The sequence below is a fragment of the Triticum urartu genome, chromosome 4, assembly GCF_003073215.2.
Source record: "Triticum urartu cultivar G1812 chromosome 4, Tu2.1, whole genome shotgun sequence".
Taxonomy (NCBI): domain Eukaryota; kingdom Viridiplantae; phylum Streptophyta; class Magnoliopsida; order Poales; family Poaceae; genus Triticum; species Triticum urartu.
Window position 1 is genome coordinate 283702110 of NC_053025.1, and position 144179 is coordinate 283846288.

General features: G+C 45.0%; 1 protein-coding gene and 1 pseudogene across 1 annotated transcript; one reads left to right on the forward strand and one right to left on the reverse strand.

Annotated features, from left to right (window-relative positions):
* Window positions 1–29393: 29393 nt before the first annotated feature.
* Window positions 29394–39265, reverse strand: LOC125551493 (putative ubiquitin-like-specific protease 1B). Its single transcript, XM_048714750.1, has 9 exons — window positions 38504–39265; window positions 38021–38100; window positions 37838–37931; window positions 37630–37728; window positions 32497–32589; window positions 32298–32417; window positions 30558–30661; window positions 30163–30235; window positions 29394–29983 (listed from the first exon to the last, which is right to left on the reverse strand). Exons 1-9 carry the CDS (start codon window positions 39125–39127, stop codon window positions 29921–29923), a joined length of 1350 nt encoding a protein of 449 aa, XP_048570707.1. The 5' UTR covers window positions 39128–39265; the 3' UTR covers window positions 29394–29920.
* Window positions 39266–39601: 336 nt separating this feature from the next.
* Window positions 39602–79401, forward strand: LOC125554722 (annotated as a pseudogene).
* The last annotated feature ends 64778 nt before the right edge of the window (window positions 79402–144179 follow it).

Sequence of the window (144179 nt, forward strand, 5' to 3'; positions counted from 1 at the left end):
CAATCATAAGGAATCAAACTTCTCATAGTATTCAATGCTCTTTATATGAAAGTTTTTATTATATCCCTCTTGGATGCCCATTATATTAGGACTAAATTCAAAACCTAAGCAAATTACCATGTTGTTTATAGAATCTCAAAACAATATAAGTGAAGCATGAGAGTTCAACAATTTCTATAAAATAAAGCCATCATCGTGCTCTAAAAAGATATAAGTGAAGCACTAGAGCAAAATTGCCTAGCTCAAAAGATATAAGCGAAGCACATAGAGTATTCTAATAAATTCACGATTCATGCGTGTCCCTATCAAAAGGTGTGTACAACAAGGATGATTGTGGCAAACTAAAAATCAAAGACTCATATCATACAAGTCGCTCCAAGCAAAACACATATCATGTGGTGAATAAAAATATAGCCTCAAGTAAATTTACCGATGTAACGAAGACGAAAGAGGGGATGCCATCCGGGGCATCCCCAAGCTTAGATGCTTGGTTGTCCTTGAATATTACCTTGGGGTGCCTTGGGCATACCCAAGCTTAGGCTCTTGCCACTCCTTATTCATATTCCATCAAATCTTTACCCAAAACTAGAAAACTTCACAACACAAAACTCAACAGAAAACTCATGAGATCCGTTAGTATAATAAAATAAATCACCACTTTTGGTACTGTTGTGAACTCATTCTTTATTTATATTGGTGTAATATATAATGTATTCCAACTTCTCCATGGTTCATACCCCCCGATACTACCCATAGATTCATCAAAATAAGCAAACAACACATAGAAAACAGCATCTGTCAAAAACAGAATAGTTTGTATCAATCTGAAAACTTCGTATACTTCTGTAACTCCAAACATTCTGAAAAATTAGGAAAATCTAGGAAATTTGTATATCAATCTTTCGTAAAAAATCAGATCAAAAACACGCTTCTGTGATTTTTTTTTAAATTGTTTTACTGGGCGCAAAAGTTTCTGCTTTTCAGCAAGATCAAATGAACTATCACCATAAACCATCCCAAAGGTCTTGCTTGGCTCAAAAACGAATTAAAATACCAAAACACAATTAATATATAGTTAATAATGTGTAATTACTGAAAAACAGAACCAAAAACGAAAAACACAAAAATAAAATTGGGTTGCCTCCCAACAAGCGCTATTGTATAACGCATCTAGCTAGGCATAAAACATAGATCTAGGTATTGTCATAATAGTAAGAGATGTCATCCATGCTCATCTCATACTCCCTTCTTTCAGTGGCAAGTTTCCTTTGTGGTAAGCAAAAACAATCAAAATGGCTAAATTTAATAGGATAAGAATCCCTAAGATCAAGTGCGGAAGGAATAGGTTCCTCCTTCGGCCCCCTATAGTTTATAATCAACTCGTCATTATAAGCTTTCCTTTGGTGGACTATCATAATCCTATCTCTCAACACGAACCCTAATCCATTGTTTTGTATAGCAAAATTATCATTAAGTTCAGAAATCTTATCAACCAAAACCTCGGTAGGGACCCTTTTGCTAAAATTTTCATTATAGGCCAAAAAATTGGGAGATTGCAATCTCATTATTTCCTCTTGATTAAAAAGGATCTCCTCTATGGGGGGCAGCCACCATTTTATTGTAATGAGCAAAAATTTTGCTAGCTTCTTTCATGATGAAGCTAAACTCATGAGCTAAAAATATAGTAGCGGCGCGCTTAACGGAATGTAACATCCCAAATTTTCAATTTGGAATGTTATACATTAGGTCATAAATGCATATCATATTTTATTTTGCATTTTGGTTGATCCTAGAAATTTCTACGCAACTCAAGGACCCACGGAGAGAGTTGGGGAATTCTTTATTTTCATATTTGAGTTTTCTCAAATTTTGAGAATAGGATCATTTGAATTTTATTATTTTATCATCAATTATTTCTATTACAAAAATATGAGAGAGGGAATAAAATGACTTTCCCAAAATAAATAAATATTGAGGATTTAATAATAAAATCAAATAAGATTTTATTTCGGAGTTTTTCGTTATTTTATTTGAATTTAGGAAAAATGTGCGTTTTTTCAAAATTGCATTTAGGCCCCAAATAAATATTCACCTTCTGAGGCTTGATTTTAGAATCCCGGGAAAATTTATTTCGGGATTTTTGGAGCCCGTTTAGTATTTCTTTTTATTTTTCTTCCGCGCGTAATTATTTAAAAAACGAACCGGCCTACGGGCTGTGTCCGACCAGGACTCCAGCCCGCTAGCCTTTATAAGCCGGGGGGAGCCCAGCCAAACCCTAGCCGCCCCAGCCCCCAGCCCCGCCGCACGCCGCCCGAGGTTCGCCGCGCCTCGTAATCCGCGCCGTTTTTTTATTTTTTAAAAAAACCGTTCGATTTTTCCGTCGGTTTTTCATCTGTTTTTTTTTTAGTTTCGGTTTTTTCTAAATAGATCGGTTTTTTCGGTTTATTTAATTTAGCGAGCGTTCGTCGTTTTTCTTTTTTTCGGATTAAATCCGCGATTTTTCTGATCGCGATTCCTGATCCGATTTTCGTTTTAGTATAACTTTTCGCTCGTTTATCGGAATCAGGCGATTCAAGCGCCTGGAGTTTCGTCTCGAAACCCTCTATCCGTTTAACCAACTTAAACAAGTTTTTGCCACTGTAAAAAATTACCCTAGATCCAGATTACTAGAAGGAAGTTGTTTACTTTCGCCGTTTGATTTTCGTTGCTTCGTTCGATTTGATTCTTTTTGCAAACGGAGTTCTTAAGTTGAACCTTCTGGTTAGATATCTTATTTGACTTTTACCTGTGCATTAGATGAGTACTTATTGTATGCTTGTTTGTTTGTCTACGATAGAATACTCGGAGTGCGCCGCCTGTTACTTCGAATCTCTAGGTTTCACGGATCATCAGCAAGGCAAGTAACACTTTGATCATACCTTTTCTACTACCCAGTTTTATTGCATTAGATCAATCCTCCAACATTGCATGATTAGGATCTAATTAAATTGTGGGATGGGAAGTAGTTGAGGTAGTACCTATCACCTATTATATATCAAACCTTTGGGGAGTTACTTCTACGTTTGCTTACTATTATTGCTATGCTATGCTAGTAGACGTGGATTGGGTGAGTGTATCCATGACAGATGTGAGATTGTTAAATTAATGGTTTATCTAAGGTGGCAACTTAAACACACATCTGGGTGGATTGAGGTACCTGGGTATTCCAGGATTGCCTGTTTTCTTTTGGACCGCCACCCAGGCCTAGAGGGATCATGAGATTTTTCATACTAGAAACTTCTGTGTGCAGCCACAAGCCATTATGGGCTCTGGCATAGTTGATTAAGTCGTGCGAACTCTTGCAGGGTAGACTAGCAGATGTAGGGGAAAGTAGGTGTAACGGTCTATCCATCGTAAGGTGCTAGCGCTTCTGAAAGACTATGTCTCGGTCATCCGTCTTCTCAAACACCCTGTAGTGCGAGAAACCAAACGGAGGCGGTCGAGTCTTGTGGGGAAAAGTGCGCAAACCTCTACAGAGTGTAATAAACTAATCATGATTAGCCGTGTCCCCGGTTATGGATGTTTTGAATATCTAGTACCTGGATTATCATGTGAATCTCAACATGTTACTCTAAATTAATTTTGTTGGGTTTTGATTAATGATGATGTTTAATTGGGATTGAGAATGCTATCAACCATTCTCAATGTTTAACAACTACCATGATAGTTAAATAAATTTATTCCTTTGCAGTAGGGAAAAATTGGCTTTACGCAAAACTGTAACCATAGAGCTTTCCACCAGCCAAATATGCATATAGTATAGCTGTTTCATTCCATTACTCTCTATGTGTTACATTGCCAGCATATTCCATGTGCTGACCCGTTTCGGGTTGCAACGTTAATGTTGCAGACTTTTCAGACGATGATTAAGGAGTTTTAGGTCGTGGTTCTATACTCAGTGATGTCGTTGGAGTTGATGGACTCACTTATCTTCCAAGCCTTCCGTTGTTATCGTTATTAGATGGCCTTAAGCCATATTATATTGTAATAAGTTCTCTATGGAGACACTCGATGTAATAAGTGTGTGATTGCTACTCTGTTATAAATCCTCCGAGTATTGTGTGGTGTCAGCATTACTGATCCAGGGATGACACCGGAGCACAGAGATCAGACTGTTTGAGGTCTGGTCGCTACAGAGATGGTATCAGAGCACACGCTGACTGTAGGACACGACCACTAAGCTAAAGACCTAGATCACTATTCATTCTCTTCTTTTCTGACCTCTCATCTTTTCTACTCTTTAGGATGGCGGATGCAAAGAACAAGTTCACGCAACCAGATGACGATACACCTTTTGGACGTCACTTGAAGGAAGTTACTAGATACCTGAACATAGGAGTACCAAGCTTCACCGGAACCTACAACGCCACTTTACCTGAAGAAGAGCGCTGGATGATTCAAGTTCAAGTTCCGGGAAGGACGTTCATGCCAGTCACTGAGCCCATAGAGTTTTCTTTTGATGCACCAACTTGGAGTCTAGGAAAGAGCATGGCAGCACACATCGACATGGGACGCATTGGAGAAGTCTATCAAAATGATCTCAAAGATACTATCTACCAGATTTGTGGGCGCCGAGATGAACACTGGGAGATGATCAGCACCAGGAAGGATAGATCAATCGCAGCTTTTATCCAGGAGTTAAATCAGCACATTCGACGACAGGAGAACCAGATGTGCGCCGACATGATAGACCTGAAGAAGGCTAAGACAAGAATCAAGGAACTGAAGGAAGAACTCAAGGCTACACATGAAGATTATGAAGAGGAAATTGAAGTATTGGTGGATAAGAATGCCGACCTAACCATGAAGCTAGCAATATTTATGGGAGGCCCTACACCAGTAGATGAAGACGAAGAACCCAAGGAGATTAGCCCGGAAGACTACATCATCATCGACGACACCGACTCAGATCCAGATGAGAGCGATGATGACTATGTTGATGAAGCCGGAGTAGATATCATGGAGTCTGCAACCGAAGAATATTTCTAGTAGACCACCTCATCAGTAGTAGTAGTCCACCATGTAAATACAGTAGTCCAAGCACTTTTGCGATAGTTAGATCGATTCTATGCCCTTGTTTGATTGAATGAAGTGAATTGCTTGCTTTTGCCTCATGTGCATATGGGTAGTGTTTCTCTTTAGACCCCTCTATTCTTAACTCTCATCTTTTCTAAACCCTCAGATGCCTCCGAGACATGACCCCAGATTTACCTTTCCACCGGAGCTCACCCAGTTGATCCAGCAGCAGAACACGTTGATGCAGTTACTAGTCCAGAATCAGAATCAGGGGAACAACAACAACAACCCACCACCACCACCTGTTGATCACTTAGCCCGTTTTCTTAGGCTGAATCCGCCGGTGTTTTCCAGTAGCACCAAGCCGATAGTAGCAGATGATTGGCTCCGCAAGACAGCTAGAGAGTTGACCACAGCAGGATGCATAGATGCGGAGAAGGTGAAGTTTGCCGCACATCAGCTTGAAGGACCCGCAGCATCATGGTGGGAGAATTTCACAGCCACTTTCCCTGTCGACACTGTCACATGGTACCAGTTTCAGCAGGCCTTTCATACTGCCCATGTTTCAGCAGGAGCTATGGCCATGAAGAAGCGTGAGTTTCGCAACTTGCGCCAAGGAGGACGGACAGTTGGCCAGTATGTGGAGGACTTTAGTAAATTAGCATGTTATGCCCCAGATGACGTTGCTACGGATGCAGCTAAGCAGGAGAAGTTTCTGGAAGGACTGAATGATGAGTTGAGCATGCAGTTGCTGGTAGCAACCTTCAACAACTACCAGGAGTTGGTAGACCGTGCTCTTATGATTGAAGGCAAGCAGCAGCAAATTGAGAACCGCAAGAGGAAGTATGGACAAGGGAAGTACAATTCTGGAGCTCAGCAGAAGCCATGTTTTACCCCTAGATCAGGAGGACATTTTCAGCATACCCATGGAGGAGGTAGCTCGCACAATCACAACGGCACCAAGAATGGTAATGGCAATGGAGGAAGCAACGGCCAGAATCACACCAACCCATCAACCCCAGCCAAGAAGGACCTGAGCCAAGTCACTTGCTTTAAGTGTCAGAAGACCGGACATTATGCCAATGAATGTCCTGAAGGCCAGAATGGCAACTTAAGCTCTGGGAAGAAGCCGAACCCTTTCAACAGGGGACAAGTGAACCACGTTAACGTGGAGGAGGTTGAAGAGCAGCCGGATGCCGTAATCGGTAAGTTTTTGGTTAAGTCCTTTACTGCACTCGTTCTTTTTGATACTGGTGCATCACATTCATACATATCAAGGGGATTTGTGGATAAGTATAACCTGCCCACTAAGGTTCTTAGAACACCTATGCTAGTAAGCTCACCAGGAGCGGAGTATATGTCCAGTCAAGGATGTTTTCAAGTGCCATTGAGTATAGGTAGGCATGTGTTTCCCTCGGATTTAATCATTTTGGAATCACAATGATTGGATGTAATTCTGGGTATGGATTGGCCGTCGATGTATGGGGGAAACATCGATTGCGCCAGTAAGACAATTTTGCTTACTACCCCAGAAGGGAGAAGGATCAAGTATGTATCCCGGCATGTGCCAAAAGGGACTCAAGTAAATTGCTTAACAGGAGTTGTGCAGGAGGAAGTACCAGTAGTGAAGGATTTCCCTGAAGTATTTCCAGAAGAGTTGCCAGGCATGCCACCGGATAGAGATATTGAGTTTTAGATTGAGCTACTGCCAGGCACAGGGCCAATATCGAAGAGACCATACAGGATGCCTGCAAAGGATTTGGTGGAAATTAAGAAGCAGATTAAGGAGTTACTGGATAAGGGATATATTCGCCCAAGTTCTTCGCCTTGGGGATCGCCAGTACTTCTAGTGGAGAAGAAGGATGGATGGTTAAGGATGGTTGTGGATTATCGAGGATTGAATGAAGTAACCATCAAGAACAAGTACCCACTACCAATGATCAATGATCTGTTTGATCGATTGCAAGGAGCTAAGGTATTTTCCAAGATCGATCTGCGATCAGGATACCACCAGTTGAAGATTCGAGAACAGGATATTCCTAAGACAGCTTTTACCACCAGGTATGGGTTGTACGAGTATACCGTTATGTCATTTGGTCTGACTAACGCACCTGCTTATTTTATGAACATGATGAACAAAGTGTTTATGGAATTTTTGGATAAGTTCGTCTTAGTGTTCATTGATGATATCTTGGTTTACTCAAAGAATGAAGAGGAGCATAAGGAGCATTTGCGTTTGGTTCTTGGAAAGCTCAGAGAACATCAATTGTATGCCAAGTTCAGCAAATGTGAGTTTTGGTTGAAGGAAGTAGGATTCCTTGGACACGTTATATCTGGAGAAGGTATAGCAGTTGATCCCACTAAAGTTGATACCGTGACCAAGTGAGAAGCACCAACCACCGTGGGAGAGATCCAGAGTTTTCTTGGACTCGCAGGATACTACCAGAGATTTATTGAAAACTTCTCAAAGATTGCGAAGCCTATGACTGAGTTGTTGAAGAAAGATACCAAGTTCAAATGGACTGAGGAGTGTGAGGCTAGTTTCCAGGAGTTGAAGAAACGTTTGGTTACTTCACCAGTGTTGATTTTGCCAAACCAGACCAAGGATTATGAGGTGTATTGTGACGCTTCACGACGCGGACTTGGAGCAGTGCTTATGCAGGAAGGGAGAGTTGTTTCCTATGCCTCACGACAGCTTAAGCCTCATGAGTTGAATTATGCTACACATGATTTGGAATTAGCAGCCGTAGTGCATGCACTGAAAACTTGGAGACATTTTCTGATTGGAAACCATTGCGAGGTGTATACGGATCATAAGAGTTTGAAGTATATTTTCACACAGAAGGAGTTAAACCTCAGACAAAGGAGATGGTTGGAGCTCATCAAGGATTATGACATGAAATTGCATTATCATCCCGGAAAGGCTAATGTAGTAGCTAACGCATTAAGCCGTAAGAGCCATGTCAATACGCTAATGATGGGAGAAATACCAAGGGAGTTAGCAGAAAATCTTCGTGAACTATGTTTGGAAATAGTTCCGAGAGGCTATGTAGCAGCATTGGAGATTCCGTCAACTTTGATGGATAGAATCAGAAAAACTCAGAAGACTGACAAGGAGATTGCTTCTATTAAGGAGAAACTTAGCAAAGGAAAGGCTAAAGGATTTCGTGAGGATGAGCACGACACCCTATGGTTTGAAGACCGTGTTTATGTGCCCAATGACCCGGAGATCAGGAAGTTGATTCTGCAGGAGGCACACGATTCACCATATTCGATTCACCCAGGAAATACCAAGATGTATTTGGATTTGAAGGATATTTTCTGGTGGACCGAAATGAAGAAGGATATTGCGGAGTATGTAGCAGTTTGTGATGTATGTCAGAGAGTAAAGGCAGAGCATCAGAAGCCAGCGGGATTGTTACAACCATTGCCGATACCCGTATGGAAGTGGGATAAGTTAGGCATGGATTTTATCACGGGATTACCCAGGACTCGTTCAGGCTATGACTCGATTTGGGTTGTAGTTGATCGGTTGACCAAAGTAGCTCATTTCATCCCGGTAAAGACCACTTACACCAGTGCTAAGTTGGCAAAGATATACATGACAAGGATCGTATGTTTGCATGGAGTTCCGAGGAGTATCGTATCAGATAGAGGAACCCAATTTACCTCAAAGTTCTGGAAGCATTTGCATGAAACTTTGGGTACCAGGCTAGAATTCAGTACAGATTTTCACCCACAGACAGATGGACAGACCGAGAGAGTCAATCAGATTTTGGAGGATATGCTGAGAGCTTGTGCGCTAGATTATGGATCTAGTTGGGACGACAATTTTCCATATGCAGAATTTTCTTACAACAACAGCTATCAATCCAGTTTAAAGATGGCCCCTTTCGAAGCCTTGTACGAAAGGAGGTGCAGGACACCGTTGTCGTGGGACGAAGTTGGAGACCGCCAGTTGTTTGGACTTGATTTGATTAAAGAGTCTGAACAGAAGGTGAAATTGATTCGCGATAGACTCAAGGTAGCTCAGTCCAGACAGAAGAGTTATGCAGATTCTAAATGCAAGGAGACTGTTTACGAAGTTGGAGATAGAGCTTATCTTCGAGTATCTCCACTTCGGGGAACAAAGCATTTTGGTGTTAAGGGAAAGTTAGTGCCCCGATTTGTAGGACCATACCGAGTATTGGAACGTATGGGAGAAGTGGCCTACAAGTTGGAATTGCCCGAAGAATTGTCAGGAGTTCATGATGTGTTCCACGTTTCTCAGTTGAAGAAGTGCCACGCGGAGATGGCTGGCATACCCTTGAGAGACACAGTGCCATTGGAAGCAATTCAGTTGGATAACGATTTGACCTATGAGGAGAAACCAATTAAGATTCTAGAGTATGCCAGTTGAGTCACCCGCAGCAAGGTTATCAAGTTTTGCAAAAGTTTAGTGGAGCCACCACACGGAGGATGAAGCCACCTGGGAACGAGAGGAAGATTTGCTCAAAGACCATCCTCACCTATTTTCTAGCCAACCCGAATCTCGAGGGCGAGATTCATCTTAAGGGGGTAGGTTTGTAACATCCCAAATTTTCAATTTGGAATGTTATACATTAGGTCATAAATGCATATCATATTTTATTTTGCATTTTGGTTGATCCTAGAAATTTCTACGCAACTCAAGGACCCACAGAGAGAGTTGGGGAATTCTTTATTTTCATATTTGAGTTTTCTCAAATTTTGAGAATAGGATCATTTAAATTTTATTATTTTATCATCAACTATTTCTATTACAAAAATATGAGAGAGGGAATAAAATGACTTTCCCAAAATAAAGAAATATTGAGGATTTAATAATAAAATCAAATAAGATTTTATTTCGGAGTTTTTCGTTATTTTATTTGAATTTAGGAAAAATGTGCGTTTTTCAAAATTGCATTTAGGCCCCAAATAAATGTTCACCTTGTGCGGCTTGATTTTAGAAGCCCGGGAAAATTTATTTCAGGATTTTTGGAACCCGTTTAGTATTTCTTTTTATTTTTCTTCCGCGTGTAATTATTTTAAAAAAACGAACCGACCTACGGGCCGTGTCCGACCGGGACTCCGGCCCGCTAGCCTTTATAAGCCGGGGGGGAGCCCAGCCAAACCCTAGCCGCCCCAGCCCCCAGCCCCGCCGCCGCCGCCGCCGGACGCCGTCGCCGCCGCAAGCCGCCCGAGGTTCGCCGCGCCTAGTAATCCGCACTGTTTTTTTTTAAAAACCGTTCGGTTTTTCCGTCGGTTTTTCGTCGGTTTTTTTTAGTTTCGGTATTTTTTAAATAGATCGGTTTTTCCGGTTTATTTAATTTAGCGAGCGTTCGTCGTTTTTCTTTTTCTTGGATTAAATCCACAATTTTTCTGGTCGCGATTGCTGATCCGATTTTCGTTTTAGTATAACTTTTCGCTCGTTTATCGGAATCAGGCGATTCAAGCGCCTGGAGTTTCGTCTCGAAACCCTCTATTCGTTTAACCAACTTAAACAAGTTTTTGCCACTGTAAAAAATTGCCCTAAATCCAGATTACTAGAAGGAAGTTGTTTACTTTCGCCGTTTGATTTTCGTTGCTTCGTTCGATTTGATTCTTTTTGCAAACCGGAGTTCTTAAGTTGAACCTTCTGGTTAGATCTCTTATTTGACTTTTACCTGTGCATTAGATGAGTACTTATTGTATGCTTGTTTGTTTGTCTGCAATAGAATACCCGGAGTGCGCCGCCTGTTACTTCGAATCTCTAGGTTTCGCGGATCATCAGCAAGGCAAGTAACACTTTGATCATACCTTTTCTACTACCCAGTTTTATTGCATTAGATCAATCCTCAAACATTGCATGATTAGGATCTAATTAAATTGTGGGATGGGAAGTAGTTGAGGTAGTACCTATCACCTGTTATATATCAAACCTTTGGGGAGTTACTTCTACCTTTGCTTACTATTATTGTTATGCTATGCTAGTAGACGTGGATTGGGTGAGTGTATCCATGATAGATGTGAGATTGTTAAATTAATGGTTTATCTAAGGTGGCAACTTAAACACACATCTGGGTGGATTGAGGTACCTAGGTATTCCAGGATTGCCTGTTTTCTTTTGGACCGCCACCCAGGCCTAGAGGGATCATGAGATTTTTCATACTAGAAACTTCTGTGTGCAGCCACAAGCCATTATGGGCTCTGTCGTAGTTGATTAAGTCGTGCGAACTCTTGCAGGGTAGACTAGCAGATGTAGGGGAAAGTAGGTGTAACGGTCTATCCATCATAAGGTGCTAGCGCTTCTGAAAGACTATGTCTCGGTCATCCATCTTCTCAAACACCCTGTAGTGCGAGAAACCAAACGGAGGCGATCGAGTCTTGTGGGGAAAAGTGCGCAAACCTCTGCAGAGTGTAATAAACTAATCATGATTAGTCGTGTCCCCGGCTATGGACGTTTTGAGTATCTAGTACCTGGATTATCATGTGAATCTCAACATGTTACTCTAAATTAATTTTGTTGGGTTTTGAGTAATGATGATGTTTAATTGGGATTGAGAATGCTGTCAACCATTCTCAATGTTTAACAACTACCATGATAGTTAAATAAATTTATTCCTTTGCAGTAGGGAAAAATTGGCTTTACGCAAAATTGTAACCATAGAGCTTTCCACCAACCAAATATGCATATAGTATAGCTGTTTCATTCCATTACTCTCTATGTGTTACATTGCCAGCATATTCCATGTGCTGACCCATTTCGGGCTGCAACATTAATGTTGCAGACTTTTCAGACGGCGATTAAGGAGTTTCAGGTCGTGGTTCTATACTCAGTGATGCCGTTGGAGTTGATGGACTCACTTATCTTCCAAGCCTTCCGCTGTTATCGCTATTAGATGGCCTTAAGCCATATTATATTGTAATAAGTTCTCTATGGAGACACTCGATGTAATAAGTGTGTGATTGCTACTCTGTTATAAATCCTCCGAGTACTGTGTGGTGTCAGCATTACTGATCCAAGGATGACACCGGAGCACAGAGATCAGACTGTTTGAGGTCTGGTTGCTACACGGAAGGATGCTGAATATTAGAGAACTCTAGAAAAATCATTTGTATGCAAGGATGCATATGAACAAATTGCCATTCAAGTTCAATTATGATCAAAGTTATTGCATCTGCAAGACTATTAGTTTTATTAAGAATAGATCCTCCTAGCGTAGGTAGCGTACCAGCACAAGTAAAGAAATCTTGAATAACACCTTTTCAAATAATATTGCTGCTACCTATGTGGAGTTTTTTTGTATGCAAGATAGTAGGCTCTTCATGAGGATCATTATTAGCAAATTCATCAAAAATTTCCTCAAGATTATTACTCTCTTTCTCAATGATAACCTCCCCAGATTCTGACATGATAGCAAGAAACCAATCTAGCAAACGGGCAAACAGAAAGTAAACGAAAAAATGAACTAAAGAAGGGCGAATAAAAAGGAAAATCTTTTCGTATTTTTATGAAAATGTTTTAGAAGTGGGGGAGAGGAAAACGAGGTGCAAATGGCAAATAATGTAATGCAAGAGATGAGAGTTTATGATGGGTACTTGGTAGGCTTGATGTAGAACTTCCCCGACAACGGCGCCAGAAATTCTTCCTGCTACTTCTTGAGCTTGCGTTGGTTTTTTTGTTGAAGAGGAAAGGGTGATGCAGCAAAGTAGAGATAAGTATTTCCCTCATTTTGAGAACCAAGTTATCAATCCAGTAGGAGTTACACGCAAGCCTCCAATCTATGCACCTGCACAAACAATCAAACACTCATCCAACGCGATAAAGAGGTTGTCAATCCCTTCGCGGTCACTTGCAAGGATGAGATCTGATAGAGATAGATAAAGATTACTAAAACGTAAAACAAAGTAAAAACAAATAAATTGCACCAAAGTAATTTTGGGTTTTTTGGTTTATAGATCTGAAAATATATGATGGAAAATAGACCCGCGGGCGTAGGTTTCACTAGAGGCTTCTCTCTTGAAAGAAAATAATACAGTGGGTGAACAAATTACTGTCGAGCAATTGATAGAAAAGCGCAAAGTTATGACGATATCCAAGGCAATGATCATGAATATAGGCATCACGTCCGTGTCAAGTAGACCGACTCTTGCGTGCATCTACTACTATTACTCCACACATCAGCCGCTATCCAGCATGCATCTGGAGTATTAAGTTCATAAGAATAGAGTAACGCCTTAAGCAAGATGACATGATGTAGAGGGATAAATTCAAGCAATATGATGAAACCCCCATCTTTTTACCCTTGATGGTAACAATACAATATGTGCATCGCTACCCCTACTATGTCACTGGGTGAGGACACCGCAAGATTGAACCCAAAACAAAGCGCCTCTCCCATTGCAAGAAGAACCAATCTAGTTGGCCAAACCAAACCGATAATTCGAAGAGATATACAAAGATATTTGATCATGCATATAAGAATTCAGATAAGACTCAAATAATATCCATATATAATCTGGTCATAAATCCACAATTCATGGGATCTCACAAACACACTGCAAAAGAATATTACATCGGATAGAACTCCAAGAACATCGAGGAGAACATCGTATTGAAGATCATAGAGAGAGAAGAAGCCATCTAGCTACTAGTTATGGACCCATAGGTCTGTGGTGAAGTACTCACACTTCATCAGAAGGGAAATAGAGTTGATGTAGATGCCCTCCATGATCAAATCCCCCTTCGGCAGGGTGCCGAAAAAGGCCCTAGGATGGGATCTCACAGGAACAGAGGCTTGCGACGGCGGAAAAGTATTTTTGTGGATGCTTCTGGTGTTGGGGGAATATTTGGGTATTTATGGGGCGAATATTAGGGTTAGGAGGCCTACGGGAGTTCCACAAGCCTAGCCCCCCCCCCGGGAGCGTGCACCTAGGGCTTGTGGCCTCCCTGTAGGTCTTCTGGCCTCCTCTCCAAGTCTCCTGGGTGTCTTCTGGTCAAAGAAAAATCATCGTAAAGTTTTATTCCGTTTGGACTCTATTTGATATTCCTTTTCTATAAAACTCAAAAACAAGGAAAAAACAAAAACTAACACTGGGCTCTAGGTTAATAAGTTAGTCCAAAAATAATATAAAATAGCATATTGATGCATATAAAACATCCAAAAGAGATAATATAATAGTATGAAACAATCAAAAATTGTAGATACGTTGGAGGCGTATCAACGGCTAGACGGAGCGGGTAAATCAATGCTTAGAAACCTTCCTCCGTTGTTTTACTCAAGCTTGTCCTCGCCGCTAGAGCCTTTGGATCGCCCTGGCGCAATTCTGGTACAATTCATATCCATACTCGGCGATCGGCATGTTGCCTTTCAAGGCGTTGTATGGCCACGAACCTCGTCATTAGGGCATCACCACACCCCCCCAGTACCCCAGTGCCCTCCCTACAAGCATGGCTGGAAGAACGCCGAGTGGTGCAAGATCTGGTACAGCAGCATCCCAACAGGGCGCGGCAATGCATGAAGTCCCAAGTAGACAAGAAGAGATCTTTCAAAGAATTCCAAGTGGGCGATCAAGTCTTCCTCAAGCTGCAACCATACATTCAAACATCCATCGCACCCCGGGAAAATCACAAGCTCTCTTTCAAGTTCTTTGAGCCTTTTCCTATCATCAAGAAGATCAACGAGGTGGCGTATGAACTCAAGTTACCAGCTACAGCCACGGTGCACCCGGTGTTTCACGTCTCGCAACTCCGGCGAGCTCTGCATTCATGTACACCAGTCGTGTAACGCCCCGAGACCGATGTGCCAGGTGTCTTCTAGTTATTCGTTGTTGTTACCTTGTCACTGCTTGCGTGTCATGCATCTCATATCATGTCATCATGTGCATCGCATTTGCATACATGTTCGTCTCATGCATCCGAGCATTTTCCCCGTTGTCCGTTTTGCAATCCGGCGCTCCTATGTCACCCGGTGTCCCTTTCTACCTCTTTTCATGTGCGGGTGTTAAACGTTATCGGATTGGACCGAGACTTGCCAAGCGGCCTTGGTTTACTACCGGTAGACCGCCTGTCAAGTTTCGTGCCATTTGGACTTCGTTTGATACTCCAACGGTTAACCAAGGGACCGAAAAGGCCTCGTGTGTGTTGCAACCCAACACCCTTCCAAAGTGGCTCAAAACCCACCTAAACCTCCTCCATCATCTAGAGCGTTCGATCACGATCGCGTGGCCGAAAACCGCACCTCGTTTGGAGCTTCCTAGCTCCCTCTACCTCTATAAATAGACCCCTTCATTTTCGTTTTCGGATCTTTTCCCCGAAACCCTAGCCATCTCCGTCCTCGCGCCGCCGAACACGTCCATCCCGCACCGGACATGTCCGTCGGACGCGTCACTCTGGTGAATCAGCGCATGCCACGTCACTCCACCGCCGCTCCCCTCCACTCGCGCGCCGCCACCTCAGCCTTCCTCTACAGCGCGCCCGCCGTGGCCCGCGGAGCCCAGTCGGGGCCCGCCCGGCCCGGACCGCTAGAGCCGCCACCACGACACGCGCGCGAGGAGCCTCGCGCGGCTTCGTACGCCGCCGCCGCCACCGCGAGCTCCGGTCGCTGCCTCCGCCCTACTCCGCCACCGTGCCACCTTCTCCACCCTCGCCGGCCGCCGTTGTGCCTCGCCGCGCCGCCGACCTCGTCTTCCGCGCGCGCGCTGCCGCGGAGCACCTCGCCGGCGCCCCGCTCTTCCGGTCCGGCCCGACCCTCCTCCGGCTTCCTCCCCGTCCTCATCTCTGGCGAGCCCAGCCGGTGAACCTCGAACCGCAAGCCGCCCCGATCTGGATCTAAGATCTGGAATCTCAGAGGTTGACTTTTCTTCCCTAAACCCTAATTATTTTGCCTCCTTCATCAGTGCATAACTCTGTCATCGTAGCTCCGATTCACGCGTGTAGCATATCAAAATGTTCGCCTCGACGAGTACATCATTTCATCTCATTGCATCATTTTCATTTGAGCTCATCTTGATGCCCGAAATGTCGTTGGAAGAGGGCTATGTGAGGAATATTTCAGATCTGTTTCAGCAAATGGCCTTTTGTCATTTTTGCCATGATTTATGTGTGCATGCTATGATCCTGAGCTCTACATGTGTTTTGTTATATGCCATGCCATCTTTACAGGGGTGCTTGCCATGTATTTTTGTGATCTTTGTGGTGACTAGGACAAGCATGCAAATTAGCTTACTCGGTGATGCTGATTTCAGGGACTTAGTTTTTCACTAAGTCATTGTCCTGATATTGTTTTTATGCCATATGTTCATGTTGTTTCCTAGTGATCCCTGCCTCTTTTGAGGATGATCAGTAAGGATGATTTGTTAATATTGTGGTGCTTTATCCATCCGTGTCTTTGTTTGCATTTATGGAGCACCCTAGCTTGAGTCAATCGAGCTCTACTTTTGCTATAAAATGTTCTTGGCAGATTGTTAACATGTTTAGCGATTTTGCCAAGCTTGTTGTTGTTGCTCCGTGCATGCTATGTTGTTGTTCTTGCCATGTATAGCTTCTATGCCATGTCTATTTGATGGGTGTATGTTTAGTTTGTCATGCAATGCCTCATAGTGAGTGCATCGAGCTCGTAAACATGCCTACTTGTTAATCTGTTTTGCATGCTCCAGTTTTTCACTAAGTCTGAATCTGATTATGTTTTTGCTATGTTCACAGGCTTGCAATTGTATTCTCTGATCCCTTTTGGCTCATGGTCACTAAGGTACTTTTGTTATATGCTTTGAGTAGCTTCATGACATGCCTTGCTTTGCCATGATATGTTCCTGTAGCATGTAGTTTCCATGGCCTTAAGATTGCTTCCTGAGGATAATTCCTGATATGCTGTTAATTTCACTAAGTCTGAAACCTGTTATCATTTGCATTTTTTCCATGCTTGTTTGAACTTGCTATTGAGTGAATTATCCGTAGCTCAGTGTTCATCTTTTGTCAAACATCTTGAGTGGATCCCTGACATGTATTTTGTTGCCATGTATGAGTGTTGTAGCATATTTATCTTGATGCATTTAGTTGGTCACTTGTTGTTTATCGCAGACCGGTGCCATATTTGTTTTGCTTGCCATTTCCAAACCGTGCATCCGATTCCGGTGATCCTTATATAGATTTAGACCGAAATCAACTCCTCTTTCCAGTGGCACTCTTGGATTTCCAAGTGAGGCCAGGTTCAATCATTCCTTTCCAAATCATGCATATGCACCGCATACCGCATCCCGCATATCATGCCATGTTCATGTGTTGGTTGTTTACTATATTGTGTGCTTCTTTCCGGTGTTGCTTCTTCGGGTTGGTTCCGGTAACGTCGCGTTTGTGAGGACCCGTTCGACTATGTCCGTTTATCTTCTTCATGGGCTCGTTCTTCTTTCCTTGCGGGATTTCAGGCAAGATGACCATACCCTCGAAATCACTTCTATCTTTGATTGCTAGATGCTCGCTCTTTTGCTATGCCTATGTTGCGATACCTACCACTTGCTTATCATGCCTCCCATATTGTTGATCCAAGCCTCTAACCCACCTTGTCCTAGCAAACTGTTGTTTGGCTATGTTACCGCTTTGCTCAGCCCCTCTTATAGCGTTGTTAGTTGCAGGTGAAGATTGGAGCTTGTTCCATGTTTGGAACATGGATATTTTGTTGGGATATCACAATATCTCTTATTTAATTAATGCATCTATATACTTGGTAAAGGGTGGAAGGCTCGGCCTTATGCCTAGTGTTCTGTTCCACTCTTGCCGCCCTAGTTTCCGTCATATCGGTGTTATGTTCCCAGATTTTGCGTCCCTTACACGGTTGGGTTATAATGGGAACCCCTTGACAGTTTGCTTTGAATAAAACTCCTCCAGCAAGGCCCAACCTTGGTTTTACCATTCACCACCTAGCCTCTTTTTCCCTTGGGTTAGGCCAGCCCAAGGGTCATCTTTATTTTAACCCCCCCCCTAGGCCAGTGCTTGTCTAAGTGTTGGTCCAAACTGAGCGATGTCCGGAGCTACCAGGGGCAACTCTGGGCTGGCCCACCCGACGTCTGGCTATCCGGTGTGCCCTGAGAACGAGATATGTGCAGCTCCTATCGGGATTTGTCGGCACATCTGGGTGGCTTTGCTAGTATTGTTTTACCATTGTCGAAATGTCTTGTAACCGGGATGCCGAGTCTGATCAGATTGTCTTGGGAGAAGGAATATCCTTCGTTGACCGTGAGAGCTTGTGATGGGCTAAGTTGGGACACCCCTGAGGGATTTGAACTTTCGAAAGCCGTGCCCGCGGTTATGGGCAGATGGGAATTTGTTAATGTCCGGTTGTAGAAAACCTGAAACTTAACTTAATTAAAATGCATCAACCGCGTGTGTTACCGTGACGATCTCTTTCCGGCGGAGTCCGGGAAGTGAACACGGTGTTGGAGTAATGCTTGACGTAGGTCGTTCTAGGATCACTTCTTGATCATAGTTGTTCGACCGTGCTTTTGCCTTCTCTTCCCGCTCTCATTTGCATATGTTAGCCACCATATATGCTAGTCGCTTGCTGCAGCTCCACCTCATACCTTTACCTTACCTATAAGCTTAAATAGTCTTGATCGCGAGGGTGTGAGATTGCTGAGTCCCCATGACTCACAGATACTTCCAAAACCAGCTTGCAGGTGCCGTTGAACCGTGCAGATGACGCAACCATGCTCAAGGAGGAGCTCTATGAAGACCGTGTTCTTTATGTTGTTCCGTTTTCCAGTTGATCAGTAGTGGAGCCCAGTTGGGACGATCGGGGATCTGTGTAGCATTTGGGGTAGTCTTCTTTTATTTTGGTTCCGTAGTCGGACCTTGATTGTATCTGGATGATGTAATGCTTTATTCATGTATTGTGTGAAGTGGCGATTGTAAGCCAACTATGTATATTTTTCCCTTATGTATTACATGGGTTGTGTGAAGATTACCTCACTTGCGACATTGCTTTCAATGCGGTTATGCCTCTAAGTCGTGCTTCGACACGTGGGAGATATAGCCGCATCGAGGGCGTTACAAGTTGGTATCAGAGCTTTCCCCGACTTTAGGAGCCCCCTGCTTGATCGAATCGTTGGCGTTGTTGAGTCTAGAAAAATGTCTTGAGTCTTTTAGGAATTATATATCGGAGAGTAGGATTCTTTTTACTCCTCAGTCCCTTCGTCACTCTGGTGAGGCATCCTGACGTAGAGTTTTGACACTTCTCTTCTCAAATTTCACTAAAAAAATTTAGGATCACGCGGGTATCTTGGAATTGTTCTGATGGTTTTGTGACGAGAACATTGTTCTTGGTGCCTCCTGACATTTAGGGGTTGTGGCAGTGTCCCGGGGAGTTGAGCTCCGAGGTGTTGTCGTCACAATTTTATCGTTGCAGTTCTGGAATACCTGAGTTCGCCGACATCGAAAATCTTTTTTATGCAGTTGTTGGTGAGATAGCCTCGACGCCACCCAATACTGGGGCGGGAGTTCGGGAGTATTACCATAACTCGTATAACGGATGCTTTTAGAAGGTTTAGGTAAACGATTTCCGAAGGTTTCTTGGTTATGTATTGAAGGATGGATACAGCTGGATGTAGGATTTGTTAGTTTTGGGTGAGATATTATGCTTCCCCTGTATCCCCAACACCTGATTGCATAACCGGAAAGTTTCGGGAGTTTATAAGTGGGAATTCAAGTAGCTCTTAGGATATCTTTCCGACAAATGTATTATATGAAATTAGCGTTCGACGTCTAGTGGTCCGCCTATCCACGGTTGGTTTTACAGTGGCCTCGTTGTGTCTTAAAGAGTCCTTGGCTATGCTGACTCGGGGACGCTTCGTATGTCATGTGCACTGCCTTGTACATGATGGTGTTGTACGATCGAGCCCATGTAGGCCCCACCACGAAAACTTAGGACAAAATCTCTATCATATGTGTGTTCTGGCTTATTCCGCAAGCCAATCCTTTGTTTTGTTTTTGAGTTGTGGTATTCGAGTTGCTTCGAAGTCAAATGTTGATTCCATACCTTTCCCAAGCGGTGTTCTCATATTTCTATGTGAATACTAATCCTTCTCGATCATCGAGTTTGTCATTTCAATTTCTTCTCAACTGGTGAGCTTCCCTTCAAGTGGATCCGATCACTTCAACACTTGCAAGATCCAATCTCAGTTCTTCTCAACAGTGTTCATTTCATTCGTACCAAGTTGCCTTTGTTTTTCCCGCGCACCCACCCCTTTTATTCAAGGAATCCGATGTCTTAATCAAGTATCCTTTTATTCTTGTGAAGTCTCTCCATCATTTTCCGTCAATATTCCTATCCGGTGATTCTCATGAAGATCCTAACGGAACCTCAAGTTCATCATACCAACTTGTAACGCCCTCGATGCGGCTATATCTCCCACGTGTCGAAGCACGACTTAGAGGCATAACCGCATTGAAAGCAATGTCGCAAGTGAGGTAATCTTCACACAACCCATGTAATACATAAGGGAAAAATATACATAGTTGGCTTACAATCGCCACTTCACACAATACATGAATAAAGCATTACATCATCCAGATACAATCAAGGTCCGACTACGGAACCAAAATAAAAGAAGACTACCCCAAATGCTACACAGATCCCCGATCGTCCCAACTGGGCTCCACTACTGATCAACTGGAAAACGGAACAACATAAAGAACACGGTCTTCATAGAGCTCCTCCTTGAGCATGGTTGCGTCATCTGCACGGTTCAACGGCACCTGCAAGCTGGTTTTGGAAGTATCTGTGAGTCATGGGGACTCAGCAATCTCACACCCTCGCGATCAAGACTATTTAAGCTTATAGGTAAGGTAAAGGTATGAGGTGGAGCTACAGCAAGCGACTAGCATATATGGTGGCTAACATATGCAAATGAGAGCGGGAAGAGAAGGCAAAAGCACGGTCAAACAACTATGATCAAGAAGTGATCCTAGAACGACCTACGTCAAGCATTACTCCAACACCGTGTTCACTTCCCGGACTCCGCCGGAAAGAGATCGTCACGGTAACACACGCGGTTGATGCATTTTAGTTAAGTTAAGTTTCAGGTTTTCTACAACCGGACATTAACAAATTCCCATCTGCCCATAACCGCGGGCACGGCTTTCGAAAGTTCAAATCCCTTAGGGGTGTCCCAACTTAGCCCATCACAAGCTCTCACGGTTAACGAAGGATTCCTTCTCCCAAGACATTCTGATCAGGCTCGGCATCCCGGTTACAAGACATCCTCGACAATGGTAAAACAAGACCAGCAAAGCCACCCAGATGTGCCGACAAATCCCGATAGGAGCTGCACATATCTCGTTCTCGGGGCACACCGAATGAGCCAGACGTCGGGTGGGCCAGCCCAGAGTTGCCCCTGGTAGCTCCGGACATCGCTCAGTTTGGACCAACGCTTAGAGAAGCACTGGCCCGGGGGGGTTAAAATAAAGATGACCCTTGGGCTGGCCTAACCCAAGGGAAAAAGAGGCTAGGTGGCGAATGGTAAAACCAAGGTTGGGCCTTGCTGGAGGAGTTTTATTCAAAGCGAACTGTCAAGGGGTTCCCATTATAACCCAACCGTGTAAGGAACGCAAAATCCGGGAACATAACACCGATATGACGGAAACTAGGGCGGCAAGAGTGGAACAAAACACCAGGCATAAGGCCGAGCCTTCCACCCTTTACCAAGTATATAGATGCATTAATTAAATAAGTAATCCCCTCCGAAATTTGCGGTCTAACCCGAGCCTTCCTCTACCTCGCGCCACCGGACATGTCCACTCCGCCGCCGGACGCGTCCACCCCGCTGCCACATCACTCCAGCCAATCAGTGACCGCCACCTCAGCATCGCCGCTGCCCCGAGCCACTCACGGCGCGCCACCTGTCCGCGCCGCCTCCCACTAACGCGCTGGCCACCCGGGGCCCAGATCCGGCCCGCCCGGGGCCGAACCGGGCCGCACCGGGCTCTCTCTCCGCCGCCACTCGCCCCGGCTGCCCGAAGCCGTGCCGCCGCCACGAACTTCGCCGGCGCCCCGAGCCGCTCGCCAGCGGCGAGCCTCGCCCCACCAACCGCCGACGCCCCCCTCTCCTGCTTCGCCTGCCCCGCCGCGGCTCGCGCCGCCACCGAAGCTCGGCGCGCCTCCAGCCGCATCCCCGCCGCCTGTGCCACCCGACGCCGCCATGCCTTCGCCGCGCCGCCTCCCGCGCCATGGCCGCCGCACCGCGCCGCCTTCCTCCGGTAGCTCCTGCGCTGTCTCGCCATTCGTGTCCTTCGGACCTCACCGGAGTTCGGACCTCGCCGGGATCCTCTGCCACGCCGCCGGATCAAGCTCCTCCGGCCACCAGCAGCTCCCTCCTCCGGCCTCCTCCTCGTCTCTGACCTCCTTCTCCGTCTCCGGCGCAACTCCGGCCAACTCCGGCGAGATTTCGTCGGGATGGACGAGATCCACCCATCCCTCCAACCAAACGGCCGGATCTGTCCCGTACCGCGCCGTCCCGCTCCGCTCGATCCCGCGTTGACTTTTTGCGGAGGTAAAATTTCACTAAGTCCCCGAAGTTTCCAGATTCATGTGCCCTTGTTCATCATGCCATAACTCCGCACCCGTTACTCCGATTTGTGCGTGTAGCATATCAAAATGTTCGTCTCGAAGAGTACATCATTTCTTCTCATTGCATCATTTTCATTTGAGCTCATCTTGATGCCCGAAATGCTGTTGGAAGAGGGCTATGTGATGAATTTGTCAGATCTGTTTCAGCAAATAGCCTTTTGTCATTTTTGCCATGATTAGTGTGTGCATGCTATGATCCTGAGCTCTACATGTGTTTTGTAGAATGCCATGCCATCTTTACAAGGTGTATGCCATGTATTTTTGTGATATTTGTGGTGACTAGCACAAGCATGCAAAGTAGCTTACTCGTTGATGTCTTCCGGTGGTTCGCTCAATACCTTCCCAAGTTGGCGCGATATCTATCTTAATCCTTTCTTCGAGAATAAGTTGTGTGCCAAATCCATTTGCTCGTCATCAATTAAATTGGTGAAGGATACGCATAACGTAATTCTTATTCTTGTTCATCCAAGTGATTCAATCCCTTATTCCGGAGGTTCATCAAATTCCTGATTTCAATTGTTTCATCTTCTCTTTTTCCCGGAGTTCCAACCTTTTTTTTATTTTCACCACGGAGATCCATCAAATCATTGCAAGGATTCACCTTGTGTTTTCAACTTCTCTTTCCTTCCGTTTGATCATTCTTTTGTTTGACGGAGTTCTTCATGAAGGTTCTACATGATGGTTCATCAAGGATTTAATTCCTTCTCGAAGTGTTCATCAAGATTCTTTTTAGAGGAGCTCAAGCTTTCTTCATATTGCAATCCGGAGTGCAATTCTTTCTACCGTATCATTGGAGGTGGTATTATGTCATTCTTGATAATTTGAGTTCATGTTTCATGATTCACATGTTGTTAAGAATGAGGTATTTTAAATCCCTCAATCTATTCATTGGAGCTAACTTGGGTTATTTTTCACCTAAAACCTTCCCTAAGGATTGTTGCTATTTATGGTGCTTTTAAATGACACAAGCTCTTCATTTATCCTTCAAGTGAATTAAGCTTCTCATCTCCTTGTTCATATCAATCCAGTCTATTGTTTCCGTTAGTGGCAGAATTTCACCTCATAGTTTTGAGATGTTCTCCATAAGCCCACTACAACCTTGTTCTTTTCGTTGTTGGTTTTTAACAACTCCGTTCGACCCTTCTCCTAAGGATGCCTTTTCAAGCTCTTTTGTAGTAGAAGCTGGCATTTTCTTCTCCATTCTTTTTTTCAATTATCTATCTTCTATTTCTTTCTTTCGGAGGCATTGTGATGTTGCTCTCTTCAACCCATCTTCTTGTTTTGTCAGGATCGTGCTCTTTTCATGCTTATCCTATTTAACCAGAGTGTTGTGCCCCTTTGCTCAATCTCTTTCATTTTATCAAGTCTTCCATCTCTTTTCAACCGGAGTGCTACCCAAATCGGTCCTTTCTTTTCCTCTTTCTTAACGGAGTGCTTTCAACTTTGTTCATCGCCGTTGCTTGCTTTCTTTCAATTTTTGTAACCTTTTCAAGGTTCTTTGGTTTCACTCGTTTGTCAAAGAAACAACTTAGTTTTACCTCTCCTCTTCCTCTTCCTTTTCCCTCCGGTGCAATTCTAGATCTCGGGACGAGATCCTCTCATAGTGGTGGAGTGTTGTAACGCCCCGAGACCGATGTGCCAGGTGTCTTCCAGTTATTCGCTGTTGTTACCTTGTCATTGCTTGCGTGTCATGCATCTCATATCATGTCATCATGTGCATCGCATTTGCATACATGTTCGTCTCATGCATCCGAGCATTTTCCCCGTTGTCCGTTTTGCAATCCGGCGCTCCTATGTCACCCGGTGTCCCTTTCTACCTCTTTTCGTGTGCGGGTGTTAAACGTTATCGGATTGGACCGAGACTTGCCAAGCAGCCTTGGTTTACTACCGATAGACCGCCTGTCAAGTTTCGTGCCATTTGGACTTCGTTTGATGCTCCAACGGTTAATCGAGGGACCGAAAAGGCCTCGTGTGTGTTGCAGCCCAACACCCTTCCAAAGTGGCTCAAAACCCACCTAAACCTCCTCCATCATCTAGAGCGTTCGATCATGATCGCGTGGCCAGAAACCGCACCTCGTTTGGAGCTTCCTAGCTCCCTCTACCTCTATAAATAGACCCCTTCATTTTCGTTTTCGGATCTTTTCCCCGAAACCCTAGCCATCTCCCTCCTCGCGCCGCCGGACACGTCAATCCCGCACCGGACATGTCCGTCGGACGCGTCACTCTGGCGAATCAGCGCATGCCACGTCACTCCGCCGCCGCTCCCCTCCACTCGTGCGCCGCCACCTCAGCCTTCCTCTGCAACGCGCCCGCCACGGCCCGCGGAGCCCAGGGGGGCCCGCCCGGCCCGGACCGCCAGCGCCGCCGCCCCGACGCGCGCGCGAGGAGCCTCGCGCGCCTCCGTACGCCGCCGCCTCCATTGCCGGCGCAGCCGCCCGCCGCCGCCACCGCGAGCTCCGGCCGCCGCCTCCGCCCTGCTCCGCCACCACGCCGCCTTCTCCACCCTCGCCGGCCACCGTTGCGCCTCGCCGCACCACCGACCTCGGCTTCCGCGCGCGCGCCGCCGCGGAGCACCTCGCCGGCGCCCCACTCTTCCGCTCCGGCCCGACCCTCCTCCGGCTTCCTCCCCGTACTCATCTCCGGTGAGCCTAGCCGGCGAACCTCGAACCGCGAGCCGCCCCGATCTGGATCTGAGATCTGGAATCTCAGAGGTTGACTTTTCTTCCCTAAACCCTAATTATTTTGCCTCCTTCATCAGTGCATAACTCTGCCATCGTAGCTCCGATTCGCGCGTGTAGCATATCAAAATGTTCGTCTCGACGAGTACATCATTTCATCTCATTGCATCATTTTCATTTGAGCTCATCTTGATGCCCGAAATGTCGTTGGAAGAGGGCTATGTGAGGAATATTTCAGATCTGTTTCAGCAAATGGCCTTTTGTCATTTTTGCCATGATTTATGTGTGCATGCTAAGATCCTGAGCTCTACATGTGTTTTGTTATATGCCATGCCATCTTTACAGGGGTGCTTGCCATGTATTTTTGTGATCTTTGTAGTGACTAGCACAAGCATGCAAAGTAGCTTACTCGGTAATGCTGATTTCAGGGACTTAGTTTTTCACTAAGTCATTGTCCTGATATTGTTTTTATGTCATATGTTCATGTTGCTTCCTAGTGATCCATGCCTCTTTTGAGTATGATCATTAAGGATGTTTTGTTAATATTGTGGTGCTCTATCCATCCATGTCTTTGTTTGCATTTATGGAGCACCCTAGCTTGAGTCAATCGAGCTCTACTTTTGTTATAGAATGTTCCTGGTAGATTGTTAACATGTTTAGCGATTTTGCCAAGCTTATTGTTGCTCCGTGCATGCTATGTTGTTGTTCTTGCCATGTATGCTATTTGATGGGTGTATGCTTAGTTTGTGATGCAATGCCTCGTAGTGAGTGCATCGAGCTCGTAAACATGCCTACTTGTTAATCTGTTTTGCATGCTCCAGTTTTTCACTAAGTCTGGATCTGTTTATGTTTTTGCTATGTTCGCATGCTTGCAATTGTATTCTCTGATCCCTTTTGGCTCATGGTCACTAAGGGACTTTTGTCATATGCTTTCAGTAGCTTCATGCCATGCCTTGCTTTGCCATGATATGTTCCTGTAGCATGTAGTTTGCATGCCCTTAAGATTGCTTCCTGAGGATAATTCCTGATATGCTGTTAATTTCACTAAGTCTGAAACCTGTTATTATTTGCATTTTTGCCATGCTTGTTTGAACTTGCTATTGAGTGAATTAGCCGTAGCTCAGTGTTCATCTTTTGTCAAACATCTTGAGTGGATCCCTGCCATGTATTTTGTTGCCATATTTGAGTGTTGTAGCATATTTATCTTGATGCATTTAGTTGGTCACTTGCTATTTATCGCAGACCGGTGCCATATTTGTTTTGCTTGCCATTTCCAAACCGTGCATCCGATTCCGGTGATCCTTATATCGATTTCGACCGAAATCAACTCCTCTTTCCAGTGGCACTCTTGGATTTCCAAGTTGAGGCCAGGTTCAATCATTCCTTTCCAAATCATGCATATGCACCGCATACCGCATACCGCATATCATGTCATGTTCATGTGTTGGTTGTTTACTATGTTGTGTGCTTCTTTCCGGTGTTGCTTCTTCGGGTTGGTTCCGGTAACATCGCGTTTGTGAGGACCCGTTCGACTACGTCCGTTTATCTTCTTCATGGGCTCGTTCTTCTTTCCTTGCGGGATTTCAGGCAAGATGACCATACCCTCGAAATCACTTCTATCTTTGCTTGCTATATGCTCACTCTTTTGCTATGCCTATGCTGCGATACCTACCACTTGCTTATCATGCCTCCCATATTGTTGAGCCAAGCCTCTAACCCACCTTGTCCTAGCAAACCGTTGTTTGGCTATGTTACCGCTTTGCTCAGCCCCTCTTATAGCGTTGTTAGTTGCAGCTGAAGATTGGAGCTTGTTCCATGTTTGGAACATGGATATTTTGTTGGGATATCACAATATCTCTTATTTAATTAATGCATCTATATACTTGGTAAAGGGTGGAAGGCTCGGCCTTATGCCTAGTGTTCTGTTCCACTCTTGCCGCCCTAGTTTCCGTCATATCGGTGTTATGTTCCCAGATTTTGCGTCCCTTACACGGTTGGGTTATAATGGGAACCCCTTGACAGTTTGCTTTGAATAAAACTCCTCCAGCAAGGCCCAACCTTGGTTTTACCATTCACCACCTAGCCTCTTTTTCCCTTGGGTTAGGCCAGCCCAAGGGTCATCTTTATTTTAACCCCCCCCCTAGGCCAGTGCTTGTCTAAGTGTTGGTCCAAACTGAGCGATGTCCGGAGCTACCAGGGGCAACTCTGGGCTGGCCCACCCGACGTCTGGCTCATCCGGTGTGCCCTGAGAACAAGATATGTGCAGCTCCTATCGGGATTTGTCGGCACATCTGGGTGGCTTTGCTGGTCTTGTTTTACCATTGTCGAAATGTCTTGTAACTGGGATGCCGAGTCTGATCGGATTGTCTTGGGAGAAGGAATATCCTTCATTGACCGTGAGAACTTGTGATGGGCTAAGTTGGGACACCCCTGCAGGGATTTAAACTTTCGAAAGCCGTGCCCGCGGTTATGGGCAGATGGGAATTTGTTAATGTCCGGTTGTAGAAAACCTGAAACTTAACTTAATTAAAATGCATCAACCGCGTGTGTAACCGTGATGGTCTCTTCTCGGCGGAGTCCGGGAAGTGAACACGGTGTTGGAGTAATGCTTGACGTAGGTTGTTCTAGGATCACTTCTTGATCATAGTTTCTCGATCGTGCTTTGCCTTCTCTTCTCGCTCTCTTTTGCATATATGTTAGCCACCATATATGCTAGTCGCTTGCTGTAGCTCCACCTCATACCTTTTACCCTTCCTATAAGCTTAAATAGTCTTGATCGCGAGGGTGTGAGATTGCTAAGTCCCCGTGACTCACAGATACTTCCAAAACCAGTTTGCAGGTGCCGATGTTACCGAGCAGGTGACGCAACCAAGCTCAAGGAGGAGCTCGATGAAGATCTTGTCCTTTGTGTTGTTCCGTTTCCAGTTGATCAGTAGTGGAGCCCAGTTGGGACGATCGGGGATCTGTGTAGCTTTTGGGGTAGTTTTCTTTTATTTTGGTTCCGTAGTTGGACCTTGATTGTATCTGGTTGATGTAATGCTTATTCATGTATTGTGTGAAGTGGCGATTGTAAGCCAACTATGTACCTTTTCCCTTATGTATTACATGGGTTGTGTGAAGATTACCTCACTTGCGACATTGCTTTCAATGCGGTTATGCCTCTAAGTCGTGCTTCGACACGTGGGAGATATAGCCGCATCGAGGGCGTTACAAGTCGAACCAGCTCTGCCCCTATGTACTGACGACCTTGATGTTCCTGTGGAAGTGCTTCAGTCCCGTTGGCGCGCGCATCGGGGCTCCGTCATCGAGCAAGTTCAACTACGCTGGTCCGGAACGGCAGCTACCGGCATAACCTGGGAAGACAAGGAAGCGCTTCGCGCTCGTTTTCCCCACGCGGCGGCTTGGGGCAAGCCGCACGTCAAGAAGAGGGGGATGTCAGCGCCCCTGACAAGATGGGACCATCCACAGGAGCTCAAGGGGCCAACGATGCACGGGCCAAGCGTCCACGAGTTGCCAACCCACGAGTCAGCGGGCCGGACTGGGTAACCGCGGTCCAACTCCTTCCTCCTACTACTTAACTTGCATCGCTGGGAGAGAACCATCCAGAGGATCAGGCACCCAGCGGCTTGGCTACCTACTACCGTTCCCCATTTCACATGAACCCTAGCCACAACACATGCAATCGAGTTGTAACCGCCACCTAAATCATATTCCTGTGAGAATTGTTGCCAAGTAATCGAGAGTCTAGTTCGTGCCTATCAAAGTCGGAGTCATCGAGTCTCGAGAGGATGACGATGACACCTACTCCCTCCGTTCTAAATTACTCGTTGCCGAAATAAAAGTATCTAGAACTAAAATACATCTAGATATACCCATATCTATGACAAGTAATTCGGAACGGAGGGAGTAGATGACTACGACACATAATTCTTCTCAGAGGCGGGTGTCAAGTTTTTGTGTCAGTGCCCATGTAACTTGGCACTGCCGTGGACAATATTGCGCATGTGTTTGTTATGTGGTTTTAGTCCGGTTTTCCAGAGCAAACAGCACAAAAAGATACGACTGATATTTTGGCCACGATGCCTTATTTGGGATTATTTGTCTGAAAACTAAGCTGCCACTACAATTACCAAAACTCTACATGAGCGATCAAATGTCACTGCGGTGAATAGATACAGAAATCGGACCAAAACTTCAGATTTTTTTGCCATCAAAGCTAACAAAACAGGAAAAAGAATTTTTCCAACTCTGAAACAAAAGCGAGTTAACAGAAGACGCCACTGGTTTAATACTAGGCTTCTCTAAGTTACAAAAAAAAATCTCAAAACCCTACTCAAGATTTCTTTCCTTTTTCCTGCTCCTGCCAATCAAATCCATATATAGAAGAGCTTTACAGAAATTTGTTAGCATCGGCATCCTTCAACGCCAGCAGTTATAGGTCACGATCGACAATTCTTCAGTTTCTCAGGGGAATGGACATTTTCTATCTTTGCCATCAACATCCAAGAGTGAAGGCACAGTTTTGGAGAATGGCCCAATAATTAATATTTGCAGAACTTAATTGTCTTTATTTTCCAAAGAGAAGACTTAGTCAGCCCTTAGTCTTAAGATTTCCTTAGCTGTTCTCCTCCGAAAGTATTCCATGTGTTCCTGCAGTTCACAAACTAATGTGCATAAGCATTCATACCATATAATCACCTTAAGATAGACCAGCTTCCGCCATTTTATACTTTAGCCCCAATGTGTATGCATCAATCTAGAATAAGCATCTCCATACAGTCCCAGAAACAAATCCAGTGCTAAATTTTTGGCAGATCAAATTTACTCACCTGACCAAAAGATAAGCCGACTCCTCTGCTGTGGAAATCAATGTACTTGAGCATAAACATACCACAATCCCACCTGAAATAATTGAAGACTCATCAAAATTGATCTTTAAGTTTAAAACATACTTTGTGCACGACCAGCCAACTAAACATGGATTTCAAAGAAAGGACATATACAGATGGTGCATATGTACTACTACCTCCGATCCATAAAAAGTGACGCAGTTTTGAACTAACTCCAGTTCAAAACTAGTTCAAAACCGTGACACTTATTTTGGATCAGAGGGAGTAAATGATACTAATACTCAACAAATTATGGTTACAGGAACTGAAAGCGGATATTACCCATAAATAGTGAGTTTACACATTAAATGATCATTAGTGTAAACAAGACGTACCCATTCTCTTGTAAAGGAATACGATCAATAGATTCTTTGGTCCAAGAACTTATGTCAATCTCTTTATTACTCTTGTCCTTCACTTCATCCACAATATATCTAGCCTGTATATGGAGTAAAGAAGAAACACCATTACATTACTCAATTTATAAGCAAGAATTAGACGGAAATGCCTAATGGAGATAGTATTATTTAGTACTTCTAGCAGATAGAAAGAACCAAGATCAGGTGAATTCTCCCAGAGCATAGCACATGTGCAGAGGCCCATAAACATATGGTTTCCCCCTAATTTAACATTTGACATTTGGAAGAGGTGCACCAATAGTTTTACTTAAGTTAAACTAAAAAAATGTTATTTATATATTTAACTAACTTTCATGAAAAATAAGCACTCCCAAATTGGAATGGAACCAGGGTGCATTTGATTCATCTACTGCCAGCTGTTCGCCCTTTTCATCTAAAAAATAACTCCCTGCTTTCTTTTTACATCATGTATGACTTTTCAAAGTCTTTAGCATGCTACTTTTGAACTTCCCATTACGATGTATTAGTGGAATTAACATATACTTTTTAATGATAAATCTAATGATTCAATTTTATAGCTAGTCTAAAAATTAATAAATCTAAACAGTCAAATTTAGAAAGTTCTCTTTGCAAGGAAATCTTTAAAAAGTTCGACAACAAGGATTCTAGTAAGTAAAAAAAGAATAGAGGCAGTACATAAAAATTCAGTTCTAACGCAGAACTCCCTCCTCCCAACCCTATCCGTCATCCAAAGCCTTCTTCACACCGCTGCCACGGTCCCCATCTTATCGCCCATCCAGCAGTCTCGTCGGCGGCAAGAGGAGTGAGGACCTGTCCACTTCATTTTCCTTAGTTCTAGTAGGGTTTTTTTTACTAGGTTGGTTTCCTGGTGACATTGGCCGAGTGGTGGCGAGTGGTGATGATGGCGCATTGGAATAAGGTCTTTCCAGCCTCTCCCTACCTCGACGTCATCCAATTTGACGCCGACGAAGGGCCTGTGAGGGTAGGTGTTGCCATATCCATTGGCTCTTCAGATCTTGGCAGTTGGTGCGTCAATCAAGGGAAGCTGTTGGTCGCATCTTGGTGTGGCGACTTCGGCATCTTCTTTTGATTTGTTCGACAAAGGGCCTATGAGGGTAGGTGTTGCCGTATCTCGCTCTCTACGGATCTTGGCAGTTGGTGTGTCAATCATGAGAAGCTGTTGGTTGGATCTTGGTGTGGCAATTTCGGCATCTTCTTTTGATTTGTCGCCCGGTTTCTCCAACCCTATGGACTCGTGGTGAAGAATTGTAAGCCTGTGCTGCGTGGGGTGACGACCCAACCGATGTTCCTTCAGCGGTTTCTTCGTTTCAAGCGGTGAGTGGCTATTGTGGTCTTCAAAGCCTAGTATGGAGAGGGCGTTTGCAGGTGTCTGTTTCCTTTGTTGTCGGTTCAGTGCAATTTTCAATATCCGGAGGGTGGAGTACTATCGAAGGAAGATGACTAGTATTATTTTCAATGTAGTTTTATTTTACTGGTCATTTTGCGTCCAATTGCCTATCCCAACTTCTTTGGGACTGAAGGTTTTCTTGTTGTTGTTGTTGTTGCCCTTGTACTAGCTACTGTTACCAATTGTCTTTCCATTGTACTAGCTACTGTTTTCCTTGATAATTATCAGATCTAACATGCCCTTTGGGTGTCTTTTCTGGAAGAAAAAATATGAAAAAAGGAAGTTACCAGCATTTCGTATACACGAAGATCATCGCCGCCAAGAGAATCAAGATATTGTACTGTCTTCGCCTTCATGTTTATAATTGCCAAACACCAATGCACATTTTGATGTACGGGGACAAAGATCTGCAAAGTAAATTCTGAACATAAGAAATAAGCACGTGCAGTAACAATAGAAAATTAAAGAACACAGCATCCACTTTACTTTATCACATTCAATGAGCTCATAACCCAACTTCCTGGAGGTAGTCCATCTTTTTACAGATTTGTAGTCATATCCAGTTTTTCCACAAGCAAGCTGAGCAAGAATTCAGAAAATAAACAGGGCTGAATTAGATGGTAATCAATTTTATCCAAATGAAAATCAAGGCTGAAATGCATGATATCTAGTCTAATTTCCAATGAAAGGTCTCAAAATCAAGTAACAACACAACAAAAGGAACCAAATAAGGCAGACAGAGAACTACTCTCCATTCAAAAATGTGTGTGTCCATGGCATGCATGAAGTGAAACTTTCCTGATTGTGACTACTCAGGAGGGCAATCTAATGTATTCCAAACAGATGCCCCAAGTAAAAAATTCAAATTAGGAAACCCAGGAGGTCAATCATGGTATATTCAAACATCCTAATATCAATGACCAAAGATGTATCTATAATGGTCACACAAAAGTGACATAAGTATAATTTAGCTTAAAAAAATAGATGTTTCCACAGTATATTACGAGGCCGTGAGTCCTTGATAATATTACAAGAATTTGTGGCCAAACAGATACTTTTGAACCACATCTATACTCACATAAAAATCTCAGTTAGTGATGATGGTGTGAGGTGCACCTGCCATCTATGATTTCAGACCATCAGATTTCCATCTAACGCGTGCAAATGCAAGGCATGGCACATTTGCAGAAACATGCCCGCCACTCTGCCCAAATTTTCACGGAACTGCTTGATCTTTCCCGTCCAACCCCAATCCCCATCCCTTCCCAGCTCAAGCCGCCCACCTCCTGACCTCTAGGCCTACGACTCCGTATCCATCAACACCTAAAAGGCTAGAACCGCCGCCGCCGCCGCCGCCGGCCCCTCCACCGGCCACCTGTGTGCCAATGCCCCCTCCATCTAGCCACCATCCACATCTGCGCCGCCTACAACGCCCCATTCTTCTGCGCCTCCGCCCCTAGCTCGCCCATCCAAAGCTTATCTCCGTCGTCCCGAGCAAGCCACCAAACCTACAAACGAGATGCTCGATTTTTCTGCCCTCCGTATACGAGGGTGCCAAGCTGCCGGATCTGGTGGAAATCACCCCAATCCCAGGGTGAGCTCATATGGCAGCTGGCTCGAGTTAGTCTACAGACCTCCACGGCCACTACACATGAGTTGACCGACACCTAGCCAGGCCGCCACGTATGCGGATGCACAGCTCGTGGATCCAATGGAGCTGGCCCCAATACCAGCATCAGCTCGTCCCGCCGCTGCCCCTAAATCGCCTACAGGCTGCCGCAGGAGTCACTCACGTGGTCGGATTAACAACCTGGTCGTCAACTTCCCTCCAGGTATTCTCTACGTCCAGTTACATCAGTGCGTTCTTGCTGAGTTGAGATAGAGCAGTTAATTATTTCTCTCTGAATATGTGCATATTGAGAAGAAACTACAGAGAGCAGTTTTGTTCTCTGCATTATGTGTATACGGGAGCAGCAACTACCAAAACAGTGGATGATGTGCAGTTAGCAGTTTATTCTTCCTTAAATGCAAGTTAGTGCAAATGTTAAATAATTAGACAGTTCATAATTTGGATTTGCACATTCTTTCCTAGCTAGCTGGTAAGAAATATGATTTATTCGACTAATTGCATCCAGAACTCTTTCTACATAGATGTTATTTCAATGGTCATGGGCTGTGGACGGTGGTTACTACTCATGTCATGGATCGTGGAATCTGACAAATTATGATTTTTGTTTCTAAGTGTTTATTCAAACAATAGATTGTTAAAGTTCAGAAACAGGCAAGTATCCTGTAGCGTGATGGTGTAACATTTGGTATGGTGGTAACTAAAAATTCAGGAGTATTAGACTTTTCATCTTCTAACTTATGTAGGCAGCTGGCTTATGCACAATACTAAGTTGTTCCAAACCCGCCATAAGCATTCTAGCATGAATACCCTCCTAGCAATATCCCCACCTTTTTGTAGGGGAAATCGTTTAAAAACAACCGGATGATTCGCTGGAGGCCACGCGTCGCGGTGGTTCCACGCACGACGCACTGCTTTTCCTCTGGAGCCACTCGTTTCTATCGTTATCTTTTCTCTCACACAGCCAGACCGCCTCGTCTCCTGCCTCGTTCCTTCTCCCACCTCTCTGCCCAACTCCTCCAACCACCGCACTGAGAAGCTGCGCCGGCGCCGCGCGCTGCTGCTGCACCCCTTCGTTTTGCAGCGGGCACCATGCTGCAGACGCCCGCGTTTTGCAGCCGTCCATGGAGGAGCTCTTCAATCCCGTCGCGCAGCTCGCCACCGGCGCTGCAATGGAGCGTGCCTGGGGCTGCAATGAAGCGCCGCCAGAGTCGTTGGAGCTCCGTGCGCGGCTTCAATGGAGCACGGCTGATTTCGTTGGAGCTCCGCGCGCGGCTGCAATGTGGCTTCGTCGGGCCGACGTAACCTCGCCGGTGCTTCAATGGAGCTTCGCCGGTCCGACGACATCTCGCCGGTGCTTCAATGGAGCTTCGCCGGGCCACCGGAACCTCGTCGGTGCTTCAATGGAGCTTCGCCGGGCCGACGGAACCTCGCCAGTGCTTCAATGGAGCTTCGCTAGGCCGACGAACCTCGCCGCTGCTTCAATGGAGCTTCGCTAGGCCGAAAGAAACCTCGCGATTGTTCCAATGGAGCATTCCGGGCCGCCGGAGCATCGTCAGCGTTGCAATGGGGCATTGCCGGGCCGTCAGAGCATCGCCGATGCTTCAAGGGATGGTCACAGCAGCATAGTTGCTGGTGCTGCAATCCCGGAGCTTGCCAGTGCGTAGCGAGCTCGCTGACGTTTTGCTCTGAGATACGGCGACGCGGCCGCTGCAACCTGAGCGCTGCGCTAGTGCAAGCAAGAGTTGATGCTGCAAGTCAGGTAGCTACGGTTCTCGCCGGAGCTATGCGTGTCGTGCCGCGCTGGAGCCTGGAGGCGAGGATTCTGCGTTGCACATGCAGTCGCGACGGAGGAGACACGAGCGTATTGTGATGGCGTGGTTCGGGAAACAAGTGGCCCTAATCAACGCAAATCGACGGCTAGGAAGGCGGCTGATCTTTTCTAAGATCAGCCGGCTGATTCCTAGCAGCCCCCTTTTGTAGGTGCAGAAACTGAAATACTGAGGAAGCACACAGACTTATAAAGCGGGAGTTTTGTTAGACATAAAGAGGAAAGAATATATGTTTTTTGTTGCCCTTCAACATCTAATCTACTTCTGATGAAGAGTAAGAACGTCTCTACATATCAACAACTCCCGCTTCATCTTTGTTAAGCAATGCCTATTTGTGCAATTGACCTCAATACCATGCCTGCCATAACTTTGTGGTCAAATAATTTGTTGGCACCCCAAAATTTAGCAATGATATAGATCGGTTTGGGAATATACTACTATTAGACAAGGATGCCACTTTTATTGCTGAGTTGACATCAAAACTGGACGATGCAAGTCACTGTGTAGTTCTATAAAATGTCTGTCGGCTTTGTTTGATAGGTACATCTCCATCAGTTAGTGTGCATTCCGTATAAAATGCATCGCAAGTGTTGTCAATTGTTTGTTCCTTTGTCTAGGTATACTATGGACCCTCTATAGGCACATTTCCCCCTTTTGCCTAAATATATTACAGAACCTATCAAATGTGCTTTGTGTGGTTAAGATGTGGAGGATGGACTAGCTGGTACGGTCTACCACAGGCGTCATCCTATCCAGCCGTGTGCATCTATCTCCCATGGTAGCAAATTATTTTCGTTGTAGTCTATCTTAGTGCACCAACGGACATTGTGTGTTATCTCTTTTGTGTTTTCTGTGCTTTTTTGTACCATAATTTTCCCAGTGCCAATTATGCATGTGCATACAATACGGTTTGAACCTGTATATACTCTCTTATGTATTCAAGTTTTATATCAAGTACTTTTAATTACGTTTTCCTTTTTTTCCATGTTCTTTCTCTTGGCCGATTGCTGATTGTGATATGTTTGTGGGACTATAATGCACTTAGCAAACTGTTTTAGCAATATTTGGTATTGACTGACACACTTGCAATATTGCAGAATTCTATGCTACAAGGATACAATTAAGTGATTTGGAACGCTAGAATATCAATTTGTTTGAGATGCCATTCACCATCATGTTTACCCATGGGCGGCATGCTACTTCATATAATGCTCACAGACATGGAGAGATGACGATGCATGACATGGAAGGGTGACCGAATAGAAAATGTGCTAGCAGGTTCAGTCAGTAGCCGCCACCCCTACATTGCACAGATTCATGGGGACAAGTATTGGTATTGGCGCATTGTCGTTCTTCTATTATTGATAGTAAAGGTTAGGTTAAAGTGACGTGCTTAATATGTCACTATTTCTAGCAGAGAATGGTGTGTGGGCTGGAGGGTGAAGCACATGTTAAGCGAAGAGGAGCTGAAGACAGAGACTTATTTGGATTATCATTGCAATTACCAAATGTGTGTGTGGAAAGATTTTCTTTGTCACATGCTCTATGCACTACAGGATAGAGCAAGGACTGATAAAGCACAGGAAGCCCTCCTGAAAGGTGAATATGGAGAAGAAACCGTTTGGCTTAGAAGAAGGGGTTTTTAGTTGGAAACCATAGGTTCGACTGTGCTCGACGTGTATTGATCAACAATATAACATCACTTTGATCAATATCTCGGTACATTTTATTATTGTTTTTTAGCAATGTACTCGCTCTTGACTACTCCCTCTGTAACGATCTTATATTTCTTTACAGAGGGAGTACAATTTAAGTAAATAATGTTCCACATCGTCTTTTGTGATTCTGTTGCGTAGCACGGGCATCTTACTAGTAATTTATAAAGTGACAGGCATAAGCAGCATGGAACATACACTAAGTGATAAGCTAATGCATGTCCATAAATTGAGCCAGAACCAAGGTACAACATAGCAACCTTCGAGCACTAACCACAGTATCTAAACCGCTCATCAAGCATATTGCAACTAATCCTAAGTCGGCATGTGATTAGAAGAAATGCAAAAACAAACGAATCCATAGAACACAGGAAAGATATGCAAATATTTAATATGACACTCTGCACATTCAATAGGAGAAAACACAAGGTGCATGTATTCTAACCTTCTTATAAAAAAATGTATTGAAGAAATGGCATTTCAAGAACCTTTTTGGTTCTCTCATTCCCCTCTCCTTTAACAATTCAAGGTACAAATTAATGACCTGAAAACAACAGGAATCACTTTCCCCATTACGCATGAAAATATCAGTGTAAAGCTTACATGTTTGCAATCAGTGAAGATGGTTTAGTACATTTAAGATGAATATTTACCTCATCATTTAACCAGCCATGTGGTCTCAAACACCGAATTTTTTCCCTGCTAACCTCAATGTTAGACGGTTCATGCAGCACCAGGACTTTGCTACTGTAAGAGAAAAGGGGCAATGTTATATTTCTGTACAGAGGAAGTATATAGGAAAGCTTCAAACAAGATGCAATTGTCATCAAACGTACCTTGAACCATTACCATACAAACAATCCTGAACTTCCATTTCATCTTCAGCAGTTATAGGTACAAAGAATTGAGACAGATCCTGAAGACAGATCAACACACATAAATCAAAGGGTTAATGGAGAATATAAGGTTGTCGCGACCAAGCAGGTCAATCAGCCACCCATTAAAGAGAAAAGAAACAGAAGAGGACCACTCAGGTTGCCTCTTTTAAAACTTCATGAAGCAAACCAGATTTGACACCTTCAGATTGCGCGCTATTTCGCTATGCCTTCTCCATTTCTTTCGCAAATTCAATGCATGTTTTTCGATTGGGGCAACACTAGTTTTCTCTAAAGCCTAATGCAAATCCAGTTGGCATATCCCTCATTTATCAATTTGTCCACTCTTGCAACGTGGGTTCCCTTACAGAGCTATCGTCCATGAACGTAATCTTCCTACTCACCCTGCATATACCAACATAAAAAGGCGCCGATAAAACATACCTCCTTAGGCGGCTCAGCCAGCGTCCTCTGCTCCTCAAGCGTCTTCTCCAGAAGAGCCACCCTCCTCTGCTCTTCAAGCGTCTTCTCCAGAAGAGCCACCCTCCTCTGCTCCTCAAGCGTCTTCTCCAGAAGAGCCACCCGGGCGTCGATCTCGCCCAAGCTCTTGTCATTATGTCTCGTCTCCTCGTGGAGATACTTCCAATACGGTTTCACCTTTTCCCGCCGAGGAGGAGGCGGCGCCGCTGCCTTCAAGGCGACCTTCACGGGGTCATCTACTTTCCAATTCCCCGCGACCACCACGCGCCCTGGCTTCACATCGCTATTCTTGGTGAGACACGTGAGATCCGACGGATCCTGCGGCACATCCTTCGACGCACGGACCCAGCCCTTGAGCAGCCTCAGGCCGTTGCCCCATCCCAGCCTGTCGGGGATGCTGCAGATGTAGTCCCACATGTCGAAATCAGCGGATTTGGCTTCCGGCGGGGGCACGAGGAAGCAGTCGGGAACGAGGACGCGCACGCCGCGGCGCTTGCGCTGCTGGCCGCGCCAGTGGTCGTCGAGGCGACCGTCAGCCGGTAGGCAGCGCTTGCGGCAATTAAAGCGGAGTAGTGCGTCCGTGTTCATGGCAGGGACAAGGATGCCAGCGCCATGGAAGGTGGTAGGTCAGCAGCGGGGCATGCTGGAAGCGGAAACCCTAGGTTGGGTTCGTCGGGGGCTAGGGGTTTGAGCCCGAGAAAAATTCACTCACAAAACTTTAGCCGGATGACACTTTGGTACCATTACTTTAAAATACCCATACTACGGTTCATGTACTTACACACAGGGTTCACTTTGATCCGTATGTACAATTTCGTCTATATTCGCTGACTTGGCCGAGTCAGCGGCCGCCAGCTCGCTTTGACCGCCACATAGTCAATCTTAGGGTGAATACTACTCGATCCGGGGTGATTTTGCAAAAACGCCATGCCCACCTTCTCTTTCTCTTCTTTGAGCGCGAGGAATCGGTTTGAGCTACTGAGTGCCCTGCTTGCTGCTGGTTCTTTGATCGTCTGGAGTTTTGAGCTGATTTGGAGGAGGCGGGGGTGAATCGGTGGAGGGATGTCGCGGCGGCTGTCGTTGCCGGCGGGCGAGCCGGTCACGCTGACCGTGTCGCCGACGAGAGGGAAGGGTGCTGGCGGCGAGAGCCCCGGGGATGGGGTCGTGAGGAGGGGGGTCCGGGCTCACCAGCCCCGTACCCAGACACTCCATTTGGCTCCTCCACCGCGACGATGCAGGTCTCGCCGGTGCGCCTGAGCGGGGGGAGCCGGTACGCGTCGAGGGACGGTGCCGACGCGAGCGTCGAGTTCGTGCACTACACCGTGCACATCCCGCCCACGCCGGACAGGACCACGGCGTCCGCGTCCACGGACGCGCCCGCAGTTGAGGAGGAGGGGGAGGTGCTGCCGGAGAGGAGCTACGTCTCCGGCACCATCTTCACCGGCGGCCTCAACTGCGCGACGCGCGCCCACGTGCTCAGCAACTCCGCCGACGGTGCTTGATACGTCTCCAACGTATCTATAATTTTTAATTGCTCCATGCTATATTGTCTACTGTTTTGGACATTATTGGGCTTTATTATCCACTTTTATATTATTTTTGGGACTAACCTATTAACCGGAGGCCCAACCCAGAATTGCTGTTTTTTGCCTATTTTAGGGTTTCGAAGAAAAGGAATATCAAACGGAGTCCAAACGGAATGAAACCTTCGGGAACGTGATTTTCTCACCGAACATGATCCAGGAGACTTGGACCCTACGTCAAGAAACAAAGGAGGAGGCCACGAGGTAGGGTGCGCGCCTACCCCCCAGGCGCACCCTCCACCCTCGTGCCCCCCTGTTGCTCCACCGACGTACTCCTTCCTCCTATATATACCTACGTACCCCCAAACGATCAGATACGGAGCCAAAACCCTAATTCCACCGCTGCAACTTTCTGAATCCACGAGATCCCATCTTGGGGCCTGTTCCGGAGCTCCGCCGGAGGGGGTATCCATCACAGAGGGCTTGTACTTCATCACCATAGCCCCTCCGATGAAGTGTGAATATTTTACCTCAGACCTAGGGGTCCATAGTTATTAGCTAGATGGCTTCTTCTCTCTTTTTGGATCTCAATACAATGTTCTCCCCCTCTCTTGTGGAGATCTATTCGATGTAATCTTTTTTTTGCGGTGTGTTTGTTGAGACCGATGAATTGTGGGTTTATGATCAAGTCTATCTATGAACAATATTTGAATATTCTCTGAATTCTTTTATGTATGATTGGTTATCTTTGCAAGTCTTTTCGAATTATCAGTTTGGTTTGGCCTACTAGATTGATCTTTCTTGCAATGGGAGAAGTGCTTAGCTTTGGGTTCAATCTTGCGGTGTACTTTCCCAGTGACAGTAGGGGCAGCAAGGCACGTATTGTATTGTTGCCATCGAGGATAACAAGATGGGGTTTTCATCATATTGCATGAGTTTATCCCTTTACATCATGTCATCTTGCTTAAGGCGTTACTCTGTTTTCATGAACTTAATACTCTAGATGCATGCTGGATAGCGGTCGATGAGTGGAGTAATAGTAGTAGATGCAGGCAAGAGTCGGTCTACTTGTCTCGGACGTGATGCCTATATACGTGATCATACCTAGATATTCTCATAACTATGCTCAATTCTGTCAATCGCTCAACAGTAATTTGTTCACCCACCGTAAATACCTATGCTCTTGAGAGAAGCCACTAGTGAAACCTATGGCCCCCAGGTCTATCTTCATCATATTAATCTTCCAATACTTAGTAATTTCCTTTGCTTTTTACTTTGATTTTATTTTACTTTGCATCTTTATCATAAAAATACCAAAAATATTATCTTATCATATCTATCAGATCTCACTCTCATAAAGTGGCCGTGTAGGGATTGACAACCCCTTATCGCGTTGGTTGCGAAGATTTATTTGTTTTGTGCAGGTGCAAGGGACTCGCGCGTAGCCTCCTACTGGATTGATACCTTGGTTCTCAAAAACTGAGGGAAATACTTACGCTACTTTACTGCATCATCCCTTCCTCTTCGGGGAAAACCAACGCAGTGCTCAAGAGGTAGCAAGAAGGATTTCGGGCGCCATTGGCGGGGAGTCTACGCAAAAGTCAATATACCAAGTACCCATCACAATCCTTATCTCCCGCATTACATTATTTGCCATTTGCCTCTCGTTTTCCTCTCCCCCACTTCACCCTTGCCGTTTTATTCGCCCTCTCTCTCTATCCTCCCTCTCTTTCTCTATTTGCCTCTTTTTGCCCTCTTACTTTTTGTTTGCTTGTGTGTTGGATTGCTTGCTTGTCTCGATGGCTTAAGATAACACTAAATTATGTGACTTTACCAATACCAACAACAATGATTTTATTAGCACTCCGATTGCTCCTCTTACCGATGCTGAATCTTGTGAAATTAATGCTGCCTTGCTGAATCTTGTCATGAAAGATCCGTTTTCCGGCCTTTCTAGTGAAGATGCCGCTACCCATCTAAATAGCTTCGTTGATTTGTGTGATATGCAAAAGAAGAAAGATGTGGATAACTATATTGTTAAATTGAAGCTATTTCCTTTTTCGCTTAGAGATCGTGCTAAAGCTTGGTTTTCATCTTTGCCTAAAAATAGTATTGATTCATGGAATAAGTCCAAAGATGCTTTTATCTCTAAGTATTTTCCTCCCTCTAAGATCATCTCCCTTAGAAACGATATTATGAATTTTAAGCAACTTGATCATGAACATGTTGCACAAGCTTGGGAGAGGATGAAATTAATGATACATAATTGCCCTACTCATGGTTTAAATTTGTGGATGATTATACAAAAAATTTATGCCGGATTGAATTTTGCTTCTAGAAACCTTTTAGATTCGGCCGCGGGAGGCACTTTTATGGAAATCACTTTAGGAGAAGCTACTAAACTCCTAGATAATATTATGGTTAATTATTCTCAATGTCATACTGAAAGATCTACTAATAAAAAGGTGCATGCGATAGAAGAAAATAATGTTTTGAGTGGAAAGATGGATGAACTTATGAAATTATTTGCTAGTAAAAGTGTTTCTTCTGATCCTAATGATATGCCCTTGTCTACTTTGATTGCGAATAATAATGAATCTATGGATGTGAATTTTGTTGGTAGGAACAATTTTGGTAACAACGCGTGTAGAGGAAATTTTAATCCTAGGCCTTATCCTAGTAATCCCTCTAATAATTATGGTAATTCCTACAACAATTCTTATGGAAATTATAATAAGATTCCCTCTGATTTTGAATCTAATATTAAAGAATTTATTACTTCGCAAAAGAATTTCAATGCTTTGATTAAAAAATTTGCTTAAGATTGATGAGTTGGCTAGGAATGTTGATAGAATTTCTCTTGATGTTGATTCTTTGAAATTTAGATCTATTCCATCTAAGCACGATATCAATGAGTCTCTCAAAGCCATGAGAATTTACATTGATGATTGCAAAGAAAGAACCGCTAGGATGCGTGCTAAGAAAGATGCCTTTATAAGAGCGTGTTCTTTTAGTTCATATGAAAATAAAGATGAAGATCTAAAAATTATTGATGTGTCCCCTATTAAATCTTTGTTTTGCAATATGAATCTTAATAATGATGGGACTGAATATGATTCACCTTTACCTAGAAGGCGTTCCAAGAATTCGGAGTTTTTAGATCTTGATGCTAAAATTGATAAAAGTGGGATCGAAGAAATTAAAACCCTAGATGTTGCTAAACCCACTATTTTGGATTTCAAGAAATTTAATTATGAAAATTTCTCTTTGATTGATTGTATTTCCTTGTTGCAATCCATGCTAAATTCTCCTCATGCTTATAGTCAAAATAAAGCGTTCACTAAACATATCGTTGATGCCTTGATGCAATCTTATGAAGAAAAACTTGAATTGGAAGTTTCTATCCCTAGAAAACTTTATGATGAGTGGGAAACAACTATTAAAATTAAGATTAAAGAACATGAGTTCTATGCTTTATGTGATTTGGGTGCTAGTGTTTCCACGATTCCAAAGACTGTGTGTGATTTGTTAGGTTTCCGTAATTTTGATGATTGCTCTCTAAACTTGAACCTTGCGGATTCCACTATTAAGAAACCTATGGAAAGAATTAATGATGTTCTTATTATTTCAAATTGGAATTATGTACCCATAGATTTTATTGTTCTTGACATAGATTGCAATCCTTCATATCCTATTATTCTTGGTAGACCTTTCCTTAGAACAATTGGTGCAATTATTGATATGAAGGAAGGGAATATTAGATTTCAATTTCTGTTAAGGAAAGGCATGGAACACTTTCCTAGAAAGAAAATTAAATTACCTTATGAATCTATTATGAGAGCCACTTATGGATTGCCTACCAAAGATGGCAATACCTAGATTTATCTTTGCTTTTTATGCCTAGCTAGGGGCATTAACCCAATTTTATTTTTATTCCTTGTTTTTCTCCTGTTTAGCAATAAATAATTTATCTAGCCTCTGTCTAGGTTGTGTTTTTTTGTGTTTAATTAGTGTATGTGCCAAGTATAACCGTTGGAAAGACTTGGGGAAAGTCTTCTTAATCTTGTTGTAAAAAACAGAAACTTTAGAGCTCACGAGAACTGCTGCCATTTTTATTTGGAAAGTGCTATTTAGTTAATTATTTTTGCATATGATTAATAGATAAATTCCTCACGTCCAGAAATTTATTTTATAATTTTTGGGGTTCCAGATCTTGCGCTAGCTACAGATTACTACAGACTGTTCTGTTTTTGACAGATTCTGTTTTTCGTGTGTTGTTTGCTTATTTTGATGAATCTATGGCTAGTAAAATAGTTTATAAACCATAGAGAAGTTGGAATATAGTAGGTTTAACACCAATATAAATAAAGAATGAGTTCATTACAGTACCTTGAAGTGGTGTTTTGTTTTTTTCGCTAACGGAGCTTGCGAGATTTTTTACTTTAAGTTTTGTGTTGTGAGGTTTTCAAGTTTTGGGTAAAGATTTGATGGATTATGGAACAAGGAGTGGCAAGAGCCTAAGCTTGGGGATGCCCATGGCACCCCCAAGATAATATAAGGACACCTAAAAGCCAAAGCTTGGGGATGCCCCGGAAGGCATCCCCTCTTTCGTCTACTTCTATCGGTAACTTTACTTGGAGCTATATTTTTATTCACCACATGATATGTGTTTTGCTTGGAGCGTCTTGTACGATTTGAGTCTTTGCTTTCTAGTTTACCACAATCATCATTGCTGTACACACCTTTTGAGAGAGCCATACATGATTTGGAATTTGTTAGAATACTCTATGTGCTTCGCTTATATCATTTGAGTTATATAGTTTTGATCTAGTACTTCACTTATATCTTTTAGAGCACGGTGGTGGATTTGTTTTATAGAAACTATTGATCTTTCATGCTTCACTTAGATTACTTTGAGAGTCTTAAATAGCATGGTAATTTGCTTAAATAATCCTAATATTCTTGGTATTCAAGAATAGTAAAAACTTTCTTATGAGTGTGTTGAATGCTATGAGAAGTTTGATGCTTGATAATTGTTTTGAGATATGAAGATGGTGGTATTAAAGTTATGCTAGTTGAGTAGTTGTGAATTTGAGAAATACTTGTGTTAAGGTTTGTGACTCCCGTAGCATGCGCGTATGGTGAACCGTTATGTGATGAAGTCGGAGCATGATTTATTTTTTGATTGTCTTCCTTATGAGTGGCGGTCAGGGACGAGTGATGGTCTTTTCCTACCAATCTATCCCCCTAGGAGCATGCGCGTAATACTTTGCTTTTATAACTTGTAGATCTTTGCAATAAGTATATGAGTTCTTTATGACTAATGTCGAGTCCATGGATTATATGCACTTTTCTTCCTTCCACCATCACTAGCCTCTCTAATACCGCGCACCTTTCGTCAGTATCATACACCCACCATATACCCTCCTCGAAACAGACACATACCTACCTATTATGGCATTTCCATAGCCATTCCGAGATATATTGCCATGCAACTTTCCACCATTCTGTTTATTATGACACACTCCATCATTGTCATATTGCTTAGCATGATCATGTAGTTGACATCGTATTTGTGGCAAAGCCATCATTCATAATTCTTTCATACATGTCACTCTTGATTCATTGCATATCCTGGTACACTGCCGGAGGCATTCATATAGAGTCATATTTTGCTCTAAGTATCGAGTTGTAATTGTTGAGTTGTAAGAAAATAAAAGTGTGATGATCATCATTATTAGAGCATTGTCCCAGTGAGGAAAAGATGATGGAGACTGTGATTCCCCCACAAGTCGGGATGAGACTCCGGATGAAAAAAAGAAAGAAAAAGAAAGAAAAGAGGCCATAAAAAAAGAGAAAAAGGCCCAAATAAAAAAATGAGAGAAAAGAGAGAACGAACAATGTTACTATCCTTTTACCACACTTGTGCTTCAAAGTAGCACCATGATATTCATGATAGAGAGTCTCCTATGTTATCACTTTCATATACTAGTGGGAATTTTTCATTATAGAACTTGGCTTGTATATTCCAATGACGGGGTTCCTCAAAATGCCCTAGGTCTTCATGAGAAAGAAAGTTGGATGCACACCCACTTAGTTTTTTTTGTTGAGCTTTCATATACTTATAGCTCTAGTGCATCAGTTGCATGGCAATCCCTACTCACTCACATTGATATCTATTGATGGGCATCTCCATAGCCCGTTGATACGCCTAGTTGATGTGAGACTATCTTCTCCCTTTTTGTCTTCTCCACAACCACCATTCTATTCCACTTATAGTGCTATATCCATGGCTCACGCTCATGTATTGCGTGAAGATTAAAAAAGTTTGAGAATGTCAAAAGTATGAAACAATTGCTTGGCTTGTCATCGGGGTTGTGCATGATTTAAATACTTTGTGTGATGAAGATAGGGCATAGCCAGACTATATGATTTTGTAGGGATAACTTTCTTTGGCCATGTTATTTTGAGAAGACATGATTGCTTTGTTAGTATGCTTGAAGTATTATTATTATTATGTCAATATTAAACTTTTATCTTGAATCTTTTGGATCTGAATATTCATACCACAATTAAGAAGAATTACATTAAAATTATGCCAAGTAGCACTCCGCATCAAAAATTCTGTTTTTATCATTTACCTACTCGAGGATGAGCAGGAATTAAGCTTGGGGATGCTTGATACGTCTCCAACGTATCTATAATTCTTGATTGCTCCATGCTATATTATCTACTGTTTTGGACATTATTGGGCTTTATTATCCACTTTTATATTATTTTTGGGACTAACCTATTAACCGGAGGCCCAACCCAGAATTGCTGTTTTTTTGCCTATTTTAGGGTTTCGAAGAAAAGGAATATCAAACGGAGTCCAAACGGAATGAAACCTTCGGGAACGTGATTTTCTCACCGAAATGATCCAGGAGACTTGGACCCTACGTCAAGAAACAAAGGAGGAGGCCACGAGGTAGGGTGCGCGCCTACCCCCCAGGCGCGCCCTCCACCCTTGTGCCCCCCTGTTGCTCCACCGACGTACTCCTTCCTCCTATATATACCTACGTACCCCCAAACGATCAAATACGGAGCCAAAACCCTAATTCCACCGCCGCAACTTTCTGTATCCACAAGATCCCATCTTGGGGCCTATTCCGGAGCTCCGCCGGAGGGGGTATCCATCACAGAGGGCTTCTACATCATCACCATAGCCCCTCCGATGAAGTGTGAGTATTTTACCTCAGACCTACGGGTCCATAGTTATTAGCTAGATGGCTTCTTCTCTCTTTTTGGATCTCAATACAATGTTCTCCCCCTCTCTTGTGAAGATCTATTTGATGTAATCTTCTTTTTGTGGTGTGTTTGTTGAGACCGATGAATTGTGGGTTTATGATCAAGTCTATCTATGAACAATATTTGAATCTTCTCTGAATTCTTTTATGTATGATTGATTATCTTTGCAAGTCTTTTTGAATTATCAGTTTGGTTTGGCCTACTAGATTGATCTTTCTTGCAATGGGAGAAGTGCTTAGCTTTGGGTTCAATCTTGCGGTGTACTTTCCCAGTGACAGTAGGGGCAGCAAGGCACGTATTGTATTGTTGCCATCGAGGATAACAAGATGGGGTTTTCATCATGGGGTTTTCACCACGCCCAGTGGCTCTTCGAGACCAAGGGCACCTACAGCTACGGCAACGCTCTATGGCCCAAGAACGAGCACGGCGGTGGCGGCAACAGCACTGGGGCCACCTCCAGATTCGTCGGCATCGAGGAGCCGCCCAACTTTGGTGCCCGCTGCTGCCGGCCCCTGATGAGGAAGACCAGTGTCTCTCAGGCCATCCTCAGCCCATACAGGTACCAATTCCTTGTACGAGCAATTTTGGTTCCCTCGCAGGCTCGCAGCTCCTTGACTCGTCGCATCTTCCTCTGCCCTGTGCAGGATGCTGATCGCCATCCGGCTGGTGGCGTTGGGGTTCTTCCTGGCGTGGCGCATCCGGCACCCGAACCCGGACGCCATGTGGCTGTGGGCGCTGTCGGTGACGTGCGAGGTGTGGTTCACGCTTCTCATGGCTGCTCGACAGCCTCCCCAAGCTTTGCCCTGTCAACCGCTCCTACGACCTCGACGTCCTCGCCAACCGCTTCAAGTTGCCCACCGCACGCAACCCCAAGGGCTGCTCCGACCTCCCCGGCATCGACGTTTTCATCTCCACCGCTGACCCGGAGAAGGAGCCACCGCTTGTCACCGCGAACACCATCCTCTCCATCCTCGCCGCCGACTACCCGGTCGAGAAGCTCGCCTACTACCTCTCCGACGACGACGGCGCGCTCCTCACCTTCGAGGCGCTCGCCGAGACCGCCAGCTTCGCGCGCACGTGGGTGTCGTTCTGCCGGAAGCACGACGTCGAGCCGCGCTGCCCGGAGTCATACTTCGGCCAGAAGCGGGATTTCCTCAAGAACAAGGTGCGGCTGGACTTCATCCGCGAGAGTTGGAAGGTGAAGCGGGAGTACGATGAGTTCAAGGTGCAGGTCAACTCACTGACGGAGGCGATCCGACGGTGCTCCGACGCGTACAATGCCGGCGAGGAGCTGCGAGCAAGAAGGCACCTTCAAGAGGAGGTCGTGGCTACCGGTGGCGCGTTGGGAGCAGCTCCGTTGGCAGAGACTGGGGCTGTGAAGGCGACATGGATGTCTGACGGCTCCCAGTGGGCCGGCACTTGGCTCGCCGGGGCGACGGATCACCCGCGCGGCAACCACGCTGGCATCATTCAGGTGATTGATCGAATCCATAGATGTTGTTGCAGCTAACATACTAAATCCTTTCGAAATCACTACAAAAAAAGACACATCCGTGACATTTTGGGCCGAACGAATTTTTTCTGTCATACATATGACACTTCTATGACGATAATTGTGACAAAACCCGGTATCATCATAGATGTGGTGGGCTCCTACTTCTATGACAAAAAATCATGACAGAAAATGGGCTCTTCATCCTGGGCGGGCCGGAGACGCAGCTGCATGACATTCTTTGGGCCATCCATGATGGAAAAAACCGTGGTAGAAGCGAGGGGGAGGAAAATTTCGGGGAGTTCCCGGTTACGGTGGGAGGTCGGGGGCCGAGCGATGCGCGTTTCTCTCGTACACGTTCACGCGTGTGTGCGAGGCGTTGGCTCTAACTGAACCCGAGCGAGGCATTGGGCTATAACTGAACCCGAGCGATTGCACTGCAGGATACGCGTTATTGAACCCGAGCGATCGATCGATGGATGCTAACTGAACCCGATCGAGCGATTCCTTCTCTACTGCTGCTAACTGAAGCCGATCGATGCTGCCTCTGGGATGAACAGTGAGCGTTGCGGGGGGTGGGGGTTGGATGAACAGTGAGCGGTGGCATTGCCTCTGGATGAACAGGACCCCGTGGTGTGGTGGAGGGCTGGATGAACAGTAGACGGTGGAGGTGTGCCCGTGGAGGGGTGGTTGAACAGGACCCCGTGGTGTGGAGGGTTGGATGAACAGTAGACGGTGGAGGGGTGCCCGTGGAGGAGTGGTTAAACAGTAGCCGGTGGAGTAGCGCGCGGTGGAGGCTGGATGAATAGGAGCCCGTGGAGGCTGGAGGAGGTCGACGGTAGCCCGTGGAGGTTGGAGGAGGTCAACAGTGGAGATGAATAGTATCCCGTGGAGTCCCGTTTTGCGGTACGCCACACCCCTCCCGATGAACAGGACCCCCGTTTCGACCGTAGCGCTCCAACACAAGTCCGTTTCGGTCGTTTTGCGGTACGCCACACCCCTCCCGATCAACAGGACCCCCGTTTCGACCGTAGGAGGTCCATTTCCTCCGTTTTGCGGTACGCCAGACCCTTCCTGATCAACAGGACCCGTTCCGAACGTAGGAGGTCAGTTTCCTCCGTTGTGTGGTATGCCAGGTCTCGTTTCCATCGCCTGTTCCGTCCAAGCCCTCCCGATGAATACGACCACGCATTCTGTTCCGACCCAGCCGGTTGGCTCCCATGTGTTCCGTTGCCTCCCGATGAACACGACGCATTCCGTTGCCTCCCCATGAACACGACGCATTTCGTTGCCTCCCCATGAACACGACGACGACGCTATTTCTTCGTTCCGACCCAGCCATGTACACGAGCCCTGGCCGTACGTATGCGCGAGTAGGCATTCGAGCCCCCGCATGTATGTACACATACGTGGCCGTATTTTCTTTCTTGCACCCTGGCCGCTGTACATACGTGTACATGCTACGTGCGCACCTCTACTACGACATGTACGCACCTCTACTACGACACGTGCGTGCCTCTACATCCACCAGTATATATGTACGTACACGTTCACGACCAGAATGACAACGCTACGTACGCTTCGACTAGGTGGGTCCTGACTGTCAGGCACTTCCTTTCCTGCGAAGATGTAGCTGGTGGGTCCCAGCAGTCAGGGGGGTGAATCGTTTTTTTTGCCCGGACGTACTTCCTTGCGTGCGAAGATGTAGCTGGTGGGTCCCAGCAGTCAGGGGGAAACATTTTTTTCATGAAATACAATGGTCCGTCTGGTGGGTCCCAGCTGTCAGGTGGAGGAATCATTATTTTCCGCTTAATAAGGAGGCACTTCCTTGCTGCGGCCGTGGACCCAGCTGTCAGCCTCTCCACGTACAGTCCACGTCCAATGGAAGTCGTTCCTTGACCACATTGACCACGCCGCGCCAAGAGCACCAGGGCGGTGGACGACGGCGAGGCCTAGGAAGGGGACGACGAGGAGCCGGGGAAGACGCGACAGTGGAAGCCCGCGCGGAGAGGAGTACGAGGGTTCACTGGTTCGACTGCGGTGTGAGGCTGTCGTCGCCACAGGGCCTGACCAGCGGTGGGAATAGTAGTGGGCGGTGAGGCCTCCGCGGTAGCACAGCCGGCCACGGGAGGCAGGAGCATGCGATACGACCAGCGCTGCTTTGGGCGGCTGGAGCAAGAAGACCAGAGGTTGAAGAAGCACTACGGCCATTGGATGGACATCGTACGGTCACTGGAGCTAGCATCGTTCATATTGACTAAAGTTGACAAAGGCCCCCGTCCTAGTCAACTTAGTAGGCCCACAAGTCAGCCTCCCACCATGGTGGGTCCCAGCTAGCAGGGGGAGTATTCATTTTTGTGCGTAATAAGGAGACACTTCCGGTGGGTCCGAGCTGACAGCGGGGGGAACGTTTTTTTTCGCGAAATACGCTGGCCCGTCCGGTGGGTCCCAGCAGTCAGGGGGGAAATGTTTTTTCGTGAAATAAGGTGGCCCGTCCAGTGGGTCCCTGCTGTCAGGTGGAGGAATAATTATTTTGTGCGTAATAAGGAGGCACTTCCTTGCGGCCGCCTGGACCCAGCTGTCAGCCTCTCCACGTACAGTACTCTTCCGATGGAAGTCGGTCATTGACCACGTTGACCACGCCGCGTCGAGAGCACCAGGGCGGTGGTCTGGACGACGGCGAGGCCTAGGAAGGGGACGACGCGGAGCCGGGGAAGACGCAGTAGTGGAAGCCCGCATGGAGAGGAGTACGAGGGTTCACTGGTTCGGCTGTGGTGTGAGGTTGCCATCGCCGCAGAATAACAAGGGATGTGGGTGAGTAGAGGGATGGCCTGGCCAGCGGTGGGAGTAGTACGGGGCGGTGAGGCCTCTGCGGCATCACAACCGGCCACGAGAGGCAGGAGCACGCGACACGACCGGCGCTACTTTGGGCGGCTGGAGCAAGAAGATCAGAGGTTGAAAAAGCACTAAGGCCGTTGGATGGACATCGTACGATCCCTGCAGTTAGAATCGTTTATATTGACTAAGTTAACAAAGCCCTTGGTACGCGTCAACTTAGTAGGCGCACAGCTCGGATTTGGCAAAGAACATATAGCCCATTTGCGATTTGTAAGAATGTACAGCCCATTTTTTAATTCTAATAGAATTTACTACAGCCCATTTACAGTTTGTTAAAAGTACAGCCCAACTTCTAGCTAGGACAACGATTAATAATTTCAAACAACTGCTCAAAACAGAATTCAAAAAAAAATCCCACATTTTGATGGGATCCGAAATATTTTTATCCGAAATTTCTAGTCAGGTCAAATATAATTTCAAAATAAAGTTGTATTATGTTAAAATCCAACGAAATATTACGCGCGCAACAAGTAATGAAATTAAAATTTTCAAATTCCAAAAATAATATATTTTTCAAACTAATTACGTGTTTGGTGCATAGTAATTGTCTAGTTATTATAATTACATCCCATTTATTATTTCTTAAAGTCCATTTTCTTGTTAAGCCTAAATGCATACCTCCTAGGAAAGTTTGCAGCCCAGCGGGGCGGAGAATAACAAGTTGACCCGGATATTGTGTACAACTGTCGGCCCAGTTGCATTGCTGATGTTGAAAAAAAAGGTGTGTGTTGTACAGTACAACCTAATATGGTTACTCAGCCCACATTCAGCGACGCCGGAAAGGCCCAAACAAGGCTTCTGTACAACTTTTTGAAGTCACTGAGCTCAATTAATAACTTAAGAAAAAAGTTAGATTACAGTAGAACCTAATTAAAAGTTGTCATGAGCAAATAAATAATTCAACGGGTCCCACTTGTGCGTCTGCGCGCGCGCGTGTGTGTGTGTGTGAGAGAGAGAGAGACCCATCGGTCGATGCTCGTAAATACATCTTTCAGCCATATGCATTGTTTATGCTCAGTAAAAACTTATATAGTTGACACAATCATATAGAACATCATAGCACACTGAACTTGCATACAAAAATTTCACGCAGGCGGCACAATCAGGATGGAAGCAGTGGATCGCTACGGGGAGGGCTATGTTGAAACCAGCGAAGTCGTACATAACGGTTCATCGTCTTTATCAATGACGGGGAAATATCTTGAATGTTGTGCAAAGCAAACAGACAGACAACACAATAAATTCTGCTAGCACATTAAGTTGACGTCCAACCCTTTCTAAAAAAAGTTCAGGTACAAAATTAGAATAGGTCACAATCAAATGTACTGGCATATCAGTGCTTCACACCAATAGCTCGGATTTAACTAGTACTCCCTCCGTTCGGGAAAAGTTGTCCACAAGGCAGTGTATTTGTTTTTTGCAAAAAACCCCACAGAGTTTTAAACACGTCACAAAGAAGTCCATCTCCTTCCTTCCTCCTCCCCCGTCGCCCGCGCCTTGCAGCCATCGTCGGCTACCCACCTGCGCCGCCGCCCGCCTGGATCTGCGCCGTGACCAACACCAGAACCGTGGCCCAGCCCGTGACCAACAACAATGCCGCCGCCCGCTTGCACCCGTGCCGCGGCTTACCACTTGCACCGCCCGCCGTGAAGGCGACCTGCGCCGGCGCCCTCCTCGAGCTACGCCGCCGGCCCCGTTTAAGGTTGTCGCCCATGTTCACCCACCTTCGCCGCCCACCTGCGCCTCCGATTTCGCCTACTTCGGCCGCTGGCGCCGTGGACAATTCCGGCCACTCCCGCCTCTCATGCTGCTACTGGTGGACGGCGCCGGCTGTGACGCCCCCGATTCGATCGTACACTAATCATACACGCAAACGTGTACGATCAAGATCAGGGACTCACGGGAAGTTATCACAACACAACTCTACAATAAATAGTCATACAAGCATCATATTACAAGCCAGGGGCCTCGAAGGCTCGAATACAAGAGCTCGATCATAGACGAGTCAGCGGAAGCAACAATATCTGAGTATAGACATAAGTTAAACAAGTTTGCCTTAAGAAGGCTAGCACAAACTGGGATGCAGGTCGAAAGAGGCGCAGGCCTCCTGCCTGGGATCCTCCTAAACTACTCCTGGTCGTCGTCAACGGGCTGCACGTAGTAGTAGGCACCTCCCGAGTAGTAGTAGTTGTCGTCGACGGTGGCGTCTGGCTCCTGGGCTCCAACGTCTGGTCGCAACAATCGGGTGTAGGAAGGGGAAAAGAGAGAGCAAAGCAATCGTGAGTACTCATCCAAAGTACTCGCAAGCAAGGAGCTACACTACATATGTATGCATTGGTATCAAATGGAATAAGGGTATCATATGTGGACTGAACTGCAGAATGCCGGAATAAAAGGGGATAGCTGGTCCTTTCGAAGACTACGCTTCTAGTAACCTCCATCTTGCAGCAGAAGAAGAGAGTAGATGGTAAGTTCACCAAGTAGCATCGTGTAGCATAATCCTAACCGATGATCCTCCCCTCGTCGCCCTGTGAGAGAGCGATCACCGGTTGTATCTGGCACTTGGAAGGGTGTGTTTTATTAAGTATCCGGTTCTAGTTGTCATAAGGTCAAGGTACAACTCCAAGTTGTCCTGTTACCGAAGATCACGGCTATTCGAATAGATTAACTTCCCTGCAGGGGTGCACCACATAACCCAACACGCTCGATCCCATTTGGCCGGACACACTTTCCTGGGTCATGCCCGGCCTCGGAAGATCAACACGTCGCAGCCCTACCTAGGCACAACAGAGAGGTCAGCACGCCGGTCTAAATCCTATGGCGCAGGGGTCTGGGCCCATCGCCCATTGCACACCTGCACGTTGCGTACGCGGCCGGTGAGCAGACCTAGCAACCTCCATTACAAAGGAAGTTGCGTTACGCGGTCCAACCCGGCACGCGCCGCTCAGTCGCTGACGTCACGAAGGCTTCGGCTGATACCACGACGTCGAGTGCCCATAACTGTCCCCGCGTAGATGGTTAGTGCGTATAGGCCAGTAGCCAGGCTCAGATCAAATACCAAGATCTCGTTAAGCGTGTTATTCTGAAATAACCATGGACGCCGACCAGGGCCAGGCCCACCTCTCTCCTAGGTGGTCTCAACCTGCCCTGTCGCTCCGCCACAAAGTAACAGTCGGGGGCCTGCGGGAACTCAGGCCCACCTCTACCGGGATGGAGCCACCTGCCCCTTCAGCCCCCAACATCGGAATCACTCGCGGGTACTCCTACGAGCTGACCCGACTTTAATCACCACAAGTGTCATATATTATGTATAAGTATATACCCGTGACCACCTCCCAAGTGATCACGGCCCGATAGTATAGCATGGCAGACAGACAAGAATGTAGGGCCACTGATGGTAAACTAGCATCCTATACTAAGCATTAGGATTGCAGGTAAAGGTAACAACAGTAGTAGCAAGGACAGGCTATGCATCAGGATAGGATTAATTGGAAGCAGTAACATGCTACACTACTCTAATGCAAGCAGTATAGAGAGTAGAGTAGGCGATATCTGGTGATCAAGGGGGGGGGGGCTTGCCTGGTTGCTCTGGCAAGAAGGGTTCGTCGTCGATGTAGTCGATCACAGGGGTACTGACAGCGGTCTCGAGGTCTACCAGGAAGAAGTAACGGAGGGGAACACAATAAATAATAGAGCAATCAAAGCATCACAGAGCATAACATGGCAATACGCGGTGCTAGAGGTGACCTAACGCGGTATGAGGTGATACCGGTGAAGGGGGGAAACATCCGGGAAAATATCCCCGGTGTTTCGCGTTTTCGGACAGATGATTCGGAGGGGGAAAGTCGCGTGTATGCTATGCTAGGGACGTGTGACGGACGAACGGATTGCGTATTCGAGATCGTCTCTTCGTTCTGAGCAACTTTCATGTATAAAGTATTTTCATCCGAGGTACGGTTTATTTTATATTAATTTGCAAAGTTTTCATTGATTTTCCGAGTTTACAGAATTCTTTTAATTTGAAAATAAAATAGGAAAATACTTTTGTCACCTAGTGCTATTCTAGCCATAGTGTATGCTAGTGGGGTCAGTGGTGTTGGGTTGACCCAGTCAAATATTGACAAGTCAACATATGAACAGTGTAGGGGCCACATGTCATTGACTTAGGCTTTTCTTAAAATTTGTTTTTCTGTAAACTATCAAGGGGTCCACATGTCATCTACTAATGGACTAATCAACTAGTACTACTAATTAGACTAACTAACTAAATTAGTCCCTAAACTAGTCTACTATTTGAGCCGGCCACACACACACAGAACACACACTCACGCACACACACATAGCACACACACACGCACATCTCACGGCCACACACACATAACACACACTCACGCACACACATATAGCACACACACGCACATCTCACGGCCACACACACAGCGCCATGGCCAGCTCCAACAACAGCAGCCGGCGGCAGTAGCAGCCATGGGCGCGAGGCAAGCAGCAACGCAGTAGGCCGCAGCAAGCAGGAGTGCACGCAGTGGCAAGCAGAGCAGCCCTGCTGCAAGTAACAGAACAAGGCAGCGACAATAGCTAAAACAAAGCAGCGGCGGCCGGAAGCAGCAGCGCGGCAGCGGACGAGCGCGGCCACGCGCGAGCACGGTCGGGCGCCGATCAGGGCGCGGGCCGAGTGGCCTGTGCTGCGGACAGAGGGCGTGTCGGCACGGCCAGGGCGCGCACTAGGCGGCCAGGATGCAGGGCGCGGGCGCGGTGAGCGTAACGTGGTCGCGGTGACCGTGGCCATCGGCCGGAACTTGGGCGGCGCAATAGAGGAACGAACAGAGGGGGGATCGAGGGGAATGGGGGTGGAGCTCACGGGGAAAGGCTGAGGACGCATCCGACAGGGCGGAGGAGCTCCGGTGAGGTAGATCGGGCGCGGGGCAGCGGCGCCTGTAGGCGAGGAAGACGCGTCAATCCCGGCGATGCAGTGCTTCCCCGCTCGAACTGGTAGAAGTAGCCGAAGGAGACGTCCATGGTGCAATTCCTGGACAACTTTTCAGGCGCCGAGGGAGTCGATGGCCGCGACGACGACGATGTCCACGACGAGTAGCTCTCGGGCGAACTTCCGAATCGAAAGAGAGAGAGAGGTAGAGAGATTTGGGTCTAGGGTTTTCGTCTACTGGGTCGGGGTGACCTTATCCTCCTCGTGGAGGTACTGGATGCTCGACACGGCGGCTAGGGAGGCGTGGATGGCCGCCCGATCCCCCTGCTCCCACTGTTGCGAGAGGTAGCAGGAGACGTGGACGTGGGTTGGGCCTCCTCCTGGAGTAGTAGGCCTAAGTGTCTAGCATTTTCTTCATTTTCTTTTCTTTTAAACTTTCTGTTTTGATTTGTTTTAGATCCAAATAAATTTGTCACATAAGAAACTTGTCTCATAAATACTATGTAATATTGTGGAACTATCCACAAGGTTTTAGATTATTTTTGAAAGGCCTTAATTTCAGTTTGAATTTAAATGGGCCACTTAAGCGTTATTGGTCCACTGTTTGATTTTCTAGGGGGGGAAAGGGAAGTCAAAAGAGGTTGGTTTCTACATGATAAATACTTAGGGATTATTTGCCAAAACATGAACTATTTTGTTTGCATTTTTTGAAAAGTATAATTTTGACTTGCAATTTAATTTTGAATTTGAATTCCTTTTCAATCGAAGGGCAATTAGCTTAGTAAGCATGCTGACTTGGCATCTTTAGCGTGGAGTTACTGTAGCTTAATTACCTGGGCGTCACACCGGCGCCGTGGACCTCTGATGCTGCTTTTGCCTTTTCCCCTGCCTCGCCTCTGCTGCCACTCCCGCCTGTGCTGGTGAGTCTGCCCCGCCCGCCTCTGCTACTGCTACTGTTCAATTTGTTGCTGTGAGTCTGAATTTGCTGTTCTCAGTACAGGCGGAGAAAATTCAGTCAGGGGATACAAAGCTAGAGAAATAATCCAGGACAAAGGTTGTACACTGCTGCTAAATGATGAACAGATTATAGTGAAAATTTAGTTTGATGCCATCAAATTCATTGAGTAATACTCTTGGCATTCTTGGAGATCTGCTAGTTTTTGGAAGTTTTCTTGCTACAGTTAACTAAAAATGTTCAGTGTTCCAATATTGTAGAGAAACTACAGTGCCTGTAATTCAGTTATGACTCCTTTACTGAAACTGTAGTGTTTGCTAAAACTGAGATGTAAACTAAAGGAGTTTGTGATTTGCAGAAGCTGTAGCATACTCCAACAAGTGATAAATGCACTCAAAAGTTCACTGAGAAAATGCAGAGACTGCTCACTTGTTACTAAAAGTTTTCTGGAGTGATAAATGCACGCAAAAGAAGTTCAGTTAACTGTTACTGTTGCTGTATGAATTCCAACCAGGTCAATTTGTTGTCAATTACTCTGTAATACTCAACTAGGTTTATGCAAAATGAAGATCAACCATGTTTATTTGGATTTATTTGCTTTATTTGGATTTGTACACCATTTGTCCAATTGCAAACATACCTAAAGTTTCCAATTGTCCAATTTCAGTCATTCATTTTACAGAGAGCTAAGCATAGCCATGACTCTTCCCTAAATATTCCTGTAGAATCAATTCAAGCAGCACAAAACTGAAAACTGAAAACTGCCACAACCCCTTAACTAAGAGTTGATAAAAACATGTCCCTAAAATTGGAATTATTTGAATTAGCTAGGTTTATTCTTCTTCATATACAGAAAAAGATGAATATTGTTTGTCTACTAGTTACTTCAAATTTAGAACTGAATAAACACTTGTCATCTTCAGTAAACACTTCTAAATCTAGAGTGGTTTTAAACTTAGAATGCACCAAGTACTAATATCCTTTGCCAGGCTACACACCATCTACTTGGAGTAGACAACAAGATTCATAGAGAAATGCACGCTTCAATAGACTTGTGAATGCTAGCAAAGTGATAAGTAAAAACTTGGATGTTCTCAGAAATATAGCACCAGAGGACATTAAGTGAACTGGCCTGTATGCTAAAGGCAAGGAAATGCAACCTTCTTTTCTTCTTCAAGCAGTTGATGAACTGGCCTGTGTGCTGCAGCTACACATAGGTTCTGCAGAAAATGCACCAAAAGAGTTACACACAGGTGAAGTAAGTGGAAAGCAACATTTAATCTCCACTTCTTTTCTTTTGGTAGTGAAATTCAATCTAAATTTTGTAAGCACATAAAATGCACCAATACTGAACATTTATTCCCACCTCCACCACCATCTTGTCAGTTTCGACAGTGTGTGTATGGAGTAGTTTTGACGACAGTATAATTGTGCATCATGTAAACATTATGAGAATGATTAAGGGTTCAGCAATCAGATTATAATTATGACCAGAACAGAGGAACAAATATCATGGTTAGTTTTATGTAAAAAAATAAGAAATGGAGTTACTCACTTGAAGTTACTATAGTTACTCACTTGAACTTACTGTACTAGTGGCCAAAATTCAGAAAAGTTACTAAACAGCAGAAGTAGTGGCCAAAATTCAAAGTACTAAAAAGATTCTACACTAAATATACAGTGTTATCCATGTTCTGTATCCAGGACATTTTTTTATCTATTTGCATGCATAGGTCCCACCTATCAAGAAGGATGGGCACGTACACGAACAGGTACGACTCATCAGTCTACCTGCATAGCCTTTTCGTTTAGTCTACCTAGCCGTCTAATCAACTGCCTACACGCCACTTCTCCCATTTACTTCTCCATCGGGAACCGATTCTCCTCGGCTTCTTCACCTCCGCTTCGTCTTCATTTGCATCCAAACCCCACTGCGTTCACATTGTTTTAACCTCTTTAAATAATCATCTAATACTTCAGTTAGACTAGCCATCTAATCCTAATTCTCCAAACCATAGCCCTTCGTTCCAACGGTTCCAAATGGTGGAAGAGATCGAGATGCAGGTTTTTAGCGTCCAACATATCCTCCATCGAAGGCTCAATGTGCATAGTTGCCACAGTCACCGTCCACCCAAGGGTTGTTCGGCCGTGGATCAACAATGTATCCAACTCCCTCGAAAAGGTAGAGACGAGGGTCATCGGTCTCGACGTAGAGTACACGGAGCGTGCCCCTGGGAAGATCCAGTGCGCCGCCGTCCTTCAGCTGTGCCACGAAGATGATGTTATGGTGTACCACATCATACACTCGCCCTCCATACCACGTGAGCTTCATGATTTCTTGTCTCGTGAGGACGTATACTTCTGTGGGGCAGCCATTGATACGTATCCAACGTATCTATAATTTTTGATTGCTCCATGCTATATTATCTACTGTATTAGGCAATATTGGGCTTCATTATCCACTTTTATATTATTTTTGGGACTAACCTATTAACTAGAGGCCCAGCCCAGATTTGCTGTTTTATGCCTATTTCAATGTTTCGAAGAAAAGGAATATCAGACGGAGTCGAAACGGAACGAAATCAACTGGAGAAGTTATTTTTGCAAGGAAACACACCTGATGGACTTGGACCCCACATCAGGGGAGACACGAGGTGCTCACGAGGGTGGGGGGGCGTGCCCCCCCTAGGGCGCCCCCTGTCTCATGGGACCCCCGTGGCTCCTCCGACGTCCTCCCTGCACCCATATATACCCACGTGACCTAAAACTTCCAGAACGCACAATAGATCGGGAGTTCCGCTGCCAGAAGCCTTCGTAGCCATCGAAAACCAATCTAGACCCATTCCGGCACCCTGCCGGAGGGGGCAATCCTTCCCCGGTGGCCATCTTCATCATCCCGGTGCTCTCCATGACGAGGAGGGAGTAGTTATCCCTCGGGGCTGAGGGTATGTACCAGTAGCTATGTGTTTGATCTCTCTCTCTCTCTCTCTCTCTCTCTCTCTTGTGTTCTTGATTTGGCACGATCTTGATGTATCGCGAGCTTTGCTATTATAGTTGGATCCTATGTTTCTCCTCCCCCTCTTCTCTCTTGTAATGAATTGAGTTTCCCCTTTGGAGTTATCTTATCGGATTGAGTCTTTAAAGATTTGAGAACACTTGATGTATGTCTTGCCGTGCGTATCTGTGGTGACAATGGGATACCACGTGATTCACTTGATGTATGTTTTGGTGATCAACTTGCGGGTTCCGCCCATGAACCTATGCATAGGGGTTGGCACACGTTTTTGTCGTGATTCTCCGGTAGAAACTTTGGGGCACTCTTTGAGGTCCTTTGTGTTGGTTGAATAGATGAATCTGAGATTGTGTGACGCATATCGTATAATCATACCCACGGATACTTGAGGTGACATTGGAGTATCTAGGTGACATTAGGGTTTTGATTGATTTGTGTCTTAAGGTGTTATTCTAGTACGAACTCTAGGGATGTTTGTGACACCTATAGGAATAGCTCAACGGATTGATTGGAAAGAATAACTTTGAGGTGGTTTCGTACCCTACCATAATCTCTTCGTTCGTTCTCCGCTATTAGTGACTTTGGAGTGACTCTTTGTTGCATGTTGAGGGATAGTTTTATGATCCAATTATGTTAGTATTGTTGAGAGGACTTACACTAGTGAAAGTATGAACCCTAGGCCTTGTTTCCTATCATTGCAATACCGTTTACGCTCACTTTTATCATTCATTACCTTGCTGTTTTTATATTTTCAGATTACAAAAACTATTATCTACCACCATCGAAGGGGACAAACAGAAGCTGATGCCGTACAACCTTGATTTGAAAAGCATCGCTGACGTACAAACCAGAATCAAAATTCCTGTAGAAGATTGTGATAAACAGACACCATCCCTATTCGATGTAGCAAATTTTGTGCTCGGTACAAATCTTCAGAAGGGTGACGAGACGGTGGCATTAAGGTCGTCTGGATGGGAGAATTCCTTGACGTACGAGCGGATAAAATATGCTGCCCTCGATGCCCGTGTGAGTTTCAGATAGCTGCAAGGTCCAAAGATCTTGTTGCGAAGCCGTCTCCCACAGAGAATGAGAACAACAACAAGAAGAAAAGGTTGCACCAGCAGGAGGGCATTATGGATGGATGAACTATTTCCTCTCTTGTAAAAAATATTCCCTCTCGGTGTATATTGATATAGATGGACTATTTCGATGGTGTGCATGTCTTTGGAATAGAGTAGTAGCGTGGGTCTGCTTGACTATAAGGAACTATTTATCCACATATATAGCTTTCTCTGCTACTCCTTCCAGTGATCGGTATGCAGTGCATGTGTCCGTAGACATGACAACTTGTGTGCATGACATGTGGGCAACCTAAAATGCGGCGAGCATCAAGTTTCTACCATAGCCACCTGCAATTCCCACGACGCCGCTCGAACCCATGAAACCACACGTCCCCCGACCTGCGGCTCACCCCTCTTGGATCCACTGCCTCTCTGCCTACGGGAGCATTACATGTGGACCAGTCACCTATCGGGTCCACATGTTATTGACTCAAAGGTAGGTGTAGTAAGGCGCTGAAGCTCAGTCCCGACGGCCCTGAGAGGGAAATGTAACTCCTGCGCCAGGGCTTGTGGTGCTCCTGCAGCACGAACTCGTGCCAAACTCGAGATTTGTTTACTATACATGCACGCAATGATTTAATGGACATTGTAATCTCAACATGTGATGGGGAGCTCTAAATTTGAATTTGAAACTTATAAAACGAAAAGATTCAAAAAAAATAATCTGGGAGAGAGGGAGTATATCGTAGGATGTGTCCCATACAAAATAAGTTCCCTGGTTTGTCACCACGAAGATGCGGTTCGAAAGGAGCACAACGTCTTCCTACTCGTACGGCAACAAGTCGGCCGCAGACAGCATGGTCCGCCTTTGACCGCCATGTGCAAGGTTTGTGCTATCTTATTCAATCTCACCGTGGTTCCATCGTACCAATTCATGCGGTGGCCCGTTGCATGGCTGATCCCAATGTTGGACAAAGGTTCTATGGGAACGGTGTCACCGTTGTAAATGTTGTGCAAATTGATGTTGGTACCCTCCTATACATATGCAAGCCAATCTCCACTCGCACCGAGCCTAACCTATGAAATAGTGGGCAGGGGGAGAATTATTAAATGGACACAGAAGTAGTCTTTAGAATGCATTTACTATGTGATCAAACTCATCTTACCTGCTCATCAGAGGAAATCCGAGTGCCCCTCAACATCGGCATCTCAAGGGGCGTCAACTTGCAACTACGGCCACGCCGCGCTGGAGAGACCCCCAAGGAAACATCCTCGTGCGTTCCATGGAACATCAAGATGCATTTGTATGCGTAGTTTATCTTATGAGAGAAAAGGATGAACGAGGGAAGGCCTCTAGAGATAGAGATGGACACTACTACTACCAATGTGCTAGCCCATGCGTTGCAATGGATCCAAAGTACTAGAATAATACTTGTTCACGTGCTTGAAATATAAACACTCTAGTTTTGATATACATGTGTCAGCAGACATGACAGCTTGTCCATGGAAGTTGAACCACGTTGACCATCACGTTTCTTGTTTCTACCACTGCCACACCCACACGCGATTCCCACGACGCCGCTCCAACCCACGGCACGACGTCCCCCGTCGTGGACATGGATCCTCTGACATGGCAATCACTGCCTTGCCCTGCCTTCCCTTCGCTGACAGGTGGGACCCACGCTTATGGGTCCCACATGTCAGTGATAGAATGGTAGGATTGTTCACGTCAGGGGATCATCATCCCCCGATGTGCCCCTCATCCTTCGGTCCCACCGCTCCTCTGCCTTTGTGTGCATGACATGCGGGCCAGCTGAACTGCGGCGACCATCAACTTTCTACCACAGACACACCCGATTGGACGCGGTTTGCCTGCTCCGTTGCTGTGCTCTGATCCGTACTCCCGCACCATCGAATTTTCATCCAGCGGCTGTGACACATTTCGTCTCGGGCATCAATCCTCAGCTGGAGTACTTATGTACTACTACAGGTAGTACCCGCCGGTGTGGCCATCTATGCCTCGTAACGCCCCTACGCCCAGCCGTGGCACCCTCGCCACGGCCATGCCACCACCGGCCGGTTCATCTCGAATGAGTGAGTCGTGAACCACGCCACCACCATGAGAATGACATGTGGGCCAGCTGCATTTAAAGTCTGCATGTCATTGACTCATAGGCCGGGCACTAAGCCACTGAAGTTCGGTCCCGTGGGCCCCGAGAGGGAAATGTAACTCCTGCGGCAGGCCTTGTGGTGCTCCCGCAGTACGATCTCGTGCCAAAACTGGAATTTGTTTCTTACTACTACCAACTAGTACTAGTAAGGTACACGTGCATTGCACGCATGAGATTCTAGTGGTTTGTACATTATGCTTCACATGTGGAGCTTTCTGGATTCTAACATGTGGCAAAATCTGGTGGAATGTAAGGTTAGGCAAGTTTGATTAACTTAGGTGAGTGTTTGGTTCAAGCCACACCTTAGGCAAGCCACACTAAGGCCCCACATGACATACACACAAAAAATGTGGCAAGATTCCCTTAGGCTTGCCAACTTGTTTCTGTCGTTTTGAAGAACTAATAACTTTGCCTAAGCTTATTTGTGGCAAAGTTAGGGTCTGTTTGATTCAAAGGATTTTCATAGGACCTTTGAAGGATTAGAATCCTTAGGAATTTTCCTACGTTGGTCGTTTGATTCGTATGATTGAATCATGTAGAATATTTTCCTAAGGATTCATTTGTACTACGTTTCACAGGAATTCTAACATGCACTCCAACCTCTTGAAAGAAATCCTTTGTTTTTCATGTGACACAATCAAACAAACTCAAATCCTATAGGGATCCAATGAACATGCCATTCCAATCCTACTTTTTTCCTATTCCTGTGTTTCTGCAATCCTATGAATCAAAGAGGCCCTTAGTCATGAATTAAGTTCAACCATGGAGTCTTCTAGATTATACATGTGGCAGAATCTGGTGGATGATATCCAACAGCCAGTAGTGCTCGGATTTGCCATATTTGTACCATCGGATTGGCTTCATCCAACGACCAACTTTCAAAGTTTTTCACACACTATATAGGGGGTATAGATATAGATGTGCCGGTCCGTTGCAATGGATCCAAAGTATATATATCTATTTAGTGGAGTGCACTCTAAACACATCATCTATTTATTTTTCTCTAACCTTCCGTAGCCATGAAACCAAGCCACATAAGCTTCATGGGTGACCCCCACATCATATTATTCATACTACGTTGATTGAAAAAAAGATAAATCACCCAAAACAAGATCTTCCCGTTTTTTGTTCCTACGATGTTGTGCCGTGCACGTACCTACTAGTTGTATAGTAGTAGTACTAGTAATATAGTATTAGGAGTACAAACTTGGTACTAGTAGGATTAGTACCAGTACGGAATGTTCCTACTCTATCAACGAGCCTCGTCTGGCACCAAATTTCTTGGCTTCCATGCTACAGCTAGATCTTCCCCTCGTTTCTGTTTTCCAACCCGGCGGCGGGCGGGGTGTCGGTTTGCTCAACGGCGGTCCCACATGAAAGTGAAAATTCTAGGCAACACGCCTTCCCTAACCTATGTGTCGTGCCGAATGGGCCGTGTTGTACTCCCGATTCCCGGGCGTGTGGGGGTGCGACGCGAACGCGGCAGGCCTTTTCCTTTTACCAGCAATGTGCCCGTGCGTTGCGACAGATCCAAAGTAGTAGAATAGTAGTATTTGTTCACAAACTTGAAAGAAATCACTATTGTTTTGATATACTCCTAATATATTACTCCCCCGTACCTAAATATTTGTCTTTTTTGAGATTTCAAATGGACTATCACATACGGATTATATAGACATATTCTAGTGTTTCTAGCAAGATGCCCGCGCGTTGCACGAAGTTGATGGAAAAGGTAAGCACAACTTATAAATTGACGGATGGAGTACTAGTTAAAGTGATGCATATAATTAAGCAAAGGGATCGCACATGTCGGTATTGACCGTAACAAGAATGCAACAACACAATAAGAATTAAGACCACGATGATGCGATCACAGTGGTGGTTACAGCAGGCAAGAAGAAAGATGGATCCACGAACGTACGACCTCCTCCTCCTCAACTTAGTGCGCCGGGCCACCGACCGGCGGCTAAGGAGCGACGGCTTTTGTGGCGAGGTCGAGGTGCTTCTCAGCAAAGGCATCCAAGGCTTCCAGCCGGTGGAGGAAGGCCAACGTCGTAGCGTCCTCACTGGCCTTTTAGATACCTATGTACACGATTTCCTCGTACATGTGGATGTGTAGGTCGAAGAATTCTTGCAGGGCGAGGCACCTCACAGCGAGCGCGACCTCCAGGTGGACATTCTTCATGGCGTCGGCAGGCAGTCGCAGGGCCACCAGTGCTTGAAAGAGGTTCCGGCCATGGAGGCCGATTAGGGTAGCAGGCAATGAGGAGCCCGGGCGCGCGGGCTGGAGGAGTACGGCGATGTCGTTCACGAGCTTCTTGAGGACGGTGAACTTGTTGCTGGTGGCAACGATCATCTGGTCCAATTGAGAGTCGTAGTTGGCGTCGAAGGCGGCCATCCACCAGCCAGTCTCCAACACCGTCTGGAGACGATCCTCGGCGCCATGCCGCAGGCCGGCGTCGTGGACCATCTTGCGCAACCGCTGGCCGCTCACAAGCATCGCCGCCATGGGTCTAGAGTGAGCTCTTTTGCGCTTAGTGTAGGTGCTTAGGCAAATGCTTAGGTGCATACGATGTGGTAGATGCATTGGAATGGAGGGGCGCCTTTATATGAGGGCAATGAGGGCAAACTATGTTGTATTCACATCGTGCAGCCTCTTTTCCCGGACCTCCTCCCATTACTTCCCTCATGCATTAATTGAAGGAGGACGCATTGTCCGTTCAACATATCGGGAACCGCTACTCCCTCCCTCATCTGCATTAAAGCCGTATCGGGAACTACGCCGCCCGCTGTCAAATCAAATACTCCCTCCGTCTAGGTGGGTATTAAGTCATCTTACGAAAACCAAATAGTAAACACATAGGCGTGGTGCATTAACTCTCACGTTGTTTCTTATGTTTTAACATAAATAGAGGAATCAACCAAGAAGAGATGCGGGGCTTGTATGCTTTTAATGACTTGAGACTATCAAACATGCCATGCAGTGGTCAGTTCGTTGCACAAGAACAAATACAACCCACGTCAGCACACATCCATCTTATATAGCATCACATCCAATGGCTATAAAATATGAATGAGACCAAATTATATCTCATCTAGACGAGTTCTAGCAAAACTGTATTAATAATACTTAGTACTCTTGCGCCATGTATCATATATTAGTATCATGTAGTACTTTATTTATTTATGAGGTATCTAGATGGCACTGCACCGCCAAGAAAAGAGGGTAACATCAAAATTATGGTCTACTTTTTTGAGTATGTTGGTAAGGTCCGGTCATAGTCACTTGTTGAAATCTCTAAAAAGACAAATACTCCCTCCGTCCAGAAATACTTGTCATCAAAATGGATAAAAGTAAATGTATCTAGACGTATTTTAGTTTTATATACATCTCTTTTTATCCATTTTGATGACAAGTATTTTCGGACGGAGGTAGTAGAAAACAGGGTTGGTGATGATGTGCGTGCCATCCTGCAATATAGGCCGTCGGATTTATATCTAACGGATAGGGAAGAAACTATGGCAATTTTGCAAAATATACCCACACGTCTCTCCATGTTCGCAAATAAGGCCTTCCCTCGTTCAACCTTTTCTCTCACAAGATAAACTACTCATACAAATGCATCTTGAGGTGTCCATAGAATCGAAGAGAGGGATGATGTGTGTGTGTGTGCGCGCGCGATCGATAAAGAGTGCCATCGAATTTGTGTGTGCCCACGTCAAAGATATAGAGTGGCCGGCCTACTGGAACATGAGATGGGACATGTGCAGTTTGTCTCTGTGGCATGGATACCTACCTACAACGCTCGACTATCGGTGTGTGGTCGGGGAAGAGGGAGGCCCAATTAACTATAGAGGTACAATGGCTGGTATATGTGTGGAGGAGGAGAGAGGCCTACCTCATGTATTAAGGAGATCGATCTGCCTCATGTATTAAGGGAGATCGATCGGCATCCATGCATATGTGCAGGAGAGGAATAAGGTTGGGAGAGAGACAGAGCTAGAGTGTTGGAGGGGGTGGTAGTGGAGTTGCTTCTAACAAATGGTGGGATAGGCTTGCTAGACAAACGAAGGGCACGCCCGCAATATCAATAAGAGAGGAGATGGCTGCTTGTTGTCTGTGCACATGCGTGTGAGAGATGGGTCAGGAGGCATGCACGAATGATGAGGGGGACAATGTGGCTGTGGTAAGCAGACGTAATGTAGCGACCCGACCTCAAACGGTCAAGTCTCTGTGCTTCAGTGTCATCCCTGGATCGGTAATGCTGACACACACAGTACTTGAGGATTTATAATAGAGTAGCAATCACACACTTATTACATCGAATGTCTCCGAAGAGAACTTATTACAATAAATATGGCTTAAGGCCATCTAATACGATAACAGCGGAAGGCTTGGAAGATAAAGTGAGTCCATCAACTCCAACGGCATAGCTGAGCTGCACGGCAATGACCTAACGAACCTTACTCCTCGTCTGAAAAGACTGCAACATAATACGTTGCAGCCCAAAAACGGGTCAGCACATGGAATATGCTGGCAAAATAACACAGTAGAGCAGGAACGGAATAATGCTATCACTACATGCATATTTGGCTGGTGGAAAGCTCTATGGTTATAGTTTTGCGGAAAGCCAATTTTTCCCTACAAAAAAGGAATATATTTTAATTTAACTATCATGGTAGTTGAAACATCATTGAGAAGGTTCCTCCAACTCAATCCCAATTAAGGTGATTAACAACCCAACAATATTATTTTTAGGGTGATGAGATACTTAAGATACTCCAAGTACTAGATACTCAAGATTGTCCATAACCGGGGACACGGCTAACTGTGATTAGTTTATACACTCTATAGAGGTTTGCGCACTTTTCCCCACAAGTCTCGATCTCGTCCATTGGTTTTCTCGCACTACAGGGTGTTTGAGAAACGGATTACCGAGACACAGTCTTTCAGAAACATTAACTCTCTACTCCGGGCAGATCATACCAAACCTACAAACCCACTACCTGCTGATCCACCTCTTCAAGAGCTTCACGTAACTTACTCAACTATGCTAGAGCCCATAATAGCTTGTGGCTGCACACGTAAGTTTCTAGCATGAATAATCTCAGCTCCCTTTGAGCCTGGGTGGCGGTCCATAGGAAGATCACACGGGTACTCCGGGATTTCCAAAAATACAGGCATCACTAGGTACTCCAGGTGCCTCAGTCCACCCAGATGTGTATTTAAGTTGCCACCTTAATTTGAACCATTAATTAACAATCTCACATATGTCATGGATTTCACTCAACCAAACCATGTCTACGAGCATAGCATAGCAATATAAGCAACGCGTAGAAGTAACTCCCAGGGGTTTGAATGTAACAGGGTAATAGGTTCTACCTCATCAGCTACTTCCCAACCCACATGTCAATGACATCCTAACTATGCAATGTTTGAGGATTGGAACTAATGCATAAAAATTGGGTGATAAAGGGATATGATCAAAGTGTTACTTGCCTTGCTGACGATCCGCGTAACCTAGAGACTCCAAATAACACGCTTCGCACTCCGGGAATTCTATCGTAAACAAACAATAACTTACATAAGCAATCAAGCTAAGAAACACGGGTAAATCTCAAATAAGAAGATCTAACCAGAAATTTCAACTTAAGAACTCTGGTTTTCAAAAAGAATCAAATCAAACGGAGCAATGAAACTCAAACGGCGAAAGAAACAAGATTTGTTTACTAATCTGGACCTAGGTCAAATTTTACAGTAGCAAAAACTTGTGCAAGTTGGTTAAGTGGAGAGAAGGTCTTGAGATGAAGATCTAGGCGCTTGAATCGCCTGATTCCGATTAACGAGCGAAAAGATAAACTAGAACGAAAATCGGATCAGAAATCGCGATCAGAAATAATCGCTGAATAATCCGATAAAAGGAAACTGACGAACAGGCTAACGAATGAGCGTTCGTTGTCTGTAACTAACGGGCGAAAACCGTTCGTTAAAACGAACGTCCGGACAAACGTCCGCGAAAAATAAAAACCGGAAAAAAACCGGTGAACCGAAAAAAACAGGCTAGGGTTTTTCTAAAAAAAACTGGATTGGTTTCTTTTTTAAAAACCGAACGACGGTGAGGTACCTCCGGCTTGGCTCCGGCGAGGCGGGGCTCGGGTCGCGGGGCGGCAGGGCTCACGGGCAGCGAGGCGGCGGCGGCGCGGGGCAGCGAAGCGGCGGCAGCTCGCGGGAGGCAGCGGGGCGTGACTCGGGAGCGGGGTGCGGGGCGGCGGGGTGGTGGTGGTGGCGGGGCTTGGCGCCGGCCTTTAAAGGGGGCGGGGGCAGCGGCTTGCTTGGGCGGGGGGCGCCCTGGGAGGAGTCCGGCTCGGACTCCCCTCGGCATCCGAGCTACGCACGACGGCGCGCACGCGAGGGAGACGGCCGGGACGGGCCGGCTGGGCTTCGGCCCAGCTGGGTCCGGAAACCTTTAAAAAAATATATTTCCGCCAAAACTAAGAAAAATCCTAGAAAATAAAATGAAAATCTAAAAATGCCAAAACAAATTTTCTCCGTCTAAATAAAATATTTAGAACGAGATGAACATTTTCTTGGCCCTAAAATGCAATTTTTAAAACGTGCAATTTTTCTAACGCAAATAAAATCCAAATAAAATAAAATATTTGATTTTAATATTTTTCCTCCAACATTTCAATTATTTTGGAGAAGTCATATTATCTCCTCTCATATATTTTAATATGAAATATTTTCGGAGAGAAAAATAATTAAAAACAAAAGTCCTTGTTTCAATATTTGATAAAAATCAAATATGAATCTGGGAAATCCCCAACTCTCTCCAAGGGTCCTTGCGTTGCTTAGGATTTCGAGGATCACGAGATGAAATGCAATAAAATATGATATGCAAGAATGATCTATGTATAACATTCCAAATTGAAAATTTGGGATGTTACACGTAACTACATAGAAAGATTAATCGCCCTTTGTTAGAGAAAGGAGAGACATAACTTGTGAGGTCCGTCGATCGATGGGGGGGGGGTAGTTAAAGTCGATCTAGGTATATGTTAGGAGATCGATCGGTATACATGCATGTGTGCGTTAGAAGCAAATGAGGCACAAGGAAAGGATAGAGATAGAGGGATGCATGTAGGAGGTGGTACGAGAGGCATACTATATCGAGGGGGAGGAGTGTGCGAGTACGAGAACGATGAAAAGAGTGGTAGGAGTGAGGCATGGACGGTGAAAAGAGAAGAGGGGAAGCTTGTGTTTGTGCTAGGCACACCTGGCTAGAGAGGCATATCGATCGATGTGTGCCGTAAAGAAGGAGCTGGGGGGCCTACACACACCGTGGGTGAACGACCTAAAGTGAAAAGACGAATTTGCGCGATGGAGCTAGAGAATGCTGAGGGAGGGTGAGAGGGATGCGGGCGTGTGCATGCACAAGAGAAAGTTAGCGCTAGCTACAAAGATAAGAGGGTTGTGTGGGTGTAAAAGACGAATAGAGATCATATATACTTCATTATAAAAACGAATTCGGATATTTGAAGAATTTATTATAGTGTTTCAAACCGACGCATGTGTGAATATATATAACGGTGATACACATGGTGTAGTTATGAACATGTTATACTACATTTAATATATTTTATCTCTACTCTTATAAAAAAACGGAGTTGTTGATGATGGTGTGCCTGCCATCCTGCATTATAGGCCGTCCGATTTATATCTGGCGGATAGCAAGGAAACTATGATGGTTGAAGTTGGCAACAATCATGATTGTAGATTCTTATTGAAATAGAGAAATGAATTCAAATTTAGTTCGAATTGCAGCGGTAGTATAGACATTTGGAATGCACTAAAATGTTGGTATGAGTAGGTTACATGGATTATACAGCAAGTGAAAAAATTTAATCGGACATAACATGGATTCATACTCCCTCCTTCCATCTATATAGGGCGTAATGAGATTTTTAAGACCGCCTTTGACTATTGACAAGATTAATAGTACATGACGTGCACAATGTGAAAATTATATCATTGAAAGAACCTTTCACAGACGAATTTAATGGTGTGCTTTGTGTAAGTTGCATGTCATATATCATTGCTCTAATATTTGGTCAAAGTTAGTATCGAAAAACGCATTAGGCCCTATATAGATGGAAGGAGGGAGTAGCTTTGAATAGCATTTGTATAGTAAAACAGGGCAAGACTCTCTCTTTGTGTGGTGTGAATAGTTTTATTTTATTCGTTTTCTTTTTGGTTGAGGGAAGTGCGAATTGATTTGGTACGTACAAGTACAATATCACTACACGTTAGGCTTGTCCCTAAAATTCAACTCGCGTCTTGTTATATCCTGAAAATTCAGATATCGTGCTCCCAAAAACTGGCACCTTCACAACCCGCGCCTTGCTATCCCGAAATTACAATGCGTGCGAAAACTCCCTTCAGCTGCCAAATCCCGACACGCGAAATCCCCCTTCTAACCCTGAGCCGAAAGGGCCGCTAGTTCAAATTGGTGGGGGGCACTTTTGTAACACACCCTACATTTTGGACAAGCGCGTCCCTAAGTCATGCTTCACCCCCTCCCATCGCCCCCTTTTCGCCATTTGAAATCCCAGGCCGCCATAACCTCTCCGCTCCAGCCATGAAACCCCACCCTCCTCTGTCTGCCACGTCACCGCTGCCCAGCCGGAGCCTCTTCCCTGACGTCGTCGTCCACCGCAACAGCTCGACGTTCCTCGTCCACCTCCCCGGATGAGGATCCGTCATCCATCTCGCCGTCCCGTCGGTTCAGCCGCCCCGTCCTCCACCTCCAAGGAGCTGCTCCGACGACCGCCTCATCTATCACGGCTGCTCCATCCCCACAGCACCGCCTTAACCTGCTCCACCGGAACCGCAGCATCCTCACCGACTCCTCGGACGAAGCCGAGGCCTACTTGGCGCCACCAAAGAGGTTGTACACTCATCGCATCGCACCTTCTCCTTAACTCGACCTCCCGACACCGACGGTGCTCCACCCCGCACCCCATGGAGTGGCTACCTTGAAACCGGTGCCGCGGGCAACATCTCCACGGTGGCTCTCCCCCAGTGCGAGGCCCCTTCGGTGGCGGCGTCCATACCAGACGGATCTGCTGCTGCTGCTCCAGCTCTCGCTCGATTGCTCGCTCGCCCAGCTGCTGCTGCTGCTCTCTCCCTTGCTCGTGCTGCTGCTCTACTCTGATTAAGCCACACTTCAGTCGACTGAATCGACTTTTGGGTCAGTCGATTTTCAGGGGTTGGGGGGCTCACCGGAGTTAAGGAAGAACCACCCGCAGCGGGGACAGGGGCTCGTCGGAGAGGTACCCCACTATCTATCTTAGGGTTCAGGGTGGGGAGGCCTAGAGGGCTGGCCAGGGCGGTGGTGGCGAGTTGTTTCGGGGCGGCGAGGCGACGCTAGGGCCGGCGGTTCGGCCGGTGGTGGCTGGCGGCTCAGGGGGTGCAGGTTGAAGATGAACTGCAGGCCCTCCCTAAACTACATGTCAAGTGCCTCTCTGCTACCATTGCGTTCAGTTTCGACAGTAGCATTGAGATTCCACAGTAAATTTCAGTTTCGACAGTTAAGTTCAGAGTCAATAGTTTTTACCTCATCTGTTGTAGTCAGGTAGTTTTTGGTGATGTTAATTTTACATCCATTTTACATCATCTATTGGAGATTCTATTAGAATCCCACTTGAGATTGACGATGTCTGTCTTGTGCTGCTTCAGCCTTGACGTCTTACGGCTCACCGGAGCTGCTCCAATGACAGAACGATCCATCACAACAGAGCAGTGCCCTGGAAGCCGTCTACAGATTCCTCAGATCTTCCTCCACACCTCCGACAGCCACCTCTGCCTCAACTGCTTCAGCGACCAACCCAATGATGCTGAGGTCGACACGGCTACGGCAAAGAGGTTGTACACTTGTTGCATCACTTATTACTATACATTCACGTCGATCCATTAGGGCTATTTTGGTTCAACAGAAAAACATCGATCCACTGGTTGTTACCATCGCTCTAAATTTCTGCATGCTCTCCTTACATAATCTCACCATATTTTTTTTGTATGCATGTCAGATATTGTACACAGTCATGCTGAACATGTAGAGAAAAAGAGAAGAGTTTTGCGTGGCAATACAATGTCATGCAGACATCGCTCCATGGTGGGTTCAATGGCAAACCCTCCCCACCCCTCTCCAGATTGTAATCCAGAGGAAGATATCTGTTCTGAGGCGGATTCAGACGCCGCTGACCACTCCTATTTACCCCCAAGGTGTTTGCTCTACCTTGGCATGATGATGTTAGTAATAGCATGCATATGTTGCCTTGCAGTGCCTACTTTTGACATCATATATGTCATCTGCTTAGTTTAGACATGTTCTGTAATGCAACCTGTTTAGTTTCTATATCATATATGGGAATTATGCAGTCTCATGTCTTTTAGCCAGCCATAATATATGTGAAATGTGCAATGCCATCCTGTTTAACCAGGCATCATATATTTGAATGATATCTTGCCCATCCTTTTCTTCATTACATTTCCATTTGTCGACAATGTTTGTACAATAAACTACTCTTCCTGTGAATCAGCCATTTGGGTGGGAGACGGAAAAATCTGGAGTGAAAACAAGGCCTTCAGAGCAGACAGTGCTACCTGTCGAAGCAGATCTCTTGTTGGGTCCCGATAGCTCCTCAGAGATGGATTCAGAGATAGATGACCAGTCCTATTCCCCCACTGAGGTGTATGCTCTAACTTGGCACGGTTATACTACTCATATCATGCATACGGTGTCTTGCATTGCATAGTCTAGACATCATATACACAATATTCAACACCATGTTCTTAGTTCAGACATCATATCGAATGCCCTCTGTTTAGCATATAAATCACATATGTGAATTAAATGATGCGATCCTGATTACTTAGATAACATGTAGGTGAATTATGTCATGCAATCTTGTTTAGTTATTCATCATATCTTTGAATTATGTTATGCTATGCTATCCAGTTTAGATAGACATCATATATGTGAAATTATGTCATGCTATCCGTTTTAGTTAAACAATATACATGTCAACTATTTCATGCCCTCTTTTTTCCACACTATCTATTGCATCTGTCTCTCATACAATGTCTGTACATTCAACTATATTTCCTGTTTATTAGCCATTTGAATTGGAGCGGGTGATGCCAGTATCTAGCGGACTAAAAACACGGTCTTCAAATAAAACAGTGCTACCTCTTGGTGGAGATAGCACCCCGGTTGTACATGCACAAGAACCAGCCCTACCACACATAACCCAAACTCTCGCAGATTGTACCCCTACTGCGATGGACAGAGAACCAGCTTCACCCAATCTAACCCCAACCCTAGCCGATAGTAACCCAGTTCCTGTTGACACAACACCATCTCCACCATAGAGCTCCCAAACAAGAGCAGTTAGTAAGGCAGCTCCAGTGCCCAAAGGGCCAGTACTATCATGGCGAACCCCAACTCCACCAGTTAGTACGCCTATTCCAGTGGAGGAAGCATAACCAGCTAGTCGTAGTTTAGCATCTATCGCATTTGATGTTGTTAAATCGTATGTGCGTATCTTCCCATCTTGGAAATATTATATTGAACATGAAGGAAAATGCCAGTTGCAGGTGTTTGTCCAGGAGTTATGTGTAAGTAATGTTATTCATGGCAATTACTTTGCTTAGTCCCATACATCCTACCTCCATGATGGTTATAATACAGAAATTTTCCCCATTTTTCTCTATAGAGAAGGACCGATTTGGAAACTCAGGATGAGGTAACCTGTGCTAATACCTCTACTATCTTCAAGAATGCTTGGTGGCAGTACCGGAATTACCTGAAGAAAACGTACTTCACCGGCAAACAAACTCATCAAATTCCCTTATGTTCTCCTGAGACACATTTACTGGACGATGACTGGGAACGCCTTGTTCTGTACTGGCCCCGAACCAAGAATGTGGTAAGGTCTATGAGCTCATTTTCTATTTTTAAGTATTATATTCTTGCGTCTTACTGTACTCTGTTCATGTAGAACAAGTGCCTAAACCTGAAGAACAACTGTTCTAATTTAAGATTCCATTGCTATCATAGTTTGAAAAAGCGCCAGGCGCTAATTGTGCGTTTTTCCACCGCCTTGCGCTTTACTGACCAAAGCGCATGCTTATGCGCAATTATGCATAGTTATATGCAATACGTTTTGCCAACGCCTAGAGCCTAGGCGCACTTAAGCGCTCGTTTAGGCGCGCCTTTTTTTAACTATGATTGCTTTGCTCTTGTATCACTGTATTTACTCATACAAACTTATTTTTAAATTGAAGGATCCAATCAAAACTCCAATGGCATAGTAGGTATGTTCACGCATGTTTCTTTAATAGGTTTTCTCTTATCAATAGCTCTGTTGATTTCAATTTCAATTCTGTATACAGTTGACTTTCATATCATGCACATTACTAGCATCACAACAGAGCCAATAGTGTTGTTGTACATGTAGACCCGTGGTACCCATCTGAAATCTTGTCGTGCCGTGTAGTTTCCCACGCTTTGTATTCTTTCACTTCTGCTTTGTCTTGAACCAATATGATTTGAACCGTGTCTCTATTTTGATTTGGCAAGACAATGCAATGACCATAGGACATAGATATATGTTTGTTTGATGCTTTTATTATGTACTAGTACTTGGCAATAGAAGACTTGGTAGTTTAATCCTGTCCACCTTACTAATGAACTGGTTCACCGAAATGAGTTTCATATACTAGTACATGCTAAACTTGTTATGTGTCTGCTTGTTTCTTCTTTTAGAATGCTGACAGAATATTGGGGAAGAGTGCCTTATTAAGCAATGGTAAAGGAAGTAATGCAGATAAGGTTTAGGATAGTGACACATCCTTGTTGGTCTCCAACAAAGCTGATAAAACAGCTAAGGAAGACTATCTTGAAGACAGTGAGACAACCCCAAAGTCCTGTCTTGGTTTAGTGTTCGAGTTACTGACCACTACCTCTTGCACAAGCTATTCAAACTCACTGTCTGAATTAGTTCAGTCTCTTGAGTCTCAACTACAAGCTGAAAGACATCGATCAGCTGTGCTGCGATAAGAAGCGGAAGGACTGCGGAAGTTCCTGGAGCATTCAGATGCATACTTTCTGGTGCAACAGCAAGCGTTGGAGGATTTTAGCGCCAAACAGGACAAAGCTAATCAGCTTGCTAAGCTTATTGCCAGCATGGTGGATACCCAGGATAACGTTTCTTGAGCTCTTCTGAAGTTGTTTCAGTTATGCTCTTGTTTTGCTGCCGCGTTTATTTGCACTGGTGGCCAATTTTGACGGCCAGTGTATGTAATGTGCTTCTTTGTTCCCTATATTTGCACTGGTGGCGAACTTGCCCAGTGGATATAATATGTGTAATAGCGGTAATAGGCTAGCATTAATTGCTTGCTTATTTATTTCCTTATTGTCTTGTTTAGTTGTTTGCTTGTACTCACTGCAGTTCTTTTTCTGTTTTTTTCTAGTGGCCACAATAGCCTATTTTTGGTAACTAGGCCAAAATAATCATGGGCCTTCTACGGGCCGTATGATCCATGGGCCTTCGTCCGGCCGTAGGATCCATCGGCCTTCTATACGGGCCTTAGGGTTCATGGGCCTTCTACGGGCGTAGGGTCCATGGGCCTTCTACGGGCCATACGATCCATGGGCCTTCTACGGGCCGTACTATCCATGGGCCTCATACGGGCCGTAGGATCAATGGGCCTTCTATGGGGCGTATCATCATTTCACCAATCATGGGCCATACTATTCATGGACCATAGCGGGCCGTTAATAGGCCGTATTTGATAACTCTATGAAAACATCCCAACGGGTTTTTTTACATGAAAACAGCCCAACATATTAACGGTCCGCAAACGGGCCGACTGTAACGACGGTCTGAATTTGGCCCACGAGCAGAAAATGACAGTAACGGTCCATATGTAACCGAATGCTGCAAATGATCCCAAGAATCAATGGGCCCTGAGAAGGCCGAAAGATAACTTGGGCTGGAAATGGCCCAATGGAATAACGGGCCGTTAATGGGTATAAAGTGTACACTGTTCATTACGGGCCAGTTTCACCACGAGCCGTTAATGGGCCAAGAGTTACAAAGGTCCTCATATGGGCCAAAAGAAGTCATGGGCCACACATGGGCCGGAAGTTAAAACGGGTTGAATCATATTGGACGGCCCAGATGACGCTACTGGGCCTAATTCAGAAAGGGCGTAACGGGCCCTGGGTTAGCGGGCTGTAAATGGGCTATATGCCAACATGCCGTTAACAGGCTTTCCGTGGGCTGGCGCGCCACCTTTTGACCAAGTCAAACGGGCCGGCCTTTTCACAAGAATGGGCCTCTGTTGGGTCGTGCCACGTGTCGCCGTATCATAGGCGCCTTCGGTCCAATGAGCGGATGACATCTGTCCCAACGGTGAGCCGACACGTGTTTCCTCCAGCCAATGATGATTTTACACGTGGAAAATCCCCATTGGTCGGGGCTGTTAATGGGTTATCGGATCCAAAACCCGACCCGATAGCTTAACGGCGTTCCGTTATGGTGGATGCCACGTGTCGGTCACCCTTGACGAAAGCACTTCTGTGACGCACAATTTATCGTCATGGAAGTGGACAGTTCCGTGATGATAATTTTGGTAATGTCATGGAACACTTCTACGATAGCACATGTATGACTATCTTGATTCTGTCATAAATTTGTCATGGATGTACATGCATGACAAAAAATGCGACCTACTGTGATAAACACGTATCATCACGAAAGTGTATTTTTTGTAGTGAATGCTTGTTCAATCGATTTGAAATGCTCATGTATCTTCTCCAAATGATTGATGAACGCGCATGCAATGCATGCGCCACCGACGTCGAAGCCTGTGCTTGGCGATGATCCAGCGGAGTCTGGCGCGCTGATCGACACGACGGGCGTGGACATCCGGCTGCCGATGCTGGTGTACATTTTGCGTGAGAAGAGGCCCGGGTACGACCACAACAAGAAGGACGACACCATGAACGCACTGCTCAGGACGAGTGCCATCATGTCGAACAGGCCCTTCATCCTCAACCTGTATTGCGACCACCATGTGCACAACTCGGCGGGGCTCCGCAAAGGGATGTGCTACATGCTCGACCGCCCCAGCGACCGCGTCTGCTACGTGTAGTTCCCGCAGCGGTTCGAGGGCATCGACCCCAATGATCGGTACGCCAACCACAACCTCATCTTCTTCGATGTCGCCATGCGCGCCATGGACGGGCTGCAGGGCCCCATGTATGTCGACACAGGCTGCATCTTCCGCCGCACCGCTCTGTATGGGTTCAGCCCGCCGCGCGCCACCAAGCACCATGGCTGCCTCAGCAGGAAGAAGATCAAGTTGTTCCCGAGGAAGCCCACCATGGGGAAGAAGACGGATAGTGAGCTGGTCATGGCGTTTTTGCAAAAGACACCCCGGATCGAGTAGTATTCACCCTAGGATCGACTACGTGGCGGTCAAAGCCTAGCTGGCGGCCGCTGACTCGGCCAAGTCAGCGAATACGTAGACGAAATCATACATACGGACCAAAGTGAACCCTGTGCGCAAGTACATGGACCGTAGTTCGGGTATTTTGAAGTAGTGGTACCAAAGTGTCATCCGGCTCAAGTTTTGTGACCTACAGTGAATTTTTCTCTTTGAGCCCGGCGCAGGGGGAAAAGGCGGGGCGACTAGAGGGAAGATGACCGAATGCTCCTTTTGCAAAAAGGTCCTCGTCTGGAAAATCAAGGGCTCTGTTAGTTTAATACTCTCTTTTTTGAGAAAATTGCTTCTATACCATCGACAACATTTGCAATGGCTCATTTGCCATCCAACAAAGCTGCAATGCTTATATACCAAACACAAACAAATTCTATTGCCTATATATTACTAGCAGTTAGTCTAGTGTTTCCTCAATCTGGTAAGTGGCCAAAATGACCGTCCTGCCCTCAATGGAAAATAAGCAAACTGTTAGAGTAGTATATGTATAGTCATGTAGCCTTTTATATTTACCCCATTGTATAAGGGGTTTCTTGCATGTGTCCTGCACCTATACATGTATATATATACTGGCCTATGGCCCTAGTGGAATACAAGTTGCATATTCCTAACATGGTATTAGAGCTTTAGGTTTTTTTAGCACGGGCAACTCGTGCGATCCAACCCTGTGCCGCCAGCCTTCTCCTTTGTCAGGCTGTGCTGTTCCGGCGTTGATCTCCTGCGGCCTCTTCCGTCGCGTCGCAGCCGCTGCCGCTGCTTCTTCCACTGGTCAACACCCTCCCTCCAACGCTCGATCTCCATCAACGCCCGTGGTCGCTACTCTGCCTGAAGTCCTAATCCAGTGGGAGGATCCAACCGCCAGGTCCCGCCCGTGATCCAGTCGCCCGGTCCCGCCCACGATCCAGCTGCCCGGTCCTGCCCGTGACCCAGCCGCCAGGTCCCGCCCATGATCCAGCCGCTGCTGCAGCCGGGTCCCAACTGCTCTCGATCAGTCGCCAGGTCCCGATTGAGACTCCTGATCGTTGGCCACCACTGATTCCTTGGGCCTGATCGAGACTCCTGCCGCTGCTGCAGATCTAGGCTCCTGATTATCAGTCTAAAAAAAGGCGCGATGTCTCTGTCCTCGGGCTATGTTGTTGTTCTTCGCTGTCCGCTGATTTTTGATGGTACCAACTACATTGAGTTTGTTGGCTTCATGCGCATTCATATGCGTGGCCTTTGTCTTTGGGGCGTTCTTTATGGCGAGGTTCCCAGTCCGCTATGTCTGGTTGCTCCTGTGGCTCCTACTCCGCCGACGCCACCGGTTCTTGCCGCCAACGCTAATCAGGCCGCGAAGGATGCAGCTAAGCAGGCTGATGACGCTGCTGTTCGAGCTTATGATGAGCAGGTTCAGGTCTACGAGGACGCACTTCGGACTTATCATGCAGCTCTGTCTCGTTACACTCAGTGGCTTGATGATGATGCTCGTGCCGCAGCTGTTCTCACTGCTAGTGTTCTGCCTCAGTTTGCCTCTGAGTTTCTAGGCCTCTCTACTGTATTTGAGATGTGGACCCGACTTCGTCAGCGCTATCAGCCCTCTGGTGATGCCTTATACCTATCCGTGGTTCGTCAGGAGCATGCTCTTCAACAGGGTGACTTCACTGTTGATGAGTTCTATGCACCGAGTTTTGCTATCTGGCATCAGCTTGATTCTCTTCGCACCGCTGGTTGTCGTACGTGTCAGTGTTGCCACGCTGTTGATACGTCTCCAATGTATCTATAATTTTTGATTGTTCCATGCTATATTATATTCTGTTTTGGACATTATTGGGCTTTACTATACACTTTTATATTATTTTTGGGACTAACCTATTAACCGGAGGCCCAGCCCAGAATTGTTGTTTTTTTTGCCTATTTTAGGGTTTCGCAGAAAAAGAATATCAAATGGAGTCCAAACGGAATGAAACCTTCGGGAACGTGATTTTCAGAATGAACATGATCTAGAGGACTTGGACCCTACGTCAAGACATCAACTAGGAGGCCACGAGGTAGGGGGGCGCGCCTAACCCCCCAGGCGCGCCCTCCACCCTCGTGGCCCCCTATTGCTCCACCGACGTACTCCTTCCTCCTATATATACCTACGTACCCCCAAACTACCAGATACGGAGCCAAAACCCTAATTCCACCGCCGTAACTTTATGTATCCATGAGATCCCATCTTGGGGCCTGTTCCGGAGCTCCGCCGAAGGGGGCATCGATCACGGAGGGCTTCTACATCAACACCATAGCCTCTCCGATGAAGTGTGAGTAGTTTACCTCAGACCTACAGGTCCATAGTTATTAGCTAGATGGCTTCTTCTCTCTTTTTGGATCTCAATACAAAGTTCTCCCCCTCTCTTGTGGAGATCTATTCGATGTAATCTTCTTTTGCGGTGTGTTTGTTGGGATCGATGAATTGTGGGTTTATGATCAAGTTTATCTATGAACAATATTTGAATCTTCTCTGAATTCTTTTATGTATGATTGGTTATCTTTGCAAGTCTCTTCGAATTATCAGTTTGGTTTGGCCTACTAGATTGATCTTTCTTGCAATGGGAGAAGTGCTTAGCTTTGGGTTCAATCTTGCGGTGTCCTTTCCCAGTGACAGTAGGGGCAGCAAGGCACGTATTGTATTGTTGCCATCGAGGATAACAAGATGGGGTTTATATCATATTGCATGAGTTTATCCCTCTACATCATGTCAACTTGCTTAAAGCGTTACTCTGTTCTCTTGAACTTAATACTCTAGATGCATGCTGGATAGCGGTCGATGTGTGGAGTAATAGTAGTAGATGCAGGCAGGAGCCGGTCTACTTGTCTCGGACGTGATGCCTATATACATGATCATACCTAGATATTCTCATAACTATGCTCAATTCTGTCAATTGCTCAACAGTAATTTGTTTACCCATCGTGAATACTTATGCTCTTGAGAGAAGCCACTAGTGAAACCTATGGCCCCCGGGTCTATCTTCCATCATATTAATCTTCCAACACTTAGTTATTTTTATTGCCTTTTATTTTACTTTGCATCTTTATCATAAAAATACCAAAAATATTATCTTATCATATCTATCATATCTCACTCTCGTAAGTGACCGTGTAGGGATTGACAACCCCTTATCGCGTTGGTTGCGAGGATTTATTTGTTTGTGTAGGTGCGAGGGACTCATGCGTGGCCTCCTACTGGATTGATACCTTGGTTCTCAAAAACTGAGGGAAATAGTTACGCTACTTTGCTACATCACCCTTTCCTCTTCAAGGGAAAACCAACGCAAGTGCTCAAGAGGTAGCAAGAAGGATTTCTGGCGCCGTTGCCGGGGAGGTCCACGCAAAAGTCAACATACCAAGTACCCATCACAAACCCTTATCTCCCGCATTACATTATTTGCCATTTGCCTCTCGTTTTCCTCTCCCCCACTTCACCCTTGCCATTTTATTCGCCCTCTCTCTCTGTCCTCCTTCTCTTTTTCCCTATTTGCCTCTTTTGCCTATTTCTTGTTTGCTCGTATGGTTGGAATAGTTGTTTATTTATTACTAAACAGAGAACCTAAGATCTATGGATCCTCATCCGCTTGCTAATCTTTTTAAGAGATCCAATTATGATGAACCAATTTCTAGTGAGTTTTGTGCACTAGATTATCTTTATGAGGTTTTGCTTGAAATTCGTGAATCTGAAAAGTGTGATGAATTACTTTATGAAGCGATCCATGATAGATCTTTGAATAAAAAGCATGATTGCAATGATTTTATTATAAATTCTATTTATGTAAATTGTGCTAATAATATGCAACACCCTTAGCTTAGGGATGCTAGTTTTTCTATGTCCTCTACTTGTTGCAATGATCATGATTGGGGTGATTCTTCTTATGATCTTGAAAATTTATTTAAGCCCCATGATGAATATGAGATTGATAATAGTGTTTGAAATATTATTGAAAGTGGGTTTGGAAGAGTGTTAGCTTTAGATCCCACATATTTGGAGAATGTTCAATCTTATGAAAATTTTGATAAAAGTGGGTTTGGAAAAGTCATGACTTTAGTTAATGTTAATCCCACTATTTTGGAAGAGTGTCAACTTTGCATGCATGTGGATCGTGTTGAAAATATTTTATGTGATAGCTATTTTGTTGAATTTGCTTATGATCCTACATGTAATCATTATGAGAGAGGAAAATATGGTGGTAGAAATTTTCATGTTACTAAATTGCCTCTCGTTATGTTGAGATTGCTATTGTTTCTTTCCGCTTTCTTGCATATGCTAGTTTTTGCTTGCCTTGATAATTTGTTTGCCTATAAGATGCCTATGCATAGGAAGTATGTTATACTTGGATGTGTTTGTCACATGTTTTATGATGCTCTCTTTGTGCTTCAATTCCTGCCTTTCATGTGAGCATCATTGAAATATTATGCCTAGCTATAAGGCTTTAAAGAAAAGCGCTTGTTGGGAGATAACCCAATTTTTTTCCTTGCTGTTATTCAATAAATAATTTATCTAGCCTCTGTTTTGGTTGTGTTTTTTGTGTTTAATTAGTGTTTGTGCCAAGTAGAACTGTTGGGAAGACTTGGGGAAAGTCTTTTTAATCTTGCTGTAAAAAACAGAAACTTTAGCGCTCACGAGAATTGCTGCCATTTTTATTTGGAAAGTGATATTTAGTTAATTATTTTTTGCATATGATTAATAGATAAATCACTCACATTCAACAATTTATTTTAGAATTTTTGGGGTTCCAGATCTTTCGTTAGCTACAGATTACTACAGACTGTTCTGTTTTTGACAGATTCTGTTTTTCGTGTGTTGTTTGCTTATTTTAATGAATCTATGGCTAGTAAAATAGTTTATAAACCATAGAGAAGTTGGAATACAGTAGGTTTAACAGCAATATAAATAAAGAATGAGTTCATTACAATACCTTGAAGTGGTGTTTTGTTTTCTTTCGCTAATGGAGCTCACGAGATTTTCTACTTTAACTTTTGTGTTGTGAAGTTTTCAAGTTTTGGGTAAAGATTTGATGGATTATGGAACAAGGAGTGGCAAGAGCCTAAGCTTGGGGATGCCCCGGAAGGCATCCCCTCTTTCGTCTACTTCTATCAGTAACTTTACTTGGAGCTATATTTTTATTTACCACATGATATGTGTTTTGCTTGGAGCGTCTTGTATGATTTCAGTCTTTGCTTTTTAGTTTACCACAATCATCCTTGCTGCACACACCTTTTTGAGAGAGACACACATGATTCGTAAATTGTTAGAATACTCTATGTGCGTCACTTATATCTTTTGAGTTATATAGTTTTTGCTCTAGTGCTTCACTTATATCTTTTAGAGCACGGTGGTAGATTTGTTTTATAGAAACCATTGTTCTCTCATGCTTCACTTAGATTATTTTGAGAGTCCTACAAAAGAACATGGTAATTTACTTTAATTATTTTAGGCATTCAAGATTAATAATAAAATTTTCTTATGAGTGTGTTGAATACTATGAGAAGTTTGAAACTTGATAATTGTTTTGAGATATGTAGATGGTGATATTAGAGTCGTGCTAGTTGAGTAGTTGTGAATTTGAGAAATGCTTGTGCTGAAGTTTGTGATTCCCGTAGCATGCACGTATGGTGAACCGTTATGTTAAGAAGTCGGAGCATGATGTATTTATTGATTGTCTTCCTTATGAGTGGCGGTCGGGGATGAGCGATGGTCTTTTCCTACCAGTCTATCCCCCTAGGAACATGCGCGTAGTACTTTGCTTCGATGACTAATAGATTTTCGCAATAAGTATGTGAGTTCTTTATGACTAATATTGAGTCCATGGATTATACGCACTCTCACCCTTCCACCATTGCTAGCCTCTCTAAATACCGCGCACCTTTCGCCGGTATCATACACCCACCATATACCTTCCTAAAAACATCCACCATACCTACCTATCATGGCATTTCCATAGCCATTCCGAGATATATTGCCATGCAACTTTCCACCATTCCGTTTACTATGACACGCTCCATCCTTGTCATATTGCTTTGCATGATCATGTAGTTGACATTTTAGTTGTGGCAAAGCCACCATTCATAATTCTTTCCTATAAGTCACTCATGCATCATTGCTATCCGGGTACACCGTAGGGGGCATTTATATAGAGTCATACCTTGTTCTAGTATCGAGTTGTAATCATTGAGTTGTAAATAAATAGAAGTGTGATGATCATCATTCATAGAGTATTGTCCCAAATAAAAAAATGGGGAAGGCCAAAAAAGAAGGCCAAAAATATAAATGAAAAGGGGCAATACTACTATCATTTTTCCACACTTGTTCTTCAAAGTAGCGCCATGATCTTCATAATAGAGAGTCTCCTATGTTATCACTTTCATATACTAGTGGGAATTTTTCATTATAGAACTTGGCTTGTATATTCCAACGATGGGCTTCCTCAAAATGCCCTAGGTCTTCGTGAGCAAGCAAGTTGGATGCACACCCACTTAGTTTCTTTTTGAGCTTTCATATACTTATAGCTCTAAGTGCATCCGTTGCATGGCAATCCCTACTCACTCACATTGATATCTATTGATGGGCATCTCCATAGCCCGTTGATACGCCTAGTTGATGTGAGACTATCTTCTCCCTTTTTGTCTTCTCCACAACCACCATTCTATTCCACTTATAGTGCTATGTCCATGGCTCACGCTCATGTATTGCGTGAAAATTGAAAAAGTTTGAGAACATAAAAAGTATGAAACAATTGCTTGGCTTGTGATCGGGGTTGTGCATGATTTGAATACTTTGTATGGTGAAGATGGAGCATAGCCAGACTATATGATTTTGTAGGGATAACCTTCTTTGGCCATGTTATTTTGAAGAGACATAATTGCTTAGTTAGTATGCTTGAAGTATTATTATTTCTATGTCAATATTAAACTTTTGTCTTGAATCTTTCGGATCTGAATATTCATACCACAATTAGGAGAATTACATTGAAATTATGCCAAGTAGCATTCCACATCAAAAATTCTGTTTTTATCATTTACCTACTCGAGGACGAGCATGAATTAAGCTTGGGGATGCTTGATACGTCTCCAACGTATCTATAATTTTTGATTGTTCCATGCTATATTATATTCTGTTTTGGACATTATTTTGGCTTTATTATACACTTTTATATTATTTTTGGGACTAACCTATTAACTGGAGGCTCAGCCCAGAATTGCTGTTTTTTTGCCTATTTCAGGGTTTCGTAGAAAAAGAATATCAAACGGAGTCCAAACAGAATGAAACCTTCAGGAACATGATTTTCGGAATGAACATGATCCAGAGGACTTGGACCCTACGTCAAGACATCAACCAGGAGGCCACGAGGTAGGGGGGCGCGCCTACCCCCCAAGGCGCGCCCTCCACCCTCGTGGGCCCCCTGTTGCTCCACCGACATACTCCTTCCTCCTATATATACCTATGTACACCCAAACTACCAGATACGGAGCCAAAACCCTAATTCCACCGCCGTAACTTTCTGTATCCATGAGATCCCATCTTGGGGCCTGTTCCGGAGCTCCGCCGGAGGGGGCATCGATCACAGAGGGCTTCTACATCAACACCATAGCCTCTCCGATGAAGTGTGAGTAGTTTACCTCAGACCTACGGGTCCATAGTTATTAGCTAGATGGCTTCTTCTCTCTTTTTGGATCTCAATACAAAGTTCTCCCCCTCTCTTGTGGAGATCTATTCGATGTAATCTTCTTTTGCAGTGTGTTTGTTGACATCGATGAATTATGGGTTTATGATCAAGTTTATCTATGAATAATATTTGAATCTTATCTGAATTCTTTTATGTATGATTGGTTGTCTTTGCAAGTCTCTTTGAATTATCAGTTTGGTTTGGCCTACTAGATTGATCTTTCTTGCAATGGGAGAAGTGCTTAGCTTTGGGTTCAGTCTTGCGGTGTCCTTTCGCAGTGACAGTAGGGGCAGCAAGGCACGTATTGTATTGTTGCCATCGAGGATACCAAGATGGGGTTTATATCATATTGCATGAGTTTATCCATCTACATCATGTCATCTCGCTTAAAGCGTTACTCTGTTCTCTTGAACTCAATACACTAGATGCATGCTGGATAGCGGTCGATGTGTGGAGTAATAGTAGTAGATGCAGGCAGGAGTCGGTCTACTTGTCTCGGACGTGATGCCTATATACATGATCATACCTAGATATTCTCATAACTATGCTCAGTTCTGTCAATTTCTCAACAGTAATTTGTTTAACCACCGTGAATACTTATGCTCTTGAGAGAAGCCACTAGTGAAACCTATGGCCCCCGGGTCTATCTTCCATCATATTAATCACCCAACACTTAGTTATTTTTATTGCCTTTTATTTTACTTTGCATCTTTATCATAAAAATACCAAAATATTATCTTATCATATCTATCAGATGTCACTCTCGTAAGTGACCGTGTAGGGATTGACAACCCCTTATCGCGTTAGTTGCGAGGATTTATTTGTTTGTGTAGGTGCGAGGGACTCGTGCGTGGCCTCCTACTGGATTGATACCTTGGTTCTCAAAAACTGAGGGAAATACTTACGCTACTTTGTTGCATCACCCTTTCCTCTTCAAGGGAAAACCAACGCAAGTGCTCAAGAGGTAGCAGTTGTGCGGGCTGATTTGGAGTTTCATCGTGTCTACGAGTTCTTGTCTCGACTTCGTAAGGAGTTTGAGCCCCGACGCGCTCAGTTATTTGCTCGTGGTCGTATCTCCCTCATGGAGGCGCTTTCTGAGATCCGTGCTGAGGAGACTCGCCTCCATGGCGCTGGTTTACTTGAGGTTCCCTCTGTGCTCGCTGCTCGAGTTCCTGCTATGCCGCCTGCTACACCGACTCCTTCCCGCTCGAGTGCTCTGCCACTCTTGCCTACTCCTACATGCGGCCAGGGTCGCCCTCGTCCGCACTGCGGCTACTAAAACCATGATGGTCATGTTGAGTCTTCGTGCTTCACGAAGAAGAAACACCTACGTAAGGTGCGAACATCATCTTCTGGGACTTCTACTTCGACATCTTCCGCCACCGCCTTGACTGAGTTGGACATTCTGAGACTTAAGCGTCTACTTGCCGCTTCAGGTTCTTCTTCGATGGGTACTGCAGGATCTGTGACTGATGCTTCCCGCACTGAGCAACCACCATCTACACAGCTCTCCCGTTGAGCCCTTATCTATTCGTCTAGCTACCCTTTCCTCTTCGACTGTTGCAGATCTGACGCCCCATCTCCTATGGTTTCCTCACCTCGCATGTCACCAGGCTCTCCACCTTCATCCCCGGTCACTTCCCGCTCTCCATCCTGTAAGTCTACCTCGATGATTTCTCCTTGTATTCTTCCATATTTTCCTCAGTATTATACTCGTCGTTCGCGTCCTGTGGATGTGTCTAATAATGCCTCTACTGATGGGCCATCTTCCTCCTCTCAGCCTACTTATGGATTACGTCCTTGTCCACTTCCGCCTGTTGATCGTCTTGGTTTTCCAAGCATTGGTACTACTGTTCTTGAGACGACTTCTTATCATCAAGCTGTTGTTCATTCCGAATGGCAATTTGCGATGGCCGAGGAGCTTGCTACTCTTGAGCGCACCGGCACATGGGACCTTGTTTCTCCTCCTCCCGGTCTTCGTCCAATCACTTGTAAGTGGGTCTACAAGGTTAAGACTCACTCCGATGGATCTCTTGAGCGCTACAAAGCTCGTCTTGTGGCACGTGGCTTTTAGCAGGAGCATGGTCATGATTATGTTGAGACTTTTGCTCCCGTCGCCCATATGACCACTATCCGCACACTTCTTGCCGTGGCCTCTATTCGCCACTGGTCTGTGTCTCAGCTTGATGTCAAGAATGCCTTTCTTAATGGTGAGCTGCGTGAGGAGGTTTACATGCAGCGTCCACCTGGGTATTCTGTTCCTGATGGCATGGTCTGCCGTCTTTGCCGCTCTCTCTATGGCCTTAAGCAAGCCCCTCGCGCCTAGTTTGAGTGTTTTGCCTCTGTGGTGACTACCGCTGGTTTTTCGGCGAGTGCTCATGATCCAGCGTTGTTTGTCCACCTTTCAGCTCATGGCCGGACTCTTCTTCTTCTCTATGTTGATGACATGATCATCACTGGCGACGACCCTGAGTACATTGCCTTTGTGAAGGCCCGTCTTAGTGAGCAGTTTCTTATGTCTGATCTTGTCCCTCTTTGTTACTTTCTTGGGATAGAAGTCTCTTCTACTTATGATGCCTTTTTTATTTCCCAGGAAAAGTATATCCAGGATCTTCTTGCTCGTGCTGCTCTTACTGATGAGCGCATTGTTGAGACTCCCATGGAGCTCAATGTTCACCTTCGTGATACTGATGGTGACCCCTCGTCTGATCCGACGTGTTATCGTCATCTTGTTGGGAGTCTTGTCTATCTAGCCGTCACTCGTCCGGGTATCTCTTATCCAGTCCATATTTTGAGCCAGTTTTCTCTGCTCCCACTTCGGTTCACTATAGTCATCTTCTTCGTGTTCTCCAATATCTTTGTGGCACGATCTCTCACCGTCTGTTCTTTCCTCGCTCCGGTTCATTACAGCTTCAGGCCTTTTCGGATGCTACGTGGGCTAGTGATCCTTCGGATCGTCGTTCACTTTCTGCTTACTGTGTTTTCCTTGGTGGTTTTCTCATTGCTTGGAAGAGGAAGAAACATACCGCAATTTCCCGTTCGAGTGCAGAGGCTGAGTTGCGACCTATGGCTCTTTTGACGGTAGAGGTGACTTGGTTACGGTGGTTACTTCAGGATTTTGGTGTTTCTATCACTACACCCAGTCTATTATTGTCGGACAGTACATGTGCCATTAGCATTGCGCGTGACCCTGTGAAGCATGAGCTCACCAAGCATATTGGTGTTGATGCTTTTTATGTGTGCGCTGCTGTGCAGTATCAGGTTATTGCTCTTCAGTATGTGCCTTCAGAGTTACAGCTGACGGATTTATTTACGAAGGCTCAGACTAGAGCACAACATGGCTTCTATCTCTCCAAACTCAGTGTTGTTCATCCACCATGAGTTTGAGGGGGGGGGTGTTAGAGTAGTATATGTATAGCCATGTAGCCTTTTCTATTTACCCCATTGTATAAGGGGTTTCTTGCATATGTCCTGCACCTGTACATGTATATATATACTGGCCTATGGCCCTACTGGAATACAAATTGCATATTCCTAACACAAACAACTCTAAAACATGTCCAGAAAAAATTGACAGCATTCCTTCTCTATTTTCAACATTCCAGCAAAAATAAGTGACTATCTTACAATTCCAGTATATAAATAATTCCAGCAACAAAGCAATATCTCAAGAAAATTCACATCATTTAGAAGAGATTCAACAAACATCATATTAAATCTCGCACAATCAGTAGCAAGTTCACATCATCCAGAACCAAAATACCACAACCGAAATATCTTGGGCTCTGCAAGTGGTTGGCACTGCTAGCCCATGTGCGGGGGCTGTCGAAGATGTGGTGGACGAGAGGGCTAGAGGCGCGGCGGAGACAGGACCATGCGACAGGGGCAGGGGAAGCGCCGGCGGCGGTTCCGCCATGAGGCGTCACCTGGAGAACGCCGAAGATGCGGTGGGACAGAAGCTTTGAGGCGCATCGGCGACGGGAATCTGTGGCATTGGTGGGGGTTGGGGGAGTGGCGGCAGGGGCTGCGGTGGCGCCGGCGGCGGTTCCGCCATTGCGGTTGGCTGGAGGCCGTCGCTCGCGCTCGCGCGTGGTGGGAGGTCGGGTGCATGCGTGCATGGAGTTGTGGGGATGAGGAGGGCCGGGGGTGTGCGTGAGTTGAATTTTCTTTTTCTTTTTTTATTATCTAATGTGAGGGTACAATCGGAATATGTGAGAAAATTGACGGAGAAAAGAAGATTGCGTAACAGCATACTAACGACAGTGGTATATAGGCAATATAATTTGTTTGCGTTTGGTATATAAGCATTGTAGCTTTGTTGGATGGCAAATGAGCCATTGCAGAGGTTGTCGATGGTATAGAAGCAATTTTCTCATCTTTTTTTTAGAAGAATATGTTAGTTTAATACTTTAATGGCCCAATTCAACAAGCCTGTCCCATGACAGTCACGTGGCTAATTGTATGTCTAAAAAAATGTGGCTCTTTTCCCCTTTTGAGAAAGGCATGTGCCTAGCCATGTGGTCAGGTGTGTAGCTGTTTGTTGGTCATGGTGGAACGAGAGAAATAAGTTCAGAGAAGAAGCAAGAAAGATCAATATAAACAGTCTTGTTTGGCAGATATTGAGTACAGAAAGGGAGTTCTTGCAGTACTTTGGTAGTAAGAAGCAGCCCAAGCAAAATACGGAGATATGGGGCAAACCACCGCAGGACTACCTCAAGATTAATACTGATGGCAACTATAACAGTGGCAATGGATTAGGCGGTTGGGGCTACGTGATTAGGGACTCGGATGGAGACGTGGTCGTTGTAGGAGCTGGTGGTATGTGTAGAAGTGCATGCTCTAGCCAATGCAACCAAAAGACCAATCTGATGGAAGTGACTAGGCAGCACATTATACGTCAACACTCCCCCTCACGTGTGGCTCCCTCAGGCCTAAACGTGTACGGAAAGTGGGCTGCAATATAATTGCGCCAGCCGGGTCTTGAACTCAAGACTTTTTGGCTCTGATACCATGTAGAATATGTGAATTGCACGATGTATTGCTCTCGTGCATAGGCACGTATATATGATGTACAAAGGTGGGCCACGGACCTCAACTATACAAGGAACTTGAAGGCGAGCCCAATACACAATATGCACATAACACATATACTCAACAGTATGGAGTACACACAGGATGCACTGCATACAGAGGCTGAGGCATGTGTCCAGGCAATACATAAAGCGCGGGAACTTGACATTACCAAGGTGATTCTATAAACAGATGCTGAACTTTTGGTCTAGGCAATCAGGTCATCTACTTATGATGTGTCCCCCCAATGGAGTGCTCTTTAGAGAAATTAAGTATTTTGTTTCGTCGAACTTTATTTTCTTTCGCATTGATCATTGCCCACGAGCATGTAATAAGGTAGCGGATGCTATTGCGCTGTATGGGTCGAAGATGGTGCATGCGCCCCCAACCGTATGGTCGGGTGATGTTCCTACCTCCGCCCAAGTTCATGTTGCCAGTGACTTAGCTCGGCACGTTGACTAATGGAATGTATGATTCCAAAAAAAAGTTCTTCTGGAAATGAAAAAATGTCACAAACCGACCAAATCATAACCGAGTATAATGCCTAATAGCAACTCTATCGGGTCGATCGACATAATAACCGTTGATATGTAGATTTGGCTAAAAAGGGTACTCTAGTAGAGGTGCATGCCTTCGGATCACCATAATTTATGGGGTTTATAGGCCCGCCACAGTCCATACTTAAAGGTTGTGAGTGTTGGTATGGAGCGCATGTCATCCGCCAATTGATCGCGTAGACGTTAGTCCTTATGGTTGTCGCTTCCATCAGAAAAGAACCCTAATTAATGGTTTCCACGTTTCAGACCCCTTTTCGACCCGCACGCCGTAAATGTGCCCCCTTTTTCTCGTCGGAGCACGCCACTTCGCAGGTATATAAAAATTCCCATTGTCATCATCGCCACACTCACCCCCTAAGTTGGTCGCCACATCGCCCTAATGGAAATATGTCCTAGAGGCAATAATAAAGTTGTTATTATTATATTTACTTATTCATGATAAAGGTTTATTATTCATGCTACAATTGTATTGATCGGAAACTTAAATACCTGTGTGGATACATAAACAAATACCGTGTCCCTAGTGAGCCTCTACTAGACTAGCTCGTTGATCAAAGATGGCTAAGGTTTCCTGATAACCCACAAGTATAGGGCATCGTTTGTAGTCTTCTTCGATAAATAAGAGTGTCGAACCCAATGAGGAGCTAAAGGTAGAACAAATATTCCCTCAAGTTTTATCGACCACCGATACAACTCTACGCACGCTTGACGTTCGCTTTACCTAGAACAAGTATGAAACTAGAAGTACTTTGTAGGTGTGATAGGATATGTTTGCAAGATAATAAAGAGCACATAAATAAAATCTAGGGGTTGTTTAGATAAATACACAACTAAGTTAGTTTTACTAGAGAGCTTTTGTCAACAAGAAAGTTATTTGTCCCTAGGCAATCTATAACAAGTACTGGTAATCATTCTTGCAACTTTATATGGGGGAGAGCCATGAGCTAACATACTTCCTCTACTTGGATCATATGCACTTATGATTGGAACTCTAGTAAGAACCCGCAACTACTAAAGATCATTAAGGTCGTGAAACTCAACCATAGCATTAAGTATCAAGTCCTCTTTACTCCCATGCGCCATAACCCACCTACTCAGGTTTAAGTTTCTGTCACTCTCGCAACCCACCGTAAGCAAATCATGAACATATTGCAACACCCTACAGCGGGGCCCCTCACGTTTGCGCGAGAACGGAGGGCACCGTAGGACAAGACCATAAATAAAATATACAATCATACCAACCAAGACCATGATCAACCCATAGGACAAAACAGATCTACTCAAACATCATAGGATAACCATAGATCATTGGGAAATAATATATGGAGTTGAGCACCATGTTTAAGTAGAGATTATAGTGGGGAGAATGGGTGTTACACCACTGCATAGAGGGGGAGAAAGTTGGTGTTGACGGTAGCAAGATTGTTGATGTAGATCGCCGTCCGGATCGTTGCCTCGGTGGCACTTCGGCGCCACCGGAAGCGAGGGGAGAGAGCCCCCCTCCTCATTCTTCTTCCTTTGCCTCCCTCCTAGATGGGAGGAGAGTTCCCCCTCCGGTCCTTGGTCTCCGTGGCGTCGGAGGGGCGGGAGCCCCTCCGAGATTGGATCTCCCTCTCTGTTCTCTTCTGTTTCGCCTTCCCCAGATCTGGCCGAAAACCATTTCTTATATTCCGGGAGATCTGTAACTCCGATTGCGCTGAGATTTTAACACATTTTTTCCGGATATAAGCTTCCTTGCGCCCGAAGTAGAGGTCCAACCGACGTACGAGGTGGGCACAACCCACCACGCCACGCCTGGCTCCTCTGGCGCGCCCTGGTGGGTTGTGCCCACCACGGGCCTCCATTTGCGGTGATTCCAACTCCCGAAAATCACATATATTCCAAAATAATTCTCCGTGAAATTTTATTGCATTTGGACTTCGTTTGATATGGATACTCTGCGATACAGAAAACATGCAGAAAACAGGAACTGGCACTTGGACTGGATCAATAGGTTAGTCCAATAAATCATATAAAAAGTTGCCAAAAGTATGTAAAACTTGTATAATATTGGCATGAAACAATCAAAAATTATAGATATGACGAAGACGTATCAACATCCCCAAGCTTAATTCCCGCTCGTCCTCGAGTAGGTAAATGATAAAAAAGATAATTTTTGATGTGGAATGCTACCTAGCATACACTTGATCGTATATCTAATCATGGCATGAATATTAAGAAGTAAGTGATTCAAAGCAATAGTCTATAATTTGACATTAAAGACATCAATACTCAGGCATCCCAACAAACAATCATGTATTTCAAAATATCAACACTAAAGAAAGTTATCCCTACAAAATCATATAGTCTTGTCATGCTCTGCCTTCTTAACACAAAGTATTTATCATGCACAACTGATGACCCACAAGTATAGGGGATCTATCATAGTCCTTTCGATAAGTAAGAGTGTCGAACCCAACGAGGAGCAGAAGGAAATGATAAGCGGTTTTCAGCATGGTATTCTCTGCAAGTACTGAAATAAGTGGTAATAGATAGTTTTGTGATAAGATAATTTGTAACGAGCAACAAGTGACAAAAGTAAATAAAGTGCAGCAAGGTGGCCCAATCCTTTTTGTAGCAAAGGACAAGCCTGGACAAACTCTTATATAAGGAAAAGCGCTCCCGAGGACACATGGGAATATCGTCAAGCTAGTTTTCATCACGTTCATATGATTCGCGTTCGATACTTTGATAATTTGACATGTGGGCGGACCGGTGCTTGGGTGCTATTCTTACTTGAACAAGCATCCCACTTATGATTAACCTCTATTGCAAGCATCCGCAACTAAAACAAAAGTATTAAGGTATACCTAACCATAGCATGAAACATGTGGATCCAAATCAGCCCCTTACGAAGCAACGCATAAACTAGGGTTTAAGCTTCTGTCACTCTAGCAACCCATCATCTACTTATTACTTCCCAATGCCTTCCTCTAGGCCCAAATAATGGTGAAGTGTTATGTAGTTGACGTTCACATAACACCACTAAAGGATAGACAACATAGATCTCATCAAAATATCAAACGAATACCAAATTCACATGACTACTAATAGCAAGACTTCTCCCTTGTCCTCAGGAACAAACGTAACTACTCACAAAGCATATTTATGTTCATAATCATAGGGGTAATAATATGCATAAAGGATCTGAACATATGATCTTCCACCAATTAAACCAACTAGCATCAACTACAAGGAGTAATTAACACTACTAGCAACCTACTAGCACCAATCCCGGACTTGGAGACAAGAATTGGATACAAGAGATGAACTAGGGTTTTGAGATGAGATGGTGCTGATGAAGATGTTGATGGAGATTGCCCTCTCCCGATGAGAGGAGCGTTGGTGATGACGATGGCGATGATTTCTCCCTCCGGGAGAGAAGTTTCCCCAGCAGAACCGCTCTGCCGGAGCCCTAGATTGGTTCCGCCTCGTGGCGGCGGAGTTTCGTCCCGAAAGGTTGCTTCTGATTTTTTTCTCGACGGAAGACTTCATATAGCATAAGATGGTCATCGAAGAGCCACCAGGGGGCCCACGAGGTAGGGGGGCGCGCCCTAGGGGGGGGCGCCCCCACCCTCGTGGAAAGGGTGTGGGCCCCCTGGTCTTCATCTTTGGCGAGGATTTTTCATTATTTATTATAAGGTATTCCGTGGAGTTTCAGGACTTTTGGAGTTGTGCAGAATAGGTCTCTAATATTTGCTCCTTTTCCAGCCCAGAATTCCAGCTGCCGGCATTCTCCCTCCTTATGTAAACCTTTTAGAATAAGATAGATTAGCCATAAGTATTGTGACATAATGTGAAATAACAGCCAATAATGCAATAAATATCGATATAAAAGCATGATGCAAAATGGACGTATCAACTCCCCCAAGCTTAGACCTCGCTTGTCCTCAAGCGAAAGCCGATAACAATAAATATGTCCCCATGTTTAGAGGTAGAGGCGTCGATAAAAATAAAATACGGACATGAGGGCATCATGATTATTCTCACACGGCAACATATATAGATATTGTCATATGATTACTTATGTTCAAGTGATGATCTATTCACAATGCAAAAGTATGAATCAGAGGCCTTATCGAGAACCAACAAACTATAACCTCAGTCATTGAAGCAATTGCAATTTATCATAACATTAGAAAGAGTCTATGTCAGAGCTAAAAAGCAAGTCCACATACTCAACTATCATCTAGTCCTTCATAGTTGCTAACACTCACGCAATACTTGTGGTTACGGAGTTTTAATCGGACACAGAGAAATATAGGGGCTTATAGTTTCGCCCCACAACCTTTTACCTCGAGGGTAATGTCAACAATAATAACTCATGCCCCCTTACATCCAATTATATATATATATATATATATATATATATCAGGTTCTTTCCAACATGCCGGGCTTGCCAAAGGATAAAATGAAAAAGGGAGAGGTGAAGATCACCATGACTCTTGCATAAGGTAGAAGATAATAATAAAAGATAGGCCCTTCGCAGAGGGAAGCAGAGGGTGCCATGCGCTTTTATGGTTGGATGCACAAAATCTTAATGCGAAAGAGCATCACTTTATATTGCCCCTTGTGATATGAACCTTTATTATGCAGTCTGTCGCTTTTATTACTTCCACATCACAAGATCGTATAAAGCTTATTTCTCCCACACTACTCATACATATTTAGAGCAATTTTTATTGCTTTGCACCGATGACAACTTACTTGAAGGATCTTACTCAATCCATAGGTAGATATGGTGGACTCTCATGGCAAAACTGGTTTAAAGGTATTTGGAAGCAGAAGTAGTATCTCTACTTGGTGCTGAGAATTTGGCTAGCATGAGGGGGAAAGGCAAGCTCAACATGTTGGATGATCCATGACAACATACTTTATCTCAGATATAAGAAAACATAACCCATTATGTCGGTGTACAAAAAGAGGGGTACACTTTTTGTACCCCTATAACTGTGCACGGGCAGTCTGAGCCACGGGCACCACCACACCAAGCAAGGCAAGGGAGGTGAGCCAGGGTAAGACCGAAGCTCAAGAGAACTACGACGCCAAGGCCAAGACCACGAAGAGCAAAGGGGACGAAGCGGACTCCCCCGGCAAGATCCTTGCCGGGAGACAGTTCTAGCAGCCCCGGCAAGACCCTTGCCGCGACGACTCGTCCCGCGCCTACGGAGAAAATCACCCTTGAGTCCGGTGCCCCCAAAGGGCAAGGATTCGGGAGACATCCCCGTGGCGACATGCAGATCTTTGTGAAGACATTCAAGATCAGATACGCACTAAGGAGACGACAACCCTTGGCGGGATCCCAGCCGAGGAAGACCACAAGGCCCCCGGCAAGCGCCTTGCCGGGGATGATAGCAGGCGCCCCGGCAAGACCCTTGCCGGGGCCCCGGCAAGGCCCTTACCAAGGACACCTGCAGGGCCACCATCAGGCCCACGCCGACTAAACCTCCACCACCATTCGCATGCAGCTGCCGACCCAACCAGCTGGGCAGGCACCTGCATGGCGGCATGTAGATCTTCGTGAAGACCCACCACTGCGCCACCTCAGCTGCCTGCCTACCTACGTGGCACCTCAGGCACCGCTGGCCAGGGCGCGTGTCAACACAAGAAGGAGCGGCGACGGACAAGACAGGTTTCTCCCCCGTCCCCGATAAAGTAAGGACACCTAAGCAAGACACATTAAATGCGCCTTGTCATGTAATGCGAGGGATAACCTCGCATCACTGTACCCTTTCCACCTCCTGTGTGCCACTGTGGCAACCCCTTTTTCTATAAAAGGAGGCCCGAGGCGACCAGAGGAAGGATTCGGCTTTTTGGAGCCCCTCACGCCCCATAGCTAGCTCAAGAACATAGATATACAATCCACCAAAGCAGGAGTAGGGTTTTACGCATCCTCGCGGCCCGAACCTGGATAAACGAACTGCGTGCTACCTGTTAGATCCGCTCTTCTCACGACCCCGCGCCCCGCTAACCGTAGTAGGGATTCTTGTGATCCCATAGGTGTCATTCCCACTGACATCTCTGGCGCCCCAGGTAGGGGGCGCAGTTGTGAGAATCGGCTCTAGCAATCAGCCCAGCACTCCTTCGTCTTCGTGGCTCTTGGAGAGGGAAGGAGGCCGGAAGATCAGCGCTCGGGCGACTACAAACATAAGCTAAGTTGCACTGAACCCTTATTTCTTCTATCCTTTTTATATGAGGTTATTCCCCCCCGGAGATGTCACGCCTTTGTATGAGAAACCTGCACGCTAGGGGGCTCTCACACGATCGGCAACGCCCTTTCCCTGTTTCGAGTCCGCTCAATAGCTCAAGCGGCTGCGTCGAGAATGGCAGAGTAGCCTTCCGCGATCAACAACGCTCTCGATTCTGACTCGAGTCAAGCTCGACAGTTCGAGCGGCCGCGTTCAGAACGGAAAGGTGGCTCGTCCGGCAGCATGCCTACCCAGCAGGCCCATGGGGATCCGTCCCCAAAACGCCGCTAGGGGCTTCCGCATCGGCGAGCCTACCCAGTCGACGTAGGGTGCGCATACAAAGAGGAATTGAATGGGGAAATAACGTGCATGAAATTAAAAGTACTGCAAAGTTATATTACATCAGATCATTGCTGCGGTTCTAACTAAAGATGAAATTTGTCTTGGTCGTGAACCCGCAGCGGCGGTGAAGAATGGGATGCCTAATCCCGACGCTGACCTTCCACCCTCTTGATTTCGTCGATGCTGCTGATGACGGGCTTGATGCGCTCCTTGAGCACCGTGAGGTCAATACCATCTGGCAAGCTATCCATCGCGGCACCGAAGTCGAGGTCGGGATTCTAGTACGCCATCTTGGTGAGGACCTTGGTCGTGACCCCCCGGCAAAGTCGCCGGGCTTCCCCAGCCAACGTGGCCGCTCTGCTGGAGTGAAGATAAGCCAAGGCTCCAAGGACGCCCTCGAAGAATAGAGTCAGCTTGGTGTTGACGGTCCCGCTGCGCTCAGGGGCGTACCTCGCGTTTGGCATCCCCATGGTGGCCAACTGCGAGGTGACCCTGCCGGCGACGTCCTCCAGACGGCTGATCCATCTGCTCTCGCCCGCCACATAATCCTGGTGGGAGGCGGCCTCGTTCGCCCGTAGTTGCTTCTCCTCCTCCAGACTCCTGGTCAAGGTCTCCTCCCGAGCCCTGCTCTCCGACAACATCTTCTCGAGATCCTCCAGCTTCAGCTTGAGATCTCTGACAGAGTTTTGCGCTTCGGAGAGCTCCCCAGCCCTGCTAATGACCGCTCCTTGCGCCTCCACCAAGGCGCTGTTGAGCGTGCTCTTCTCGTTGGACAGCTTGAGGGCATGCTCCTTCAGCTCGTCCTGCGCCACCTCCAACTCCCTTACTTTGCCGGCATGGGCCAGAGCCTGGGCATCGAGTGCCTCCTTGTGCCTCTGCTCCAGCTCGCGAGTCCACCGCGCGACAAGGGCCTCGAGCTCCTCATCCTTGCCACAGAGCGCTGCGGCAAGCTTCGCCTCACGCACGGTGAGGTCCTCTTCCTGGGAATCCAGTGCGGCTTGATGCTGGTTCCGGACGACCTCGGCCGCGGTAGCCAAGTTCGCTGCCTTTTCCTGGGCCCTCTCGATGTCAGCCATCTTCATGGTGAGCTCGACATTGCACTTGGCCAATTCCTCCTAAAAGGCCCTCTGCTCCTCGCAAGTCTGGTGGAACCAGGTCTGCGTCTCAGCAATGCGCGCCTTGAAATCCACCTCCGCCTGGTCCACCGTTGCCGTCCTGGACTTAACCTTGTCCAGACGGACATGGTAGAGCGCCTGGAGTTTTCGGAAGTTGGCCCCCATAGCGCAGAAAAGCTGCTCTTCTGGAGAACCATCACCGCCAACGCCCGGCTCACCGACAACCTCGAGCCCGGTGGCGGCAAGCACCTCGCCATCAAAGACTTCCCCTTCGGCGGGCGCCCGGGAACTTGACGCCCATGGGAGATGGACGAAAATATCGTCGCCCACCTTCAGATATCTGCCAGGGCCCGAGGTTGAGGAGGAGGGAGGCTGATCATCAGCCACCTCTTCCTCGGCAGTGGCCTTGCCGGCTTCCCGGGCAGGCCCACCGTTGGCGCCCTCGGCAGAAGCCTCACCGGTCGCCTTGGCGGCCCCCGCAGCGGTGTCCTCGGCAGCATCCTTGGCGGCCTCATCAGCGGCGACCTCGTCAGCATCCCTGGCGGCCTCCTCAGCAATGTTCCCAACAACAGTATCCACGTCCTCCATACCTATTGAAGGAGGGCCTGGGTAGTAATGGGAGCATTGAAGCCAAGAAAAAGAATAAGGGAAAAACAGCGATGGAGGACAGGCGACTCACCAGTGCCAGGCTGTGAAGCAGAAGTCCCCTCCCCGCCAGCATCCGGCGCCGTGGCAGAGTCACCAGCGCCCAAGTTCCCCTCTTCCTCCATGGGTGTGGGCTCCGTGCTTGATGCCCTTGCCGGGGACGCCCCTCACGGCGGCATAGTCGATGGGGGTGGTGTGTTGGGGGTAGCCCTCTGCGGCTCCTCCTGCCACTCCCCTCCTGCAAACCCGACAAGGTCAACACCATAGCATCGAACGCCTACCACATGTCGAATAAGAGGAGGGTGACGAACTTACGTTGGGGGCTGTGCTGGGGGCTGCTGTCCGGGCTGCTCAACAACATCAGTGACGTCTTTGAAGCCCCAACTGGGGGCTGACTGCTCGCCGAGGCCTTCACCCTCTGGGCCAACGTCTCTGCATCCCTACAAAAGCAAAAACGGATCAAGATGAGTGACTTAATTCAGAGGAATGGAAGTGGCAGTAAGGAACGGAGTACTTACTCGTCATCCACCTCCTCCTCTTCCACCACTTTCCTTTTCATCTTCGGGCTGAGAGGCCCGAGATCAAAAGTGACCTCCGCGTCAACATCCGAGTAGACATCTGCCGGAGGAGGCAAAGACGGCGGGGTTTGTGCGCGCCCAGATGAGGAAGGGGATGTTGTCTTCTTCTTCTCAGCAGCCTTCATCAGCCTCTTGGCTGCCGTGGCCCTCGTGTGACGCTCAGACCCCTCCAGGGTCAATTGAGGTCGCGTAGCCCTGCCGGGCCAGACCGGCTCACCGGAACCAACCCGCCGCAGGATTCACCCTCTTCCCCTGGTTGGCGTCGAGCCCGCCGCCACGTCCTCCTCCTCCGACGACTCGTCGGCCGCGTCTTCGACGAGCGGAGCTCCAGTGTTGGCGCTGCTGACCTCCCCGGAGGCCGCCGCCCACCGGGTGAGCTCCTCTTCCTCCGCAGCCGTTGCGGCCTTGTCCTCCACACCCCCGGCGCTGCCGGCCTCCATGGCAAGCCGTGCCTCCCTCGCCCTAGTGGCGATGTAGTCCAGCTCTGCCTGGGTGGTGTCCATGACAAGCCACCGCTCGACGTCAGCATTGACATACACCTCGATCAGGGTGTCAAAGAATTGCTGCACATCTAGGTCCTTCGGCTCCCTCCAGCTCGGGACAGGGCCGTGCGCATTACAGTCTGACATCATGGCGATGATCTCGGACCGACGTGAATTGTTGCAAAACGGGACCACCCCCGCTGGCAGCTTGAAAAACGACCCATTGAGGGCCTTGCCAACCTTTGAGGCAGCCCTCGTGGCCTTGCCGGTCCGTTCGACCTCGCCATCGTGACCCACGTCAAGCTGAAAAAGCCGCTGGCAGAAGTGGGCATGCGCCAGCATTGTGAAGTTGTGATCGAGGCCGGGGCGGAGTCGCATAATGTCAGCCGGATTCGTAAAGAGCCAAGCTGGCCTCCCCTTGTTGTGCAACGGGGCGATCCGGTGGCGAATGAAGTCCGCCCCGATCATCTCAAGGGTGAGTCCGGCCCGGGTGAGCCGGAGAATCCTAGTAGTGGCAACAGTGAGCCTCCCGTTGGCGGCGTCGACATCGCTCCAATCGCTGCCACGGACCGGCGGCACTCCGCGGACCTTGCAGAATTCCGGTGGGTTTTCATCCTCAATCCAGCACCACCGGCCACGCCATTCCATTCCTCCCACCTCTCCTTCACGGCACCGTACGGGTACGCCCCCTTGGATCTTGGGATCTAGGTGACACAACCAGAGACGGCACCTCCCGGCTGGATCCGAGGGAAGAAATAATGGCGAAAGAGCGCCGTGTTGGGCTGCACCCCGGCAAAGCCTTCGCAAAGATGCGTGAAGAAAGCCATGCATGCCACCGGATTCGGAGTAAAATCCAAGAGGCGAAAACCGAAGGTGTGCATAATGTCGCAGAAGAAATCGAAGAAAGGGGGGCATAACCCGCAAGAAAGAAAATCGACGAAAAAGGGATACCGATTTGGAGCATGATCGGCGCAAGCAGCAGGAATGACGCGCGTCGCCGGGTGTCCCGAATTCTCTCCCCCCGTCTTCGCTCCCCATAGGGGCCTGAAGGAGGCCTGGAGCTCTTGAACATAAACCGTCGAGGGGAAGAAAAAGGCGGACTTCGTCCGGTCCCCCGACAGCGCGCTCTCCGGCGGCTCCACAGTCCCAGCGCCCTTAGCCACCCCCTTGCCCTTGACGGATTTGGGCGCCATGGCGACCAAGAAGTTTAGAGGGCTGAGGAAGGGGGATGGCGAAGCAACGACGGCGGGCGACGGTGGAAGCTTAGGAAGGAAGGAAGAGAGGAAACGGCGGCTCTGAGATTGGAAAGGGCACGAGGAAAGAGGAGAAAGTGAGCAGCGCGCCCGCGGTTATTCCTTTCTTATGGGGGAAAACACGGGCTGCCTCCTTTCACATTAACTATGGTGTGACGCATGCCCGCGGGAACCAACCCCACGCATGTTATCCACGTCACACGCGCCTCCCCACGCCGCGCCACGCGCTGGAGTCGTGGGAAGCGCAGCGCGCGAAGAATCTTACCGCGGTAAAAACCGCCCCGCCTGCCCGCGCACCGTTTTTGGGCCTAGCCCAACAACGCGTTGCGCTTATGTGTGGACCAGGCCCGGGGGCTCCTGTCGGTGTACAAAAAGAGGGGTACACTTTTTGTACCCCTATAACTGTGCACAGACAGTCTGAGCCACGGGCACCACCACACCAAGCAAGGCAAGGGAGGTGAGCCAGGGTAAGACCGAAGCTCAAGAGAACTACAACACCAAGGCCAAGACCACGAAGAGCAAAGGGGACGAAGCGGGCTCCCCCGGCAAGATCCTTGCCGGGAGACAGTTCTAGTAGCCCCGGCAAGACCCTTGCTGCGGCGACTCGTCCCGCGCCTATGGAGCAAATCACCCTTGAGTCCACTGCCCCCAAAGGGCAAGGATTCGGGAGACATACCCGTGGCGACATGCAGATCTTTGTGAAGACATTCAAGATCAGATACGCACTAAGGAGACGACAACCCTGGGCGGGATCCCAGCCGAGGAAGACCACAAGGCCCTCGGCAAGCACCTTGTCGGGGATGACAGCAGGCGCCCCGGTAAGACCCTTGCCGGGGCCCCGGCAAAGCCCTTACCAAGGACACCTGCAGGGCCACCATCAGGCCCACACCGACTAAACCTCCACCACCGTTCGCATGCAGTTGCCGACCCAACCGGCTGGGCAGGCACCTGTGTGGTGACATGCAGATCTTCGTGAAGACCCACCACTGTGCCACCTCAGCTGTCTGCCTACCTACGTGGCACCTCAAGCATTGCTGGCCAGGGCGCGTGTCGACACAAGAAGGAGCGGCGACGGACGAGACAGGTTTCTCGCCCGTCCCCGATAAAGTAAGAACACCTAAGCAAGACGCATTAAATGCGCCTTGTCATGTAATGCGAGGGATAACCTCGCATCACTGTACCCTTTCCACCTCCTGTGTGCCACTGTGGCAACCCCTTTTTCTATAAAAGGAGGCCCGAGGCGACCAGAGGAAGGATTCGGCTTTTTGGAGCCCCTCACGCCCCATAGCTAGCTCAAGAACATAGATATACAATCCACCAAAGCAGGAGTAGGGTTTTACGCATCCTCGCGGCCCGAACCTGGATAAACGAACCGTGTGCTACCTGTTAGATCCGCTCTTCTCACGACCCCGCGCCCCGCTAACCGTAGTAGGGATTCTTGTGATCCCATAGGTTTCGTTCCCACCGACACATTATGTTGTCTTCCTTGTCCAACATCAACTCTTTAGCATGTCATATTTTGATGAGTGCTCCCAATCATAAAAGATGTCAATAATAGTATATTTATATGTGAAACCTCTCTTTCCTTATTACTTCCTATTAATTGCAACGATGACCAAAGCTATGTCTGCCAACTCCCAACAACTTTTAATCATGACACTCTTTCTATGTGAAGTCATTACTATCAATAAGATCAATATGAACTTTTGTTTCTTTTTATTCTTTTTCTCTTTTCTTTTATTCACCCAAGATCATAGCAAGAAAATCAAGCCCTTGACTCAACACTAATCTTTATTATATAGCTCATGGACTCGATTACATAGAGAGATCATAAGGCAAAACTCAAAACTAGATCATGCCATAAACTTTATTCTACTAGATCAAAATACTACTAATAGGATCGAACTAAGGAAAACGGTAAAGATAGGAGTTGTGATTGTGATACGATACCGGGGCACCTCCCCCAAGCTTGGCTGTTGCCAGGGGGAGTGCCCATACCCATGTGATTATATCTCCTTGGTTGGTGAAGATGGAGGTGATGGATAGTCGCACATCGAGCGTAAGAGGTCCTCTAGCTTGCGAATAATGCCCTTGAGTGCAAAGATATGCTCCTTCAACAAAATATTTTCACTTGTGAGATACTTGTTTTGAATACGAGTTAACTCAATCATCTGGAAAGCTTCGATCTCAGTTGGGGTAAGAGGGTTGTGATCAAGTTGAAGGATGTCTTTTGTTGCCGGAGCTTGGTTCTCCGTGGCCTTCTTGATCCCTTCATCCTTGTTGATCTCCATGGGTTCTTCCCTCTTCAGCTCTATCTTCATTAGCCAAGCATCTTTGTCATCGTTGTTGGAGGAGGGGGACGACATGATGCCTGGCCTTGACAACCCTGACAGAGAACAGCCCAAAACAAGAACAGAGGATATTTGCGTGATACGAGAGTCAAAACCTCCGGGAGAATATATAGTGAATTTTTACCGACCAAAATACATATCGTGCAAGAAAACGGAGTCTGGAAGGCACACGAGGTGCTCACGAGGTAGGGGGCGCGCCTAGGGGGGTAGGGTGCGCCCTCCACCCTCGTGGGGCCCTCGTGTCCTTCCCGGACTGCTACTTAATTTTCTATTTTTCTAAATATTCCAAAACGGAGAAATGTTGCCTTAAAAATTGTTTTGGAGTCGGTTTACTTACCATACCACATACCTATCCCTTTTCGGAGTCTGAAACATTCTGGAAAGTGTCCCTTATGAATTCCTCCGGGGTTACGGTTTCAATAATATTGGTTTCAACATTTATGGGATTACCTGAGATATAATGTTTGATTCTTTGACCGTTTACCACCTTCAGATTTGTGCCTTCGAAGTTGTTGATTTTTATGGCACCAGAACGATAGACCTCCTTGATAACATAGGGGCCTTCCCATTTAGAGAGAAGTTTCCCTGCAAAAAATCTTAAACGAGAGTTGTATAGCAATACATAATCACCTACATTAAACTCACGCTTTTGTATCCTTTTGTCATGCCATCTTTTAACCTTTTCTTTAAACAACTTGGCATTTTCATAAGCTTGGGTTCTCCATTCATCAAGTGAGCTAATATCAAATAACCTCTTTTCACCTTCAAGTTTGAAATCATAGTTGAGCTCTTTAATAGCCCAATATGCCTTATGTTCTAGTTCGAGAGGTAAGTGACATGCTTTTCCATATACCATTTTATACGGAGACATACCCATAGGATTTTTATATGCAGTTCTATAGGCCCATAATGCATCATTAAGTTTCTTGGACCAATTCTTTCTAGACCTATTGATAGTCTTTTGCAAAATTAATTTGAGTTCTCTATTACTCAATCCTACTTGACCACCAGACTGTGGGTGATACGGAGATGCAATTCTATGATTGACGTCATATTTAGCAAGCATTTTACGGAAAGCACCATGAATAAAATGTGAACCACCATTAGTCATTAAATATCTAGGGACTCCAAACCTCGGAAAAATAACTTCTTTAAGCATTTTAATAGAAGTGTTATGATCAGCACTACTAGTTGGAATAGTTTCTACCCACTTAGTAATGTAATCAATAGCAACTAAAATATGTGTATATCCATTAGAGGCAGGAAAAGGTCCCATATAATCAAAGCCCCAAACATCAAACGGTTCAATAACAAGTGAATAATTCATAGGCATTTCTTGACGTCTACTAATATTACCAATTATTTGACATTCATCACAAGATAGGACAAACTTACGGGCATCCTTGAAGAGAGTAGGCCAATAAAAACCAGATTGCAGTACCTTATGTGCAGTTCTATCTCCCGTGTGGTGTCGGAGTGGCACTTGCATAGGATCTGTTCCTGTTCATGCTCAGGTACACAACATCTAATAACACCATCTACTCCTTCTTTATAAAGATGTGGGTCATCCCAAAAGTAATGTCTCAAATCATAGAAGAACTTTTTCTTTTGTTGGTATGTGAAGCTAGGTGGTATAAATTTAGCAACTATGTAATTAGCATAATCAGCATACCAAGGGGTACTACGAGAAGTACTTATGACATTTAATTGTTCATCAGGAAAGCTATCATCAATAGGTAGTGGGTCATCAAGAACATTCTCTAACCTAGATAAGTTGTCTGCAACGGGGTTCTCAGCTCCTCTTTTATCAACAATATGTGAATCAAATTCTTGTAGCAAGAGAACCCATCTAATAAGTCTAGTTTTAGCATCTTTCTTCTCCATAAGATATTTAATAGCAACATGATCAGTGTGGATAGTTACATTAGAATCAACAATATAAGGTCTGAACTTATCACAAGCAAATACAACTGCTAAAATTTCTTTTTCAGTAGTAGCATAATTTCTTTGAGCATTGTGTAGAGTCTTACTAGCATAATGGATAACATTTAATTTCTTATCAACTCTTTGCCCTAGAACAACACCTACAGCATAATCACTAGCATCACACATAATTTCAAAGGGTAAATTCCAATCAGGTGGCTGAACAATAGGTGCAGAGACTAATGCTTTCTTAAGTATTTCAAATGCTTCTACACAATCATCATCAAAGACAAATGGTATATCTTTTTGTAATAAATTAGTCAGAGGCCGAGAATTTTTTTAGAAGTCCTTAATGAACCTCCTATAAAATCCGGCGTGACCAAGGAAACTTCTTATACCTTTGATGTCCTTGGGACATGGCATCTTATCAATAGCATCAACCTTGGCTTTATCAACTTCAATACCTCTTTCAGAAACTTTATGCCCCAAGACAATACCCTCATTAACCATAAAGTGGCACTTTTCCCAATTCAAGACAAGATTAGTTTCTTCACATCTCTGCAAAACTCGATCAAGATTGCTCAAGCAATCATCAAAAGAAGATCCATAGACGGAAAAGTCGTCCATGAAAACCTCACAAATATTTTCACAAAAGTCAAAAAAATATAGCCATCATGCATCTTTGAAAGGTAGCAGGTGCATTACATAAACCAAAAGGCATATGTCTATAAGCAAAAGTACCAAAAGGGCATGTAAAAGTAGTCTTTGATTGATCTTTAGCCGACACAGGTATTTGAGAGAAACCAGAATAACCATCTAGAAAGCAGTAATGTGTATGCTTGCATAATCTTTCTAGCATTTGATCGATAAAAGGTAAGGGGTAATGATCTTTCTTAGTAGCCTTATTTAATTTGCGGAAATCAATTACCATCCTATAGCCTGTAATAATTCTTTGTGGAATCAATTCATCTTTATCATTCGGAACAATAGTAATACCTCCCTTCTTAGGGACACAATGAACATGACTTACCCACTGACTATCAGCAACGTGATAAATTATACCTGCCTCCAGAAGCTTTAGTATTTCTTTTCTTACCACTTCTTTCATTTTAGGATTCAGACATCGTCGAGGATCACGAACTAGTTTGGCATCTGCTTCCAAATTTATTTTATGTTGACATAGAGTGGGACTAATGCCCTTAAGATCATCAAGAGTATATCCAATAGCAGCACGGTGCTTCTTCAGAGTTTTCAATAATCTTTCTTCTTCATGCTCTAAAAGGTTAGCACTAATAATAACAGGATATATCTTCTTTTCATCAAGATAAGCATATTTAAGATTATCAGGCAACGGTTTAAGCTCAAACATGGGATCACCCTTAGGTGGAGGGGGATCCCCTAGGATTTCAACATGCAAATTGTGTTTTAGAATAGGTTCCTGTTTAAAGAATACTTCATCTATTTCCCTTCTTTCATTCATAAACATATCATTCTCATGGTCTAGCAAATATTGTTCTAGAGGATCACTAGGAGGTACGGCAATAGAAGCAAGACTAATAATTTCATCCTTACTAGGCAATTCTTCTTCACGGTGTTTTTTTTACTAAATTTAGAGAAATCAAATTCATGAGTCATATCATCCAAGCCAATAGTAACAACATTCTTTTCGCAGTTTATCTTAGCATTAACAGTGTTCAAGAAGGGTCTACCAAATATAATGGGACAAAAGCTATCTTGTGGGGAACTAAGAACAAGAAAATCAGCAGGATATTTAGTTTTCCCGCACAAGACTTCAACATCTCTAACAATTCCCGCTGCTGAAATAGTATCTCTATTAGCAAGTTTAATTGTGACATGAATATCTTCTAACTCAGCAGGTGCAATTTCATGCTTGATTTCTTTATACAAGTCATATGGTATAACACTAGCACTAGCACCCATATCACATAAGCCATGATAACAATGTTCTCCTATTTTAACAGAAATAACAGGCATGCCTACCACAGGTCTATGTTTACCTTTAGCACAAGGTTTAGCAATTCTAGCAGTTTTACCGCAGAACTGAATAACATGCCCATCAATATTACCAGACAAGAGATCTTTAACAATAGAAATATTAGGTTCTACTTTAACTTGCTTAGGAGGTGTATATGTTTTAATATTGCTTTTATGAACCACAGTTGAAGCCTTAGCATGATCCTTTATCCTAACAGGGAAAGGTGGTTTCTCAACATAACAAGTAGGAACAATAGGATCATTATAAGTGACAGTCTTTTCTTCAACTTCAATTGGTGCAGCTACTTTTACTTCTATGGGAGGATGATATTTAAACCACTTCTCCTTAGGGAGATCAGCATAAGTAGCAAAAGATTCACAGAAAGAAGCTACTATCTCAGAATCAAGTCCATATTTAGTGCTAAACTTACGGAAAATATCGGTATCCATAAAAGATTTAACACAATCAAACTTAGGTGTCATACCTGACTCCTTACCTTTGTCGAGATCCCAATATTCAGAGTTGTGTTTAATTCTATCCAATAAATCCCATCTAAATCCAATAGTCTTCATCATAAAAGAGCCAGCACAAGAAGTATCGAGCATGGTGCGATTATTTTCAGAAAGCCAAGCATAAATTTTTTGAAGGATTGTTTCTCTTGGGAGATCATGATTGGGGCATGAATATAACATTGCTTTAAGCCTCCCCCAAGCTTGAGCGATGCTTTCTCCTTCGCGAGTCCAAAAATTATATATATAATTGCGGTCATGATGAACAAGATGCATAGGGTAATACTTTTGATGAAATTCCAATTTCAATCTTCTATAGTTCCATGATCTCGTATCATCACATAGCCTATACCATGTCAATGCGTCTCCCTTCAAAGATAAAGGGAAGACTTCTTCTTAGCAACGTCATCGGGTATACCAGCAAGCTTAAATAATCCACAAACTTCATCCACATATATTAGGTGTTCATCAGGATGCTTTGTTCCATCTCTTGTAAAAGGATTAGCTAGGAGTTTTTCTATCATACCTGAAGGATACTCATAAGGAATTTCATTTTCAATAGGTTCAGTAGGTTGAGGAGCAACTCTTTGCTCTACTGGTCAGGGTGAAGATACCCCGAACAAGCCCCTCAGAGGATTAATTTCCATACTAATAAGTGACAGTAAATTTCAGCACACTATATAAATTTTTCCTTACCAAATTCCACCTACCAAAGGCGCTTCACTCCCCGGAAACGGCGCTAGAAAAGAGTCTTGATGACCCCCAAGTATAGGGGATCTATCGTAGTCCTTTCGATAAGTAAGAGTGTCGAACCCAACGAGGAGCAGAAGGAAATGATAAGCGGTTTTCAGCAAGGTATTCTCTGCAAGTACTGAAGTAAGTGGTAACAGATAGTTTTGTGATAAGATAATTTGTAACGAGCAACAAGTAACAAAAGTAAATAAAGTGCAGCAAGGTGGCCCAATCCTTTTTGTAGCAAAGGACAAGCCTGGACAAACTCTTATATAAGGAAAAGCGCTCCCGAGGACACATGGGAATATCGTCAAGCTAGTTTTCATCACGTTCATATGATTCACGTTCGGTACTTTGATAATTTGACATGTGGGTGGACCGGTGCTTGGGTGCTGTTCTTACTTGAACAAGCATCCCAATTATGATTAACCGCTATTGCAAGCATCCGCAACTACAACAAAATTATTAAGGTAAACCTAACCATAGCATGGAACATATGGATCCAAATTAGCCCCTTACGAAGCAACGCATAAACTAGGGTTTAAGCTTCTGTCACTCTAGCAACCCATCATCTACTTATTACTTCCCAATGCCTTCCTCTAGGCCCAAATAATGGTGAAGTGTTATGTAGTCGACGTTCACATAACACCACTAGAGGCTAGACAACATACATGTCATCAAAATATCGAACGAATACCAAATTCACATGACTACTAATAGAAAGACTTCTCCCTTGTCCTCAGGAACAAATGTAACTACTCACAAAGCATATTTATGTTCATAATCAGAGGGGTAATAATATGAAAAAGGATCTGAACATATGATCTTCCACCAATTAAACCAACTAGCATCAACTACAAGGAGTAATTAACACTACTAGCAACCTACTAGCACCAATCCCGGACTTGGAGACAAGAATTGGATACAAGAGATGAACTAGGGTTTTGAGATGAGATGGTGCTGATGAAGATGTTGATGGAGATTGCCCTCTCCCGATGAGAGGAGCGTTGGTGATGACGATGGCGATGATTTCCCCCTCCGGGAGAGAAGTTTCCCCGACAGAACAGCTCTGCCGGAGCCCTAGATTGGTGACGCCAAGGTTCCGCCTCTTGGCGACGGAGTTTCGTCCTGAAAGGTTGCTTCTGATTTTTTTCCCGACGAAAGACTTCATATAGTAGAATATGGTCATCAGAGAGCCAGCAGGGGGCCCACGAGGTAGGGGGCGCGCCCTAGGGGCGGGGGCGCCCCCCACCCTCGTGGAAAGGGTGTGGGCCCCCTGGTCTTCATCTTTGGCGAGGATTTTTCATTATTTATTATAAGGTATTCCGTGGAGTTTCAGGACTTTTGGAGCTGTGCAGAATAGGTCTCTAATATTTGCTCCTTTTCCAGCCTAGAATTCGAGCTGCCGGCATTCTCCCTCCTTATGTAAACCTTGTAGAATAAGAGAGAATAGCCATAAGTATTGTGACATAATGTGAAATAACAGCCAATAATGCAATAAATACCGATATAAAAGCATGCTGCAAAATGGACATATCAACAACCCCAATGACAAGCCGAGCAATTGGTTCATACTTTTTAAGGCGCTTCAACTTTTTCAACCCTCACACAATACATGAGTGCAAGCCATGGATATAGCACGACAGGTGGAATAGAGTATGATGGTAGGGGTTAATATAAAGAAGACAAAAAGTAAGAAAGTCTCACATCGACGCGGCTAACAAACGGGCTATGAAGATGCCCATCAAGTGATATCAATGCTAGGAGTAGGGATTGCCATGAAACGAATGCACTAAGAGCTATAAGTGTATGAAAGCTCAATATGAAAACTAAGTGGGTGTGCATCTAATCCTATAATGAAATATTCCCACTAGTATATGAAAGTAACAACATAGGAGACTCCAAATGAAAAACATGGTGCTATTTTGAAGCACAGGTGTGGTAAAGGATACTAACAATGCCCCTTCTCTCTTTGTTTATTCTTTTTCTTTTTCTTTTTCTTCCTTTTTTCTTTTTTTCTTTTTTTCCTTTTTCTCTCTCATTGTCCGGAGTCTCCTCCCGACTTGTGGGGGAATCATAGTCTCCATCATCCTTTCCTCACTGGGGCACTGCTTTAAAAATGAATAATGATGATCATCACACTTCTATTTACTTATAACTCAAAAGAAATAAAAATTACAACTCGATATGTATGACAAAGTATGACTCTATATGAATGCCTCTGGCATGTACCAGGATGTGCAATGATCTAGCGTAACATATATGAAAAATGATGAACGGTGGCTGAGCCACAAACACTATTTCATCTATATGATCATGCAAAGCAATATGATAATGAATGCTCAAGTCATCAAACGGAAGCGGTGGAAGTTGCATGGCAATATATCTCGGAATGGCCATGGAAAAACCATAATAGGTAGGTATGGTGGCTGTTTTGAGGAAGATATAATAAGGCTTATGTGTGATAGAGCGTATCATATCACGGGGTTTGAATGCACCTGCGAAGTTTGCACCACGTCTCGATGTGAGAAAGGGCAATGCACGGTACCGTAGAGGTTAGCAAATTGTGGAAAGGTAAGAATGGGTATAATCCATGGACTCACATTAGTCATAAAGAACTCATATACTTATTGCAAAAGTTTATTAGCCCTCGAAGCAAAGTACTACTACGCATTCCCCTAGGGGGATAGATTGGTAGGAAAAGACCATCGCTCGTCCCCGACCGCCACTCATAAGGAAGACAATGAATAATAAATCATGCTCCAACTTCATAGCATAACGAGAGACTATACGTGCATACTTCGGGAATCATGAACCTTAACACCAATATTCTTACTAACCACAACTATTTACTAGTACCTCCCACATATTATCATCTTTATATCGCAAAACTATTGCAAGGAATCAAACATATCATATACAGTGATCCATAAGTTTGATGTAGGATTTTATGACTAACCATGCAATTGACCAATTCCTTTTGACTCTCTAAATGGATCTAAGTGAAGCATGAGAGCTTAATTCTTTCTACAAAAGACCATGCTCTAATAAATATAAGTGAAGCAAAAGAGCAGTCTACAAACAACGGTTTTCTATGTGAAGAGAAGCAGGCAATCCAAAATTCAAATGATATAAGTGAAGCACATGAAGCATTCTATAAAGCGATACTCAAAAGATATAAGTGAAGTGCAATGAGCATTCTATAAATAAACCATGGACTATCTCATACCAGCATGGTGCATAAAATAAAAATGAAAACTAAATGCAAAAGACGCTCCAAGATTTACACATATCACATGAACAAAATGAAACCGAAAACATACCGATACTTGTTGAAGAAAGATGGGATGCCTTCCGGGGCATCCCCAAGTTTAGACGCTCGAGTCTCCTTGAATATTTACTTGGGGTGCCTTGGGCATCCCCAAGATTGAGCTCTTGCCTCTCCTCCTTCTCCTCATATCAAAACCTCCTCGACCTTTGATCACTTCATCCACACAAAACTCAACGGAAAGTTCGGTAAGATCTGTTAGTATAATAAAGCAAATCACTACTCTAAGTACTGTTGCAAACCAATTCATATTTTGTTTTTGCATTGTATCTACTGTAATATAGATTTTCCATAGCTTATACTACCGATAAAATCGATAGTTTCATCAAAACGAGCAAAACAATGCATCAAAAACAGAATCTGTCTTAAACAGGATAGTCTGTAGTAATCTGAACATTCACCACACCTCTGGTACTCCAAAAATTCTGAAACAATTATGAGAAATAAAAATTTTGTATAGAAATACTGTGCAAAAGGTTTCAGAAGCTTTTGACATTCCAGTAAAAAATGTAAAATCATGCACTACAGCCGAAGTTTCTGTTTCTACACCGCACATACCAACAAGCAATCTAAACATCCTAAAGGCAAATCTTGGCACATTATTTTTATAATACAATGGAATTGTACAGGGGGATAATTATTTTTGTGAGAATCTTCATGAAAAATTCTACATTGTTTCCATGAGCATGAACACAAGTGTTCAAGGTCGACCCTCACTTCTCCAATGCATAACTTCCAATCGCTTCTCTTTTGTGAAAAGGTTTTTAAGTTCCCCTCTATATTTTTTGTTTTTAAACTTTATAAAAGCACTCAACAGAAATAAAAGACTCTCTAAAACTTTCGGGTTGTCTCCCTGGCAGCGCTTTCTTTAAAGCTATTAAGCTAGGCATAAAGTGCTCAAGTAATGGATCCACCCGGATCCCAAGGTATATCAAAGCCATTTTTAATTAACAATGATTTGACATTTAGTAGTGAGCACAAAGCAACATATATCAAGCAATGATGAAGTCTAACTCTCTTCCTACACATCGGCATGTCATACAAGAACAATTCATGCACATCAAGTAAAGGCCAATACATAGCATAAGCAGTTTCTTGCAATTTTATTGTGTTGGAAACATAAAGAGGTGGAGATGTAGTTCCTCTCTCATAATAATTGCAACTAGGAGTAGCAAGCACATGCATATTATATTCATCAAAATCATCATGTGCAACGGTAAAAGGCAATCCATCAATGTAATCCTTAATAAGTGCAAACTTCTCCAATATAGTGTAGTTGGGAGAATTCAAAAAGATAATAGGACTATCATGTGTGGGTGCAATAGCAACAATGTCATTCTTAACATGAGGAACTATAGCAAGTTCATCTCCATAAGCATAATTCATATTGGCATCTTGGCCACAAGCATAACAAGCATCAATTTCATCAAAAAAGGGATATTTCAAAAGAATCAACGGGATCATAGCAATTATCATAACATTCATCCTTCGGTAAGAACGAAGGGGCATTAAATAATGTATGAGTTGAAAAGTTACTCTCATTAGAAGGTGGGAATGGGTAGCTAATCCGTTCTTCCTCCGTTTGTTCTTCGCTCTCCTCCTCATCTTTTCCATCCAATGAGCTCGCAGTTTCATCAATTTCTTCTTCCATAAACTCCTGCAAAATATTAGTATCTTCTTGGACAGCGGAGTTATTCTCAATAAGCGCATCAATATCGTAATTGTATTTATAATTATCATAGCAATATTTAAGGATATCAAGATTTTTAGGTCTATAAACTGAATCATCAAAATCTTCAAACTTTTCAAACAAAGATTCAATTTCATGTGAACCCTTAAAACCAACAAATTCTTCTATTCGTTCCACGTCATAGTAATCATATATAACATTAGCACAAGAAGCCATGGTTTCATTATCGTTAAATTCACATGGAAAGGGAAGATGTGGAGCATTCATCCTAGAGCAACAAGTATAATCATATCTCTGGCATAAATTCCAAGCATACCAATGCAACATATGAATTTGATCCCGTAACAATTTCCCTTTATGAGTCAAGCGATAATGCCTAAAGTATTCATGTTGATCCAACGTTACTCCCATTATATAGTTAAATGGGGGTTTCTTAGGATTATCAAAGTAGTGCATAATATCTTTTACATAACGAGCATCGAGGGTTTTAGGAGGTTCCCCATCTCCATGAGTAGCAAGTACCACTATTTTTTTGGTGTTTCATGTTCCATATCCATAACTATAGATAGAGAACAACATAGAATAGGAAATAAAAATTACTTAGTGATAAAGCAAACAAGCACACACGAGAATATTCACCCCATGCTATTGCTTCCCGGCAACGGCGCCAAAAAAGGTCTTGATAACCCACAAGTATAGGGGACTTTTTATAGCCTTCTTCGATAAATAAGAGTGTCGAACCCAACAGGGAGATAAAGGTAGAACAAATATTCCCTCAAGTTCTATCGACCACCGATACAACTCTATGCACGCTTGATGTTCGCTTTACCTAGAACAAGTATGAAACTAGAAGTACTTTGTAGGTGTGATAGGATAGGTTTGCAAGATAATAAAGAGCACGTAAATAGAATCTAGGGGCTGTTTAGATAAAGATACAACTAAGTTAGTTTTAGTAGAGAGCTTTTGTCAACAAGAAAGTTATTTGTCCCTAGGCAATCGATAACAAGTACCGGTAATCATTCTTGCAACTTTATATGGGGGAGAGGCATGAGCTAACATACTTTCTCTACTTGGATCATATGCACTTATGATTGAAACTCTAGCTAGCATCCGCAACTACTAAAGATCATTAAGGTTGTGAAACCCAACCATAGCATTAAGTATCAAGTCCTCTTTACTCCCATACACCATAACCCACCTACTCGGGTTTAAGTTTCTGTCACTCTCGCAACCCACTGTAAGCAAATCATGAACATATTGCAACACCCTACAGCAGGGGCCCCTCACGTTTGCGTGAGAATGGAGGGCACTGTAAGTGCATCTAGTGCCACCCCTAGTTGGTTTTGGAGTATTGACGACAAACCTAGTTGAGAGACTAATGTGTTTGTGAGAATTGCAGGAAAACACAGGTAGAAGTCCCTCATTGATTCGGTTTTACTACCAGAGATGACCCCTAAAAATGTACGAAGACATTGAAGAAAATGGTGGTTTATGAAGACATTCATATTGAAGACAATGACATGAGAAGACTCCCTATGAATCTTATGGAACTCGAAGACTTAGATCCTTCGTAGTTTTATTTCATTTATGTTGTGTCATAGGAACCACCGTACTGTTAAGTGGGGTCCAAGAGAACCAGTCAGAATGACTGAAGTGATGCCTAATTCAAATCCTATGTCTTCGAGCGAAGACTATGGGAGCGAATCTTGTCCAGAGCCGGACAAGTCAGCTTTGCTTGTAGCCCAAGTAAAGTTACCATGAGAGTTCGAAATCTGACCGTTGAGACATGTGTCAGTTCCTTAGTGACCCAGGGTCATTTCGGACAAATCAGGTCGGGTTGCCAAGTGGCTATAAATAGCCCACCCCCACAACCATAAACTGTTGGCTGCTCAGATTTCAGTGCACGGCTTTTGTCGTTTGAGAGCAACCCACCTCGAAGCCTTTGAGAGAAAATTCCTAGCGAGGATAAAAGCCCTAACCACCCAGAGCCAGAGTAAATTGGGCATCACTTAAGTCTTCTTGTCTGTGTGATCTGAAGACTTATTACACTTGAGGACTGTGAATCCTCCAGACGGTTAGGCGTCGCGTTCAGAGCATCCAAGAGACATTGTGGATTGCCAGTGAACGAAGTCTGTGAAGGTTTGGGAGTCTACCTTGAAGACTTACCAGAGTGATTGGGCGAGGACTAAGTGACCTTAGCTCAAGGAGAAAACGGTGAGGACTGGGTGTCCTGAGCTGCGTGTTCAGGACTGGGTGTCTGGGACTGTGTGTCCTTTGGTTTAAATACCTAGCCGCTCCAACCAGACGTACAGTTGTCACAGAAACTGGAACTAGTCCAACAAATCATTGTCTTCAACGTGTCACCGGTTTCATCTTCACTTCCTCTTCTTACTGTTACACATTGTGAAGCCATTGCATGCTTGCTTTATCTTTCGTCTTCACAACGTGAATGTATGATCTGTTTGGCTTCATAACTTCTTCCTACCTGATCCTTATTACACTGAAGCTGTTTGTCACTATGCTTTCACTATACTGAATACTTGACCATGGCTTGCCTTGTGTAATCTAACTTCCGCTGCATAGTAATAGGCATAATCTTCACTGTTTGTCTTCATAACTCCCAAGTTTTGAAGACTTTCATAATAATCGCCTATTCACCCCCCCTCTAGTCGATATAACACACTTTCAGGCACCATAGGACAACACCATAAATAAAATATACAATCATACCAACCAAGATCACGATTAACCCACATGACAAAACGGATCTACTCAAACATCATAGGGCAACCATAGATCATTGGGAAATAATATATGGAGTTGAGAACCATGTTTAAGTAGAGATTACAGCGGGGAGAAGGGGAATTACACCGCTGCATAGAGGGGGAGAAAGTTGGTGTTGACGGCAGCAAGATTGTTGATGTAGATCGTCGTCCCGATCGTTGCCCCCGTGGCACTCCGGCGCCACCGGAAGCGAGCGGGAGAGAGCCCCCCTCCTCCTCCTCCTTCTTCTTCTTCTTCCTTGGCCTCCCCCCTAGATGGGAGGAGGGTTCCCCCTCTGGTCCTTGGTCTCCATGGCATCGGAGGGGCGGGAGCCCCTCCGAGATTGGATCTCCCTCTCTGTCCTCTTCTGTTTCACGTTTCCCACATCTAGCCAAAAACCGTTTCCTATATTCTGGGAGATCCGTAACTCCGATTGTGCTGAGATTTTAACACGGTTTTTTATGGATATAAGCTTCCTTTTGCCCGAAGTAGAGGTCCAACCGACGTACGAGGTGGGCACAACCCACCACGCCACGCCTGGCTCCTCTGGCGCGCCCTGGTGGGTTGTGCCCACCACAGGCCTCCATTTGCGGTGATTCTAACTCCCAAAAAATCACATATATTCCAAAATAATTCTCCGTGAAATTTTGTTGCATTTGGACTTCGTTTGATGTGGATACTCTGCGATACTGAAAACATGCAGAAAACAGGAACTGGCACTTGGACTGGATCAATAGGTTAGTCCAATAAATCATATAAAAAGTTGCCAAAAGTATGTAAAACTTGTATAATATTGGCATGAAACAATCAAAAATTATAGATACGACAAAGACGTATCAACATCCCCAAGCTTAATTCCCGCTCGTCCTCGAGTAGGTAAATGATAAAAAAGATAATTTTTGATGTGGAATGCTACCTAGCATAAACTTGATCGTATATCTAATCATGGCATGAATATTAAGACGTAAGTGATTCAAAGCAATAGTCTATAATTTGACATTAAAGACATCAATACTCAGGCATCCCAACAAACAATCATGTATTTCAAAATATCAACACTAAAGAAAGTTATCCCTACAAAATCATATAGTCTTGTCATGCTCTGCCTTCTTAACAAAAAGTATTTATCATGCACAACTAATGACCCACAAGTATAGGGGATCTATCATAGTCCTTTCGATAAGTAAGATTGTCAAACCCAACGAGGAGCAGAACGAAAGGATAAGCGGTTTTCAGCAAGGTATTCTCTGCACGTACTGAAATAAGTGGTAACAGATAGCTTTGTGATAAGATAATTTGTAACGAGCAACAACTAACAAAAGTAAATAAAGTGCAGCAAGGTGGACCAATCCTTTTTGTAGCAAAGGACAAGCCTGGACAAACTCTCATATAAGGAAAAGCGCTCCCGAGGACACATGGGAATATCATCAAGCTTGTTTTCATCACGTTCATATGATTCGCGTTCGGTACTTTGATAATTTGACATGTGGGTGGACCGGTGCTTGGGTGCTGTTCTTACTTGAACAAGAATCCCACTTATGATTAACCTCTATTGCAAGCATCTGCAACTACAACAAAAGTATTAAGGTAAACCTAACCATAGCATGAAACATATGGATCCAAATCAGCCCCTTACGAAGCAACACATAAACTAGGGTTTAAGCTTTTGTCACTCTAGCAACCCATCATCTACTTATTACTTCCCAATGCCTTCCTCTAGGCCCAAATAATGGTGAAGTGTTATGTAGTCGACATTCACATAACACCACTAGAGCCTAGACAACATACATCTCATCAAAATATCGAACGAATACCAAATTCACATGACTACTAATAGCAAGACTTCTCCCTTGTCCTCAGGAACAAATGTAACTACTCACAAAGCATATTTATGTTCATAATCAGAGGGGTAATAATATGCATAAAGGATCTGAACATATGATCTTCCACCAATTAAACCAACTAGCATCAACTACAAGGAGTAATTAACACTACTAGCAACCTACTAGCACCAATCCCGGACTTGGAGACAAGAATTGAATACAAGAGATGAACTAGGGTTTTGAGATGAGATGGTGCTGATGAAGATGTTGATGGAGATTGCCCTCTCCCGATGAGAGGAGCTTTGGTGATGACGATGGCGATGATTTCCCCCTCCGGGAGAGAAGTTTCCCCGGCAAAACAGCTCTGCCGGAGCCCTAGATTGGTGACGCCAAGGTTCCGCCTCATGGCAGCGGAGTTTCCTCCCGAAAGGTTGCTTCTGATTTTATTCTCGATGAAAGACTTCATATAGCAGAAGATGGTCATCGGAGAGCCACCAGGGGGCCCACGAGGTAGGGGGCGCGCCCTAGGTGGGGGGGCACCCTCGTGGAAAGGGTGTGGCCCCCCTGGTCTTCATCTTTGGCGAGGATTTTTCATTATTTATTATAAGGTATTCCATGGAGTTTCAGGACTTTTGGAGTTGTGCAGAATAGGTCTCTAATATTTGCTCCTTTTCCAGCCCAGAATTCCAGCTGCCGGCATTCTCCCTCCTTATGTAAACAGTAACATCCCAAATTTTCAATTTGGAATGTTATACATTAGATCATCTTTGCATATCATATTTTATTGCATTTTGGTTGATCCTAGAAATTCTATGCAACTCAAGGACCCTCGGAGAGAGTTGGGGATTTCATTATATTCATATTTGAGTTTTCTCAAATTTGGAAAAATAGTATCATTTGATTTTATTTATTTTATCTTCAATTATTTCTATTACAAAAATATGAGAGAGGGAATAAAATGACTTTCCCAAAATAAAGAAATATTGTGGATTTAATAATAAAAAAAATAAGATTTTATTTTGGATTTATTTGCTATTTTATTTGAATTTAGGAAAAATGCGCATTTTTTATAATTGCATTTAGACCCCAAATAAATGTTCATCCTGTGCGGCTTGATTTTAGAAGCCGGGGAAAATTTATTTCGGGATTTTTGGGGTCCGTTTAGTATTTCTTTTGTTTGTTTTTCTGTGCGTAATTATTTTTAAAAAAGTGCTAACCGACTTAAAGCCGGTTTCGGCCCGGACTCCTCCGGCCGAGCTTTATATAGCGTCGACCCCGGGGCCCGATTAGCCCAAGCCGCCGCCGCCCCGCAAACCCTAACCATAGCCGCAGCGCCGCCGCCGCCGCCGGACCCGCCCGCCGAGGTTGCCCCGCCGCCGTTTTTTTGAAAACCGTTCTGTTTTTCCGTCAGTTTTTTTTATATTCGTTTTTTAGTTAGATCCATTTTTCCGATTTAGTTTGTTTAGCGAGCATTCGCTCGTTTGTTCGTTTTAACGAACGCGTTCATCGTTTAGATCCAGATAATGAACGTTCGTTCGTTAATCTGTTCGTCGTTTTTCTTTTTCTCAGATTTTCAGCGATTATTTCTGATCGCGATTTCTAATCCGATTTTCGTTTTAGTATAACTTTTCGCTCGTTTATCGGAATCAGACGATTCAAGCGCCTGGAGTTTCGTCTCGAAACCCTCTTTCTGTTTAACCAACTCAAACAAGTTTTTGCCTCTGTAAAATTCGACCTAGATCCAGAATAGTAAATGAAGCTTGTTTCTTTTGCCGTTTGTCTTTCGTTACTTCGTTCGATTTGATCCTTTTTGCCAACCGGAGTTCTTAAGTTGAACTATCTGGTTAGATATCTTATTTGAGTTTTACCTGTGCATTAGATGAGTGCTTATTGTATGCTTGTTTGTTTGCGATAGAGTACCCGGAGTGCACCACTTGCTACTTCGAATTGCTAGGTTTTGCGGATCATCAGCCAGGCAAGTAACACTTTGATCATACCTCCTACTACCCAGTTTTTATTGCATTAGATCAATCCTCACACATTGCGTGATTAGGATCTAATTAAATTGTGGGTTTTGGGGAGTAGATGAGGTGGTACCTATTACCTATTTTATTATCAAACCTTTGGGAGTTACTTCTACGTTTGCTTATTATGCCATGCTATGCTACTAGACGTGGATTGGGTGAGTGTATCCATGAAAGCTGTGAGATTGTTAAAAATTAATGGTTTATCTAAGGTGGCAACTTAAACACACATCTGGATGGATTGAGGCACCTGGGTATTCCAGCGATTGCCTGTTTTCTTTTGGACCGCCACCCAGGCTCAAAGGGATCATGAGATTATTCATACTAGAAACTTCCGTGTGCAGCCACAAGCTACTATGGGCTCTAGCATAGTTGACTAAGTCGTGCGAACTCTTACAGTGGTAGACTAGCAGATGTAGGGGATGTAGGTTGGTACGGTCTACCCGTTCGTAAGGTGCAAGTGCTTCTGAAAGACTATGTCTCGGTCATCCGTTCCTCAAACACCATGTAGTGCGAGAATCTCAACGGAGGAGATCGAGTCTTGTGGGGAAAAGTGCGCAAACCTCTGCAGAGTGTATAAACTAATCATGGTTAGCCGTGTCGCCGGTTATGGAAAACTTGAGTATCTAGTACTTGGTTTATCATGTGAATCTCATCATGTTACTCTAATTAATTTTGTTGGGTTAATGATGATACTTAATTGGGATTGAGAGGGTGTCTACACTCTCAATGTTTAACAACTACCATGATAGTTAAATAAAATTTATTCCTTTGCAGTAGGGAAAAATTGGCTTTACGCAAAAACTGTAACCATATAGCTTTCCACCAGCCAAATATGCATGTAGTATAGCCTTATTCTTTCATTGCTCTCTATGTGTTACTTTGCCAGCATATTCCATGTGCTGACCCGTTTTGGGCTGCAACGTTCATGTTGCAGACTTTTCAGACGACGAGTAAGGTGCCTTGAGGTCGTGGTTCTATACTTAGTGATGCCGTTGGAGTTGATGGACTCACTTATCTTCCAAGCCTTCCACTGTTATCGTTATTAGATGGCCTTAAGCCATATTTTATTGTAATAAGTTCTCTTTTGAGACATTCGATGTAATAAGTGTGTGATTGCTACTCTGTTATAAATCCTTCAAGTACTGTGCGGTGTCAGCATTACTGATCCAGGGATGACACTGGAGCACAGAGATTGGACCGTTTGAGGTCTGGTCGCTACAAGATGGTATCATAGCACACGCTGACTGTAGGACACGACCACTAAGCTAAAGCCCTAGATCACTACTCACTCTTCTCATTCTGACTCCTCATCTTTTCTACTCTTTTAGGATGGCGGATGCAAGGAACAAGTTCACACAACCGGATGAAGATACACCCTTTGGACGTCACTTGAAGGAAGTCATTAAGTACCTGAACATCGAAGTACCAAGCTTCACCGGAACCTACAACGCCACTTTACCAGAAGAGGAGCGCTAGATGATTCAAGTTCAAGTTCCCGAAAGGACGTTCATGCCGGTTACTGAGCCCATAGAGTTTTCCTTTGATGCACCAACCTGGAGTCTAGGAAAGAGCACGGCAGCTCACATCGCCGTGGGACGTATTGGAGAATTTTACCGCAATGATCTCAAGGATACTATCTACTAGATTTGTGGGCGCCGAGATGAGCACTGGGAGATGACCAGCACCAAGAAGGATAGATCAATTGCAACTTTTATCCAAGAGTTAAACCAGCACATTCGACGTCAGGAGAACCAGATGTGCGCAGACATGATAGATCTGAAGAAGGCAAGGACAAGAATCAAGGAACTGGAGGAAGAACTCAAGGCTACACGTGAAGATTATGAAGAGCAAATCGAAGTATTAGTGGAGAAGAATGACGACCTGATCAAGAAGATCGGAATATTCATGGGAGGCCCTACACCAGTAGAAGAAGACGAAGAACCCAAGGAGATTTGCCGGGAAGACTACATCATCATCGACGACACCGACTCGGATCCAGATGATAGTGATGATGACTATGTTGATGAAGCTGGAGCAGATATCATGGAGTCTGCAACCGAAGAAATATATCTAGTAGACCACCCCAACAGTAGTAGTAGTCCACCATGTAAAAATAGTAGTCCGAGAACTTTTGTGATAGTTAGACCGATTGTATGCCCTTGTTTGATTGAATGAAGTGAATTGTTTTCTTTTGCCTCATGTGCATATGGGTAGTGTTTTCTCTTTAGACCCCTACCTATTCTTAAATGTCATCTTTTCTAAACCCATCAGATGCCTCCGAGACGTGACCCTGGATTTACCTTCCCACCGGAGCTCACTCAGTTGATCTAGCAGCAGAACACATTGATGCAGTTGCTAGTCCAGAATCAGAATCAGGGAAACAACAACAACAACAACCCACCACCACCACCTGTTGATCACTTAGCCCATTTTCTTAGGCTGATTCCGCCGGTGTTCTCCAGTAGCACCGAGCCTATAGTAGTAGATGATTGGCTCCGCAAGACAGCAAGGGAGTTGACCATGGCAGGATGCACAGATGCGGAAAAGGTGAAGTTTGCCGCACATCAGCTTGACGGACCCGCAGCATCATGGTGGGAGAACTTCACATCCACTTTTCCTATCGACACTGTTACATGGGACCAGTTTCAGTAGGCTTTCCGTACTGCCCATGTTTCAGCAGGAGCTATGGCCATGAAGAAGCGTGAGTTTCGCAACTTGCACCAAGGAGGACAGACAGTTGGCCAGTATGTGGATGATTTTAGTAAGCTAGCACGTTATGCCCCAGATGACGTTGCTACGGATGCAGCTAAGCAGGAGAAGTTTCTGGAAGGACTGAATGATGAGTTGAGCATGCAGTTGATGGTAGCAACCTTCAACAACTACCAGGAGTTGGTAGATCGTGCTCTTATGATTGAAGGGAAGCAGCAGCAGATTGAGAACCACAAGATGAAGTATGGACAAGGGAAGTACAATCCTGGAGCTCATCAGAAGCCACGTTTTACCCCTAGACTGGGAGGACATTTTCAGCATACCTATGGAGGAGGTAGCTCACACAATCACAATGGCCCCAAGAATGGTAATGGGAATGGAGGAAGCAACGGCCAGAACCGTACCAACCCATCAACCCCAGCCAAGAGAGACCTGAGCCAAGTCACTTGCTTTAAGTGCCAGAAGACCGGACATTATGCAAATGAATGTCCTGAATCCCAGAATGGAAATGGCAATGGAAGCTCTGGGTAGAAGCCGAACCCTTTCAATAGGGGACAGGTGAACCACGTAAACATGGAGGAGGTTGAAGAGAAGCCGGATGCAGTAATAGGTAAGTTTTTGGTTAAGTCTTTTACTGCAATCATCCTTTTTGATACTGGTGCATCGCATTCACACATCTCAAGGGGTATTGTGGATAAGTATAAACTGCCAACCCAAGCCCTTAGGTCACCCATGTTAGTAACCTCACCTGGAGCAGAATATATGGCTAGTCTATGGTGTGATCGGTTACCATTAAGGATTGGTAACTATGTATTTCCTCGAACCTAATAGTATTGGAATCTCAAGGATTGGATGTGATATTAGGCATGGATTGGTTATCGAAGTATGAAGGGAACATTGAATGCACCGGTAAGTCAATTTTGCTTACAACGCCAGAAGGAAGAAGGATCAAGTATGTATCACGGCATGTGCCGAAGAGGACTCAAGTAAATTCCCTAACAAGAGTTGTGCAGGAGGAAGTACCAGTGGTGAAGGATTTCCCTGACGTATTTCCAGAGGAGTTGCCAGGCATGCCATCGGATAGAGATATTGAGTTTTTGATTGAGCTTTTGCCAGGCACAGGGCCAATATCTAAGAGACCATATAGGATGCCCGCAAAGGATCTGGAGGAAATTAAGAAGCAGATTAAGGAATTATTGGATAAAGGTTATATTCACCCAAGTTCTTCACCTTGGGGATCGCCAGTACTTCTAGTGGAGAAAAAGGATGGATCGTTAAGGATGGTTGTTGATTATCGGGGATTGAATGAAGTAACAATCAAGAACAAGTACCCACTACCGATGATCAATGATCTGTTTGATCGATTGCAAGGAGCTAAGGTATTTTCCAAAATCGATCTGCGATCAGGATACCATCAGTTGAAGATCCGAGAACAGGATATACCTAAGAAAGCTTTCACCACCAGGTATGGGCTGTACGAGTATACCGTTATGTCATTTGGCCTGACTAATGCACTGACATATTTTATGAACATGATGAACAAAGTGTTTATGGAGTTTTTGGATAAGTTTGTCGTAGTGTTCATTGATGATATCCTAGTTTATTCTAAGAATGAAGAGGAGCATAAGGAGCATTTGCATTGGGTACTTGAGAAGCTCAGAGAACATCTGTTATATGCCGAGTTTAGCAAATGTGAATTTTGGTTGAAGGAAGTTGGATTCCTCAGACACCTTATATCCGAAGAAGGTATAGCAGTAGATCCCACCAAGGTTGACACTGTGACAAATTGGGAAGCACCAACAACAGTTGGAGAGATCCGGAGTTTTCTTGGACTCGCAGGATACTACCGGAGATTCATTGAAAATTTCTCGAAGATTGCGAAGCCCATGACGGAGTTGTTGAAGAAGGATACCAAGTTCAAATGGACTGAGGAATGTGAGGCCAGTTTCCAGGAGTTGAAGAAACGTTTGGTTACATCACCTGTGTTGATTTTGCCGGATCAGAACAAAGATTATGAGGTGTATTGCGACGCTTCACGTCGAGGACTTGGAGCAGTACTTATGCAGGAAGGAAGAGTTGTTTCATATGCCTCACGACAGCTTAAGCCTCATGAGTTGAATTATGCCACACATGATTTGGAGTTAGCAGCCGTAGTGCATGCATTGAAAACTTGGAGACATTTTCTCATTAGAAACCATTGTGAGGTGTACACGGATCACAAGATTTTGAAGTACATCTTCACACAGAAGGAGTTGAATCTTAGGCAAAGGAGATGGTTGGAGCTCATCAAGGATTATGATATGAGATTGCATTATCATCCCGGAAAGGCTAACATAGTAGCCGATGCGCTGAGTCGTAAAAGTCATGTCAACACCTTAATGACGGGAGATTTACCAAGGGAGTTAGCCAAAAATCTTCATGAGCTATGTTTGGAGATAGTTCCGAGAGGCTATGTAGCAGCATTAGAGATTCAGTCTACTTTGATGGATAAGATCAGAGAAACCCAGAAGACTGACAAGGAGGTTGCCGCTATAAAGGAGAAAATGAGCAAAGGAAAAGTTAAAGGATTTCGTGAGGATGAGCACGATACCTTATGGTTTGAAGATCGTGTTTATGTGCCCAATGACCCGGAGACCAGGAAGTTAATTCTACAGGAGGCCCATGATTCACCATATTCAATTCATCCAGGAAATACCAAGATGTATTTGGATTTGAAGGATACTTTCTGGTGGACTGGAATGAAGAAGGATATTGCGGAGTATGTAGCAGTTTGTGATGTATGTCAGAGAGTAAAGGCAGAGCATCAGAAGCTAGCGGGATTGCTACAACCATTGCCAATACCCGAATGGAAGTGGGTAAGCTAGGCATGGATTTTATTACGGGTTTGCCCCGAACTCGTTCAGGCTATGACTCGATTTGGGTTGTAGTCGATCGTTTGACAAAGGTAGCTCATTTCATCCCAGTGAAGACTACCTACACCAGTGCTAAGTTGGCAAAGATATACATGACCAGGATCGTATGTCTGCATGGAGTTCCAAGGAGCATCATATCAGATAGAGGAACCCAGTTTACCTCAAAATCTGGAATCAGTTGCACGAAACTTTGGGTACCAGGCTAGAGTTCAGTATGGCTTTCCATCCGCAGACAGATGGACAGACTGAGAGAGTCAATCAGATTTTGGAGGATATGCTGAGAGCTTGTGCGCTAGATTATGGATATAGTTGGGACGATAATTTGCCGTATGCAGAGTTCTCTTACAACAACAGTTATCAATCCAGTTTGAAGATGGCCCCTTTCGAAGCCTTGTATGGAAGGAGGTGCAGGACCCCATTGTCGTGGGATGAAGTTGCAGACCGCCAGTTGTTTGGACCGGATCTGATTAAGGAGTCTGAACAGAAGGTGAAATTGATTCGCGATAGGCTCAAGCTAGCCCAGTCCAGGCAGAAGAGCTACACAGATTCTAAACGCAAGGAGACAATTTACAAAGTCGGAGACCGAGTTTACCTTCGAGTATCTCCACTTCGAGGAGTTAAGCGCTTTGGAGTTAAGGGAAAGTTAGCGCCACGTTTTGTAGGACCATACAAAGTTTTGGAGCGTATGGGAGAAGTAGCCTACAAGTTGAAATTGCCCGAAGGATTGTCAGGAGTTCACGACGTATTCCACGTTTCACAGTTGAAGAAGTGCCACGCAGAGATGGCTGATATACCACTGAGAGATACAGTGCCACTGGAAGGATTCAGTTGGACAGTGATTTGACCTATGAGGAGAAACCAGTCAAGATTCTTGAGTATGCCAGCTGAGTCACCCGTAGTAAGGTCATCAAGTTTTGCAAAGTTCAGTGGAGCCACCACACAGAGGATGAAGCCACCTGGGAGCGAGAGGAAGATCTGCTGAAGGACCACCCTCACCTATTTTCTATCCAACCCGAATCTCGAGGGCGAGATTCATCTTAAGGGGGGTAGGTTTGTAACATCCCAAATTTTCAATTTGGAATGTTATACATTAGATCATCTTTGCATATCATATTTTATTGCATTTTGTTTGATCCTAGAAATTCTACGCAACTTATGGACCCTCGGAGAGAGTTGGGGATTTCGTCATTTTCATATTTGAGTTTTCTCAAATTTGGAAAAATAGGATCATTTTATTTTATTCATTTTATCTTCAATTATTTCTATTACAAAAATATGAGAGAGGGACTAAAATGACTTTCCCAAAATAAAGAAATATTGAGGATTTAATAATAAAATCAAAGATTTTATTTTGGATTTATTTGCTATTTTATTTGAATTTAGGAAAAATGCGCGTTTTTCAAAATTGCATTTAGGCCCCAAATAAATGTTCATCCTGTGCGGCTTGATTTCAGAAGCCGGGGAAAATTTATTTCAGGATTTTTGGAGCCGTTTAGTATTTCTTTTGTTTGTTTTTATGTGCGTAATTATTTTAAAAAAGTGCGAACCGACTTAGAGCCGGTTTCGGCCCGGACTCCTCCGGCCGGGCTTTATATAGCGCCGACCCCGGTGCCCGATTAGCCCAAGTCGCCGCCGCCCTGCAAACCCTAACCCTACCCGCAGCGCCGCCGCCGGACCCGCCCACCGAGGTTGCCCCGCCGCCGCCGGACCCGCCCGCCGAGGTTGCCCCGCCGCTGTTTTTTTTAAAAACCGTTCGGTTTTTCCGTCGGTTTTTCATCGGTTTTTTTAGATTCATTTTTTAGTTAGATCAGTTTTTTTTCCGGCTTAGTTTGTTTAGCGAGCGTTCGCTCGTTCGTTCGTTTTAACGAACATGTTCATCGTGTAGATCCAGATAACGAACGATCGTTCGTTAACCTCTTCGTCATTTTTCTTTTTCTTGGATTTTCAGTGATTATTTCTGATCGCGATTTCTGATCCGATTTTCGTTTTAGTATAACTTTTCGCTCGTTTATCAGAATCAGGCGATTCAAGCGCCTGGAGTTTCGTCTCAAAACCCTCTTTCCGTTTAACCTACTCAAACAAGTTTTTACCTCTGTAAAATTTGACCTAGATCCAGAATAGTAAATGAAGCTTGTTTCTTTTGCCGTTTGTCTTTCGTTACTTTGTTCGATTTGATCCTTTTTGCCAACCGGAGTTCTTAAGTTGAACTATCTGGTTAGATCTCTTATTTGAGTTTTACCTATGCATTAGATGAGTGCTTATTGTATGCTTGTTTGTTTGTGATAGAGTACCCGGAGTGTGCCACTTGCTACTTCGAATCGTTAGGTTTTGCAGATCATCAACAAGGCAAGTAACACTTTGATCATACCTCCTACTACCCAGTTTTTATTGCATTAGATCAATCCTCACACATTGCATGATTAGGATCTAATTAAATTGTGGGTTTTGGGGAGTAGATGAGGTAGTACCTATTACCCGTTTTATTATCAAACCTTTAGGAGTTACTTCTACGTTTGCTTATTATGCCATGCTATGCTAGTAGACGTGGATTGGGTGAGTGTATCCATGACAGATGTGAGATTGTAAAAATTAATGGTTTATCTAAGGTGGCAACTTAAACACACATCTGGGTGGATTGAGGCACCTGGGTATTCCAGCGATTGCCTGTTTTCTTTTGGACAGCCACCCAGGCTCAAAGGGATCTTGAGTAGGGATGGCAATGGGTCGGGTTTGGGGCGGGTGGAGCTGGTCCAAATCCAATCCATGACCCATCTTCCTACCCTCTGCCCATCCACCAAATTATCCATGGGAAAAACTTGTGCCCATGTCCAAACCCACTGGATACCCACATACCCATGGAGCTCCATGGGCATAGAAAAGTCAGCATGAAGCCTTCCCAAAGAGCAAATTAACTCATCATCATTCACTCACAAATGACAACATGAGGTACATGCATAAGTAGGCAACAAGTAATATGATGAGTCCTTAAGTGTGACATACCAGAGGTTGATTCTCCAGCATATAGCTCATGGAACAAGTTGCATATATCCTGCCATTTCCCATTGATTCGCTCTTTCTACTATCACTGGCATATGGCCCCACATGTCATACGGGTATCCATTGGATATCCATGGAGCACACACTATAACCATGCCCAACCCGGCTGTTCATGGGTATCCATATCCATGGACCCATGGGCGAAAATGTGCTCCATACCCTTGCCCAACCGGGTCGAGTATCCATGGATATCCAGATCCGTGGATAAAATTGCCATCCCTAATCATGAGATTATTCATACTAGAAACTTCCGTGTGCAGCCACAAGCTACTATGGGCTCTAGCATAGTTGACTAAGTCGTGCGAACTCTTACAGTGGTAGACTAGAAGATGTAGGGGATGTAGGTTGGTACAGTCTACCCGTTCGTAAGGTGCAAGCGCTTCTGAAAGACTATGTCTCGGTCATCCGTTTCTCAAACACCATGTAGTGCGAGAATCTCAACGGAGGAGATCGAGTCTTGTGGGGAAAAGTGCGCAAACCTCTCCAGAGTGTATAAACTAATCATGGTTAGCCGTGTCCCCGGTTATGGACAACTTGAGTATCTAGTACTTGGATTATCACGTGAATCTCATCATGTTACTCTAATTAATTTTGTTGGGTTAATGATGATACTTAATTGGGATTGAGAGGGTGTCTACACACTCAATGTTTAACAACTACCATGATAGTTAAATAAAATTTATTCCTTTGCAGTAGGGAAAAATTGGCTTTACGCAAAAACTGTAACCATAGAGCTTTCCACCAGCCAAATATGCATATAGTATAGCCTTATTCTTTCATTGCTCTCTATGTGTTACTTTGCCAGCATATTCCATGTGTTGACCCGTTTCGGGTTGCAACGTTCATGTCGCAGACTTTTCAGACGACGAGTAAGGTGCCTTTAGGTCATGGTTCTATACTCAGTGATGCCGTTGGAGTTGATGGACTCACTTATCTTCCAAGCCTTCCGCTGTTATCGTTATTAGATGGACTTAAGCAATATTTTATTGTAATAAGTTCTCTTTTGAGACATTTGATGTAATAAGTGTGTGATTGCTACTCTGTTATAAATCCTTCAAGTACTGTGCGGTGTCAGCATTACTGATCCAGGGATGACACTGGAGCACAGAGATTGGACCGTTTGAGGTCTGGTCGCTACATAAACCTTGTAGAATAAGAGAGAATAGCCATAAGTATTGTGACATAATGTGAAATAACAGCCAATAATGCAATAATTATCGATATAAAAGCATGATGCAAAACGGACGTATCAACAACCCCAATGACAAGCCGAGCAATTGGTTCATACTTTTTAACGCGCTTCAAGTTTTTCAACCCTCACACAATGCATGAGCGCAAGCCATGGATATAGCACTACGGGTGGAATAGAGTATGATGGTAGGGGTTAATATAAAGAAGACAAAAAGTAAGAAAAGTCTCACATCGGCGCGGCTAATCAACGGGCTATGGAGATGCCCATCAAGTGATATCAACGTGAGGAGTAGGGATTGCCATGCAAGAATTCACTAAGAGCTATAAGTGTATGAAAGCTCAATATGAAAACTAAGTGGGTGTGCATCTAATCCTATAATGAAATATTTCCACTAGTATATGAAAGGGACAACATAGGAGACTCCAAATGAAAAACATGGTGCTATTTTGAAGCACAAGTGTGGTAAAGGATACTAACAATGCCCCTTCTCTCTTTGTTTATTCTTTTTCTTCTTTTTTTCTTTTTCTTTTTTCTTTCTTTCTTTCTTTTCCTTTTTTTCTTTTTTCTCTCTCATTGTCCGGAGTCTCATCCCGACTTGTGGGGAATCATAGTCTCCATCATCCTTTCATCACTGAGGCACTGCTTTAAAAATGAATAATGATGATCATCACACTTCTATTTACTTATAACTCAAAAGAAATAAAAATTACAACTCGATACCTATGACAAAGTATGACTCTACATGAATGCCTCTTGCATGTACCAGGATGTGCAATGATCTAGCGTAACATATGTGAAAAATTATGAACGGTGGTTGAGCCACAAACACTATGTCATCTATATGATCATGCAAAGCAATATGATAATGAATGATATGGTCATCAAACGAAAGCGGTGGAAGTTGCATGGCAATATATCTCGGAATGGCCATGGAAAAACCATAATAGGTAGGTATGGTGCACTACAAAAAAAATACACTTCCGTGATGATACGTGTTTGTCACAGTAGGTCGCTTTTTTTGTCATGCATGTACATCCATGACAAATTTATGACAGAATCAAGATAGTCATACCTGTGCTGTCGTAGAAGTGTTCCATGACATTACCAAAATTATCATCACGGAAGTGTCCACTTCCATGACGATAAATCGCGCGTCACAGAAGTGCTTTCGTCAAGGGTGACCGACACATGGCATCCACCGTAACGGAATGCCGTTAAGCTATCGGGTCGGGTTTTGGATCCGATAACCTGTTAACTGCCCCGACCAATGGGGATTTCCACGTGTAAAATCATCATTGGCTGGAGGAAACACGTGTCGGCTCATCGTTGGGACAGATGTCAACCACTCATTGGACAGAAGGCGCCTATGATACGTCGACACGTGGCATGGCCCAACAGAGGCCCATTCCTGTGAAAAGGCCGGCCCTTTTGACTTGGTCAAAAGGTGGCGGGCCGGCCCATGGAAAGCCTGTTAACAGCCTGTTCGCATATAGCCCATTTACGGCCCACTAACCCAAGGCCCATTACACCCTATTCGAATTAGGCCCAGTAGCGTCATCTGGGCCGTCCAATATGATAATAGCCCGTTTTCACTTCTGGCCCATGTATGGCCCATGACGTCTTTCAGCCCATATGAGGCCCTATGTAACTCTTGGCCTATTAACGGCCCGTGGTGAAACTGGCTCGTAATGAATAGTGTATCACTTTACACCCATTAACGGCCCGTGGTGAAACTGGCTCGTAATGAACAGTGTATCACTTTATACCCATTAACGGCCCGTTATTCCGTTGGGCCGTTTCCAGCCCATGTTATCTTTCGGCCTTCTCAGAGCCCATTTATTCTTGGGCTCATTTCCAGCATTCGTTTACTTATGGCCCGTTACTGTTATTTTCTGCTTGTGGGCCAAATTCAGCCCGTGGTTACAGTCGCCCTGTTTGTGGCCCGTTAATATGTTGGGCCATTTTCATAGCGTCATCAAATACGGCCTATTAACGATGGCCCGCTACGGTCGGCCCATGAACGGACGATTCCAACTCTAGCCCGTTTACGGCCATAATGCGGCCTATTATTGGCCCATGTTTGGCTAATCGATCATACGGCCCGTATAAGGCCCATTGATGATACGGTCCGTAGAAGGCCCATTGTTTCTACGGCCCGTAGAAGGCCTACTGTTTCTACGGCCCGTAGAAGGCCCACTGTTTCTATGGCCCGTAGGAGGCCCAGTGTCACTACAGTAAATATTAGCCCATGGTTATTGTGGCCTAGTTTTAAAAAATAGGTTATTGCAGCCACTAGTTAACCGCGGAAAAAGAACTGCAATGACTACAAGCAAACAAATAAACAAGAAAACAAGGAAATAAATAAGCAAGCAACTAATGCTAGGCTATCACGGCTATTACACATATTACATCCACTGGGCATCAAAGTTCGCCACCAGTGCAAATATAGGGAACAAAGCAGCATATCATATACACTGGCCGTCAAAATTGGCCACCAGTGCAAATAAACATGGCAGCAAAACAAGAGCATAACTGAAACAACTTCAGAAGAGCTCAAGAAACGTTATCCTGGGTATCCACCATGCTGGCAATAAGCTTAGCAAGCTGATTAGCTTTGTCCTGTTTGGCGCTAAAATCCTCCAGCGCTTGGTGTTGCACCAGAAAGTATGCATCTGAATGCTCCAGGGACTTCCGCAGTCCTTCCGCTTCTTGTCGCAGCACAGCTAATCGATGTCTTTCAGCTTGTAGTTGAGACTCAAGAAACCAAACTGATTCAGACAGTGAGTTTGAATAGCTTGTGCAAGCGGTAGTGGCTAGTAACTCCAACACTAAACCAAGATAGGATGTGTCACTATCCTGAACCTTATCTGCATTACTTCCTTTACCGTTGCTTAATAAGGCACTCTTCCTCAGTATTCTGTTAGCATTCTAAAAGAAGAAACAAGCAGACACATAACAAGTTTAGCATGTACTAGTATACGAAACTCATTTCGGTGAACCAGTTCATTAGTAAGGTGGACAGGATTAAACTACCAAGTCTTCTATTGCCAAGTACTAGTACATAATAAAAGCATCAAACAAACATATATCTATGTCCTATGGTAGCAATGGAATCTTAAATTAGAACAGTTGTTCTTCAGGTTTAGGCACTTGTTCTACATGAACAGAGTACAGTAAGACGCAAGAATATAATACTTAAAAATAGAAAATGAGCTCATAGACCTTACCACATTCTTGGTTCGGGACCAGTAGAGAACAAGGCGTTCCCAGTCATCGTCCAGTAAATGTGTCTCAGGAGAACGTAAGGGAATTTGATGAGTTTCTTTGCCGGTGAAGTACATTTTCTTCAGGTAATTCCGATACTGCCACCAAGCATTCTTGAAGATAGCAGAGGTATTATCATAGGTTACCTCATCCTGATTTTCCAAATCGGTCCTTCTCTATAGAGAAAAATGGGAAAATTTGTTGTATTATAACCATCATGGAGGTAGGATGTATGGGACGAAGCAAAGTAATTGCCATGAATAACATTACTTACACATAACTCCTGGACAAACACCTGCAACTGGCATTTTCCTTCATCTTCAGTATAATATTTCCAAGATGGGAAGATACGCACATACGATTTAACAACATCAAATGCGATAGATGCTAAACTACGACTGGCTGGTTGTCCTTCCTCCACAGGAATAGGCGTACTAACTGGTGGAGTTGGGGTTCGCCGTGATAGTACTGGCCCTATGGGCACTGGAGCTGCCTTACTAACTGCTCTTGTTTGGGAGCTCTGTGGTGGAGATGGTGCTGTGTCAATAGGAACTGGGTTACTATCGGCTGGGGTTAGATTGGGTGAAGCTGGTTCTCTGTCCATCGTAGTAGGGGTACAATCTGCGAGAGTTTGGGTTATGTGTGGTAGGGCTGGTTCTTGTGCATGTACAACCGGGGTGCTATCTCCACCAAGAGGTAGCACTGTTTTATTTGAAGACCGTGTTTTTAGTCCGCTAGATACTGGCATCACCTGCTCCAATTCAAATGGCTGATAAACAGGAAACATAGTTGAATGTACATACATTGTATGAGAGACAGATGCAATAGATAGTGTGGAAAAAAGAGGGCATGAAATAGTTGACATGTATATTGTTTAACTAAAACGGATAGCATGACATAATTTCACATATATGATGTCTATCTAAACTGGATAGCATAGCATAACATAATTCAAAGATATGATGAATAACTAAACAAGATTGCATGACATAATTCACCTACATGTTATCTAAGTAATCAGGATCACATCATTTAATTCACATATGTGATTTATATGCTAAACAGAGGGCATTCGATATGATGTCTGAACTAAGAACATGGTGTTGAATATTGTGTATATGATGTCTAGACTATGCAATGCAAGACACCGTATGCATGATATGAGCAGTATAACCGTGCCAAGTTAGAGCATACACCTCAGTGGGGGAATAGGACTAGTCATCTATCTCTGAATCCATCTCTGAGGAGCTATCGGGACCAACAAGAGATCTGCTTCGATAGGTAGCACTGTCTACTCTGAAGGCCTTGTTTTCACTCCAGATTTTTCCGTCTCCCACCCAAATGGCTGATTCACAGGAAGAGTAGTTTATTGTACAAACATTGTCGACAAATGGAAATGTAATGAAGAAAATGATGGGCAAGATATCATTCAAATATATGATGCCTAGTTAAACAGGATGGCATTCCACATTTCACAAATATTATGGCTGGCTAAAAGACATGAGACTGCATAATTCCCATATATGATATAGAAACTAAACAGGTGGCATTACAGAACATGTCTAAACTAAGCAGATGACATATATGATGTTAAAAGTAGGCACTGCAAGGCAACATATGCATGATATGACTAACATCATCATGCCAAGGTAGAGCAAACACCTTGGGGGTTAAATAGGAGTGGTCAGCGGCGTCCGAATCCGCCTCAGAATAGATATCTTCCTCTGGATTACAATCTGGAGAGGGGTGGGGAGGGTTTGCCATTGAACCCACCATGGAGCGATGTCTGCATGACATTGTATTGCCGCGCAAAACTCTTCTCTTTTTCTCTACATGTTCAACATGATTGTGTACAATATCTGACATGCATACGAAAAAAATATGGTGAGATTATGTAAGGAGAGCATGCAGAAATTTAGAGTGATGGTAACAACCAGTGGATCGATGTTTTTCCGTTGAACCAAAATAGCCCTAATGGATCAACGTGAATGTATAGTAATAAGTGATGCAACAAGTGTACAACCTCTTTGCCGTAGCCGTGTCGACCTCAGCATCATTGGGTTGATCGTTGAAGCAGTTGAGGCAGAGGTGGCTGTCGGAGGTGTGGAGGAAGATCTGAGGAATCTGTAGACGGCGTCCAGGGCACTGCTCTGTTGTGACGGATCGTTCTGTCGTTGGAGCAGCTCCGGTGAGCCGTAAGACGTCAAGGCTGAAGCAGCACAAGACATACATCGTCAATCTCAAGTGGGATTCTAATAGCATCTCCAATAGATGATGTAAAATGGATGTAAAATTAACATCACCAAAAACCACCTGACTACAACAGATGAGGTAAAAACTGTTGACTCTGAACTTAACTGTCGAAACTGAAATTTACTGTGGAATCTGAATGCTACTGTCGAAACTGAATGCAATGGTAGCAGAGAGGCACTTGACACGTAGTTTAGGGAGGGCCTACAGTTCATCTTGAACCTGCACCCCCCTGAGCCGCCAGCCACCACCGGCCGAACTGCCGGCCCCAGCGCCGCCTCGCCGCCCCGAAACAACTCGCCACCTCTGCCCCGGCCAGCCCTCTAGGCCCCCCGCCCCCACCCTGAACCCTAAGATAGATAGTGGGGTACCTCTCCGGCGAGCCCCCATCCCCGCTGCGGGTGGTTATTCCTTAACTCCGGCAAGCCCCCCAACCCCTGAAAATCGACTGACCCAAAAGTCGATTCAGTCGACTGAAGTGTGGCTTAATCAGAGCAAAGCAGCAGCACGAGCGAGGGGGAGAGCAGCAGTAGCAGCTGGGCGAGCGAGCGATCGAGCGAGAGCCGGAGCAGCAGCAGCAGATCCGGCTGGTATGGCCGCCGCCGCCGAAGGGGCCTCGCACTGGGGGAGAGCCGCTCCATGGGGGTGCGGGATAGAGCACCATCGGCGCCGGGAGGTCGAGTTAAGGAGAAGGTGCGATGCGATGAGTGTACAACCTCTTTGGTGTCGCCGAGTAGGCCTCGGCTTCGTCCGAGTAGTCGGTGAGGATGCTGCGGTTCCGGTGGAGCAGGTTAAGCCGGCACTGTGGGGATGGAGCAACCGCGATAGACGAGGCGATCGTCGGAGCAGCTCCTTGGAGGTGGAGGACGGGGCGGCTAAACCGGCGGGATGGCGAGATGGACGACGGATCCTCATCCCGGGAGGTGGACGAGGGACGTCGAGCTGTTGCGCTGGACGACGTCGTTGGGGAAGAGGCTCCGGCTGGGCAGCGGTGACGTGGCGAACGGAGGAGGGTGGGGTTTCGCGGCTGGAGCGGAGAGGTTATGGCGGCCTGGGATTTCGAATGGCGAAAAGGGGGCGATGGGAGGGGGTGAAGCATGACTTAGGAACGCGTTTGTCCAAAATGTAGGGTGTGTTACAAAAGTACCCCCACCGATTTGAACTAGCGGCCCTTTCAGCTCGGGGTTAGAAGGGGGATTTCGCATGTCGGGATTTGGCAGCTGGAGGGAGTTTTCGTGCGCGTTGTAATTTCGGGATAGCAAGGCGCGGGTTGTGAAGGCGCGAGTTTTGGGAGCACGATATCTGAATTTTCGGGATATAACAAGACGCGGGTTGAATTTTAGGGACAAGCCTAATGTGTAGTAATATTGTACTTGTACGTACCAAATCAATTCACACTTCCCTCAACCAAAAAGAAAACGAAAAAAATAAAACTATTCACACCACACAAAGAGAGAGTCTTGCCCCGTTTTACTATACAAATGCTATTCAAAGCTACTCCCTCCTTCCATATATATAGGGCCTAATGCGTTTTTCGATGCTAACTTTGACCAAATATTGGAGCAATGATATATGACATGCAACTTACACAAAGCACACCATTAAATTCGTCTGTGAAAGGTTCTTTCAATGATATAATTTTCACATTGTTCATGTCATGTACTATTAATCTTGTCAATAGTCAAAGGCGGTCTTAAAAATCTCATTACGCCCTATATAGATGGAAGGAGGGAGTACGAATCCATGTTATGTCCGATTAAATTTTTTTGCTTGCTGTATAATGCATGTAACCTACTCATACCAACATTTTAGTGCATTCCAAATGTCTATACTACCGCTGCAATTCGAACTAAATTTGAATTCATTTCTCTATTTTAATAAGAATCTACAATCATGATTGTTGCCAACTTCAACCATCATAGTTTCCTTGCTATCCGCCAGATATAAATCAGACGGCCTATAATGCAGGACGGCAGGCACACCATCATCAACAACTCCGTTTTTTTATAAGAGTAGAGATAAAACATATTAAATGTAGTATACCATGTTCATAACCACACCATGTGTATCACCGTTATATATGTTCACACATCCATCGGTTTGAAACACTATGATAAATTCTTCAAATATCCGAATTCGCTTTTTATAATGAAGTATATATGATCTCTATTCGTCTTTTACACCCACACAACCCTCTTATCTTTTTAGCTAGCGCTAACTTTCTCTTGTGCATGCACACGCCCGCATCCCTCTCACCCTCCCTCAGCATTCTCTAGCTCCATCGCGCAAATTCATCTTTTCACTTTAGGTCGTTCACCCACAGAGTGTGTAGGCCCCCCAGCTCCTTCTTTACGGCACACATCGATCGATATGCCTCTCTAGCCAGGTGTGCCTAGCACAAACACAAGCTTCCCCTCTTCTCTTGTCACTGTCCATGCCTCACTCCCACCACTCTTTTCATCGTTCTCGTACTCGCACACTCCTCCCCCTCGATATAGTATGCCTCTCGTACCACCTCCTACATGCATCCCTCTCTCTCTATCCTTCTCCTCGTGCCTCATTTGCTTCTAACACACACATGCATGTATACCGATCGATCTCCCAACATATACCTAGATCGACTTTAAATACCCCCCATCGATCGACGTACCTCACAAGTTATATCTCTCCTTTCTCTTACAAAGGGCGATTGATCTTCCTATGCAGTTACGTCTGCTTACCACAGCCACATCATCCCCCCTCATAATTCGTGCATGCCTCTTGACCCGTCTCTCACACGCACGTGCACAGACAACAAGCAGACATCTCCTCTCTTATTGATATTGCGGGCGTGCCCTTCGTTTGTCTAGCAAGCCTATCCCACCATCTGTTAGAAGCAACTCCACTACCACCCCTCCAACACTCTAGCTCTGTCTCTCTCCCAACCTTATTCATCTCCTGCACATATGCATGGATGTCGATCGATCTCCCTTAATACATGAGGCAGATCGATCTCCTTAATACATGAGGTAGGCCTCTCTCCTCCTCCACACATATACCAGCCATTGTACCTCTATAGTTAATTGGGCCTCCCTCTTCCCCCACCACACACCGATAGTCGAGCGCTGCAGGTAGGTATCCATGCCACAGAGACAAACTGCACATGTCCCATCTCACATTCCAGTAGGCCAACGACTCTATGTCTTTGACGTGGGCACACACAAATTCGATGGCACTCTTTATCGATCGTGTGCGCGCGCACACACACACACATCATCCCTCTCTTCGATTCTATGGACACCTCAAGCCGATGATACCTCCACTCTCTTATCGTGGATCGCCCCCTATATATATATATGTTATATCCAGGACTCTATTTCACACACATTGCATATGTTAAGTTTTTTGATTGACCCCCCCAAAAAAACTCTCAAGAACCCACACACTATATCTCTCTAGGTTTGTATCTCTCTCACACAACCCCACGCAGGTGGTGTACATATACAAGAAGAGAATAGGTGCACCGTGCACGTACTCACGCTTCGTGCCCAGCCACACCCGCACGGGTACACGGTGGAGCTCATTTCTTTACGAAATGGCAGCCCACGTGCTAATTTGAACGCCTATAGCGGTTGTTTACCTAGGGAGGTCGTGTACCACACGTGCACGAAACAAAGTTCGACTTGATGCGTTGCCGCGTTATTTTTAAATAAAGTTATAGCGCTCAATGGCACGTACACAGAATATAAAATGATTTTTATGGAGGAAAAGGTAGTCCGCTCTTCAGAGTATCTCACACAAGGCTCCGGTGGCCTCTCTCTCTCACCGTTGGTCACTGATCCGGCCGCATCCCGTCCGCCTGGGGAAAGGGAGTGCTGTGGCCTCTCTCTCTCTCACCGTTGGTCACTGATCCGGCATCCCGTCTGCCGGGGGAAAGGGAGTGCGGTGGCCTCTCTCTCTCTCTCACCGTTGGTCACTAATCCGGCCGCATCCCGTCCGCTGGGGGAAAGGGAGGAAGTGCATCGTTTCTCCGTTCGACGGTGCCGAGGTAGCACGTCCCGATCTGCGGTACACGCCGTTCTCTCTGACCAAGCTCCGGCGCGGCAGGGCCTACGCCACCTGCTCGCAGATTCTGCCCATCGCCGCTCACCTAGTTACATCCCGACGACCTCCAGGTATCCCCTCCGGCCTTGCTCCACTTCCCGTTTTCCCACGTCGCTGCATGTGGATCTTCCATAGTTCTTTGCCCAAAATGTCGCTCGTCCGGCGTACTTTCCATATTGCATTCTCGTCCTCACACCGTTTTAGACAAACACAACCGTGTTGTTATCTTCCCTTAGGACAAGGAATATGCTTCTTTTTTGTCGTCGCATGTGTCATCAACTGTTATTGGCCAGTAATTGTTTCCTTTCTACCTCTTTTTTGCAAACAGGGCTATCCATTTCATGTCGTTGCTATTGCGACCTTTTGGTGAACTGCACAAATCACTTTTTTCTTAAGAGTGTTTTGTGCAGTTGTACTAAAATGTCACACGGGAAACGTCTCTACATTTCAGTGCGACTGCACAAAGGGAGATTGATTTTGCTCTATCCTCCTCATCCAACTCCAAGCCTAATCTTCTCCAACTAGTTAGTCTTAAGAGAGACTGCAAAGGTGACCGGCTTCTATTTGTGTGTTTATTGTTTCATCAGCAGTCCTCTATTATCGTAATCACACTTGATATCTTTGGAACAGGGACGCTCAGCTCTATTTTAGTGGAACTGCCAAAATGATCGGAATGTTGCATGCTCCAGACAGCTACTTTTTTCCCCAACATGCCTTGTTGATTTAGACAGAGCTGGGGGGACGTTGCTGCCAATGAAAGCATGGATCAATTTTAATTTAACACCTTCTCACAACTTTGTCTTCAGTTGTGATGTAATTATTAGCTCTGATCTGCTAATAATTGACATGCATTAGCAAGGAAGTTAGTTTTTTATTGTTTCCGAAAGAGCATCGATGGCAAGACACGCGAAACAAAAGCTGAAAGCTCACACCATTGTACAATTTCATGTTGCGGGAAAATTATTTGTATAGTACGTCAATTATGTAAACAAATGATGGAAGCTTGATAGCATTGCCAGAAGCCTCTTCATCATCCGGGTCCATGTGCCATGCACAAAATTATACTCCTTCGTTCCTAGATATTTGTCTTTTTACAAATTTCAAACAAGCATATTTTAGAGTGTAGATTCACTCATTTTGCTTCGTATGTGTACTCCCTCCGTTCCTAAATATTCTATTCATCTTAACAGAGATTTCAACAAGTGACTACATACGGAGCAAAATGAGTGAATCTACACTCTAAAATATGTCTATATACATCCATATGTGCCAGTCCATTTGAAATCTCTAAAAAGACAAATATTTGAGAGACAGAGAGAGTAGTCACTTGTTGAAATCTCTAGAAAGACAAATACTCCGGAGTATATTTAAGAACCGAGGGGGTAGTGCACAACCGCATGGGAGACTCAGCCCGGTCGTTGCGCCGCATTAATAGTGAGCAATGAGCAGTCAAATCATAAGCCCCACCTTTCCCACTGTAAGTTGCTCTGAAGAAGCAACCATCAATACACTCTTCTTTGAATCCGCTCATACTACTCCATCCATCACTGTTTATACAGCGCGCTTCATAAAAAAAATCTATGGGACCAAGGCGACTAGCGATCGGCCTGAAACATATCATTGGTAGTTATAGCACGACGTCTATTACTAGAGGGAATAATGCGTACACACATGCATGCAGTGCTTCCACCCCGGGTACACACATGCATGCATTCCGTAGTAGTATAGTACATGGAGAGAAAATTGTGGACTTGATTGCGGTTACCACGCCCTAATTAATTGAGCATTATACCAAACGTGTCTAAAGTCTCTTTGGTGGTGGAAATGCATTGAGAGAAATGCATCATAATGAAGCGCGCCCTGTAAACTGTGACGGATGGTGGAGTAGTATGAAGGTGCAAAACCAAGTACGCGTACTAGTGCGCTTGGCTCTTCGCCCCTTCGTGAAGTCGAACAATGATGGTACTCCGCATGTTGGGTACTACAGTGTATGCCTCTGACAATCTGACACTGAATGGACTGATGCATGTCTACCGAAGGTAGGTTGCATTAGTCAAAAGGCGTAAGCGAGCTTCACCTTGTCCTGCAAGCTTCTCCCCATTCTGCGAGTTGACGGGACACACCAAAAAGTAGTGCTAGTCCATACTCCCTCCTTTCCGGTTAATATGGC

What these genes read in the sequence shown, in the direction of transcription:
- LOC125551493 (XM_048714750.1), bottom strand. Translation starts at nt 39,127, where the DNA reads ATGAACACGGACGCACTACTCCGCTTTAATTGCCGCAAGCGCTGCCTA. An exon ending in TTGTATGGTAATGGTTCAAG is followed by an intron (nt 37,932 to 38,020) that starts GTACGTTTGATG and finishes TTTCTCTTACAG; the next exon opens with TAGCAAAGTCCTGGTGCTGC. An exon ending in ATGGCTGGTTAAATGATGAG is followed by an intron (nt 37,729 to 37,837) that starts GTAAATATTCAT and finishes TGTTGTTTTCAG; the next exon opens with GTCATTAATTTGTACCTTGA.